Here is a 141,653-nt window from a genome sequence, read left to right on the forward strand (position 1 = left end):
CAATAAGCAACAGAGTAAGCCCCTGTCCTTGCACTGCGGGTATGAGCGCATGCAGTCGAGTTGCAGAGATGAGATGCACTGTGACACAATGCAAGGGAATACATTCACTAAGGCTCTCACAGGTGCTGTACCTGGAAGTGCTGGGGGACTGAGAAACAGGTGGCAGAAGTCCAGCCATTGAGCTAAGGCTACGGAAATGAAGTAGAAGCCATCTTTGTTCGTAAGAGTCTCCTCGAAGGTCTATGATTTCTCTTTTATCCCTAGTCTCATCATAGCCACTTCTGGCACGACGCCGACTTCTTTTTTTTCATGTTTAATTTCCTGCTGAAGGAGAACACTCACTCACTCTGATCTTTAGGGCTGGTGCTGAAGCAAGGCAACACACCCCGATGGCGGTCGTAGTGTCGGAATGTACAGAGATGAACAAGACCCTTGAGCAGCAGCACGTGAGTCCGCTAAATAAGAAAGTTTGAGAGATGTGAGCTCCAAACCAAAAGGCAGAAGGAATGCCATCATTCAGACTCGGAAAGGGGACTGTCATTCAGGAAAGACAATGTCCGCTGTGCAAAGAGCCCACAGTTGAGCACAGGTCTGGCCAACATAAGCACCCATTACAATATATTGTGATGAAAAACCAAAAAGCATGAGATGTATACAGGGGCATGGATGCTTAGAGAGAATTCATAAGACAGAGTGGGTAGCTTTTGAACTGATTTCTAAAACTAAATAGAGGTTTGCCAGGTGCAGAAGACAGGAAGGGTGTGGGGTGTTTGGAGGGAGGTGAGACGTTATGATTTATGGCCCGCAGAAGTGCAGAAGCCTTGAATACCGAACTTAGGCAAGGCAATGGGTAGCCACAGAAGAGATCTGAGCGGGTAAGGATTTTAAAAACTGCAAGATGTTCGTTTTGAAACTGTCCCTCTGCTACAGCACGTAAGGTGCACTAGAACCGGGTGGGGATGAGGAATCAGCCACCGGCGCCTCGGGCAGCTGTATCTTTGCGCCTGAGAGGCCACACCAGAGCTGAGCCAGGGTGGAGGTGGGGGTGGGGGAATGGGAGGTGAAGGCAGAGTCACGCGTGAGGTCTACATGCAGGAGAGGGACGCAGTACGCAGTTCTAGGCACCACCTAGCTGCTGGGAAGACTCCTTCTGGGGCGGAGCTCGGGCCAAAGCAAGTAACGCCTGGGGAACCACCTTTACTGTGGGCAGTCCTTCCGTTCATCCGTGTTTTCGAGGGTCGCCACTCCGATCCCCAACACCGATCCCCAACACCTTGACTCTTTTTCGTGGTGCTCAAGGAATCTGTTCTCTTCCGCGCGTCTCTGCCTGCTACCCTAGCAAAGTGTTAGGGAAGACAAACAGCGAAGGAGGCCTTTGCCCACACTAAAGATGGCGACCTGCTGCGCTCTCTCTGCGTCGGAGAGCTGGCTCCAGGCAGCCGGCTTCACTGGGAGAAGCACAGCGGAAGGGGCGTCTCTCGAAGTACCTTTTCGACCTTCCTGGGAGGGGACACGAGTGGAGGGGCGTGGCCTAGTCTAAATTCTAACCGTTGATTGGTCCCCAGGCAGGTGGGCGGTGTGTCTGCGGCGCCCCACCCCTCCCTCTTCGAACCGGAAGTGTCTCTCGGTCTTTCCAGCTGGTTGTCATTTCACTCGGCTCGGTCCTTAGGAGAAGGACTCAGCCGCGGCTGCGGGACCCGGGCACCGGGAGGCGGTGGTGCCGGCGGCGGCGGCGGCAGCAACGGAGACAGCAGAGGAGAAAGAGGAGGAAAAAGGAGAGCAGACGAGCCAGGCGGAGTCCGCCGCAACAACCGCGGGGGCTGCGGGACCGGGGTAAAGCGACGGAGGCGGCGGCGGCGACGACGACGACGGCCCAGCAACCGTGAGGAGAGACAAAAGCCTTCTAAATTATAGTTAAAAAAAAAATCTTGGGGGAAAGAGAGAGCAAAGCGGGGAGGCCCTTCTCTTTTAGGATAACTACACTAGTGGGTTTTTCCTTTTCTTCCCTCTTTCTTCCCCCCGCTGCGGAGAATCGAACTGAGAGAACCGAACAAACCGCCCCTGGGTCCCATGAGGGGAAAAAACCCCGGAGCCGCAGAGAGGGGAAGAGGCCGAAACCGCGGGACCTTCCAGGTCGCCCCCTCGGTACCCGCACGCCCGGGCCGCCGGCTCGTCCTCGTCGAGTCTTGCTAATCCTTCCCGATCGCGACCCCCCCTCGGAGGGAGAAACGGGTGTTTCCAACCCATTTCATGGGGGAGAGGAAGCCGGGGGGGAGCCCAGGAGCAGCGACCGCAGCGAGATCTGCACCCAGAGCCTCAGGAACAGCCCTCGAGGCCCAAACTGCACCCCGTGAACGAGCAGAAACAGGGCCAGGAGCCGCAGAAACCTCCCTGCGACCATCTTCCCATTAGTCGATGCCGCTTTCCTCGCCCGCAACCAGGAACTCACCTCCCGCCCCAGATAATCTAATATAATCTATCTATATATATAAATATATAATATATAATGTCCTTAAATTATTCCTGATTTTTTTAACCAAGCTGCCAAGAAAAGAAACGTATTCTCCCCTCTCGCCCTATTCTAATTTTTATGTGAGTGAATCTAAACTGCTGAGGAAGAAGACCCTATGTGATTGTTAAATTATATCTATATATTTTTACTCCGCGCAATGCTTATTCTTCTACGTGTATAGATGCTTGAGAAGCTGTGTTTTTGTCATTCATGTGCATTTTCCTTTGGAAAAAGAAAGCGCCTATTTTACTAACCAAAGACTTGATTTTTACCCTCTTCGTTTTTATTCCCTCCTAGAAATAAGCCCAGTTGGATTCATGTCAATGTTTTAAGAGATTTTGATTTTTCAGTTGTTTTTTTTTTCCTTTCCGAGACCAGAATTCCAAATCAGAACTATTTAGGGTGACAAGCTGCGATCTTTGAGCTAGCTATAAATAAGACATTTCAAACAAACACATTTGGGGTAGAGGCTACAAAGGCGTGAGACATCAGGTTGTCGTGGGGTTTTTTTTGTTGTTGTTGTAAGATTCTGCTCCTAAAAATAATAAATGGGGGATTACGGGTTTGGAGTGCTAGTGCAAAGCAACACTGGGAATAAATCTGCTTTTCCGGTCCGGTTCCATCCGCACCTGCAGCCTCCACACCATCACCAAAATGCCACCCCCAGCCCTGCTGCTTTTATAAATAATAACACAGCTGCCAATGGCAGCAGCGCCGGCTCAGCTTGGCTCTTTCCTGCTCCTGCCGCCCACAACATTCAGGATGAGATCTTGGGGTCAGAAAAGGCAAAAAGTCAGCAGCCGGAACAGCAAGACCCTTTGGACAAGCAGCAGCTCTCCCCCAGTCCAGGTCAGGAAGCTGGAATACTGCCCGAAACCGAGAAGGCGAAATCGGAAGAAAATCAAGGGGACAGCTCTTCAGAAAGCGGCAGTGGGAAGGAGAAAATCAGAATCGAGTCACCAGTGTTGACAGGGTTTGATTATCAAGAAGCTGCGGGGCTCGGTACTTCCACCCAGCCTCTGACGTCCAGTGCATCGTCCCTCACCGGTTTCAGTAACTGGTCAGCCGCCATTGCGCCTTCCTCCTCTGCAATCATCAACGAAGATGCCAGTTTCTTTCACCAGGGAGGGGTCCCAGCTGCTTCAGCTAATAACGGTGCTCTGTTGTTTCAAAATTTCCCCCATCACGTCAGCCCTGGCTTCGGGGGCAGCTTCTCCCCGCAGATCGGGCCTATCTCACAGCACCACCCTCATCATCCTCACTTCCAGCATCATCACAGCCAGCATCAGCAGCAAAGGAGGTCTCCTGCCAGTCCCCACCCGCCACCTTTCACACACAGAAATGCCGCTTTTAACCAGCTGCCACATTTGGCGAATAATCTTAACAAACCCCCCTCTCCATGGAGCAGCTACCAGAGCCCCTCTCCTACACCCTCGTCCTCCTGGAGCCCAGGAGGTGGTGGATATGGTGGCTGGGGAGGTTCCCAAGGCCGCGACCACCGCAGGGGGCTGAATGGAGGAATAACGCCCCTGAATTCCATCTCGCCTTTGAAGAAAAATTTTGCAAGCAATCATATACAGCTCCAGAAGTACGCTCGCCCCAGCTCTGCCTTTGCTCCTAAGTCCTGGATGGAGGATAGCTTGAACAGGGCCGACAACATTTTTCCTTTTCCGGTAAGATTGTGTTCCCCTAAGAGATTAAGATGAATAAGGAAAGAGCATGGTGTGGTGTCTAAGAGTGCTTGACTTGTCCGTGTTCATATCGGAGCTCTTCTTAGAATATGAGTTAGATATCAGACAGTGTTTGGGCAGGGGAGGAGTGTAATTTGGGACAAAATACTCGGCTGTTTCTTTGGTAAATTTCTCCTTGTAAGCTTCCCATAGATAATTGTGTGACTTGGCATAATTCATACCAGGTAGTTAGTGATGTCGTAATTATGAACTGCAGTACCTCTCTAGCCTGACAAGAGAATCCGGGTTGGTTTTTCCCTGCTTATTCACATGAGAGTAAGTACGACAGAGATACAAACGTCTTTCTAGTGTGGAAACTGATGAGCAGTTTCTACCCAAATGCAGTAACTCTGTGACCAAAAAATTCCTTTTTCTCTGCTGTAAGGTGGTGAGTTACTGAAAACTGACTCTTAAATTGCAGTTCTCTCGCTGCTTGTATTTTAAACCTGGGACTTCTCTGAACCGGGCAGTCTGAACTCACTAATTTCCTCTGAAACCTCTTTGCAGTTTCTGACCTGCTGTGTGTCAGCAAGGGTGACCCGAGAAATGATCTCAGTCTCTGTCTCTTCTTCATGCCCATTTATTTTTGAATACTGTGAAACTGTAGATCCAGAGTGACTCTTCTAATGATGCCTTTTCACCCATTTGTTTCTTTTCCAGTGTTAACACTAGGCATGTAGATAATTAACCATGCCTAATAATAGATCCAGGCCAAGATCACTTGTCTTTCTCGCCACCAGTGTATCCTTGTTCTGCAGGAGTCACATTTGTTTGATGTTTTTGAATTAATGAGCAGCCAGTCTAGTCGCGAGATGTGGGATACAGGGAATTTCATAGTTAACTGAACATCAGAGGCCTCACTGAATTTGTGTATTTCCAGGGTATGATCATTTGTATGTGTTTAGGGAATTTCTGTGAGGTGGTAAGCTAGCATTGAATCAGTCCTCACAAGCCCACAAGGTAAGTTCGATGATTGTCCCATTTTACAGATGGGAAAACTGAGAATCAGAAAGATATAATAACTTGCCCGGCAGCGCATAGCTGGTCAGAGCACAAACTCTAGGTTAAAAAACAAGGATTAAAAATATATCTGTGTACATGTATGAGTACACATACATAGTGCTATAGCTGGAGTGTTATTTTAGAGATCTTTCTGCAAGGGCTACCACAGATAAAATGCAGAATTAATCTGTTTTAATTAATAGTTTATTTACTTAGTGGTGGGGGAAGTTTGCTAAGAAAACACTGTGTCACTCCAAGGAAGTAAATATCCCCTAGTGAGGATTCAGGTGTAGTGGTTAAGATGTAACTTAAAATATTTGGTTACATTTAGTTTTAGTTTTTATTTAAAGTAATTTTTTGCGTAAGTATCATAAAGCTGTTGGCTTCTGCTTTTAGAAAGGGAGTTCACTCAAAATGAAGGGAGAAATTACTGCATTTTAGTGGTCAGAGGCCGTTTAAAACATTGGCAGTCCCATGAAGTTGATTTTTAAAAAGTTGGTTTTGCTCTTTGAGCATAAATTTAAGGAAAATTTAATGCAAAGGCAACTTTTATGGATTATTTGTATATTGCTAATTTAAAAAATCTAAGATGGCATTTTATACATTTTAACTGGATTAAGGGGCTCAGAATTGAATATTGAATGTACTGTTACTATTCTTCCTAATTTTGCTACTATACGCTGATGAAGTAACTTCATGGTTTATTTTCCCTTCTCAGTTTACTGACTTTGGTAAAGGTTTGCTTTGGGAAAAGTAAAAATTTCAGAAAATGAATAAACTGTTCATGTATGCACCTGACTAATATTTTTATGGCACTAATAGAATGTGATTAAAAAGTGAAATTTTTTAACCAATTGGTTTCCTGAGAGGTTAAGCTGGTTTATGGAATAGTAATAAAATAGAATAAGACCAATACTAAAAGATATTGGTAGGAACTAACTCTTCCCTCGGAATTGTTGTCTGTAATGCCGAGAATCGCCAGGATGAGTCAGTACACCTGGCTGAAATACAGTGGGATTGTAGAAAATGCTGCCGATTTCTGCTCACAGTTTTTTAGAGATTGAGGAAGAGGGAGAGCCAGAGACAGCGCGCACACTCGCATGAGTGTCTGGGCTCCAGCATTGGGGCAATTGGAAAGTCGTAATCAAAATAAGTGATTTGAAAAAAATCTTTATGGCATGAAATCCTCAATTGGGTTTTGGAAATAGCATAAAAAGTTAGTAAACTGACTGCTAAGCTGGTGCCTACTTACTTGAATGAATGCAGTTGTGTGTGTGTGTGTGTGTTAACAGTTATTCTTTTGAATTATTTGGGACAAAAAATTGTTTGGCGTTGATACAAACTGGTTAAATTTGATATGAAAAAACTTGAAGGAACGTTAATGTGGCTGGGAGTCAGGAGCACTGGGCTGTGTTCTGGCCCTATCAGCATTGGGAGGATTCGGTTTCCTCATAAAATGTGGGGGTGACCTGGGAGATTCCTAAATCCCCCTCCGTCTCAAAACAAGCTACTGCGAAATTTGAGCTCCTGCTACCACAGTCCACTTTTAAAAACAAAACAAAACTCACTGCTATCTTATTTAAACCTGTTACCTTGAACGCTATTAATTTTTGGAAAGATACTGTATAGAAATCAGTAATTCAATTTCGATTCCTATCAGAAAACACTTCCTTAGGCGTAAGAGATCTTTCAATTTCTCACAAACATTACAGAATAGAGTTTACGTAGCTACTTTATGATACTGGTATTCTACCAAAGGCTAGCGTGATAGGGTTATACTAAAAGGAAATCATGTACCTGAAATGTAACTAATAGTAGGCAATGTTCATTTTAATTTCAAATGAATCAGAACGGGTTTTATGTTTTTTAGTGCAGGTTTGGATCCGTACAGTGAGTTAAAATGGGTGATAACATTTTTAATTAGTCTTTCTGGCCAGTCCTAACCTTCTCTTCGTTTCCGTGTTTTGGAGCAAGAGCAAAGATCCCAAATCTGTGAATAATCCTCTAAATAACTCATATGACAAGGCATTATATTTTGGGATTTTTTGTATTAAAATCTGTTTCTAAGTTATGCTTTCTGAACTTAAATATTTCATTGTGTGAATTCAGATAATACACCTCAAATCCAGTTTTCATATATGCCTGAGCTATTAGATATTTAATAAAACTAACACGCCTATGATATTCTAAGTGTTTTACATTTATTTACTCATTTACTTCATTCAGCAGTCACAAGGTAGGAATTATTGTTGTTATTACTATTTATACACAAGATTTGGCTCAGACATTTTGCTGTAGTGCTTCTTCACATGGAGGTAATACAGGTGGGAAGGACGGGCCTGGGGGGGGAGAAACGCTTCCCAGAAGCATGTAAGATGAGAGGAAAAATTTTACAGAGACTAATGGGTACAGGATGGTCAGAAGCTGATTATAGATAACATTTTGCAAATAGGAAATAATAGAATACATTTACTTATCAGCTTTTAAATGTTAGACGGCATTCAGGTAAATTTGTTTTCTGTGTTTTCAGCACATACCACATGCCAGGCACTGAGCTAGCTAGGTGCTTTCACATGTACTTCTTATGCAAGATTCCTCAGTCCCATGAGGTCTGCTTTTATTGTCCCAATTTCAAAATGAAGAAACAAGGTCTGTGTTCATGTGACTGCAGACATGATCTGACCTTTGCATGAAGTGGGGACGAAATCTGCCCCATCCTGTCAGCACATCCTGGAATTCTGTTGTCCGAACCAGATCGTACGTTGAGGCACCAGCCCGTTATTATGTTTGGATACAGCATTTCTTTGGAGGGGTGCCTGGATCTTCTGTCCTTACGGGAAAGGAAAGGGGATTGGTACTGTCTATTCTGGTGCTCTCTCTCTCTTCAGCTCAGCTGTGTTCCCACCTCCGTCAGCTCTGAATCAGGAAGTAGGCGGAAGAAGAGGGGGACAAAATTTGTCACAAGGATAACACTAACACTAGGTGGATGGGGAGACATGTCAAGGTCTAGGGATCATTTGCTCTTTAGGACACTGTCACCACGGATTTGTTGTCCCACCTGGGCAGATAATTCATGTCCCCTCAGTAACTCTCCTTGTGTTGTCAGTTTACTGGTCCTCAGAGTTGGATGTGCCGTCTTTCCTTTTAAAACAAAGTTGACTGCATTGCTTCAGTTTCCAAAGTCATGGTGAAGTATTAAATTGTCTGAAGTGCAACCTCATTACACTTTTTGTTTTTAATATAGTTCCAAAAGAGATTTTTGCATAGAAACATTGTCTTTGACTTTTTATTTATTTATATTAGAGAAGGGGAAACAATTTTTTTTCCACTGAAAAGTATGGGCTGGATGGTTCTGGCTCTGGCAGAATTGAGATACTGGAAAAACTTCGGAAAAAGCCTGCCACATTCGGTTTTACGCCTTTTTCTAGAAGGCCTTTTAACCAGGTTTAATTGGTTTTCCGGTGGAATAGACTTTGGGTCGGGTAGAGTTTCTCAATTACATTTGGTTGCTGTCTTCAGAGAAGCCATGGAAAATGATCAGCACATTGCTTAGCATCTTTCAGGAAAAGCTTGTTTGTTGCAAGCCTGCTGAATGTGTGTTTTGCTACTTGCAACGGGAAAGATGCTACTTAGTTCATGAGTGTAAGCTTTTGAGAATAACCCTTGTTGGTGTTCGGGAGAAAGACATGGAAAACCAATGTTTAATATTAGCATATGTCTACTTTGAATTTTAAAGTCTAAGTGTATTTTTCTTAGGACTTTTCTCAGTCTCGCTCTAAGGAAAATCAGCTTGGAGATCCATCATCACGTTGTTTCAGCACTCGGCTGTTGTATCTTGGTTTTTGGTCCCGTGGCAGATAAGAGTGTGTTTGTGTATGTCGGGTGTTTCCCTTTGAGGCCCACGGAGCCCATAACCCTAGCCTTTATTTTAATTTTTCCTGACAAAACTCATTTTATTTTATGTTTTAATTGTTCAAAGAAAATTGTTCTTGCGTAAATTAAAGTACATTTTACCATGATACATTTATAGCAACATTTACCTTTTTAACTCCAAATGTAGTGTTGATTCTCATCACATTTTGTGTTACTAAAACCGAAGGAGTTCCATTTTGAGGTTTGCAGAAAATTCTTAGTAGATAGAAAGATAAAAGTGTAGACCCGGTTTTTAATCAGTTTCTCAGGGTGAAGCTTGAGTAATTACCGAGAAAGGCTATGTTGTGAGTCCAGAAATGTGGTAGGGTGAAGCACAGGCTCCGGATCCAGACATAAGTTTGACTGTGAACTTAATTAGCTCTGTGACCTTGAGCAAATTGCTTAAACCCAGGAAGACAGTACCTCATCAGGAGAATAATACCTGACAGTGAAGGGTTATTGCGAGGTGCCTTGAGTGTACGGCCATATTAGATGGCTTAATTTTTTAAAAATTTAAAGTATGGATCGCTAATATTAAGTAAAACCATGAAATTAAAATAATTACAAATGTAGTTTGGACATCTGTGAACAGTTTGAACAGGCCCTAGGATGGCTTATCTTATTACATGCATTTTGCCTCTCAGAGGACTACTTTTGAATAAGCTAGAAGCAACCAGGACAGATAAACCTTTAGCAGAATTATTAACTTTCTCGAAGTGAAGTTTTATAGTTGTAGATGTCCCTAAACTTTCATTAGCATTGGTAGCCTTCCAATATTTTGAAAAATTTTGCCTATATTTATTATTTTCAGAAACTTAAAACATTTGTATATATTAAAGAAAATTACATTTTAATGGGATATTTATGATTTTTTTTGCTAAAGCCAGGAAAAGATAGCATAGATTTGGGTATATTTTGGCTTTTATCCTGAAATTGAGTTTTGCTTTTCATATTTTAATTAATTTAGTTACCACATACATATTGAGCACCTGCTTTGTTATGGCTAAGCATAGGACTAGACATCTCAGAAAAACCATTTTGATTTGGTTTATTGAGTGTATTTCAGACCTGTGCTAATCTTTGAGTGATACCAAACATGTGTTTTTTCCTTATTATAAGCAGTAATTAGTAACTGGTAATTAGTAAATTTACTAATTAGTAAATTAGTAACTGGCCCAAATAGGTTCCTTTTATTTTTTGTCCATGAGCTGTTTAAACTTAAAGTAAACTAACATTCAGCTTTAGGTATAAAAAAAACCAATGTGTAAATAGCATTTGTAAATATTTTATTAATGTGAACATTAATAAATACATACTTACACAAGCTTCCTTGTACACAGATGTGCTTATTAAGTTTGGTGACAAAATGGCACCACAGAAGGCACATGGGGACCTTCAGGTAGCAGAGTGCAGGTTCCATTATCTGTCCGAGAAGAACTCCATCGGCCCCTGATGTTTACAAACTGAGTGATTAAAGCTTACAGCCTTAAGCTGTACAAGTACTTTCCATATTGTGTGGGCAGTTTCTGTTTGCTGAATATTTACCAGTTACATCCCAATCATAATCCCTCAGTGTTATAACTTATTTATTTATTTATTTCAAGCCTTACCCAAAGACATGTTTTTTGATTTTAGAGAGAGAGGAAGGGAAAGAAAAAGAGAGAGAAACACTGATGTGAGAGAAACATCTATTACTTGCCTCCCATGCACCCCAGCCAGGTATCAAACCCACAACCCAGGCATATGCCCTGACTGGGAATCAAACCCGCAGCCTTTTGGTGTATGGGATGATGTTCCAATCAACTGAGCCACCTGGCCAGGGCAGTATTCTATATTTGAAAGCCATATTTATATTTAAATATCCTTCCAGTTGTTTTTGAGGATTGCATCAAATGCTAGTCAGTGAAATAGCAGCTGTCATCTTAACACTCTGTGAGAACCTTAAAACCCCCCAAACAAAAGCCAACAGAAGAACGTTGCTGCTCAGAAGAGTCTCCTGATTACAGTGTGGAAGTCGGACCCTGGTTCCAGACGTGGCTCTGCCGCGCACTAGCTGTGTGACCTCGGGCAGACGGCTCCGCCTCCCCGACCCTTTGCTTTCTCATGTCTTTTGTCTTATCTTCCTGAAGATAAAATGAAATATGTCTGATATTTAGCTTCCAAAAGGTTCTGGTGTTATAAAAAAGCAAATTGTCAAATGGAAAATTAGTTCAATATCTTGCAAATAGCACAATTTCATCAAATGTGAAAACCATTGTATACTGGGTGTATGGTCATTTAAAAAATTTCTATGAACTGAACTCTAATTTTTAAAAGTAAAGGCACTGTAGTGAAACATTAAGGGGAAATCAGCCTAGNTCTGATATTTAGCTTCCAAAAGGTTCTGGTGTTATAAAAAAGCAAATTGTCAAATGGAAAATTAGTTCAATATCTTGCAAATAGCACAATTTCATCAAATGTGAAAACCATTGTATACTGGGTGTATGGTCATTTAAAAAATTTCTATGAACTGAACTCTAATTTTTAAAAGTAAAGGCACTGTAGTGAAACATTAAGGGGAATCAGCCTAGATGATACTTTCATGATGAGACGTTTAGTGGCCAAATGTTACTTTTCCCTCTTTGGGTAAAAGTTTTTACCCTGTGTCTTTTCAGTTGATTAGATATGGAAAAATTGTAGCATATGCAATAGTAGACAAAATAGCGCTAACCCCTGTGTACTTGTCACCTGGTCTCAGCAGTGATCGGCTCCTGGACGGTCCTCTTTTGTCCATCTTCCTGATCTTCTCCCTCCCTTTCAGGTTATTTTGAAGAAATTCCCAGATATTGTATCAATTTCAGTTGTAAGTGGTTTAGTCTGTGTTGCTAAAATATAAGGAGTTTTTGCCCTGGCTGGTGTGGCTCAGTGGACTGAGTGCTGGCCTGCGGACCAATGGGCACTAGTTGGATTCCCAGTCGGGGCACACGCCTGGGTTGCAGGCCAGGTCCCCAGTTGAGGGGGTGCGAGAGGCAACCCCACATCAATATTTCTCTCCCTCTCTTTCTTCCTCCCTTCTCCTCTCTCTAAAAATAAATAAGTTTTTCAAAAAGTGAAATAAAATATAAGGAGTTTTTGACCTTAAAAGCAAAAAATGTTCTCTTTAGCTGTTTTCAAAATAAAGAAACTGAAGCGGGGCCCCCATTTCTGTTGAATCTGCTCGGCCCCTTTCAGCGCTCACGTGGTGCACATCTCTCAGGAAGCCACCTTCTGGGCGGGGAAGGGTGCTGGTGGTCATGTGGGCATCACAGAAAAAAAGATGCAGCAGAACCACCAAAACATCAGCTGGGGACCAAACATTTAGGAGGAGATCGGCCTGTTTTCCTCTCTCCATGTCAGCCTTCCCCGAGGCCCGTCTTCTGTGGTCTTGTCGGAGAGTCTCTGAAAGGGGACTGAGCAGGACATGACTGAGAACTTTTTGGGTGACTATTTTTGTTTCTTAAGAGGAATTTAGAGGCAGGGTCTCTTGCAGGCCTTTGGACTGCATCAAACCTTTTCATCTCTTGCTCTCTTTCAACCTACAAACATTTGACAAGGCCAGTGGTCCCTGGGTGGGTGCGCATGAGCAAGGCAGGGGTGCCCTTTCTCCTTATGAAATGTACTGTTGCCTGAGTGTTGGGAAGTACCTTCTGCTTAGGAGACTCAGGAGAGCTAAGGATAAGGATGTGGGGGTGGGAGCCGTGGGGGCCCAGAGGGGCTGACTATGGGCATGGGCTGCTTTTTGACAATTACCGCCAGGGCTCATAAAAGAAGTTGTGATGGGTTACAAGCCCTGTAGGACATGAGCCCCAATTTAGGAATAAAAAGTATACACATGGGGGCCATTCTGTCTGCTGACTCTGGACCCGATCAGCCCTGGTAGACACGAATGGACGCACCTGGACAGCCAGGAGGGGCAGAGAGGAGGACTGGCCAGAACAGTGGACATTCCTTCATTCCTTAGGGATGAATTGTAGTAATTATCTACCTACTTCCTTATCCTGAATGGCTTATTAGGTAGGCTAAATCCTATACTGATATTTTTGGGTTTATAGATTTTTGGCTCACGTTGCTGATCTCTGTGAAAATGGGCTATGGGAAATATCACAAAACAGCTGAATTATTTAGGTGCAAAGCACACTGAATTTAAAACGCTGGTTTCGATTTCTTTGCCTTTGCACCAGAGATAAGGGGCAAAGGGACTATTTACTGAAAAGGTCATTAACGGCAGGGCACCGTTCCCAGCTTGTCACATACCTTACCTCATTTCTCCTCGCCACGCCTTTAAGAGGAAGGCGTTATCCTCATCTTGCTGATGAAATCAAGGTTCAGAGATACCACCCTGTAAAGGTCACTTGTCTGGTAAGTGATGATTTAAACACAGGTCTTGGAGTAGATTTGAATGATTTCTCTCTGCCAGGCAAGGTGACAATGAAGGAATGGTCAACCCAAGAAGGGGACTGTTGATCCAGGAACTGGTAATCAAGACTAGAATGCCAGTTTGTTTTTTGAATACAATTAAGTGGTGACAAGAAATGTTTATTTACCATGTGAAGGATTTCTAGTGTGGTTTCTTTAGTGGAGGTAGAATAAGAAAATTTTCTCAAATGCTTTCTCAAGAGATCTGGTTTGTCAGTTCCCATGGGAGCGAATGGGGCTATCGACCCAATCAGGGTGACACACCGAAGATACTCATCCCTTTGGTTGTAGTTTATTACTCTCTTAGGGAGCATTTGGTAGCCTGAGGTCTGTTAAGACTCTTTGCCTTCATTAGAAAATGGTCATAATGAGAAGTGTGAGATGTTACTAAATGTGCAGATACTTACCTCTTTGACTTTAACCTCTAACACTTGTTCTTGGAATTCAGGCCCTGTGTGTAGTGAAGGGTTTCACGTCTTGCAGGTGTTAATAGACTGAAGTTTCTAGGTTAGACAAGACTCATCTGCATGGGCCACCTCTCTGAGCTCCTGCCCTGAAGTCAGACTCCACCGCTTACTGTGTGACTTCGATGGCAGTTAGTGAACTTCTCCCAGCTTCTCCTGCCCAAAACGGGGATGGTTCTCGTACCCACCTCACGTGATGCTTGTGAGGAGCTGATCTGTGTAAGTGATACGTAACTCATGTAAGATGCACACACGAGGTCAGAAGGGACGTGTTGGGGGTGACAGTGATGATGGACTTACTGTGTGCTGCTCGTGTGCTACAGTCTGTGCCCACTGGGGTGAGTGGAGCTTGCAGTCCAATGGGGAGATAGCCAAAAAAGAGCTTGTCAGTATCTTGTAGGATGTCAACATGCTAGGGGGCCACGCGGGGGAAGGGACTTGTGTCCGTATAAGAATGTGAGGGTCACCTGGGAGTGGAATCTTGAAAGTTGACCATGTCGTCAACACCTATGGGCTTAACTATTCAATCCAAGAAGAATATTTTCATTTTGGAAAATCTTGGATAAAAACTCTTGTAGTTAGTGACCTTTGATTAATTATAACTCTACTGGCATCTCAAACTTCCTATTTATTTAGGCACCTCTTCGGCACACTGGCACAGACTTCACCTTCAGAACAAATTATTTTCCTTTCCATTGTTCACTGGCCAAAATTTAAGCCAGAAAGAGAAACCTCCATAGGCTGGTACAGATACATAGTAACCGGAGAAGTGCCGAGCACAGTCATGTCGGTCTTTACAGGAACAGAGTGAGTAGAGGGAGGAGCTGGATTTTGGGTTTGGTTCTTAATGATGTGGCTACATTCATTTAATTATATTTTGTTTTAGACCCAGTCTAGTATCCTGAAACACATTAACTCAAGTATAAAAGGATCAGAGTCAGTAATAGAATGGTCATGCGGTTGATTTGTTGAAATTGAACTTGATTGTAATTTTTTCCCCCAAGTTGTGACCTTAGAGCGTGGAACAGAAGTCTTTGTTCGGGTTTTGAGAGCAAAGTCCTTCTCTTCATAAAAAACAACAACAAAAGACTTGAAATGGTTTATGTGACATATTTAAGCTCGACTGTGTCGTGACTGGTCAGCCAGGATGTAAATAGTTATAAATCACACCCCGAGCCTAATGAAGGCAGCCTGTTGAGTGGAATTGCTTAACTCAGAGGACTTCCAAGTGTGACGGTCCTCAGCTTCACTTGAAAACTTGTTAGAAATGTGAATTCTTGGACCCTACCCAGAGCCACTGAAGAGAAACTTTGGGGGTAGACCCGGTAATCCGTGTGTGGACAGGGCCTCCAGATGATTCTGGTTTTCTCTGAAGCATGAGGAACACTGGCTCCATTGTCCATCTGAACACGAACAACAACAAAAACCCCGAACCCCGAACGATGATTTTGACTTGTGGCCTGATTGAATCAAGTTGTTCTTTCTGATAGTAATGGACCACGTGGTTCATGTGCTTCTCAGGGCTCCGTCTGGAATGCTGTGAACATCCTATCGTGTCATCGGTCACGTGCCAATGCAGCTCTTTCTCTTTGCCGTGACAAGACTACTCAGACTGTATCGTAAAAGGACAGGTCCTGCCCTTTGAAATACTAATGTTTTTCAGAAAGTTACTTTTATCAATTTTGATTTTTATAGTGACTCGTATGATTTTTCCTTTAGGAATTGTCCCGTGAAGTAGAAATGGTAGAAACTGAAACCAATCAGTTACTGCCGCACAACTCAATATATTATAGTCAGAGTATAATCCAAATTGTTATAATAAAAATATAACAATTAAGATCACAAAATGAAATGGGCTCTAGGCATTGTTGACCACGTTTGCTCTGCTGGGCCTTGAAAATAATTGGTGCTCTGTTGTTTTCATTCATGATCATTAAGCTACATGTTCTAGCATCACAAGACCTGGTTCCTCCTTCAGACTGTGCCTCCTCCACTTAACGAAGTGATTAATCACGCTAAGCTTCAGTTTCTTCATCTGTGAAACGGGATAGTAACTGAACACACCTAATTGTGTAGGCTTTTTGTGAGTAATAAATAAGAGACGTGATGCATTAGAGCTAGATAAATGTTAGCTGCTGGTATTATTACTGTTGTTGTTGTTATTACAGATACTGTTACTACCACCCCCCTTCTGCGCCTGTGGGTGCAGTAGCTGACCCAGACCCAGTAGCTGATAGGTCGATAATTTGTGCGGCACATTCGGTATCTCAGTAGGAGACGGAAGATACAGCTTCTCTTTCTCTTCTTATGTTTTTAGCATCTCTGGTACCACCTCCTATTACTCTTATACGTATATTTTGTTCTTTTCTTTGGTGAGTAATATTTGAGTGCCTACTGTGTGTCAGGTACCAGCTATCATTCCTGCCCCCGGGACCCTTACAGCAGAGTGTCTCATTTGCTCAAGTGTATGCCTTAATGAGAGTGGGCCTTGGATTGCCATGGCCATGACCTTACCTAAGAAGCATTGTCTGCTCTGGAGTGAGACATGGACTTGAATCCTGTCTCGACTGCCAAACTGTGCAGTGACCTGCCTGTGCAGTGAACTATGGCTTTCCTTCATCTCAGTGTTTATCATTAAAGCAGGAATAGTACTTGTATGGAGGTTTGAGGATTAATTAAGGCAGTGGTAATAAAGTACCTAGAATAAGGTAGGTACTGAGTAGATGGTTAGTAAACGGCAGTTCTGCTTTCCCCCCTTTTCTTTCTGTAGGCTGCCTAGAGTAACTGGCAGGGGGGGTTGAAGCCGATGTAGTTGCTGGTGCTTTTTGTTCCATAATAGAACCTTTGACCTTTTTATTTTTTGAACTCAAGACATCCTGCTCAATGAATTGTTTTAAGTGGGTTTTTTAAGCTTGTTATTTTGCATTAATCTGTCATTGATTGACCCTCGCCTCTTTGTGGGCAGAAGTGATACACTTGGGTGAGTAATTCTCATTCACATTTTTGGTTCCCGCTATAATCATCATCATAATGTAAACTGTGAGTCTTGGAAGGACACAAAATAAAGATATCAGAAAGCGAGACTCCCAGTGCATTTGGGAGCTGAGAAAGGGACATTAGAGATGTAATCAAGCTCTTTCCTTTCTCAGATCAGGAAGGAGGCCTAGAGGATGAAAGTGCCCCAGGTCACGTGACATGCCGTAAGTGGAGGTGGGGCTTCCGGGTGTCTGAAATCACGCCATTGATTTATATTGATGGTCCTGTCTTGGCCATGGAGTTCAGTCAAGAAGAGCCACCACGTAGCAAGCCTTCTGCCTTTCAGTTGTGTACTTTCTGGGAGGTCTCCTAGAAGACAGATCAGTGGTTGTGATATTTGGCTCAACTTGCAATCAGAAAACACAAAACTGAAAAATGGTCTCTGGAAATCAAAACATTCTTGATTTGGCTTTTTTGTCATTAGGTAGGAAAACAAGCTTTGTGCTGCTCCCATTTCTTGGGTTTAATTATTCGTGTCTACTCCTTCACCCATTTCCCAATGGCACAGACACTTACATTTTAGTTTTTTTAAATTAGAGGTCAAAAATGAGCAGAAAAGGTCAGCGAGAGTGTGTAAATTGAGAATGATAAACTTTAGAATTTCTCTGAGAACAGAATGTTTAACAAAATGTGTGGCTTTTGAACCCTTTGAATTACCAAAGCATCGTAAGCAATAAAATGTTAAATGTATAGTTCATCATTATTATAACTGGTCATGATGTTGGATTATGGGCAGGAGTGCATATTAGGTCAAGGTTGGCGAGGACGTGGTACTTGTGCCTTTGGACTCGATCACTTGTTCTTAGCATCAGCAATCTGCTGAGGCTGTTTCCTTCTGAATTCATGCAGAGCCTAAAAACCCTTCTCAAAACATTGCATCTGGAGATCTGTGAGTTAAAAATTAATGTAAGGGAAAAAGAAAATATCACTGAAGAGAAGGTTATGGAATCCTGCTAGTCAAATTCCTTTTTTTAAAAAAGATTGATTTGAGAGAGAGAGAGAAACATCAATTTGTTGTTCCACTTATTTATGCATTTATTGTTTGATTCTTGTGTGTTCCCCGACCGGGCATCGAACCCACAAACTTGGCACATTGGGGATGATGCTCTAACCAACTGAGTTATCCTGCCAGGGCCAAATTCCTTTCTTTAATACGCTGGCTGTGGTCCTCGTGTGTGCGTGCTGTGTGTAAGGTGGGTTAGATGTGTGTATTGCTGCCTCTATTCAGAATATAATTTGAAAGTGTTTTCATCTCCTCCTTCTCACTTATCAAGCTAAGCTTTAATTTTAGTTATCTGCGGGACTCTTCATGCAGGAGAACGCCAGAGCAGTTGGGTCGTTGTGTATTTTAGGATTCCTCACCCACTTCTGAAATGCACTTTGCTAAGCCAGGGTTTAGGCCAGCAAGCAGTGTTACCCACACCCTTCCTGCCCTTTCAACATAACGGCAGCAAAATCCAGAATTCTTTGCCTCTGAGTGGTCTTGCAGATATTTGACAACTGTTTTCATACCTCAGCTTGTAAGAAAACAGAGCTATTGTAAATAGCACGCGTAGATGCTACTTTCTTTGGTAACTGCTGGAACCAGCTTGGAAAGCTTGGCCGCGGTATTGCGATCTTAAGTGGCAGAGAAAGATTACGAATTTTATTTTTATACTGAATGTTCTCACCTGGTTTTAATTGTTTTTGCCTTGTTAGCAAAAGTAATGCTTTTATCGAAATCATTATTAGACATCAAATCACTCTTTGTGAAGCCAGGGGTACTTCACTTTTGTGGTTTTGGTGTTTTTTAAGCATCCCAAATAAAATGTAGTAATAATGCACGTTCCACAGAGAGCGAGTGAAACTGCCACTTTGTGATCCACGTGGGGTCCAGGGCAGCCCCGTGCCCTCCTTCGCGATTGAATGCTGTGTTAAACGTGGTGTCTGGCTGTTTGTGTTGCAGGAGCGCCCCAGGACCTTCGACATGCACTCCCTGGAGAGTTCCCTCATCGACATCATGAGAGCTGAAAACGATTCGATGAAAGGTAATTTTTAAAAGGCCCCTATTTGATTTCAGTCGTGTAAAATCCGTACTGTCTGACCAACAACACGGCACGTGTTTGGGATTCCTGTTTTGTGTCCAGTTTTATGCACGTTTGGCCTTTTGTTAAGTACTCGGTAGCCGCCACGCTAGGCCGCCCTGCTGTTCATGAAGGGAGCGCCAGAGGGTGAATCGCTGAGCGGGGCGGGTTGGCAGAGGGGCTCCAACCACGCGCCTCGTTTTCGTATCTCAGGCGCAGTGCCGTAAACCTGTGTGTCTGTCCACTCGCCACGGTGACTGTACCCGAGGAAGAGTTCAAACGTTGACAGGTTTTTGGCCTAGTTTCATATTTTTCAAAAATGGCCAACAGTTTCAAAGTTAAAAGATGTTTTGTTGTTCTTGAAATAGTTCCTGTGTGTTATGTTGAGAAAAACTAGTGCTCTTCCCACTTGGGTTCCGGCCTCCGTTCTGTTTCTATCGGTGCCGTATCTTGAAGAAGACGTTTGGGTCTGAGTAGGGCTCAGTTTCGTCTTTATAACAAGATTTCAAGTCAGCCTTACATTAAGGAACTTATGTGGGGAGCTTTAAAAATAACATACAGATGCCTGAGCCCCATCCCATGTGTGGGTGGGGCTTAATATATTATTTCTTCTGTAAAAACGTTTTTTTGAAAGATATTATTTAGTTTTTTAGAGAGAAGGGAAGGTAGGAAGAAAGAGGAGGAGAGGCGCCCATGTGAGAGAGAACCCCAGTGGGTAGCTTCTCGAATGTGGCCCGACCAGGGACCGGGCCCCCGACCCAGCCATGCGCCCTGACCGGGAACTGAACCGGTGACCCTTTGCTTTGTGGGATGACTCCCAGCCAACTCGGCCACACTGGCCTAGGCGATATATTGTTTCTTAATGTCCTAGTCGATGCTCTTGTGTAGCCGGGGTGGAGAATGACCCAAATGGATATTTTCTAAGGGCCCTTCCAGGTCTGATTTTGTGAAAACTATCCTTTATTTATCCTACAAATAAAAAACAGGGTCCAGCACAAATAGCGCCCCTATTTATTACAAAAGCTGTTATTACGAAATCATCAGCATGTAATTTGTAACATAACAATGTCACACTCCAGCACACTCTGTGACATTTTAGGTGAAATGTTCAAAGTGCTGTCCACCTCGTGCGAGACATTCATGTCCCCTACCGACCCCACTCAATCAGGCCTTCTGCTGGACCCTGTAGTTTTCTGTACAAATATCTATTTTACTTAAAATACTTTAGAAAAAAAAATTAGGTGGTTTGGTATATATGATCATCCCACTTAAGTTACTTGTTTGTTCACTTGTCTGTTCACTCATTCATTCATTCATCCATCCATCCATTCAATGGTTATGAGCCTGCTCTGTGCCAGACGCATCTTGCCCTGGGGTTAGACGCGACAGGGTAGCCTGTGTCCTCAAGTGGTGATGAGCCTGGCCCGGTTCGGGGTTTTTTGAGTTTGGTTTATCATATTACTGATGAGTAGAACTAAATATTTTTCAACAAGTGAATAATGGTCAGTTTTTCAATGATGAAAGCTATTTGAAGTCTGCAGAGATGAAAAATAATATATGAAAATAATACGCATCCATCTGATGAGGTAACTTTGAAGTAAGATAATTTTGAAGGTCTTTGCCAACGTCCTTGGGGAATTCTGAAGGATGGCTAATCCAGTGCACAGTGCTTCCGAGGAAAGGTGACCTTCACCCAGAGTTGGCTTTATTTTTGCCACTATTTAGTATTCTGACTTTGGGTAGTCCTTCGGCCTCTTGGACCTTTCTTCTCATATTTTCATCAGAAAAACGAGGAGAGTCTAAGGTCCTTTCTAGACCAGAAAAACCGCATACCGTTAAAAAGTAGCCAGAGGAGAAATCCGAATGAGGTCTGTGGCTGGCACCAGGGTCTGGGACCTGGTTGTGCCCTGTAGTTATGTCAGGTGTGACCGTTAGGACACACTGCACCCAGGGCCCTGGGGTCTCTCCGTTCGCCTTTTGCAACTTACTGTGAATCTATAATTTTTTCAAAGTTAAAAATTAGATACAGAAAAAGTAGCTAAAGGGTATTTGTTTATTTTTACTGTATTTGATTCCTTCAGCAACTCTTTCTCTCCCCGTCCTCCCTCCCTCCCTCCCTCCCTCCCTCCCTTCCTTCCTTCCTTCTTTCTAACATTTTAAGTACTAGATACCAGGGATAATTAATAATTAGAACTCCTTTTCACGATAAGTGCCTATTCTTTTATTAGAGAAAACAGTCTGCAAACAGCAGCAGATATAAACGATTTATTACGTGGAACCCTAAGAAGCAAGCCTCTGGTTAGTACTCAGGTTGCATAAAAGAGTTTGCATGAGTTGTTCCTACAGGACTAATAGCAGCATTTTCTTAGTTTATCAGATATAGCCAGGACATTTCTCTCAGGTTTATTTCTTCTCTCTCATTGTCGAATTTTTGTGTAAAGTTCTGCCTTTATTCAGTATTTCTTTTTTTTAATAATCTGCAGCCAATTTTTACCTAAATTTTCTTTTAGCTGATTCTGTAGGGATAATCAAAAGTTAAGTCTGATGAAAGAAAAAATGAAACCTGACCGGCCTTGTCTGGAACACAAGGGTTTTGTGAAATGGAGGTCTGTGGGAAGCGCAGCAGAGCGGAGCCAGGCAGGTCTGGGTTTAGGTGGCCGCTCTGTCCCCACGGTTGGTGAGGATTCCATGATGTGATGTGTCTATAAAATCCAATGTGCTGTCTGGTTTATAGAAGACACTCAGTGAATACTATCAGTTATTACTAAACATCTATTACACCTGTTCTTATGCTTATCAAATGACAAAGCCGGTTTCAGTGGAAGTGGACGTGGCAGAGTGACTTAAGTACATCAAGTCTATATACACAAAGTCGATGAACTTTGTGTCTGTTGTCCTTCAAGAGCAATAGAGAATTCACAGATGAGTTCATGGTCCTCAAATGGTAGATTATAGTTATGCTCGACATACATATTTTTTAACCAAGATGNATGTGTCTATAAAATCCAATGTGCTGTCTGGTTTATAGAAGACACTCAGTGAATACTATCAGTTATTACTAAACATCTATTACACCTGTTCTTATGCTTATCAAATGACAAAGCCGGTTTCAGTGGAAGTGGACGTGGCAGAGTGACTTAAGTACATCAAGTCTATATACACAAAGTCGATGAACTTTGTGTCTATTGTCCTTCAAGAGCAATAGAGAATTCACAGATGAGTTCATGGTCCTCAAATGGTAGATTATAGTTATGCTCGACATATATATATATTTTTTTAAATGTTTTTTGGCATATATATTTTTTAACCAAGATGATAAACTTCATATCAGTACAGTCCATTAGTACCAAAATGTAGTTTTACCTGGGGGCATACTTTATTTCTTGTGAAACTCTCTTTATTGATTTATTGATTTAGAAACTCTCTTTATTGATTCAGATACCTGTTAGGAAAATGGATGCCTGCTTAATCTAGTGGTTCTCTTGTTTTGTGACAGTTTGTTCAAAGGAAATGATGAAAGTTGAATGTCTTTTAAAAATAACATATTGCCCTTTTAAAATAAGTATATGAAACCTAAATGTCCATTTTGAAAGTAAATACCCTTTTCATGTACCTGGCTTCCCTAGAAACAGAGAAAACAGAAAATGGGCATTAATTCTTTGTGTTAGTAGAGAATGATATGCCTCTCAGAAAAAAAGTATAAACATTCATTTAAAAGAATTCATCTGAGTTGTTTTAAAGAGATTCCATCATATGGAGGCAAAATTTGTATTTGGGTTTATCTGAAAAATAATTTAATAAAGTATATTACAGTTGACCTCATTTATTTTTACCCTTCATTTGTGGCCCCTCATGGAAACACTGTATGTGTGTGTTTAAATAACAAAGCCCGAATTTGGTACAAGAACTACAAGTCTAGTGAATTGGTGTGTCTCTCTTACTTATTTAAATTAAAAGCAAACAAACAGAAAACTGAATTTGCTTATTCCTTTTGGGGAAAAAAATCTCCCTTAGTGTAGTAGGGTTTAAAATGTTTATCTTTGCCGTGAACAGATGGCAAAGTGCTTAATATGCCTTGGAACCTTCGAATATAGTTTGAGTTTCTTTACAAATGTGTCAGTTATTGCAGCTGGCTTGTTGAAAATCTTTTTTCCTTTTTAACATTTTAACAGGTGTACCAAAGCAGTACCCAACCTTCATTTCATAATTTATATTAGGTTTTTTTACAGTTTGTTTAAAAATAGTTCTTCTAAGAATTTTAAGGCTCCTATCATTTTCTCCATGTACAGAGGTTTAGCTCTTTGCCTCCCTCCACCTTATATCCATGCCCTCGCTCTGATCAGCTGGTGCGTCTGGGTGTTTTCATCTCCGAAACTGCGTGTTGCCTTCTCTGTAACCAGAGCTTGTGGCAGCCTGCAGAAGCTCTTCCCAGAGGTGACTTCATTTTCTTCCCTGCCCACCAGTCTCATAAGCTCGGGGCCCAAGCTGCAGCCTGACTTTGAGTTTTGACCGCCCAGGGGGCAGCTTGCGCACTGCTACAGCGGGATGAGGCTCATCGGGTGCTTTCTTCTTCTGGACAGAAGCATCTTTTACTGTTGTTGGTGTGCAGATGAACGAACATTTGGGGAATATTGTATATTGCTGTTATTTGTGGGGTCTTCCCCTTGCCTGTGAAATTGGTACTCACTGTTTAAAAATGGAGCAGCACGAACTAGATGAAAAGCACGTGTGAGCGCATCTGTTTTCAGCCTTCTGAAAAGTAGGCTGGACACGGTGAAATAAAGATCCATGGAGTCGCATTGTATTCAGTGCGTGGTAGGAGAGACCTCTGAACACCAAGGAGCCTCTTTCTATCTTTCCCGGGGGTGAAGGGAATAAAGGAATATGGATGTAAACCAAAGGGGAGTAGTTTGTGGCCTGGGAGCACAGGAGATGGCACTGGAATAAAGAGGCAGAAATAGCCCTTGGAAATGATCAGATGTCAGATGGAGTGGAACGACTCACACTTTCATGATATGTCTTGTACACGAGAAGAATTTCATATCCAATTTGCTTCATTTCACCAGGAAGCCAGATGAGACAGCAGAATTACTGTGAGAACAAAGGCAATCTCTATGTTGTCAAAACATTCTAGGTGTTCAGATATTAACGGAATTCTGAGTCCGAGTATCATCTCACTTCCCCGAGGTGTGGTGAAGTGGATGTCTTTCGCTCTTCATATTGGCATAGAATGTACCTCGCTTTCAGGTTGGGGAAGGAGGAACTCAGCACACCCACCCCAACCCTTCCGAGTGTCAGACCTTTGAAATTCTTAATTGGAACATAAGCAGCAGTGGCTGCATTGAGCAATGCGGGTTGTTTAAAGTGCCGGTCTTTTTACATGTGCCCAGGTGCCCACGAAGCCAGTGGCCAGTGTGGCGTAAGCAGTGGGAGTGTGTTACCCGTTTGGATGGTACTGCCTCCCTTGCTCCATGTGTTCATTTAATAAGAATTTAAGAGCTGAATCTCCTTCCAAAATGCTACGTGTTTAATTCCCGACTGCTGAAGGTATTATGACCTTGCATTCAAAAATTCTTTTGATGTCTTTTCCTGTCTTTATTTGCACATTAAATTTGGGGGCCCTTTCTCCCCTATTTTTCATTGCTGTGGGCTTGAAACAAATGTGTAAATGAGTGGGTAAGTGATAATTCCATCTGTGCCTCTTTTCTTTGTTGCTAAGCAAAAGAATTTATAATAATCTCTCTAGAAGAAAATCAAACTCAGTTGAAAGTTTTGAACACAAAGTCTGTTTCATTAATTTTACGTAAGATTTTTCTTTCATGTCACTGTAAGAGAGTGACTATTGGGATAATTATTTAAATTCTGTATCTTTACCGAAGAGGGAAGTTAGTTTTACTAAAAAAGGATACCATAGGTAATAACCAGGAAACCTGAAATCTTCCTTCGATATCTAATTCTCCTAATGTCCCTATATTCCAAATCGCAGTCACGTAGCCCTCTGTTTGAAAGAACAGGTGTCACGTACCAATACAGGTGTTTCAGAACAGATAGTGCGCGCTGGCGTTATAGGGGCTGAGGTAGCTCTAAACACCTTCCACGGGAGTTGCTGAAAATAGGACTCTTGTATCATTCAGTTATAAATTTGAATTTCAGAGTAAATGAAGTTTTCTGGAGGGAAATGAACTCTCACTAAAATAAGTTTTGTTGCTACAATATTAAAATGATGTATTTCACAGGGCGGGGAGGTGGGCATCATTCCTCCCAGTATTTAACTGATTTCCAGTTAAGTCAGGGTAACCATGGTGACTTGAGGAGAGACTGCTGTGCACTGTGCATCCGAGTCCCCATCACCTTTTCAGAGGGCTAGATGGACATTTTCTTTTAAGGGAGATTTAATAGAGCATGATACGAAGTGCCATAAAGAAGAAATGGGTAATGCAAACCAGCTAATTTCACTTGGATTTATAATCAAATATCTCCTTCCTGGTAAATTGCCATTACTTGGTGTCAGCTGTCTCCTGGCATATTGGACAATTTTCACTTATTATGAGTCTTGGAGATTCGGAGTCCGCCAGGCAGCTTCGAGGAGCCAGGCTGGAGCCTTCTTGCGCTGGCTGGTTCTTTATTGCTGTGTTTGGAGGATACCAAGTGATTCCAAGCAGGGGAGTTGCTGATTCCTGGGGTGTAGAAAATCGCCCTCATTCTAGAAGCCTCCTTCCTAAGTGATGGCGTGAGGCACACAGCAGAGAATGTAGTTTAAACTCGGCTACAGTGAACTTTGTGTGTGGCTGTTCGGAAAGGACATGGTTTCCTGTCCTTCTGTACTCTCCCTGTCCTGACTGCCGAAGTGGAAAAGCCCTGAACAGTCTTTCTCTGGTGCCTTAGGATGGGACCTGGGCTGCCGTGTGGAGGTGACTTCCTTTGTGAGGAAGAAGAGGGCGGAGGAGCGGGCACGTTTGTCTCCGTGTTGCCGGTGCGGGGTGTATTCTGAGTTGGGCACCGTGTTTCTCTTCTGGTTACTGTCGGCCAGGGTTTGCTAAGAGTCCTCGCAGCTCTGTGTAACAGGCAGAGTTGCCGAAGGTGTGTGTTCTGAAAAGTGTGACTACACTTTTCAGGTAGGGGGTTGGTGTTGGTTTGGTTTGGTTTTATTTGTTTTGTTTTTTAAGGGCCGGGTGGGGGGAGGAAATGTCTAGGAGAACAAAGTATCGTGTTTGTGAACACCGCCTTGCTCACGACACGGGGCTGAAGTCTTCCTGACTCTGACCTCTGAACCGAACCCAGCTCAGTGCACACCGGGCGCTCCTGCGCCTCTCGCGGGTCCTCTTCCGCCCCAGTTATTTCCCTGCCACGTCCTGGAAGTGGGATGTCGGGATCGCCTGCCCTCCGCCTGTTTGCGAAGGGCTAATGGCCCTTGTTTTGGTTTGTTCTGAAAATCCTATAAGCAGTTGTCACAAAGGGGGAGTTTGTCTTATGTCATCCATGATGCAGGTCCATAATTACCTAAGCAGTCCCCTTATTTCTTAATCCTGAACCTGGAACACAATCTCATTTTGAGTCCCTGATAATGGAGTCCTCATCTTCAAACACTGTTGCGACTCTGATGGTACCTGGGTGGGGGTGGGGGGGTAGGGGAGAGAGTGACAGTGAACATTTTATGTCATTGGAAGGTTTGAAGATCCTAAACATGTCTTTAAAACATTCTTTTAGGTTATCCACTTTTTTAAAACCATTCTATTAAGGCAAACGTATTTTATGACTGTTGTGACTTAATTTTGTCTTACTTTCGGGGCAGTGAACTATGTGTGACAGGTAACACTTAGAAATAACAAATTAACAAAACTAACAGCGATCAGGTAGCACAGGATGTGCTTTCCTGTCATGTTGCACATTTCACACTCAGTGTCGTGTCTAGCTTAATGGGTATCCGTGTTACCGTACAGACAGACAGGAGCAATGTTATTTAACATTGAGACGTGAAATCGGAGCGTCACTGACGCAGTAAGGTTTTCCCACGTTGTCCACAGTTCATCAGTGTTGAGTATTAGGGACTCTGCAGGGGAAAAAGTGAGGGAGGTCCCGGACGTTTGTAGAGATCGTTTTGTTCATGCTCTGCATCCACATTGATAATGGCAGATTGTGTACCTGTCGATACTGGCACTTGCTATTTTGGGGTGTTTCCTTCCACATCACAAAATTCTGTGCAGAGGCGACAGCTACCAAAACAGTCCCATCCGCTCCTGTCTGCACAACAGAGGTCCCTCGGGTTACGGAGTAACACAGTAGGGTGCTGTTGCGAGGGTCCTAAGACTCCTCGATCCTGGAACCAGTTGTCTGTTGACCATGAGGGAGGGGAGCAGTGCCACCTGGTTCGTAGCTGTCATAAAAGCATCCAAGATTCTCTTTGCTTTCAATTTAGCAACAGGAAGGACGGAACAGTTGCACAGTGCTACGCAAATTTATTTCTTCCCCATACACGTGGAGTTTCTGCCTGAATGTTGCAGCGGTTGATTTGCTTCTCAGCTGCACGCGCCTGATTTGTGCATTTCTCTGCTCGCCGGTTTCCCCCTTCTGTGGCCACGAGCCTCACGACCAAAGTTACAAGTGGGACAAGAGAGAAAATTCAGTGAATGTGTTGTTGTTTAGCAGTACATATTTGCAAAAGGAGTACATTTTTAACTGGTTTTAAGCGAATGACTCCTGTTTTGAATCAGATTGGGAGACACCAGGCTGCCCCTGGGCTTTATTATTTTGTCCAACTGACGACGGACTCAGAGTTCAGCCCGCGCCGGTGCACGCCATTCCAAAAGCAGGGCTTTGTTTCCTGCGGGGGACTACCTGGTAACCAGTCAGGGAGGAGCGTCGGCCGGACTCTAAAGGGCAGGCAGTTCCATGGCCTCTCAGGAGTCCAGCTGGGCGGGTGCCAGGTGCCATCCATGGGGGAGGAGGAAGCCACCAAGGAGAGGACCCTTTTTTAATTCTTGAGAAACCAACAAAACAGCCATGACTAAGTGAAATATAAAGAACCTAAAAAAATAATCTAATTTCGACTGGCTATAATATTTCAAATCATGAATGTCTGGCGTGGTCAATTATGTAGAGATATTTAAATCAGCCACTGGGTCTCTTCGTCGTAAATGATTACAAGTTGTTAGCTTGTCGACAAACAGACTTTGCCGAATTGTAAGAAATAAAAAGAGAAGCATTTTGGGCTGTGTCCGAAGCTGACTCCGTCATTCGTAGTCACGTGGCCTTGAGCCAGTCACTTCTCTCTACGCATCGGTTTCCTCACCTGTAGACGAAGGAGTTGAACTTCACGATCTCTAAATTATCATTAGCAATTCCATACAGTCTCTCTGGCATGCTATTCCTCAGTGACAAAATGGAAGATTTTTTCTGATTCTGGGTTTGGCAGTATTTAACAGTGAGTAGCCTGTAGCAAGGATCTAACCAAAAGTCGAATTTAGTCTGCCGAGTGAAGGCTTTGCTTCTCGACTGCATCTTTCCTTTTTCAGATAGGCCTAAATATATTACGCTTAGGAAGCAGTTGTTGAACTTGACCTTGTGAAATGTTTCTGCTCTTAGTTTGTGGATCATGGGCCTCTTCGGCCGTGGGAATTATTCCATGGGCCTGTGAGCCCATTAGGACCGGGCATTCCAGTTAGATGTCTTTTGTGTATGTGTGATTATCTTCCGAAAGCATATGGATGCTGACGTAATGAATTGAAAACACGTGGAAAGGTGCTGGTGAATTCACAGTAGCCTTCTGTGGTCCAGGGTGGTGTTTCGCTCATAGCATTCGCTGGAGTGGTGGTTGTCCTGGTGGGGAGCCGCTCTGAAATGTTTTGTTCAGAATGGGCCGTACTGGTCACAGCAGCTATGGGACCCTGCTCCAGAGAACCCCGCTCTTGTTCTGGTCCAGCCCCTGCCGTTAGAACCGTCCCCGTTGTGGAGAGGAGCAGAATGCAGAAAGGAATTTGGTAGGGAATGGTGAGGAGGCGGACAGAGAGGGGGTGAGGAGCGAGGAGGTCACCTCCTGTGTCCTAGATTATTCTCTCCGCCACGTAGCACTTTGGAACTTCGTCTGTGACATCGGAAGCTCTCTTTGTGCCTTTTGAGGCCGGGCTGAGAGTGTGGGCTCTTTGGGCAACGTCTGGCAACAATGCCAAGGGGCAACAATGCCAAGGGGCAGGGGGAGCCATCTGACAAGAGGGGGTGAGTGCACTTGCAGTTGGGTGACACGGTGGCCCTTGTTAGAAGGGGGAGCTGCCTTCTTTAAGCCACGTGGCGTGTGGAAGTGTCTTCCATCTTAGCTCCTGCCCGGACTGCCACCCACACGCATCTGTGCGTCCTCCACGTGCCAGGTGGTGGATCCAAGGGCGCCTCCGATGCTGGTCTGTGTTGCTCTTCCTCTGAGGCGGACGGGGATATTCTGTGTAGGAAGCAGTTCCAAGTGAAAGGGCACTTACTTCTGATTTTTAGACTGTGCCCCTTCTGAGAATGACTCTTAACTGGAATCCATACCATAACCCTTTATGTGAGGTTTCGGAGGAAGTTGAAGTTCAGAGAGATGCAAATAGCCTCTGTAAAGTCATCCACTTGCTGGGACCTCGAGGGTCAGGAGGGAGCACACCGCCCCAGCTCCTGGGCCCCTGGCCCTGGTGCCCACTGCGTAGCACTGACGTGCGGGACAAGCATCACAAAGCGTGAGCATCTTTGCCTCCGTGGGCTTTAGACAGAGAGTGGGCTTTATCCCTTAATTTCTTCCAGGAGACTGGGTACAGGATTTTAGATTGGTGTTTTATCCCAGTCTTCTGTGGAGGATTCAGCTCCCTGCTGGTTTCTTGTAGATGGGCGCCTTCCTCGGGGTGGAGGGCGGACTGGTCACTCAGGCGACTTTTCCCTGAGTCTGGTTCTGATTCACCAGGCCGGTCAGGAGACCAAGTTGGGCGCCCCTGAAGTGACTCAGCTGTGCCGCGCTCCCGCCCCACCCTGCGCCCTCCCCTGCACGCCCGGTGTCTGTGTGAGGTGTATAGCCGTGGGGGGGCCGTTCCTCCAACAAATGCCCACTAGCGAACATCCAGTCTGTGCCAGGGCATGGAGAACAAAGATTCCTGCCTCGTGCGGCGTATCCTCCAAATAATTAGATGTCTCTGAACAGCGTGTTAATTATTCAGTTTTGAAAGCTAGTAAGAGGAAGAAGACTCAATGCCTTGAGTATCAGTAGCAGAAAATGGGAACCGGGCCTTCTGGGAAATAACTAGAGGTGAAATAGGATCAGGTAGGAAATTCAAGCACATTCTTCTCTAGGGTTCCATCAAGTCATCAGAATTTATATTAAATAAGTGATTCGAGTTACTAATAGATAGGTATGTATGAAGAAAGCCCAAAGTCCCAACTGGTGACTTTGCAGATTACCTTTCCGGGTTTGGACCTCGGTCGCCAGGCTTCAGAGCAAAGTCTCAATCACCCACAAACAACTTAGCCCGTGTCCCTAGGGATTTCATAGTTTGTCCTGATGGCCTTTTATTTCCGCTCCTGTCAGCACAGAGAGCCATTTCTGATTTTTACCTGGGAGCCCAATCCTTGATGGTCGTTCACTGGTCCTTTTCAAACACATCTCTTATGGCAGGTGCTGCTTTTAATCAACCCACCTTTTTGCAAGGTAGGAGAATTTTAATGTACTGCCTTAGCTTTTCTCTGTATTACTTAAAGTTTTTCTACTATCTATCTACTATCTTGGTCTGTTTTTCCACTTGTTCCCCCATTATGGTATCCTTAAACAAACAAACAAACCAGCCTTGGCTGGTTTAGTTTGGGCAAAAACTGTGCCTAGTTTTTTAAAGCTCAAGGAGTCGCCATTAATCACTGGTATCATAACATCCTCTTAAGGCAAGTTATCTTGTTGCTGTGTCCTAAATGTAGCATCTAGAGTCAGAAGTCCTCTGGCAGTGGTAAAAATAGCCTTCCTGCTCCCCGGCCTGTTGTTAGGCTTTACTGGCAGTAGGAAATCTTTTGAATTCCTTAATTAGGTCAGCTCTGTGCTGGGCTCTCTCGGAGACATTCCCTCCTGCCTGACATTCTGAGGCGCTTTTAGACCTGGCGGCTCTGCACCTGCCCCCAGTCGGAGTCAGCACGGCCCCTCCTTTCCAGGAGGCCTTCCTTCCCCAGCCCGAAACCGATGCCTCGGCTCTGCTCACCTTACAGATAAACGCTCTCTCCTTCTGCCACGATTGCAACCCGAGTTTCGAGCGTTTGGTACAAAAGGAAGATCCTCCTGGGTTTTATTTAAAGGCAAAATGCTAAGTTGAATTTTCAGTGTTTTCATTTCCTAAAATACTCCAACTGCTTTGCCAGTTTGGCTGTTACGAAAGCAAGGAGGTAGTTTTTTCTTCCCTTCTCTTCCAGAGAAGAATTGTATTCCTGTTTGTAACCAAGAACACTAGCAGATTTCTCATTTCTCTGAAGCCGAAAAATCTCCAGATGGCCACTCCCTTCTCCAAGGTTCCAGTTTGGGGCTTAGGTACTAAAAGGAATCCTTCCTCTCTCTGACCTCGATGAGTGGAAATGGTTGCTTCTCTCTGGCTTATGGTTGGGAAGGAGAAAGGAATTAGTATTAATGAAGAACCTACTCTATTCAGGGGATTTTTCTAGGCATTCTGCAAAAACTGTCTCATGAGCTTCTCCCAACAGCTTTACAAGATAAACGGGAACTTCCCTGTTGTGTTGAGGTTCAGAAAAGCTAAGTAATGTGGCCCAGGTCACAAGACCGGGCTGGCCCGACCCACCAGCCTGCCCACTGCGTGCACTGCAGCACAGGGCTGACCTTGCTGCTCTGTTTCCTTCGCTTGTTCAGCAGCTGCTGTGAGCGCCTTTCTTGGCTCCAAGCTCTGGGATGTAAGACCCCAGCATCTGTCCTTAAAGATCGAGCCCTAGAGGAAGAGATAACTTAGAAATAGATCATTCAAATACAGCGTCACAAGTGTCAGGGGTGTTGTATGGAGCACACGGCTTATCTGACCGAGTGCAGGGGGCTTGCGGTAGGAAGGCTGACCATACAGGGTGAGGCCTAAGAGAGACGCTGCCTGGACAGAGGGTGGGGGCTCGCGTAGTGAGATACCGGGGCAGAGAGAGAGGAGGCCTTGTAGACAGAGGAAGGAACTGGGAAGCAAACGGCAAATATTGATGGACCAGTAGTTCTGAAGGTCTGAAGTGCTTCGCATGGGAAGGGAAGTGGCGGCGTGGAGAGGAGAGCCTGTAGTGACCGGCGAGGGAGTTCCGTGTTTCTCTAAGCCTTGCTCGTAAACTGAAAGCCAGTTCATTCCCAGCAAAGGGTTTCGTTTAGCCTCAACTCGGTGTTTATTAATTTAAACGGCTTTTTGAGGGTAGGGGAGCTCTTTTGTTGATGGGAGCCCCAGCCAGCCCCCTCTTCATGATGTTGCATGCAGATGTATTTCCTGGAAGTTGGTTCTATCACATACGGATCCGGAGGGAGAATAAAATTCCAGATTTTGATTGGGGAATTATTTCTAGGTCAATAGAATAAGTTATTTATTTTTAATAAATTATTAAAGATAGTTATATTTATATCATTCCGTGTAGAACATGTTAAATACATTTTGTTAGTCCATATTGATTTGTGTTCTGCATTTGTATAATAATGGAGTGGTATTCAAACACTGCGTTTAGTACATACACATTTCTTGAGCCTTGCCATGCATCGAGGTCCCCACAGCGCCATCTTGCTGCGGTCTCTGACAGTGTTGGAAAAAATCCATCTGGGAAGGCAGGTGGAGCCTTCCTTTAAAGAATTATTTATTGCTGCGCGGCTTCTGCATACTTAGTGTGAACTAAAAACAGTGAGCAGCAGCAAGGTGTCGGAGCGCTGCTAGCTAGGCAACAACAACGAAGGCGTGTGTACGTGTATATACGTGAGTGTGCCGTGTGCATAAATCTTGGGTCTACCTGAGAAATGGGCCATGCTTACCCTTCCCCTACTGGAAATTTGCAGTGATGTCTGCTGAAGACCCCTCCCTTCTCTTTGGAGTAGCTAAGGTCTTACAGTGCAAACCAATTAAAAAATTAACTTAGAATGTCACTCTGTTACTTGGCAGGATTGCATGGCTGTCTGTCTGTATTTTGACAACCCAGTAGGGTTGTCCCCCGTTGTCACTCCTTGGCCTACACCATGTCACCAACAGTGCTGGCGTGATTCTGAAAGAGAGAAGGTCACAGCACGAGATGGAGTGGCGCTGTAGAGAACCTGTGTTGTCTGGTCTCCGTGTGCTGGAAAGGGCAGCCTTTGCTCCCCACTGACTCATCAGGAGCCGTGGTGTCTGGCTTACTTTTTAGAAACTAACTTTTATTTGATCTACCTTTGAAAGTAGTGCATACATATACTGCTGATATATTCATTTCCTTCTGTTTTTTTCTCCCTTTACCTCACTGAGTAGGTTACTTTAGTGTCTTGAAAGAAGATGATAGTACACGCTGTTCTTGAGTACCTCCCCCTCGTATGATTCTTTGTCAGCCTAGTTGGTGAATTTTGGTTCTCTCCCAAATCGCAAATGCCTAGCATAGAAGTGCCTGGTTGGAGAGTGGATCTTTTCAAGGCGGCAGAGTTTGGTAGTGCAGTTCCCCAGAGTCACACTGTATCAGTTGCCTATATTTGGCTAGGTTGAGTCATGTCGCCAAATATAGTGTGTGCCTTCTGCGTGATGTAGGCCAGGCCGCTGGCTCCGAATGCCTCCGCTGGCCCCCAGAGACTGATGTTTTTCTGTCCGTGTGTCCTTTCAGTTTGGGGCTGCTGACGAGGCAATATTTCTTGCTATTTGTAACACAATCAATACCAAGAGGATTCAAAGGTTGAATTTCCTTCGATCCAAATAGGTTCACTTACCAGAAACCCTAGTGCCTTCCTTTTCCCTCGAGGAATTAAATTCTAAACCCGCCAAGACCTGGGTTGTGTTTATAGATAGCGTGAGTTACCAAAAAGCCAATGAAACAAAAACCCTGAACACTGGGTTATATTTAGGTTTAGATGTGTCAGTTATTTTTGCTTTACTTCACTTTATTCATTTGTGAAATGCTGGTTTCCAAGTTCCGTGGAATGAACTCACTGAGTGCTTACCTGGTGCCCGAACAGGAAACTCAAGTACTGGTTAAAAAAAAAAAACCCTCTCGTCCCTAAGTGGGGTTATTTATGTAAGAGAGATGAGAATGTTAAGCAGTAGCTGAAACCATCACCTGAGGAGGTTGCTGGTGCAACGTGGCTAGAAATGAAACTGGGCGAGTGGATCTAAAAGACGGTTTCCCGTTTGGGAATGGCTCCCTGAAAAAGGTGAGACTGAAAGCGAAAAAAGACCTGAGAAATCCCCTCCAGATGAAGGAGGGGATCGTTGATAACGTAGCCATGAAACAGAAAGGGCAGAAATGCCGGTGTGGGTGGGCCTGCACGGACAGGCCACGGGAGCAGAGTGGACGGAGCGCGGGGAGCACAGGAAAGGCGTGCGGGAGACTTGAGAGGCGCCCGGCGCTTCCAATGGGAGCTTTCAGAAGACCGTTGCAGACAGCAAGTGATGTGCAGGGTCCACGATAGATGTCATGAGTGGATGGCTGTAGATATTTTAACTCCAGAATTGACGGGAGGATAGGGCCAGCAGATTATGGAAGCTTAAAAATTTTTTTGAAGGTGTTTTTTTTTAATGTCACTGTTTATATTTTAAAGTTGAAGTAGAGAGCATTACTGATACTTAACAAAATGTCACAGGTGTATTTGCTACTCGGATGTCCAAATTGAGTTCAACCTGAGAAGACTCATAAGACCAGGTCAAAAATTAAAAACAAGTATCACCTTTCAGAGTTAAACCATGAGCCTTGCCAATGATCCTTCAGTGCCCTATTGTGTCAGCTGGGGACTAGAATGGCTGTATTCAGAAGTCTGAAGAGCAGAAATGACACCGAAGGTCACCTCCCTCGAGGGCGGAGGGTGGGCTCCTCTTAGCAGGTGCACTGGAGGTGAACTCTGAGAGCCGAGTGTGCGGACACTCTAGTGTCCGTATGTAGTCAAAACACTCCTCCTGTTCTCCTTAAAAGTTACCCCAAACAGGAGCTTCTGATGCAGGAGGCCTTGCTTTCGTAAACCGGGCCGGCCCGTTTGGTCATTTGTCTGAAGGTTCGCGTCGTTAGCCATCCTTCCTTGGCGTCACAGAAGAGATTATTGTAGTTGACACAGAGCAGCCATCCGTGACTCCCATTGGAATATATGAACATCCCCTTGGGAATATAGCAAAGCATTTCTTCTTTACTTCAGTTAATGTAATTACATAAATTTGGTTTCGTATGGACTCACAGCATCTTTTTAAAAAGCATTTTATGATAAATAAAAATGGTACGTGTGACTGCTCCGTTAGTTCGTTACTGGGGTTTTAATGCTAGAAAACGTGGGCTGTGTTCCATCACAGGGAAGTCGGCTGCTGCCCCGAGTTAAGTGATTCGGACACAGTACTTGCCCCGTCCCCAGTTTCAAACAGTTGAGGGTCGTGTTCTTGTTCCAGCATCTCAAGCCCGTGCTCCTGGAACAGCGCACTGTGACAGTCAGTCGGTCTAGGCATGTCCTCCCAGCGGTTCAGACGGAGTTGCAGCGGCGCTGGGTACCGGGCTGTCTCTACGAGCGCTGAATAACGAAGCCGATTTTCAGGCAGGAATTGAAATAAGTGAATTTGTATTTCCTCCTTCCTTATCGCCACCCCTGCCTCCACTCCCTTAATAGGAACAAGCTGAAAGTTTAAATAGAACAATCAACAATGTACTAACAATAAAAACAGTCCTTGTACTTGATTTTAAATTGTAGAAAAATTATTAAGTTTAGGTTTTGCTTCATGTTAGACTCCCAATTTTGGATGTGGATTAATTAAAGCTGTAGGCAAGAAAGAACAGTGTTCCCTTTTCACAGCACGAGTGCATTTCTGTGGAGGCTGTCTCGAAGGAGAGGGTTTTGAGCAATCCAAGGCTAGTTGAACCCTAAAGTTCCACTCTGGGGTTGTCCATAGGTGTGGGGTTGAGGGGCCGGCCCATTGGCCCTGCTTCCGGCCACGCTCACCGAGCGTCGTCCTCGGAAGGCCTGCCCCACCCAGCCTCAAGGCACAGGAGGAGCCCTGCTTGCCCCCTTTTTCGTAGCCTTGGCGGGTCTACTGCGGATCTGTGGGGCTGGAGTCCACACCACGGTTTCCTGCGGCGCGTTTGTAATTCTGAGCTGACGTTAGACTCTCCCACTCCTCCTGATTTATACAGTGCTGGGCTGTGGGAGCGACTTCACCGTCGGGCTCTCCTATCCATTCCTTGGTGGGCAAGGCTTTGTTGAGGGTTCTCCACCTTTCTTACGAGGGCGGATGTGAATGAGCATGTGGAATATGGAGACTTAAAAACGGTTGCCAGAATGATTTTTATAGTTTATAGCACTAATTCTGTGCTATAAACTATAAAACAGCATTCAGTAAGGGTCTGTGGTGTAGGTACCTCCACTTACATATAAATTTCTTCCCAAACAGAAATATAATTCCTTAGAAATAGAGAAACCACTTCCGGCGCCGTCTCTCTCCCTTCATTTATAGTTACAAATTTAGAAGTGGGCACATCCTCCCAAAATTTGGGTACCTTCCCAAATACTTTTCTGATGGTCATTCAGGTGCCCATTTTAGGTTCAGAACTGGATTTTTACGCCACTTAACAAATCCAGGGAAACTAACCCGGCAGTTTCGAGAGCCTGCTGCGCTCTGGGCAGAGTACTGTGCGCTGTGATGTTCTCCGCCGTGTGCAGGCACGGGGGTGTGTTTTACTTACGTGCTGTGCTTCTTCTCCAAAGTGTGCCTCTTCAGCCCGCTAGCATGTCTGTTCCTGTAGGCATCAGTGTGTCACTTTGTTATAAGTCGCAGAAAAATACTGCTTCTGAAGTGCAACCAAAAATTGTACATTTGAAAAATCGTTCCCATTTGTGGGGCAAAAAATGTGAAGATTGTTATTATGAATTGATGTTGGAGCAGAATGCTACAGAGAATACGACTTTGAAGAGGGGAGAGAAATTAGAATGAGCACCCAGTTAAATCGGAGGGGCATTTTCCTCCCCAGCTTGTCCTGTTTGGTGTTTGTGAACATGCTGTTTGGTACATATGTCCTCTGCCTCGTTGTGTTTCTTAGCACAACAAAGTTGTATCCCGTAATACAGCGTTTTAATTACTTTACTATTAAAACAAGTAATTCGGTGTTGTTATTGCATACGCTTAAACCATCCACGAAAAAACTCAATTAGTAACGGCCTTCTTTTACCTTCAGGTCGTCTAAACTGTCCCTATCCAGGATCCGATAGCTCTCTGCTTATTAATGGTAAGTGACCATTGATTCACCCTAGCCAAGTTCACGGGCAAAACAAGTTAGTATAGGTGAACAAAGACAGCAGTTACGGTTCAGCAAGTGGAGAAATGGCACTAGTTTATTCTGTAGTGACAACTGAAAGTTGCTATTAATCTGTCAGGAATTTTATGAAGAATGGTTTTTCATTCAAATTGTGGCAAGAACTTTTTAAACTTTGAGAGCCAACCCATTCTGTCTCGAAATGGGTCACAGTGAGAATTACGGAGTGATAAGGAAAAGGATGGCTTCCTCTGACTTTAGCTTCTGTGGACTGACCTTTGAAATGTCAACATAAACGGTTTCCACGTAGCTGGAGAACCATCCCAGTGTAATCAGAGATCTGAAAGCGGAAAAAGCAGCCGAAAACCACAGGGGTTCACACCGCAAAGGACAAGGTCATTGCCTGTTTGCTCCCTGATGAGAACAAGGAGAATGCAGTTTTATTGGCCTTCAGTGTCTTCTCCCGCCTGTTCGGAGTCTGACCACCATGCCGGTCAGTTCTGTTTTTACGAGCTTCTGCTGAAGCGGACTGCATCCCCGGGGTCAGCAGGGCACGTTTCACACAGCACTGACTGGAGTCCACGAGTGTCTGTCGGTCTGGTAGCGCTGTAGGTTAGAATAACTGGGGGGACCACAGAGGTCTTGTTTACATCTTTTCTACTCATTGACTAGAGAGTGGATTTCAAATTTGTGGGTTCGTTTTGCCTTCCATTTCCAAAAACTCATTTGAAGTCCCACCACTTCTGAGAAGCGTTGCCTAAATAGATCTACTCTCCCCATTCCAAAAACAAAGCAAAACAACCCCCCCAAAACCACCCCCAAAACTTCCACTCCTTGTCTATGATGCATTGTGAATGGGGCGCTAAAAACTTTCTCTCTGGCCGACCCCTTTCTGGCCAGCGTTTGAAATCAGTGCTCTCTGTCGATGCAGGGCCCGCGCGCCACAGCGGGGAGGGGGGATTGTACCTGCGAGAGTGGCTGTGGGCGCATCCGCTCCTCTGGAGGCTGTGCGCTTTGTAGAAGCCTTGCCTGCTCACCAGGCTTCGGTCTTTTCATGCTGCTCTGCTAGAAATGAGGCCGCAATATAACATTTCAGCACTGCTGTGTGCAGACTGACAGGGAAGCCCGGCGGTAACGGTGGCATCGGGCTACAGGGGCTGATGTCGGGGTCGCCTCTGGAGCTTTGCCTGCTGACCAGCCCCCGCGGCAGGTCTGCGAGTGGAAACCGCAGTGAGCCGGGTCTGAGATGCCGCTGTGCATCCCAGGCAGAGAGATTGATTCTTCTGTGTCCCGGTTTGCTCTCAAAGGCACTGAGTTGGACCAGTTGCCCCTTGGGCCATGTATGTTGAGGTGAGAAAAACAAACATTCTCTAGTGGGCTTTCCTTAAAGCTAAAATCGCTTCATTTTTCGTAAAATCTATTATGAGATCGTTTTTCCTTCTTCTCCCTGTAAATATTTTCTGTTGTGAACAGATCATTTTTTGATGACCCCTTCTTGGCAAAGAAGAAAATAAAGGTAACCTTTCCCCTCAAATATTTATATTTTGGAATTTTACTGGTCCATAGGTTCTAGAGGGACTGGAGGTTTTTTACCGTGCGTGTTTGTTGTGAAGGTCCAGTGGCTGAGGGTCCCCCCGCGTAACCTGAAAGATAGGAAGACGGAGAGCAAAGCAGGGTCAGAGACGCGTGCGGGCTCCTTGCGCAAGGTCTCAGCGTGGGAGGTTGTGACTGCCGTGGTCTCAGATCTAGTGTTGGTGGTCGAGGGCCTCAGAACTGGGTTTTGCCGGATTTGATCAAGTGTTAGCTCCTAATAGCCAAGCAGGTAGGACCAGATGCCTGTCTGTCTGTTTATAATGGCGAATGAAACTTCTGGGTAGACCAGACGTTGGAGCTGGCTGACAGACTGGTAGATCTTCAGGAGCAGAGTAGGTGCAACGGAAGATGGATGAAAAAGTGTGCGGTTATGACAGAGTGGGGGGTGGAGGGGTGTGAGACCATGTCTTCGTCATCTTGATTCAGGCCTTGTCACAGCCCACTCTCCTCGGTCACATTGACCTTCTACGGCAGATTGCTGCTCAGATACATCGATCTCGTCCATGTATTGATCCTTAGGAGCCTTGTCCTCATTTTCGCTCCTGTTTGGGAGTACCTGTATTGCAAATTAATTGTGCCCAATGAAGGCATACTGAACAATCACAGACACTACCCGTCTCCTCGGATTGGGGGAAAGATTAAATGCGTGTAAATCACTTATATGGCACCTGGCACAAGGTGAAGTTAAAATAGAGTGTCATTTGCGGGGGGGGGGGCGGGTAGGAGTGTTAGTGCTAAAGATTTATAAAGAAAAACACAATACAATGGACTAAGAACATATGAAAATTGTCTGTGGTTGATGTGCTTTTTTTGGTCTATTTTTAAGGTAAATAACCTGAAACCTACTATATTCACTTTAAAAGCAGTCCCTTCCCATTTTCAGTTTAGAACTGAAAATAAAAGTCTAACATCCAGTGTTGCTTTATAGTCATTGTTCAGTTTTAAGACCTTGCGGAACTACAAGGAGCCCAGAGTTAATACTCTATCCAGACTGCAAACACCTTTAGAAAGGGGGTTACATGTAGCTGCCCTACTTTGTTTTAGCTGTAGCTTCCAGAGCTGTTCCTTCCCAGCCTCTTCTGAGTTGAAAGCCATGTCTTGTTGTGTTGGATAAAATGGTCGAAGAGCTGTTTATTCTCTTCCTTGCATGAATGTTTGAATTTCAACTATGGTAATTATTGTCAAACTTATTTGGAAATGTTCAAGCAGCCTCAACAGAAAAGACTCAGAGAGGTCTCCCGGCCTCGGCAGTTTATACTGGAGTGACGTCGGTGTGTGCGTCTACGGAGTTAGAGAGGGCTCACTCATTCTGCGGGTCCAGTTGCTGCTGTTGGGTCTCTTTGCCATCCTTGGTCATCAGCCCTCACAGCGAACAGTGACCTTCGTGGACCACTCATGCCCCTTGAAGACACCGCCACGTAACCCAACAAATGATCACGGACAGCCGTGCTGAGAACTGTAGTGGAATGATTCACATTCCAGGGAATTAGTCCATTCAGTGCTGACTTCTTAGTTGCAGGGGGATCTTTTTTGAGGGGGATCCTTGGATTCGAAGTGTTCTTTTTTAAAACACAAGCTATCTAGCCCCTTTGGGGACACGGTGTTGGTTTGCCAGTGCCACCACGATGAGGACCAGAGACAGGGCGGCCTACAGATGACACTGTTTTCAGCCTGGGAGCCTGGGAGTTGGAGTTGATTTCTTCTGAGGCCTCTTTCCTTGGCGTGGAGGTGGCCGTCTTCGCTGTGTGTTCACGTGACTGTCCCCTGTGCATGCCTGTGTCCTAGGCTCTTCTTACAAAGACACCAGTCACACTGGGTCAGCCTGAGTTACCTCTGTGAGGACCCTCTCTCCAAAGAGAGTCGCATTCTGGGGGGGGCAGGGGTTGGGGCTTCAGCACAGGGATTTTCAGGAGGGGAACGGATTCGTCCCGTAACAGATGCCTTTTCCCATATAGCAGGAGAGGGTTTCCTAAGTTGGATGCAATAGGAATACAGTTAGAATTCCCATCTTAGGGTTATAAAAGCAAGCCAGTTTTTTTTTTTAGCTAAGTCAGAAAGGAGGTAGGTTACAACATTAGTTTTTTTCTTTTCCCACCTTGAAGCCTTACTTTGCCTGGGAAAAGGAACAGGCAGCCACCAGCCCCTCTGTGAGAGTGCTCAGGCACGCGTGGTCCTTTTCTCTCCAACCCCCATTCTGCTGCTTTGGCCCTTGGGACGAGGTGTCTCCAAAAGGAACCTTGAAAGAAAAATAAAAAGAACCTTGTGGCAGAGAAAGTCACAGAAGAACAAGAAAATACGTTAGGTTTTAACAGGCTCATGCATGGATTTCCTCTGCAACGTCTCACTTAGCAGGGTCAACTGCGATATTTGCAGAGGAGGTTAGGAAGAGGTCCTTGAGAGGTGAGCGTATGGCGCACCAGCTCTGAGCCACAGCTCTGTGGAGCGAGAGGAGGGGAACTGTTCTCTGAAGGCTTGGGCTGGGGGGAGAAATCGGAGAAAAGGGAGTGTGGATTGTAGTCACTGAAAATACGTATAATGTGGTTCTAGTTGCTACAATCAGGAGTGAGAAAGACAATATGAAAACATATTGTAAATTCTAACGCTGCTTTATAACTGTTAGACTTAGAGTAGTAATGGAAAGCTAAGGGTAATTATTGGAGACCAACCTAAGAATGAATATGTGTGTGTGTGTGAGTGTGTATGTATATGTTTGCTTTTGACGAAGGGAGAACATTTTGGTTTAGGGAGTGTCTCACCAACCATCACATATACATCTGGTGTTGTTCACTCTCTCATCAGCCCCCCATTTTATAAGTGACAGATAGGATGGGAATATGCAAAAACCAGAGTTATATTCTCTGTCCTCTAAGGTAGCTTTTTACAAATAGCCTCATATCTTTATTATATCTTGTCAAAATTCTGTGAACATTGTACCAAAAAGCTAGTGTAAATGCAAGTCAATGTGACAGGAAATTCGAGCTACTAAGCAGAAATCTAAAATAATTTTGTGGCAATGAGTCCATTAAATTAGGAGTTGATGTATAAAATTATTCAGAGTGATTCTTTGCATCTTTGTTGAATGAACGCCCCGGTCTTTGTGATGCCTGTCTGTGTTTCGGTTCCACCATTTTCATTCTTTTGTTGACATAATAACTTCTCCCCTTGTCCAGCCTTTCATTTGTATCATTTTAACTGATTTGCTAATTTGACTAATTTCCTGCAAATTTTTTTTTAGTCCTACTGGAAAAATCAGTTATTTGATAGCATCTTTTCACCTGAGCCCTGGCCCCTGGTTTTTCCAAATGGCTTTGCTGTCTGCCTTCTCAACACGGGGACAGCAGAGACAGGCAGAGCCTGGAGCGGGTAGGCCAGCGCAGCCCGAACGGGGCCGGCCTTTCCTGCCTGCCGACACCTAGGACGGTTTTGTCTCTCGTGGCCTGTGGTCCTGTCCTCTGCAGAATTGATTAGATGCCCTCGTGCAGGGAAGGACACCTTCCTCAAATATGTCATTTGTTTTTTAAAAAGTGCCGAGTAGAAGGCCAGAAAGGGCTCATTATGAAATATAGTAATACAGTGTATACAATAATACATTTAAATAGTGCACAAAGAGATAAAACAGCAAGTAAAAACCCTTCTTTCTTCCCCCATCCCAGTTTCTCTCCCCGAGATTCTTGTGGTTGCTTCTAGGAAAAAAGATTTATGCAATTCCCACATCTATTTATATTTTCTTGATTTCAGATTTGCAAAATACGAGTCATACAATACACACCTAGGCATCTCACATGAATATGTGCCGTATTTTTTCAATGGCTACATACTAAGTATTTCTTCTTGTCAGTGTATCGCTACTGCAGGTACTTTGTTTCTTTTTGACTGTAACGAATGAGAAAAAATACTTTCCAAGAGGTATCTTTATTTTGATAATGAAATACATAGTATATATTTATATATTGTATATTTGTATGTAATGAAATATATATGTAGTGTATTGAAAGCAAACCCAAGTCCTTCTGTGCCTTCTTCGGAAGTGCACCCTCCCGAAGCGTGGCGGGACGTTCACTGGAGGGAATTTAATGACGACTAGAGGACATTTGTAAGCAATCCTGTAAAGACATTTTGGAAGTAAAGTATTTATTAATAGATCTAATAACAACATGCATCCAGAAGTTATAAAAACTGACAGCCATCATTTTCCAACCCATTTAAAATACTCTTGCATCATGTTTGTACTAAGCATTAAATTATTGAGGACTTTATAAAACAAACCTGAGGAATAAAAATAAAAGAAACATATAAATCACATTCATTTTAACCCTGATGGGGACTAGAATATTTTTATTCAATAGTAACATTCATTTTTTGAATCTTTTGACAGGGTACTCTGGTAATTAAAAGCAAATTCTGAGCAGTTTATGTTGCTGGCTTAGAAGTTTTCCAAATGTAGGTTTCTTTAAACATATTTAACCTAATTGTTTTTTACTTGCTACTTTTCTGCATGTTTGAGAAACATCAAAAGTGTGCAGTGCTCGATAGTCGCGAGATTGGAAATCTGTCTGCCAAGACAGATTCCCCAGGAAGGTGGCGACGGACGTGTGTGACGGAAGTTGCATCATCGCGTGTCTGTGCCCAGCACAACTGGGAACGGGCGGGGGCGGGGTCTCAGGGTGTCTTTCCTCCACGGGGGGAAAGGGCACCACCGACCGTTCCGGTGAAGTCTGGGTTCTGGTTACACACACGTGTGCACGTGACAGAGCTGCTTTGAGCTGTGCACTCAGGAATTGGGCACTTTCCTGTGTATGTGTCATATGTTAACATCTACATGGAAAACACCGTATAGTGTTAACAGCATTGTACTAAGTGAAAATCAAACATTTGCTGTGCTCTAGAGTATCATCGCTTTTATTTTTCTGGTACTCATTTGTATTAATTTCCCTGTTTGAATGGGCAGTTCTTATAATTATAAACATTGTATACCTGTAAGCAATTTCCCCTTAATGTGGGAAAATGTTTCTAAGTGATTTTCAGGATTTAATATCAGAAATTTTTTATTTAATTATTGTTCAAGTCCAGTTTTCTGTCTTTCACTCCCGTCCCAGCCCACCCACCCAGCCCTCCCTCCCATTTCCACCCCTGTTAGTTTTTGTCCATGTGTCCTTCATACTTGTTCCTGTGAATACTTCCCCTTTTCCCTTGAAATTCCCTCTGAATTTAACCATGAAGTTTTACATTTAACCAGCTTAATTTGTGTGGTATAAAATCAAAGTTTGAAAGTACACATTTGAAGACTTTGAGAGCATTAGAATTCACTTTTGATCTGTAGCTTATATTCCTGAAGCTATATTTACTTTTAAAATAATGAAAGCTCTGAGGTTTTTATGTTAATTTTGTAGCTTATAAAAGCCCACTCTTTTTGAATACGTTTTCTTAGAAATCGAGGCAACACCAGTCCAGTCGTCAAGATTGGCAGAACCGGGATTTTCAAATCATTCACTCCCTCAAATCTGGTGTCGTTGCAGAGCACTTAGTTATATGGACAGAGTGTTTTTAAACAACTGCCTGCTTTTGGGGGGTCCTTGTCTTTCTAGTGTCTGTCAGATTTAACTACTGAAAAGAGTACCTTTCTCTTTCTGAAAACTTAAAACCCAGGGAAGGAACACCTAATGGCCGAGGGAGATTTCATCTTGTTCGAATCCATTTCCTAAGCACTTTAGTGAAGTCCCGTGTTGTTCAGCATTGGTTGGAGTGGGTTTTGGTGTAAGACATAACTTCACTACTGGAAAATGTGCACGCGGCCCCTCCCAGTCGCACCTGTAACTCGGTCACCACTGAGCTCTGCAGTCCCCGTGCCCCTGGACGCCACTCTCCGCCCAGACCCACGGTTCCCTGTGCTCCTGTCCCGGGCGCCTTGCCCCGGACCTGACGGCGCCAACCAGCAGCAGCGCTGCCCTGCCGTGCCCTTCCTCTGTTTCCCTTTCAAGGTCCATCTCAAATGCCACCCCCACCCTGACCCTTTAATTGAAACTGGAGCCCCTCCTCCCGCTCTGTCCCTTTGTACCTACCACGCAACTGTCACAGCAGAGAGGCATGCTGCGTCACCATTTACCCCTGTGGCTGCGTGTCAGGGCGTGGGTACTTGGCTGTCCACGGTGCCTCACAAGGTGAGCGTCCAGGAGATGTTCGTTGGATGGGACTGAGGTGTTCGGACAGGCTGGGCCTAAAAATAAGTGACCGTTTATTTCAGGGAAGATTTTCTCATTTCACGTTTATACTGCCATTTCCTGAGTATTCAGGGAAATACATAAAATTATATAAATATACTTACATATTTCTCTTCTTGGCTGCAACCTACTTGGTGGTAAACTTCCAGACCGTTTACCTTTCCACATTTGGGGCAGAGTGGAGGATTTGATCAGGGCGAAGAAACTTTGGGCGAAAGGAAGTTTGTAAATTGCTTAACAATTTCTTCTATGATATTCTTTATAAGAGATTCATTGAGATGTAGTACACAATGACTGTTTATCCTGTAAGAGGGAAAAAGCCAAGAATTAAATATTGTGACATTCACTGAACGGCTCGTTAGCAGGGGATTCTGAGAGAAAATAAGGTTGATGTGGTCGTTGGTTTCATGTGACGTAGTCCTCGACTTCGTGCTAGTGTGGCCTTGGGTGGCAGTCACAGCAAAAAGCTTCCTTTAAAACAAGTGTCCTCAAAGAACTTAAAAAAAGAAAGTCAATCGACTTCTCACTATCCAAGTTCTTTGTTTTTGACACAACGTGTATATGGCGAAATTTTTCCAATTTCAAAAGCTGGTGGATGAAATCACAGTTGATTCTTTTGACAATGTTTGAAAGGTTGTTTTGTTTTTCTCATTTGACATGCAGCAAGGACGTATGGGCGGAGGAGAGGTAACATCACTGTTTCTAACTTTTGAATGTGTAGTTGTATTTGGAGAGGTCCCACGTTTGCTCAGTTCGTAACCCTCGTGGTGGGGGGGGCTGGGGGGGGATGAGACGAAGGTTGGTTCATTGGAGTTTCCAAGTTGTAGTTAACATTCTAGGCACTCTAATTTGGAGAAGTCAGAGTGGTAGGATCCGGATTTGAACCAACATCATTTTCCTGTATTATATTATAAGTTCAACTGATTTATATCTAAAGATTTGTTTCCTCTTTTTCTGAAAGGGATTTCTTAGGAGAAAAAAACTAAGATTCTTTAAGAAGGAAAATACAGTCCAAATCATCTCAAAATACCTCCTTACATTAGAGTTTCAATTGTATGTGAATACCTGGTTTTTTAACCAAGTCAGCATAATACATTTGGCTTAAAATGAGATTAGCTAAATAAATAGCTAATCCTCTAAATCACAAACATTGGGGGAAAGCTCTAGAAATTTTAGAGAATATAAAAAAATCGTCTTAGAGGTGCCTGAGTAAACCTTATTTTTGCGATCTGTAATAGTTTGCCTTTTAAAGTAAGTTAGACAGTTTTAAATAGCTCAGCTTAGAAATAGAAGTGATCTTTGAAAGTCACCCAGGAAATAGCCTCCAATTTTATAGTCATTTTAAAATCGTCACTATTAACTCTTTTGAGCTGTGGTTTAATGTGATGAATTCATAACAGGTGTCCATGCTGTTATTACCTGTGCCAAGTAGTGAGAGTTGGTAGGAAGAGAAGCACAGCAACGAGAGACGCCGGGGTATTCTAGGGGGCAGGCGCGGCCCAGGCCCGTTTCCTAGGGTCCGGAGCAGGACCCTGTGCGTTGCCCAGACGTAAACTAGCAGCCTGGAAAGTGACTGGTGCTTGGGAGAGCCTGCAGTTCTTTGAAGCTCTGTGTTTTGCTTATGATTTAAAAGTTTGAATTTTGCTGTCCGGTCAATACGGGAAGAATATAACTTACATTGGCATCTCTGGTCTTTTCTACTTACACATTCTAGATGTTTTCAAACGTCAAACTTAGTGGTTAGTTTGTAGAATTAGCACTGTAGCAGCTGGTTATTACTCAACTGAAAAAAGTGTGCCTTTAGCATGCCTAAAAATCTTAAATTCTAGACTAGACAGTGGAATTAGACACCGGCATTTAATGGGTTCCGGTTGTAGCCCATTAGTTAAGGTGAACGAAAATGAGAGCCCAATCTAAAACTCGACACGTTCACTTTAAGGACGTTCTTGGAGGAAATTGCGAGGGCTGTGTCACCTGATGTTTTAAGAACGTTTTAGTGACCCAGAGCTGACAGTCACATCTAATACTCAGTGCACAAGTCTAGGTTGCCAGGGGCCGGGGGCCCTGCCAAGGCAGGGCCTTGGCTGCCAGCCGCTCTCAAAGGAGCGCTCTCTCCTGCTGCTGTGCTTCTCCTCCCCTCGCTGAACTGCCTGGGTCCCAGGGGGAGAGGGGGGCCGCCGCCCTCTGTTTAACCATGAACTTTCTCTCTGACTCAGTTGGGACTTGAAGGTGATGGGAATTCAAAAGCTTATCTAAGTGATTGTATTTGTTATTCAGTGAGAAAAAGAAAGGCTGCAGGGGTGTTGAATCAGCTGCTGTCCGTGTTTGCTGTGCACAGTGGCCAGGAGCAGTGCTGTGAGCTTTCTTCCCTGCTCTCTCTTCCAGGTCAGTCTTCGCTGTTTCCAATGGAAGATGGATTCTTGGATGACGGCCGTGGGGATCAGCCTCTTCACAGTGGCCTGGGCTCGCCTCACTGCTTCACGCACCAGAATGGAGAAAGAGTAGAGCGGTATTCCCGCAAGGTGTTTGTGGGCGGGCTGCCTCCCGACATCGATGAAGGTGCGTGAGAAAGGCGTGGAGAGTGTGGTGCCCAGGGGCGGCACACAGCAGGAATCTCTCAGACAGAGGTCCTTGTTACCATGACAGCAGTCTTATCTGGCTCCAGGGACTCAGTTTTGATTGCACTGACCTCTTTTCACATCTTATCACGGCCTGAGAGATGGGGTCACGGAAGGGGAGAGGGCGGGCCTTGGGACCCAGCTGAAACCAGTGGTTGGACCAAGTGGAGAACAGTGAATACCATTGGGCTGGAAAGCATCTCAAGGATCTGGTGTGGACAAACAGGAGTGCTCACTGCAGTGTTGTCCTTGTGTGCCGCCTTGACCAAATTCAATGACCATCCCAGAAAGGTGTGGACTGACATGACATTGTGGTAGCTGGTAGAGGTGGGAGCCTGGAGTGCGTGCCGAGGCTGACGAGGGAACGTGATGCTGGTGGGTAGCACCACACTGAGTTGGCAGGTACCAGGTAGGCCAGGTGATCGGGGCTGACATGCCCAGTGGAGGACAGGATGGCACCCGACTGTCTGCTGCTCAGGACGCACGGCCGGAGCTTGGTTGTGAGCAGAGAGGTAGGCGAGGTTGCGGGTCATCCTGCAGAACCAGGGGCCTGCATACGTGAAGACTGTGAAGCACGCAGCTCTGGCTGGTGTGGTTTGGTAGATTGAGGGCCAGCCTGTGAACCAGAGGGTCACTGGTTCGATTCCCAGTCAGGGTACATGCCTGGGTTGTGGGCCAGATCCCCAGTTGGGGGAGCACGAGAGGCAACCACATACTGATGCCCCTCTCCCTCCATTTCTCCCTACTTTGCCCTCTCTCTAAAAACAAATAAATAAATAAAGTCTTAAAAAAAAAAGACTGTAAAGCATGTAACAGACAGGAAAGAATGAGGAACTGTTCCAAAGTGAAGATATATGGGTGTCCTAGGGACATGACATCTAAATACAGCTTATGTTCTGGGTCAAAAAGGAACAGAGAGAGGCTGCTGGGAAAGTTTGAAAGTTGGCTAAAGTCTGCGAATTAGGCATTGTATCAGTACTGACTTCCTGATATCGGGGGCAGGTTATATGGTTTTAGTTAAGGAAGTGACCTTGTTCTGAGCAGGTAACAACAGTTGCATTACAGGTTAGAGAGCATCGTGTCAGAAAAAGATGGGAGATGGTAGGGAGAGAGGTAGCCGGTGTGAACTGTGCAGGGTTTGGAGAGGAGGAGGACGGGAAGGGGCGGATGGGCACAGCATGAACAGCTGGGGAAGCTGGGCGGAGGGATGCGGGAGTTCTTCATGCTGTTCTTGTAAATAGGAGATTTGAAACTTGTTTTTCTAACTACTTCCCCCCAAATCATCACAAAAATACTGAAATCTGCTCTTTGCTTTGTTGTTCACTAGACGAGATCACGGCTAGTTTTCGCCGCTTTGGCCCGTTGATTGTGGATTGGCCTCACAAGGCGGAGAGCAAGTCGTACTTCCCTCCCAAAGGTAATCCTCACGGCTCGGTGCACACTAGCAGGTTGTTATCCTTGCACCGTGTAACCCTTAGCATTTTCAGGAATGTTGGCATTCAGTGTAAAATTTTCCATGGTTAGATTTCTATTTTCCCAAATGCATCTTTAAACTTTCTACCTAGTGTATACTTCCAATTCAAAGTTAATTTTACTCTAAAAGATGTTTCAAGATATCAAACTGAGCCTAATGTGGATATTATCAGACTTTAGGTAGGAATATTATTTGGATTTTTTGAAAAAATATTAATTCCTTTTCCTTCGTTTTAATTTGTTTCCTTTCTCTTAAAGAATTACCAAAAAAAAAAAAAAAAAACCAACCCAAATTGAGGGGAACATAACCCTTTCCCTTCTCTGTCAGGCTACGCATTCCTGCTGTTTCAAGACGAAAGCTCTGTCCAGGCTCTCATCGATGCTTGTATTGAAGAAGACGGGAAACTCTACCTGTGTGTCTCAAGTCCCACCATCAAGGACAAGCCAGTAAGTGCGTTCTAGCGTGAGAGTAGCTTCTGGTTTCGGCCTCCGTCTCAGTCTGAGAAACCCGCAGACATCGCAGTGTTTCTGTTCAGTGACATGTTTGTAAGTGGGCTAGAAATGAGGTTTTGTTATTGCTGTCAGGCTCCCAACATCGACATTCTATTTGTGCATATTATTTTGACATAAAATTTTTGGTTAATTAAAATATTGGTAAATCTTTAAGATTTCACTTTGTAATGCATTCAATAAAGTAGCTGGATTTCCTATTAATAATAGATTGAGCTTATTATAAGCAATGAAATTTCTACCTTTGTTCATTGTACTCTTAGAAATGAAATGATTAGTATATACTTTTTAAAAATCTTTCCTAGTTTTATAGCTTTATTGCTTTGTAATGATGTGAATTATTGCTTTTAAAGTATTCTGCAGTACTTCTGAACTTCTTTCCCCATAAATTGTCCTGAGAATGAGACATTTGGGTTTGCACCCTCCCTAGGTACAGATTCGGCCTTGGAATCTCAGTGACAGTGACTTTGTGATGGATGGTTCACAGCCTCTTGACCCACGAAAGACTATATTTGTTGGTGGTGTTCCTCGACCATTACGAGCTGGTATGATTAAAGAAACAAACAAACCCTCTTTATCCTTTAGCATAAGAGATCGTTTATCAAGTTTTTTTCAGAATAAATCTCCCATAAGCATTTGCAGTAATGTCTAAGAGTGAGAGTTCCAGAATCAGTGTCTGGCTGTGAATTCGTGTGCTCCGCTCTCAGTTAATGGTTGAAGGACTTTGGACAAATTACTTAATTTCTTATCCTCAATTTCCTCATCTGTCAAATGGAGTAATAAGTGCATCTACTTTCTGTGGCATTGTTTTCAGGGTAACATCCAATAACCAGTGCGTAGTGCAGTTCCTCACGATGCCTGCGATCATAACTCTGTCATCTGGAAAAAAAATAACACGCTTTGAGACTAGATTATGGGTGGAGACGTTTGGTGTCTGTTTCCCACGTCCCCATTTGCTCATCAGCTACTGGCTGAGCTCGGAAATATGATAGGGTTCTCAGCCGTGCATCATAGCACTTACAAAAGAAATTTCATCCCCAACCAACTAATTTGAGATTTAATAGTATAAGTAAAATAAAGACCATAATATGAACAAGAGTGCAGTTTCAGAATTGTAGCATATAGTGGCAAAGATGACACATCCGTTATTTCAAGGTTTTATAAGAAAAATTGGCGAGTAGGTGGACTGCAGGGAAAGGTAACAAGATTTTGATGGAGATAAACTAGAAGGACCTTGAAAGAGCCTACTGATGTTTTCTAGTGTTCAAATGATTTTTTAGGTGAAGTCATGCCCTGTTAACTGAGAAGTACATGGCAGCAATAGGGTACAGAGCAGATAGACCAGGGTGCCAAGGGCAGCACGACAGCTCAGCCATCCGTGACCTTGGGCTGACTGATCATCCTCTCGGACGATTTCATAGGGCTTCTCTGAAGATTAAAAGCGAATATAAGTAAAACACCTGCCCTTGGTTAAAAGGTGAATGGACATCTCTCTCTAAAAGCAATGAAAAAATGTCCTTGGGTAAGGCTATAATAAATAAACAGATATGTGGACACCTGGCTGTAAGAATGTTTGATTTTAATGATTATTGCAACGATGCGAGCTTAGGGTAGAGCTGGACCGCTTTCAGTGAAACCTTGGGCCAGATGAGTCTTCCTCGTTTCAAGTACCCTCTCGGCGTCTCTCTTACGCAGTGGAACTCGCCATGATCATGGATCGGCTGTACGGAGGTGTGTGCTACGCTGGGATCGATACGGACCCCGAGCTGAAGTACCCGAAAGGGGCGGGGCGCGTGGCCTTCTCCAATCAGCAGAGTTACATAGCTGCTATCAGTGCCCGCTTCGTTCAGCTGCAGCACGGAGAGATAGATAAACGGGTAAGTCCCAGACTGTGTTCTGGAAGGTTCTAGAACTGGCCCTCTGACTGTGTCATTACCAAGGTTGGAGTGAGGGGATTTTATACGAAAATAAACTGACAGTGGACAGTTATGCCTGTAGGACCAATTAGATGTTTGTTCTGTGATATATCTAGGAATTTCCTAGGAATTTCTTCTGTCTCCCGGTTTTTGAGTAGCCCAACCAGAATGCTGTATCAGTTTCCTTGAGTTGATTTAATTTTTTCTAAGCTATCACCTGCATCCATTCAGTTGGTCAATCATTCAGTATTTCTGCTGTGTTATATCAGGCATACAAACACCAATGCCCTTGAGGTCTCCTGACCTCTCTTGTGTTTTGTCCTGGGACGATGTGAATACCTGATATAACACAAGCCCTATTTCCTAGCTCACCGTGTACCAAATGATGAACAAATTGACTCCTAGGACTGCGTGGCTTGGAAGTATTTCATTATAGCAAATTAAGTGAAAGTCATAAACTTTGATTTATAGCCTGAAATTTGGCGGTGGCCAGTTTGCACTGTTTTCAGCACCTCAGATTCCTCTTCGTTGGGTTTGTCTTCTGAGTCAGAGGCTGGAGAAAACCTCAGAGATAGCTCTTCCCTCTGTTTCCTAATGTGTTGTCTTCGAAACACTGCATTCTACTAGGTGTCTTATTGTCTTGGAGTCACAGGTTTCCTTCTTCTCTTTGTGTTCCGTGACTCTGACAAGTATTTTCGTGCCTGAGACCAGAAGGCCCGTCCTCCTGAGTCTGTGGCCTGGTCAGCACAGCGTGGTCTCTGACCCCACTCCCAGTGGGCAGGGCAGTTTGGGCCCCGTGGTGGGGAGATTGGAGGTGACAGCCAGGTGTACGTCAGCCACGTGAGGAAACGTGGCCGTCAGCTGACTGTTTTCATAGAAAGATCTTGACGTGAAGGAAGCAACGTGTTGATTTCCATTCTGGTGTCAGGTCTACTTCGTGGCAGACTGGCACCTTCAGTAGGACCGGGTAGCTGTCCCGCGCTCGGGGCGTGGTGCTCAGAACGGACTGGCTGACCGCCTTTGCTGCCCTCGAGTCGGCGTGTAGAAACCGTCACAGTGGTGGTTCACCTGTGATGCTCAGGTTTCATTTCGCGTATATTCTGTGTCAGCGGTGGTGCCAAATGTAAGACTGTAGTTGGCATCGTGCTGTGCTGTGACCAGGTCAGGGAAACAGGTGTCCATTCTATTGTGAACGCGGGGGGAGGCAGCCACGTCAGCCACAGTGGATTTAAACACGCCTGCTCGCGGTTTGCTCACACTGGAAATGACGTGCATCTGCGTGAACAGTCCCCCCAGCCTGATGCTTCATTCCGAGGTTCAAACCTAGGTTTCAGGGTTGTAGGGTCAGTCATCGGAAATTCAGACCTCGTCTGTAGGCCTCTGCAATCACACTCTTCCACGTGTGTTCTCACCACGCTGCAGATGTGCTGGGCCGGCTTCGGGGCGGGCGCCTGAGGATGCGCTGGTTATGCCCGCTCGTCTGTCTCCCGCGTCGAGCCCCTGCCCTGGGCTCGGCTGCCCTTGGTCAGGCTTCCCTGTCGGAGCTGGGTGGCACCAGCGGCGGTGACAGTCTGGTATGAGGGAGTTTCAACCATGAGTCTCTCCGAGACTAAAAACAACTGACTCTATTCTTCCTGGCGAATTAACAGCTGGGTTATTTTTAATACTCGAGGCTCAGATGACAGGTCGGCTGATTGAGCACTGGAACAGGCCCCGTTTTATAAATGCACCTTTGACGTTTAGACTCAAGTAAGCCCTCCTTACTGACAAAGAGGAACGCGGGGTTTGGACCGTGAGGCCTGGGGCGGCATCTGGTTTTCCCAGAGTCCCCGCGGAGTGATTGTGACTCAAGGTGGAGCGCGATAAATAGAAACCCCGACCTCGGCGTGGTGACATTTCAGAAGCGTGTGCCGCGGAAGGCAGGCACCTGCGCCCTGGCCCGATACTGAGTGCCGTGTTGTGGCACCGGGAGGTCCTGAGTCGGTTTCGTGTAAGTTACAGTTCCACACGCAGTGCGCACCCAGGTCCGCAGATTAAGGAGCTGGGGCGTGTCTGCGGAAGCTCTCCCGGGGGTTCCACTTGGTAGTGTTCGGTTGCCGTCCCTCTGTTTCTGGTGGAATCCTTCTTTCCTTTGAAAACTGTTTATTTAATCAGACAAAAATGTGGAGCAATGGGTGTGAAAGCCTCACCTGGTTCTTGAAAGATAGCTCAGTAAGAGAACTACTGACGCTTCCTTTGGGCACCCCGGCACAGGTCCACTCAGACAGCGGTGGGCGTGTCCCCGCGCTCTCGGAGGAGTGGCCCGGCCGGGCGCTGCAGAGCGTGAACCCCTTTCCCTTGTTCTCGGTTGCAGGTGGAAGTCAAGCCATACGTCTTGGACGATCAGCTGTGTGATGAGTGCCAGGGGGCCCGCTGTGGGGGCAAGTTCGCTCCGTTCTTCTGCGCCAACGTTACCTGTCTGCAGTATTACTGTGAATATTGCTGGGCTGCCATCCACTCTCGCGCTGGCAGGGAGTTCCACAAGCCCCTGGTGAAGGAGGGCGGGGACCGTCCTCGGCATATTTCATTCCGCTGGAACTAGAGGAGGACTACAGTGCTCATTTTCAGGCCTCAGAATAAGCGCGCTCTTCTGTTCATTCTGACCCCTTCCTCGCCTCCTTGCGCCGGCATGCCCTTTCTTAGCAGTCTGTAACTCACCAGTGGTGTGATGAAAAATGGCCTATGATAGAGGGGTTTGTAGGTTCCGTGTCCCCGAACACAGTGTGGGTGACCTCCTCGTTCCTATCGCCACCGTGTTGCCTGGAAGTTTTATTCTCTTGTTTTGCTGGAGAGCAAGAGGGTGCAAACTTCCTGCAACGTTTTCGTAGAGGAGAGAGAGAAATATGAAGAGAGAAATGAAACAATAGAGTATTTTGGGTTTTTAATTAAATTATTGTTAATAATATATAAGAATACTTTTATTAAGATAACCATGCAACAATAACACTATCCGTCTGTCCTGACACAGTTGTCCCCAGGGAGATCCTGCTGCCTTTTCTTTCTTTCCTTTCACCTTGGTTGCCTCTGTTTCCATCCCCTTTACGTACTTTGAACAGCAGTGGAGGAAGTTAACAGTCAGTAACGAGACAGAGTCTGTGAAAGCAAAGGCATGAGCAAGATTGAAGCAGCATTATCGCTTACGTGGAGGGCGCAGAGGCCCCATAGCCTTTCCTTCTGCCTCGGAGTTACTTCCGCATCAGAAACAAAGAGTCAGATTGGCAGAGCTGGGTTTATTTTCTTTTGAACAAGTTGTGAAATCTAGAATGTAAGAATTGGGGAAAGTTACTACTGAGGGGAGTGCACCTACTTGTTTTTCAACTTGCCCGGTCACAGCCCCAGGAAACCTACCAAAGCTAGAATTGACGACAACTGGCAGGAAAGCTAGCATTTCCTCCCCTGAAGACCTAATGTATAGATTTTATTTTTGATGTTCTGTATAAACTCTATATCCTAATTTTCTAACGCTCGTCGGGTGTCGGCCTTTGCTCTCCATTTTGACGTCCAGAAAACACACATAGCGGATGTAGAGTTGCCTCAAGGGTACCATTTTTGATTGCATTGTACGGTACACTTGTAGCCAAAACTGGAAGGCAAAATCAATATACAAATTGGCTGCTGATTGGCTTCCTTTTAGATTTAAAGTTACTTTGGGTGTCCTGTAATTTAGTTGTAACATAGAAAATGGGGGAAAAGTTAAGTAGTTGCAGTGTTTTGCACTGTTGAACTAAGTAACTGTGTAGATCTGTGCAAAGATACGTATGTTTATCTTACTCTTCCTATAAAATAAAATAACATTACAGTTTCAGAACTTAGCATGGGACATAGTCAGTGTTTGAAGTGCCAACTTCATCCAGTAATGCATGCTTTACTATAAATAAAATCTAGCTTTGAAAGGCGTTATTATGTGTTGAACAGTATGCTTCAGGGGTAAATTTAAATTAGTCTCTTGAAGCCCTGGTCATGGAAGTAACTTTTATTTTAATTGACTTTATCTTACTGAATGCCCGACTCACCATTAAGAGGATTATTATTGGTGTGCAAAACATTGTTTAAGGAAATCTAATGGCAATCTTGCTAGTCGTGCTACCTAACAGTACCATCTCGGATCCTGCAAAACCAAAGACTTGCCCCAGCGCTACGGTGGAACCACCTGGCTGCTGCCCCCTACTGATTATCTTGAGGAAGAGCAGTCCTTTATTGCTAATACAGGCTTTAATGAACTGTGCCCCTGTGAAGTTCCAAAGGTCAAAATGGAGACGTTTGCTTCTGCCAGTGCAGCCTGGAGCGGGAGCTGCTTTCCCAGATTTCCCTGCAAAGGTTGAAAGCGGTCATGTGGATGGAGGGTGCTCTTGTGTAGCTGGTCAGGGACTCTTTTTTCTTTTCTCCTGAACTGCATAATTCTAAGTGGAATGTTCATTTGCCTCCTTCCTTTTTCAGACGCTTGTAGGTGGCTGGGGGTGTGCTCTTGTGCTGTCCCCACTCAGTAAACAGGTGTGACGAGCTAACGAGAAATAACGCTGTTTGAGAACTAGCTTTGAATAATGATTTTCCCCTTTGTACATGACCTGCTGACTTTCGGTACAGTGTTTTGTAGCTGACTTATTTCGTCATGCACATAATGTGTATTTGTCATGCACTACTTTTGTATATCTTGTTTTTCCAGCAGTGAGCATTTTTAGGCACACTTTTCACTGACGGGATATCTCTTTATGCAATACCTCAATTTTTCATATTGCAAAGAGTAGCTTTTTGTACTTTTATTACTGAGAGATCTTCATATACTTCATTTTTTAATATAAATAATTTTAATAAATTTTATTTTCTTATATTCTGCTTTTTATACATTTCAGTGCTCTGCATACATTTTAAACTATGAATGTCGTGCACTGGCGATGCTATCGCAGAGCCTGCAGAGAAGAGAAAGCATGTTGCTTTAACATCCTTCCCCAGCACCGGCCATTGGTGCACCTAGAGTTTAAGGAATAGTCTATGTGACGTCACAAATTAATGAACAAAATTCGCATGAAAATGACAGATAACACTGTAGTTCCTCAAAAAACTAAATGCCTAAGCATACGTTAGAAATTTAAAATAACAAAATTGTCTACAGCTTCTTACTCAGTTTTTAAAATTATTCATAACGCAGACATTTTTGGTGAACGTTTATCCATTTTTAATATTAATAAATTGATGTTAAGTGTTTGATTCAGAGATGTCTGCTCTTTTAAATTATATATAAGGAAAAAAATAAAACAGCCCGCCGTGGGGCAGGTGTGTAATGTTAGTGTGCATGACTAATGTAAGAAATCGCTCTTCTACTAATATTTCCTTGTGATTGTGTGACAAGTGTGTTTACAGATTATTTGGTTACACTTCAATTTACAGGGCATAAACAATTATTATCTATTACTCTGAACTTTATTGATTACCTGTCCTTCAGATTACATGGGATTGTAGTTGGGAGTTACCATGTAACTCAAAACATAATTAACATGTAATTAGTTTACAGATTTTAGGGTATCACTTCAATTTACCAAGCATGTAGTTGTAGCGCACTTAGCATGGCACCAGCCATGTACTTACAATGTAGTTACGGAGTAATTACATGGTTATTTTTGCAATGTAAAATAAAGTGTTTCTGATTATTTTCTATGTAAAGGCCCCCCCGCCCCCCACCCCCTCTGGTCCCCACGCTTTGGTATGATATATCTACTTCTCCATACACAGACCTCTGCAGAATGCAAAGTGAAATTTGCGGTGAGTGAATTAGCATTTTTTTGAGAGTGCTGTTGGCAAGACTTGATCATTCGCCCCTTTTGTTTTGAAGAGTTGACTCTTCTGTTAAAAGGTGATTTAAAACTTGAATGTGATGAATTGTGGCAAGTTAACTTCAAGTTATGTGCAATACTTATTTCAGACTTTTGAGAGATCTTTGCAGTGTAACTCTTTGTTTTTAATTGCAGACATTTAAAAATGTCATTTTCTACTGTTAGGAGTGCTCCTCTTTCTTGCTGGTGTTTCTAAAGAAAAGAATCAGAAATCAATCTTTCTACTAATGTAAATTTGAGATTATTTTTAAAAATGGAATAAAAGAGGTTTTGGTCATTTGCTTTATTTTATTATCTTATTTTAAAGCTACTGTGATTGATAGCATTGTAAGAATCGGGACAATATTGTATTCAACTGTTTTATTTTTTATATTTTTAAAATTTAAAGTATAATTAGTTTTTATAATTTGCATCAGATTTTTGTTATATTTTTTGGAAGTGAAACTTTTAGCAAGTGGGTGTCTAGTTTTTACTAATCCCTAATGTTTTTTTTCCCCAGTGTATTGCTCATATTTTCAGAAGGAAAAGTTATTTAAGTATGTCAGTTAATTGTACTACTTGGCTGAATTTCCATATAGTTTTTACTGTGTATGGGGACGTTGTAGTATTTATTATAGCATTTTAAATAAGGGTAATTCATTTTTTATTAAAGTCATTTTCACGTTAAGTTCTTATTTTTGTATGTTCTACTCTTAAGTTATATAACACAGTTCCTTTTTTAAAAGAGTTCATTTGTTGAAGTGCTAGTGAAAAATTAATGTTATTAAATAGTTTGCAAATGACTATTTATACCAGTATGCATATAATTTTTAAATATTTGTAATGTGAGATGTTGAATGAATAAAACTTTTAACTCAGCGTTCTTTTAATATAGTTATTTATTTTCAACATTAAGTAGGTTCTGTTTCCATAGTTGGGGAAATAACCTTTTAAAAAACACCCACAACGTATATATTCCTGGTCCGAGACAGAACAAAGCGGTGAGAGGTCCGGTCACGTGAGTACCGGTGGTGAGTGCGCGTGCGCGTGGCTCGAGTGCGCCCCCTTCTGGCCTGGGGCCCGCACGGTCGGTTCCAGGCGGCCCTGCGCAGGCCTCTTTCCCGGGGTCTGTAGTACATTTTCCAGGCCTAAGCCCCGAATCCCTGCGTCCCGCCATCTGCTGACACGGCCGACCTTCCGATAGAAGTGAGGGCGCCCTGCAGGTATGTATCGAACAGGGGAGGCCACTCTCTGGAGGTTTCCTTGAGGGACTCTGTCGACTAAGATGCCAGACTTCTGGCCACTCTGCAAGGAGCTTGATCAAGGAGCCTTCTTTGACTTTCAGGGGCTCCCTAGGCCCTGATGTCATGGGGCGTGGCCTTGGGGATATTCATCGCAGCTGTAGCCAGTGCGTTGAAAGTCTCACCTTTGGTGCATTCGTTGTGGACTGCTGCTGGATACTGTGATGTGTTAGGACTGCATTTTTAAATTGCATTTCCAAGCTTTTAACCGAAGGATTCATTACAATAGAGAATATCACTTGGAGAATATCCAATTTTGTCAAATTGAGTTTCTGCTCTTTTTTTTACCTTGAATGTGGTATTCTCCAGACTAGAGAAAACAACAGCTCTGAGACAAACGGATGCAGAGGTCTTCTGCTTCCAAACTGTCTTTCCCAGGATGCAACCCTTCTGAGTAGAGGGGTTCCTGAGGGTTGGTAGAGAAACTCTGACTCATGGTCCCCCTTATTTATGCGTTCATCGTTGCCCTGACCAGAGATCGAACCCACAACCTCGGCAGGAGGCTCTCGCCCCACCCCCAGCCACCCAGCAAGGCGGCGGCCTGCGCTTCAACTCTGCCATTCCATGACACCCTCTATGTCTTTCTGATCATTTGTATTATGTCCTTCCTCCAAAAATTTCCCTTTGCACATGGCCCCCATCCCCGTGATCTGAGCAGAGCGCCCACAAGCTTCGAGTGAACTCTAGGGGTGCAGAAAATGAACGCTGCGCCCTACAATGAGCCTTCACCCAGCAGCACCAACCCAGTCTCTCGTTAGGGAGCATCTTGTTTCAGCGTGCCTGAGGCTTGTGGTGATATTTTAAATTTGAGTATTTTCCTAGTCAAGTTGGGGTCACCGTCGGCTGGCAGGGAAAAGGGTCTCACTGGGTGTGATGAGAATCCGAAGAATGCAGCTGGTCTCAAGGGAGTTGGAAGTGAACAGCAGCAGCACCCAGATCCAGTGTGTTCGAGCCACCCGTGTTTTCTATGCCGATGATGTGATGGTGTGTCGGGGGGAACCGCCTGTGGGTGGGCGTGGGTGGGGGGCTGGGATCTGTGAGCGCAGATGCCGAAAGCTGAGCCTGAGTTTTATTTACCCTTTTCCTCGGCGTTCTTTTTCGGTACGCAGGCTTTTGCTCCCACAGAAATGTCAGTGTGATCAGGCAGATGTCACCGTTCTAAAGAGATCATTTCCAACTTCTACGTGCTCCCCTCGACACCAAAAGGGAGAAGGAAGGGACATACCCGAGAATGACCCCTGCAAGCTACTAAAGCCATGAGGACATGGAAAACTCGTTCTGCAATAAGTGACTCGGGAAGGGAGCTGGTGGCTCCTGACATCCGGGAAACCACATCCAAGGTTTTAGGTGGTTCGTAAAGGACCCAAGGCTCCATGTTGCAATGAACGGAGGCGGAGCGAGCGCTGGGGTTGGAGGGGAAGTGAAGCAGCCCGTGTGGAGGATTTGACCCGCTGCGGGCGGTGGGACGGCCTCCCGGGTTGGGGGTTCTCCGCTCTCCCCACTCTGCAGTGGCAGGGTGCTTTGGTTCTGGAAGAGGGAACGAGCCATTGCTGACCACACCGTCTCGGGCACCTGCTCACATTAGCACGGTTAATACCACCTAAGGTGCAGCGAGTCCTCAGCTGACATCATCGGTAGGTTCTGTCACTTTCAGGGAAGCATGGCGGAAGGAAAGCAGTGTCCCCAGGCGCTCACTGACCTGAATGGGAGCTAAGGCCCCACAGCATGTCATCAGCACAGTGAAGCGACACCGAACGAGACCACGTTATTTGAGGGCTTGCGGAGCTGAACAGAACACAGAACGGTCTCACAGAGCAGCCGGGGGCCTGGCAAGGTGCACACCCGGTACGTGGTGAAGCCCGAATTCCAGTCTCCACCTTCAAACACCGAAGCCTTCCCCTGTCCACCTCGCTGCCCCTGGGGTGGCAAACGACAGATGGGTTTGTCTTTAAAACAACAGTTCTGTAAACCTAATCTGGGCGCGAGCTGTGGTAGTAGAAGTTCTGGAGATTGGTCGACGAGACAGTTTGCTGGAGAGCACGTGGGTTTGCATGGAGTCCACACTCGAGGTCGCTTGCTCCCTAGGAACTGGCTCTTGGTTATGGTGTTGGCTCGTTTGCTCAAGGTTGTAGACCTGGCTGGCAGGAGTTGGGGAGGGGCTGTCAGATGGCAGCTCTTTGGTCCCTCGTGCCCTGGTGGCCCCGGTCTACCTCGACTGTCCTCGTCTGCCTCACGGGTCTCCCTTCCATGTGGGCCTGTGGTTCTGCAACCAGCCTTGAGCGTACATTTCCAGGAGCAGGAAGTTTCAATGTCATTTCTGGTCAATGCGAGGAACTACTTAGTGCCTATCTTCGACTTCACCACCCGAGAGAGAGACATCGATTGGGGGCGGGGAGCTAGTACTGTGAACCCCAAAACTCCAGATACCACCAGTTCTGGGAATGAGAATAATAATACTCACCACCGCCGCCACCTCTCACGGACGGAGTGAGTACCAGGCACCAGGGCCTCACGCTACAGCTTCCCTTTCAGCCTCCCCCCTCCCGCTGTGGGTCAGGGGTGTCAGGGGGCTCGTTTGAAGGTCGCCAAGATTCAGAACCGCTGAACCAGGATTTGAACACAGGCCCATGGGAGTTACACAAAGGGTGTGTACGGTCTTACAGACCCATCGCAACATCGATCCCTACCCAGGAGTTAGTTCGACCAGTATTCCTTGTGCTCATTATGTTGTTGGGGGGTTGGGAAGTGGACCTACCAACCCATGTCACGTGGGTGCCAAGAAAGAATATCTGGCTGGACAGAAGGAAGGTATGGTGGGTGGGTGGACAGGTTGAGGGGATGGGAGGGTGGATGGAAGGGTGGGTGGGTGGGAAGATCAGCAGGCAGGCAGGCAGATAGACTTAGATACCTCTATACATATATACACGATTTTTTTCAAATTCAACCCCACCAAGGAGAAAGGGTTTCACTTCTTCCTGTAAAACTCATTGAACAGCACATGTGGCGCAGAAACCCAGCCTCTTCTCCCTCATCTCTTCCTTTGGGTCTCTGTACGCTCGTTCTCTGTAATCTCAGAAAAACAACCCTGAAATCCAGACAGGCGGGGAGAGGCGATTTTTCTGGGGTGTCCTGGTAAACTGGAAAACAGCGCTTACTTAGCTTCTGGACCAGAATGTCAGAATCGTTAAAATAAATACTCGCAGAGAACTTCTGTGCCTGATTTTATATATATCAAGAAGGAGAAACAGCGTTACCATGTTTACAGTGCTGGCTCTGGAACCTGCAGCTTCGGTCCCTGCCGTGGGCCCAAGGGCAGTCCCTGAGCAGATGTGACAGGGCGGAGCCTGGAAGAGCCAGCTTGGAATGTTTGGACGTAGATTTGCAGCAAAAATGCCCTGCTGGGGGCAGATACTAAGACCACAGCCAAATGGAGTTATCAGCCGCTACTTCTGCGCCATCCAAAGAGTTCAGATCCGGCAAAGACCGAACATGAAATTCTGAAGCTGGGAGGGTTGCAAACGGGCACTCAGATTTAGTGCCCTGAAGGGGTCCTGCCTCGGTCAGGGTCAGCGGCCCTCCCCTGGGGGTGGGGTGGGGAAAGAGCGTGGGGGCAGAAGGGTGGGTCAAAGGGGAGAGAAGGGAAGTGGAATTCGATGACCCAATGCCGTTCTGTGTCCAGAAGCTGCTAGCCCCTCTCCCTGCACACGCACATCTCCAGGACGCAGGACACGGCCTTCACACTTGACAGTGGCATCTCTCCCGGGGCGCAGCACTGGTGCAGGGCATCAGCAGCCGCCACAAAGGAGGAGAGCTGGAATGTCCCCCGGCTTTCCTTAAACTCACTCTACGTCGTGACACCGTGTCCTCCGCACTCCATGGGGAGGGTGGAGCCCCGTGAGCTTTGGAAGTCGGGGTCTACTCGAGTCTTCACTTGTTTCTGGCAGCAGTCGCCGTGTCTGGGCCGGAGGAAGTCCTTGATACCTGGGAGCCTTGACTGGGAGCGCCATCCAGCTGTGCAGCTGCCAGAATTGCCATCCATGCTCTCGCAAACTGCCAGGCCCTGGGGTGGGAGGGCAGGGGACAGGCAACAGAGTCCCTGCGTGGCAGGCGGCAGCCCTCTGCGCCACTTTCCCGCGTGGCGGTGGCGTTTTCCCTCTGCGATTCCGCCTGCTCAGCCCCATCCAGGCTGTGCACGTCGCCATGGTGACCTGGAAAGCACTGGGACTCCAGGCCCGGTGCCCACGGCCGGTTCTTGCTGTCTGTCTGCTCATTTTAGCATCAGGACGCCTCCACGGTGGTGCAGGACCCTGGGTGAGCACCGGCTCCATGGGGCTGCTCTGGGACTCTGGTTTCCAGGCGACTTTTTAGAGGAACCAAGACTTTTTCTCTTGAGCAAAAGAAGCAAGAAAAGAGGGACAGGAGCTGGAAATGAGGCCTTGAGCCCCTCAGCAGACGGTTCGTTGATGCTGCCTTTTAGGAAACAGATTTTCAGTCTAGCACAGTCGGGCTGTGCCCCAAACACAGCGATCACTGGCGTTGGGGACGCCCAGGATTTCTGTCCCTTTGCCACCTCTGGCTGAGTGACTTTGACCATGTCAATCGTCTCATCCGTTGAGCAAATAGTAATCTCTCCATCATTGGATTGAGGTAAGGAGGACATGAGGCAATCAGGAGAAAAACACTTGACCGTGAACATTAGTGACCCCCGTTATCATCACCATTATCGTCCCAGATCCGGCCATTAACTGGCCGCAACTACCCCAGGGAAGTCCCTTCTGTTCTAAGATACTACCTATGTCACCCAACCCCCACCCCACTGTCTGTAGGGAGGGAACAATGACCCTCAGCTCCCAGGACCGTGGTCAGGATCAAGTTGAGTGAATGCCTTGTGCTCTGCGGGGCTGTAGGAAGCAGAGCCTGCTGGCCCGTGCTGCAGTTCCCCTCCCCCCACTGCACCTAGCATGGAACAGCCCCCTGGCTCTGCCTTTCCCTGGCTGAAACCGTCCATCTGCTTCCCATGTTGCCCCAGGCCCCTGGGAGGCCCTGTGAGACCGGCCTGGGCCTGGGCCTGGGCCTGGGCCTGGGCCTGGGCCCGGGCCCACCTGCCCCACCTGCTCCCCCCTCCCCCCTCCCCACTGCATGCCAGCCACTTTGGGAGCCTCTTTCCTTTCCTGGAATACAAGCCCCTTTGCAGGGGCAGGGTCTCCTCACCTGTTCTTCCCTCCGTGAAAAATTACCTGCTACCCTGCTCCCTTGTCCCCGAGCCCCCCTCCCTTTCCAACTGAATTTCAGAACTCATTCAGGGCTCCTCATTCATCCTTTGGGACTTAGCTCAGAAGGGACCTCCTCCAGGAAGACTTCCTGGATCACTCTTTGCACAGCCCCCCTCTGCCACGCCCATCAGACCATTATCACCACGGGTTTGTTATGAGAAGCACCCCTTCGGCCTGGCACTTTACAGTGAAATCATGGCTACAAGCAGTTTCTTTGTCCAATCTCTCGGGTGCGGGGGTGGGGGGGGGTGGACACGAACATTGTCTCACTCATACTCATGTCCTCCGGACCTGTCATGTGCCTTTCACATCATAAGTGCTTAATAAATGTTTGCTGAATGGGTGACTCACAGGACCCGGATGCTACTTCCCTTTCCTAGCCCTGCTCTCAAAACCGCCACTGAGGGCATGGCCCAGAGCTTGAGGACAAGGGGCTGACAGCTGATGGGGCCCAAGGGGCAGGTCTTGTGCGAGAGGAACAGAGAACGGATGCCTGGTAAAGGCACGTGGAGCCCTCCAAGACTCGTGGGCACCAGGCTCAGATCCTGGGGAGGTGGTTCACAGGCAGGTTGTGATTCTGTACAGCTGGGAACCTGAGACTCTGCATTTCTGACAAACTCCCAGGTGAACGCAAGACACTCAGACCATGCTGGCAAGTGAGAACTGAGTCCTTAGGAAAGCCTTAGTTTTGGAGTGTGGGGGTGTCGAGGACGGTGAGCATAGGTGCTGAGAGAGCAGAGCCTGGCTGGGTTGTCAGTGCACCCCCCAAACTGTAAGCTACTGGGATCCCAGGAGGCAGGGGCAGGGGTTGGGGGAGGAGCAAAGAGCTGGGTCCTTCCGCTACCCCAGCAGACCAGCCAGAGAGAGCAAGAGGCTGCAATAGACTTTTAGAATTTTCCTTTGTCCCGGAGGGCGAATTCTATCCAGAAGTTTGCTTGCTCATTTATGCATTTCTTCAACAAATATTTACACAGCATTGGGACCTGAGGTTACTGTGGGGATGAGATGAAGTCTCTGTCCTCCCGGGACTGACTGGAGAAGGGCCTGGGTTGGAGCCCTCTGAGGTGTACCTCAGAGGTACACCTGCGTGCGTGCACGAGTGGGATTTCGGTGAGACCCTGTCCTGTTCGCACGTACGTGCAGAGGGGAAGTCAGACTAACGACAAGCAAGTACACGCAGACAAGAATGTGTCAGTGCGGGGTGTCGTGAGGAAAAAGACGCTAATCTGGTGGAGACTGGGAGTAGGGCTGCTTTGGCTGGGACCTCAGAGAAGTGGCTTTGACAGGGGAGATTTAAGGGGGGGATCTGAGTAACAAGAGAAGAACAAGACAGGCCGAAATCCGAGGGAAAAGTATTCCGGGAAGAGGGAACAGCATGTGCAATAGTGCTGAGGCAAGACTGAGTTTGACGCATTCGAGGAAGAGCAGGGTAGCTGGGCACAGCCAGTAGCGAGGGGGAGGGGTCCTGGATGGGCTCAGAGAGGTACAGGGGCCTCATTAGCCAGGGTAGAGACCTCGGGTTTTATTTTAAATTCGATGGAGAGCCACTGCAGAGTAGCCGCAGGGAAGGGACGTGAATTGATTGCAGTCACCCTGGAAACCGTGTGTGGACGAGCTGAGCAGCCACGTACAGGGGATGGCAGTGGTCTTGGTGAACGACGACGGTGGACTGTGGTGGCTTGGGCCAGGATGATGGCGGTGAAATGGAGAGGGGCAGGCACCTCAGGGCTCCATGTTGGAACAAGCATGGGGAGTGAGGAAGACACAGGAAGACCACTTGGGTTTGGCAAAACCCCACATGCTCCGCCCTTTCTGGAGGAAACACAGTTCACCACGCAGTACACGTCCCGTTTCTTGTAGCAAGCACTTCGGCAGAGGTTCAGCTTCACGGGAACGGGGGGGGGGGGGGGTGGGGTGGGGAAACAAGGCCTGTTCTAACCTAGACACGCAGAGCCTTCAAAAGGAGGGTGTGGGGTGTATTAGGGAGGCTGCTACCTCACCCCTCTTTCCGCCTTTGTTGAAATTCTTTGCTTATTTGAATGGCACGAGAGATCCCGCTTTTAGGAGGGATGAGTGGTAGGTGCGTTAAGATGCGATAGCAGGCCCTCTAGTTCTGACGAAGCATCATTCTAATCTGGAGGAGGCTTCTGGAAGGAAGACGGGATAGAGGGGCTGTGTGGACCACCTTAGAGATGGGGCCCAAACACCAGGAGGCCAGGCAGGCCTGAATGTGTGTGTTTGTTTAGTGGCTCTGAGGCAGCAGGGGAGGGGTGAAATGATCCATTCCCTGCCACCAGGTCTGAGGATTCTCAGTTCCCCAGAGGGTGGCTTCCTCCCATCCACTCAGTCCCAACAAAGTCAGTGTCGGACTAGGTCCCCTGGAGCCCAAGGTCCCCTCATCTCACCAAGAGCAGAAAATGGAGAGTGTGGTATTTCCTCCAGGTTAGACAATGGCCCCGACACCCCCTGACAGGTGTGCCCACAGACCTGAGCCGTCCTCTGCCTTTCTGCTCGGGTCCCACGCTCACACTCTCTGGCTGTCACGCACAGAGACTCCGGCGGTAAAATGTAGGTCCCGTTCTCATCACAGGAAGAGAGAAGGTGTGACCATGTGAGGTGGTGGATNTTCTCAGTTCCCCAGAGGGTGGCTTCCTCCCATCCACTCAGTCCCAACAAAGTCAGTGTCGGACTAGGTCCCCTGGAGCCCAAGGTCCCCTCATCTCACCAAGAGCAGAAAATGGAGAGTGTGGTATTTCCTCCAGGTTAGACAATGGCCCCGACACCCCGACAGGTGTGCCCACAGACCTGAGCCGTCCTCTGCCTTTCTGCTCGGGTCCCACGCTCACACTCTCTGGCTGTCACGCACAGAGACTCCGGCGGTAAAATGTGGGTCCCGTTCTCATCACAGGAAGAGAGAAGGTGTGACCATGTGAGGTGGTGGATATTCATGATTCTTACTGTGCTGATCATTTCCAAATACACATAAATACTGAATCATTATGTTATACACCTGAAACTAATGTCATATGTCAATGATTCTTCAGTATAAAACCACCCTATCCTCCCATCGTTTCTTGAGAAAAGCATCATTCAGTGACTTTGTGTTTTGTGAGTTAATGGTATTCATTTGTTTAATGTTAGCATTGAAAATATATCACAATTTCTTCACTTAAAAATACGCTTCCCCTCCCACTGCCCAATCATGGGATTGGTCTGGGCCACTTCCATCTCGGACAGGCCCTGGGGTCAGCGTCTTGAAAGCTGAGGTCTGAAAGTTGAGGTCGGCTAGCAGCAAGGACCATTCCAGCCCCCGCCCCCTTGGACTCGGTCCCCTTTCTCTGCTCAAGAACGCGGTGGAAGCTGCCAGAAGCATGCGGCAGAACCAGTGGGGGTGAAGGCTCAGCATCTCAGCACCGATGAGGTGGGAAGGCCGTTTTCTGACAGTCCTCTGTGGCCATCTCCTGCGGACCGTACTTCCCCATCCGTGCCTGCTGCCGGCCAGATGGAGTTCATGGCTGGAACACACATCCTTGGGTTTCCCTCTCTGCCCCTGCAGCTGTTTGACTGCGGGGGCGGGGGGGGGGGGATCCTGTCATGTGCCCGCTGAGATGGCACCTTACACGGCTGCTCCCGGTCCTCTGGTGCCCTGCACCACCCAAGCAGGCCCTGCCCTCTCCAAGTGCCCTGCACTGCCTCCCCCAGGGGCATATGAACTGGAAATGCATTTTCTCCAAGTGCCAGAAGGAGTCACGGTTGAAGTTCAGGCTAATCCGTAAAAAGAATTGAGTTCTTTCTTAAAGGCAGGGGTGGGGAGGGAAGAGAGACAATTTTATCTGGGGGCTGTGACTGCCACCTGGTGGATGATATTAGCTGAGCAACTAAAAAGGCTCCTTATTTAACCGTCAGCCATTCATTCATTTCTTCCCTCTCCAGTAGTTTCTGGCAGGGTTTGGGGTAAGCTCAGTGACGGGGAGGAGAGAGACCATATGGTAGATGTTGTGATAGGGACAGTCTTAAGTTGGGGTCAAGGGCGTGGATGCAGGAGGCCCTGCCTGGGTTTGAATCCCTGTTCTCAGACCTCCCTGTGACTTTGACCTACAAACCTCTCCTGTGCCTTCTTTACCCATGAAGTGGGGCTGACAAGGGCCCGGATCTCCTAAGGTGACCCTGAGAATTAAAGAACACAGTCCCTGGAAATGCTTAGGTAAGCTGCAGATGAGAAATAAAATGAAAATGGCAACACATACGACTAAGCTCATATACACAAAACATAAAGAACTCCACTTAATGAATGAAAACCCCATATAAAAATAAGATTAAAACATTGAAGATGATGTCCAAATGGCCAATGAACTCCACTTTATAAGTCATCAGGGAACTGCAAGTTATAATGACTGTCACATGGTTCATTTTATGTCATATTGGCTTGGCTACAGTACCCAGGTCCTTGGTCAAACACTCAAATGTTTCTGAGAAGATGGCTTTTTAGATGAGATTAATATGTAAACCAGTGGACTCTGAGTGACGCAGATTACCCTCCATAGTGCGGATGGGCCTCACTCAATCCGTTGGAAGCCTTAATAGAAAAAGAACAACCTCCCTTGAACAGAGGGGAATGCTGCCAGCAGATGGCCTTCAGACTTGAACTTCAGCATCATCTCTTTCCTGGGTCTCCAGCCCGCTGGCTTGTCCTGAAGATTTTGAACTTGCCTGCCATTGAGAAGGGGGTGGGGGTAGGGAGGGGGAGAAATCTCCCTATGGGTGCCGTTTCTCTGAAGAACCCTAATACACATATCCATCAAAATGGCTAAAATAGTTGTGACTGTGTGAACGTGTGGAGCAACTGGAATTCTTACACTTCATTGGTGGAGTGTTAGTTGGCACAGCCACCTTGGTGCTTGCTTGTCAGTTGCAACTACAGCTGAACAGATGAACATCCACACTGAGCACTTCCACTGTGAGGTGCCTACACTATCACCTACGTCCCACAAAGGTATATGGGATCCGTCCAAAATGTATCCAGCTATGTAATATGAAAAATAGAGACATTCATTGATGACTCATTGCACATAGGACAATGATGTCTCGGTTCCCTTCAAAAAGGCACCGTGGGACCTCACACAGTTCTCTCAGTCACCATCAGCCCCTCATTGTATTTTCCTGAATCTCACTGACAGTCTGGAATCTCTTCCCTTCCAAAGGTGATTTTAGTTTTGGAAAAAAACAAAAGACGCAGGGTGCCAAATCTGGGCTGTAGGGGGGCTGAGCCACCTGTGTGATTTGATGTTTTTCCAAAAATCTGCATGAGATGTGATGCATGAGCGGGTGTGTTGTTGAGATGAAGCTGCCAATCACCAGCTGCCCATAGCTGCGGCCTTCTGAATCACCTGAATAGTTTCCACCGAGGAATGTTCAAGCTTAATGAAAAATCTGATGCAGATTTTTTCTACTCACTCAGTCCTTTTGACTATGAAGGTCACATAGTACACAGGCTCACTCAACAGCGTCTACCACCCCCACTGACTAGTACAGTGAAGTCGACATTGTTCACGCATGCGCATTCCAGTCCACTCTCCATGGCTGTCCGGTTACATCGATGTTGCACCAACTGTTCTCATTATATTAGCAATGGCTGGTCTTTCCCCGGACAGACCTCGTGTATATAAGAATGTCCCTGGCAGCACTATTAACAGTGGCCTGAAGTTGGAAACAACCCAATGTCCACCACCCGCAGAATGGGAGAATGAATGGAGGTCTATTCCATGGTGTGCAACTCACATAGTAACATGTATCTCACACACACATAGTTTGGGCGAAAAAGGTTGAGCACACCAGGCAGACCTGACTGACGTTGTCTGAATGGGAAAGAGCAAAGGTTCCGGCCGAGGGCGCCAGGGGCTGCCGCAGGGCGCCACTTCTTCCCCTGGTGGATATTACACACGCGGACATTCATCCATCTGTGCACTCATGATTGCTTCACTTTCCTGCACATATTTATGGCTCAAGTTTAAAAGCTTATTTCCAGAATGTATGTCACTGCCAGTTTCTTTGGGGAAGTCATCCCACATTCTGGAGCCCCAGGTCTCGGCTGCGAAATGACGTGCAGATTTACAAAGATGGTCTGTGGAAAAGCTATTTGTGAGGTATGAATGTAGAAATATTGCCACGTAGTTCACAGGGTATGCACTCAATAATCGTGAAATTAAAATTGAGGCTGAGGGAACTTCCTCTCATTCCGTGCTGGATACTTAATGTGCCTTCCGTTGAGTTATCATAACAACTCGATTGTCCCTGAGTTTGCAACTGAAGACCCTGGAAGCTCAGAGAGGGAAAGTGGCTTTGCCCGAATAACCCAGCTGGTCAGGAGCCAGACCAGGATGGGCCTCAGGCGGGGGTCCTCTCTGGGCGGGGTCTCTTGAGGACCAGGCACAAACAAAGGTCCCACTGCTGCCCTCTGTAGCAAAGGTGCCGCCTCCCTGCCCCAGGGCCCCGACGTCATCTGGGTGACTCTCCACACTGGTCAGGACCAGGATCAGCTCTCACTCTTAAATCGTCCCCACTCCCAACCACGGGAGTGGGGCCAGTGCCCTGGTCCCCTTCGTCAACCCGCTTCTTGATTCGGGGCATTTCCTCCGAGGGCTCTGCCCCCCCACCCCCAGGCCAGCTGGTCCCCAAACTACTAACACCACTTTCCGAGTGAGTGGCCAGCATGCGCCCAGCCAAGCGACCTTCCTCTCCTTCTAGATTCCCGAGGCCTCTCTCTCCCTGCAGAGTGGTCCGCCCCCGCTCCACCCCCGCGCCCCTCTGCCCTTCACCCACTGAGTTACCTGGCTCCACGCCTCTCACTGCCCTACCGCGTCCCCATCCCTCCTTCCGCCCCCATTGGCCGCCCCCTGCAGCACGCAATCTGGCTCCGAAGGCTGGAACGGCCCACTACGATCTACTGCCCTCTTCCCGCAGTGGTCCCTGCCCTCAGCAGCCTCCTTCCCCCCCCCCCAGAGTGGTCCAGTCCTCAGTCTATCTCCCCGCCCCACACAGTGGTCCAGTCTGCCCACCCACAGATAGTGGTCCAGCCCGTCTCCTTCCTTCTCCTCCTGACATTGGTCATTCCCCCCAGTTACCAACCCCCCCACCCGACACACACAGTGGTCCGGCCCTCAGTCAGCCCTACCCCCCACCCCACTGATCCAGTCAGCTCCTCAACTACTTACTGACGCCCCCACCGCACAGTGGTCTCTCCCCTCAGGTACCTACCCCCGCCTCACACACAGTGGTCCAGTCCTCAGTCTTCCTCCCCCGCACAGTGGTCCAGCCGGCTCCCCTTACCGCCCTACCCCTCCGTACAGTGGTCTCTCCCCCACACCCGCTACTCCCCCCTCCCCCCTCAACACACAGTGGTCCAGCCCCAATCCGCCCCGCCCCCAAACGCGCTACGACCCCCCGCACCCCCCCACCGCGCCGGGTCTGGTGGAGGCTGAGGGTCGTCGGCGGCAGTTGCGGGCTGACGGCTGCTATGGCGGCGACCGGTGGGAAGCTGGGGCAGGGGCAAGACCCGGTGCGCTTCGTCTACGTGACGCGCTTCGGCTCGCACCGGTGTGGCGGCGTCTTGCAGCTGGGCGGCCGCCGGGCTGAGGGCCGCTGGAGCCCCGGGCTGCAGGCCGGCGGCCGCCCGGAGGAGCCGCGCGGAGCGGCGGCGGGGACCCGGGGCGGCGGGGACCTGTTCCCCGGCTCCGAACCCAGGGGCCCCGCAGCCTTCTCGGCGGCGCGGGCGTCGAGTGAGCGGAGCGGCGGGAAGTCCTCGGCGCGTGCAGGTGGCGCCAAAGGGACCGGCGGGCGGGGTGCGGGCTGACCGGGCCGCCTTTCATTCCCCTTGGGACCGCTCCTGGGCGGCCGTCCCGCGGGTGTCGGGAGTCTCGGGGCCGTGGGCTCCGCCAGCCCTCCCGCCCCGCGGGCGCGGCCCTCGAGGGCCACTCCGACCGCCGGTGGCAGGCTCTGCCCTCCTGTCAGTGTCCCGTCAGTCGCTTCCGGTGTGACCCCGGCCTGGGTGCGCAGGTGCCGGAGAAGGCCCTGGGCTGGAGCCGCCGCGGTCGCCCAGAATGAGGGCGCCGTGGCGTCCTTGCGGGGCTCCTGCCGGGATTCACCGAGTTTGTGCGGTCGCTTAAGGACAGCCGACCTCTTTAAGATGTCGAGTCACTTCTTTCTAAAAACAGACTGTCCTTCCATGTGTTCAGTCCACTTCTGTGCCTTTCGGGAGTATTTTGTGTTTAAAGAACTCTCTTCGCCGGTTTATTCCTTGGCACTGGGTCTTTGCTGCTATTGTAAACCGGGTTTCCCCCTCCATGCTGTCCCCTGGGTGCCCATCGTTTGTGCTTATGCAGCCTCTTGATCTTTGAAAACAATCACCTTCATTTGGGATCCATTTGCGTGCATTTTGAGGAGGTTCGACACAGCTGCACCCCTAATAACAAACACTCATGATACGGAGCTTTCCCCGGCCTTGAGAAGCCCTGCCTGTCTTTTGAGGGCCCACCCCTTCACTCATGCGTTTCGTAAAAAAAAAAAAAAAAGCTTTGTTGAGATGTAATTCACAGCCCATCCAGCTCAGCCACTTAAAGTGCACACTGCATTGTTCTTTACAGAGCTGTGCAACCTTCCCCACTGAACGTTGTGGTCACCCTTTCCCACCCCCACAAAAGCTGCGCCCAGTAGCACCCCCACCCCCACTCACTGCCTGACACTCCCCACACCCGGAACCCTCCGCACGCACCCGACCGCCCCCTGTCGCCGCAGGTTTGCCTGCTCCGGGCCCTTCGCAGAGGCGGCTCCTGCAGTTTGTGGGCTTTCCCGGTGGGCTTCCCCAACGTGGCCTAGTGGTTTTTCTACGTTAATCCCAGATCCTAGCGCTTCACCGAATCCTTTTATCGCTAGAGTTAGTGTTGTTGCCGACACTCATGGTTTTCCTGGGATGCTGTGATTCCTAGACAGAGATCGTTTTATTTTCCACCCATTCTTATGTCGGCAGGAGATTTGATTTGCTATCAGCTGATGCCTCGCGCGTACAGTGTTGAGGAACCGGGCAGAGGTTGTGGGCATTCTCGCCCCGTTCCCGATCTGGGGGAGATGCCTCTACTGTTCGCCATTAAACAAGGGGCTGGCCTTAGGACTCCAGCACCTGTATTTAAAACATTAAAAAGCATTCCTCGGTTTTTGTTTTCTTTGGTGCTTTAATCACGATGGAGTGGTTGTTAGATTTCGTCAGAGGCATTCTCAGATCTATGGAGATAAATATTTTTTCTTAGATTTATTAACTTGGCATAGGATATAAATGGATTTCCTGATGTTGAACCAACCTTGCATTCCTGAAATGAATGCAAGGATGTTAGGATGTATTATTTCATAAAGTAGTGTTGGGCTCTGCTAATAATTTGATTAGAAATTTTGCATTGGTATTTGTGAGAGATAGTGAGCTGTAGTTTTCCTTCCCTTTTATTTGTTCATCTGATTTAGGTATTAGAGTTATACTTATTTCATAAAACAAATTAGGAACTTTTCATTCCTTTGCAATGCTCTGGAATTTACAAAACACTGGGACTGTCTGGTGTTTGAAGGCTTGATAGACTTCTTCTGGGAAACCATCTTGCTGTATTACTTTTTGTGGGTAATTCTGTAGTGACTTTATGTCTCCTGTGAAAATTGGTCTCTAATTTTTCTAACTCTGATGGGTCAATGCTGATATTCTATATTAACCTAGGAAATTACCCATTTTATCTATGTTTCCAATTTTATTTAGATAGAGGTTTGCAAACTAGTGTCCCATGATTTTTGAAAATTTCTGTGTTTCCATGGTTATTTCCCCCTTGTCATTTTTTTTTTCTTTTCTATTTTTGGAGGTATGTGCTTTCTATCTTGTTCTTGATCAAATTAGCCAGTTTTTTTGGGGGGTCTATTTTATTAGTTTTTTTTAAAAAACAGAATTTTGATTTATTAATGAGACATTTTGTTGTCTCATCCTCATTAATAAATAAAGATAAAACTATTGTTTTCTTAAATGTCTATCTTTTAGTGTGCTTTCTACTTTCTATGCCTTTTTTGAGCAGGACATTTTATTCGTTTATTTTTATTCCTTTTTATTGATAAAAATGTTAGTGCAATGAATTTTTCTCTAGTCACTGTTTTAAGTGCCTTAGATTCTAATATGTAGTGTTCTCATTGTCACTATTTTTTTAATTCTGTAATTTCAGTTTGTATTACCCCTCTCCCCCTAGAGTTGCTTGATAGATTTGAATTTTTTTTAGTTTCCAGGGCTTCTTTGTTTTTGTTGGTGAACTCTTGTTTCATTGCGTTATCAGAGTATGTTGTTTGTAGCATTTCTACTGCATGCATGTTACTGGTGTTTCCTTTGTGACCTAATTTCTGATCCTTCCTTTTTGCTTCTTCTCCCCCAGAAGCCATGCGGTTGGCAGACTGTCCCTTTTCTTGCTTGGTCCTTTAAACTGAGCCGGCCCCATTCGATAGCGTGCTTGGTACTGTATATGGTATCTGGCCCTTTAAATCTCTTCCCTGTAGTCTGTGTTCTGTTGAGCCTGGTTGTGTTTTAGTATTTTAAGATTTAGGGTGGATTTCATCACTTTGTTGGTCATTTCACGTCTCCTGTAGGTATCTTTCTAGCGTCCCTCCTTTTTCTTCCCTCCCATGGAGACTGTCATTTTGTAGTCACTGAGGACTTTTCATGGTAGAGTGAAACCTTCAGAGAGAGGTACACTTCTGGAAGAGAAACTTGTGAGCTGTTTGTAAGACGTAGTGGAGTTTAGAAATCCAGGGACAGGCAAATCAGGTAACTCTTCTAACATTTCAGAAAAGACTAATAAATCCGGCTGGCTCCCTCTTCACACAGAACTCGGGAGATACAGCTGTAATCTGCATGTAATAGCGGGTGATGAATGCTGGTGTGGAGGTCCGAATAAATGCTTTGGAAGTGGTGAATAGTTTGAGGGTGAGGGAATCAGGGAAGGCTCCACGGTGGTGGCAGCTGCATGAGAGTTACACATGGTGCCGAGACAGGAGGGAGTCAGTGGGAAAAGCATGTGAACAAAGTCCCTTGTGTGGATCGGCGATGGCGAGTGATCAGGGCGGAACTAGAAGCGTATTTTGACTGGGCCGGAGTGTGTGGAGAGCGAGGACTAGAGGCAGAGTCGAGACACGGTCCGACCCAAGTCTCCGGTACATGCGGGGAGCGGCCTCCATGAGGCGCACAAAGACGGGGAGAAAGTTTTGTCTCTTTTCCTTCCTGCATTCTCTGTGTTACTCCTTGACGTGTTCTCGATCCCCATAGAATCTCAAACAGACTTGATGGCTCCCGTCCTGAGCTCAAGGGGTGTATGTCTAGGCTAGGTAAGACTTACAAACAGAAGACATTGGGAATGACGCAAGCAGAGTGTTCCGAAGGTCACGGGCGTCCGGCTGGACGGGTGAACACGGGTGTATGAAGAGCGGAGCTTCGGTTACTCTCCTGCCCACGCGCTCATCTGTACTGCCATTTCCTTAACATATTTACTTAAACAGGTGCATTTGCCCTCTCGACTAAATTTCTTTTTAGAACCCTTTATATTATTACCACAGTGGAAAATCTGTACCATTGGCCATAAATAGAAGTTAATTTAAAGCAATCTAATAAAGGCAAAACAGTATTAAATTATAGCCCAGTAGGTTGTCTGCTGAAGGTTGTCTGTGGTCACAGAGAGCGGCCAGCAAGTCCTAGAGAAGTCTTAATGACGCGCTGATTCCCAGCCTAGACTTTCTCCTTGATGTAATCAGAAGACTGACCAAGCATCGGGAAGGGAATTAGTTTCTCATCACGTGTGTGGCTGTTCTTTAGCGCCTGTCTGTGCCCTGCCCACAGTCAGCAGTGTGCTTCTCGCAAAGTGGGAAATGCCGTTTCAGAGTGTGTTTGAGTTTACTCAACAGATGGAGTCTCGCTCATTGTACAGCTGATTTATAAGGCGTTAGACACCGGACCTCCCCAGGTAAAACACACTCCCCAGGTAAACTGTGACCGATCCTGTAAGGACTGAGCACAGGGTGCTTTGTGAGACAGAGAACGCCCAGAAAGCTGAACACTGAGTGAGTCAGTGGAAGCCAAGTAGGGCAGGGACCAGGGAGGAAGGGGCGGAGGTGTCCAGACAAAAGGAGAGCAGTGATGAAGGCTTCTGGGGAGCAAATGCCCATTGTCTTACGACATTGTCTCTGGACACACAGCCCTTAGGCTTTCTTCTAATGGTGGTGTTTGGGACAGCAGCGTGGTTCAGTGAGCAGAGTCAGGGTGCTCCATCAGGGACTTTTATCAGTAGTGTCTCCTATGTGTCTGGTGGTGTGGACAGAAAGATGAATAAGACACACAGCCATTGCCCTCTAGAAGGTGACAGCCGAGCGGAGGAATCCCAGTATATAAATACGTGGTGTAAAAATGTGCCAAGTGCTCCAAGGTGTTCTGGAGCCAGCGCTGCTCCAGACTGTGCCGGCTTGAGGGAGGAGGTGACGTGTGAGCTGAATCTTGAAGAGCAGGTAGAAATTTACCTGGTGCCCGTGTGTATGTACACACACTCACACACATGGTGTCTAGCTAGACAGGAAGCAATGCAAAGGCTGCAGGGGTGGGGGGGTTGGTAAGCACAAGGCATATTTGGGGAACCACGGTTGTTCTGTGTTGTTGGAAGCATGTTGTGTTCGAAGTTGAATGGAGAAGAAAGGAGATCTCGGAAGTGCGTTGGGGCAGGGTGGGGTGCTGGTGTTTGCCTCCTGTTGCTGACCTTTTGGGGGCTCGCCTTTCAAATCAGAAAGGGAAGGATGTTTTCTAGGTACTTCCAGGGTTATCTATAGTTCCTTTCTTTTTGTTTTCCCACCGTTATATTAGCTAATAAGGAAAACCTTACCCCATGATCAGAAATACACCAACAATTGTAAAACTCCCCAATGAGAGCCCAAGAGGCATTTTTAGTTGTCTCTATTCTCTGGCTCATGGTGCCTTTAAAATAAACAAGTACTGACATTGACATTTCCTCTTCTTTCTTTTTTTAATATTAGGTTTGATCCAGAAGACTTTGGTTAAAAAGTATGATTTTCCCATACCTTTCAATGAAGCTTCCAAAATAACGAAGAAAAAGAAAAAGGTATATGCTGGAAAAGGAGATGAGCAGTATTTGAATTTTGGATGAACCTCGCTAAATATGAATGTGTGAAGATACTCGAGATCATGAACATAGTTTCATCTTTTGAAAAGTTCGATTTACTGAAATGAGAAAATAAAATTAATTTAGCAAAAATGGACTTGGTTCAGAAATACTATATCTGTTAGCCATACAGAATAGTCCTTGCAGTGTTTGAAGGTATAAAACACATTTCAATCAAAATGTAACCCACTGGGAGATTTTCCAAGTGTGAAAATACGTTCCATAGACTATAACAAACTCTGGCAGATAATGTAAGAAGGAAATGATGGTTTTCACAGAAAAGAATCATGTAACTGCTGGTGTCTTGTTGCTCTTTTAAAGACAAGGAATATACGTTAAGTTTCTAGCAGGAGAGCTGACAAGGATGGCACTTTCGTGCTGAACCCTTTTCCCCTCTGGTCCAGATGTTGTGGGAACTTGAGTGTTTTAAACACATTCAAGATTAGTTGCTCTGCTCATCTTTGATTTCCACTGTGTGTTTATACTTCATTTTAAGGAAACTGTCAGTTGATAATGACATATAAAATCGTATTTTCTGAGCTTGGCGTTTGAGTTATAATTTACCCACAGCATGTAAATGGCATTCAGGGTGACTGACCAAATGCATTTTGGGTAGCACCTAATCTCCCCACTAAGAAATCTTTTTCCCAAGAACCTGTCCCTCTTGGGTGAGAAGACCAGTAGCCAGTATTTACTTATGACGGTTACAGGGCAGACGTGGGCAAGTGTTCTACGAATATTTTTATTGGTCCTGGTGACCCGGTATATGAAGTTATTCCTAGATGAGGTTGAAATGCTTGCCCACGTCCAGCAACTGGTGCAAGGCGAACCCGAATCTGAGCCAAGGTCTGTATGTTGCTTCCATAGTCCTTGTGTTTTCTGTTCTAGTCCATTCATGCTCTCTGGTTATTTTGCTTTGGTATATCTTAGCAGAAATGTTTTATTCTTATGTAGAATAAAATACATTAAAAATCAAATTATTGCCCACTGGTTATACATAGGAATAGAAATTTATTATTTTTATTGTTGGGTTGGCCAAAAAGTCCATTTGGTGTTTTCCATAAGATGGCTGTAGTGGTGGGCAGTTGTCTTTAACTCCATTCGAAACAGTGTTGTTAGATTGTATTGTGACAGCTGCCATTATCATTTTAAAAAGCTTACTTAAAAAAACTAAGCATGCATTTTTTAAAAATGTGTCAAAATTGGGGAGTTTTTATGTAGCCATTTTAATATTGAAGATGGAAGAAAACATGCAACATTTCCAGAATATTGTGCTTTCTTATTTCAAGAAAGGTAAAAACACAACTGAAACGCAAAAAAGATTTGTGCAGTGTGTGGGGAAGGTGCTGCGACTAATTGAACGTGTCAAAAGAGATTTGCGAAGTTTTGGCTGGACATTTCTTTCTGGACGATGCTCCACAGTCGGATAGAACAGTTGGAGTTGATAGCGATCAAATCGAGACATAAACTGAGAACAGTCAATGTTCTACCATGTGGGAGATAGACAACATACTCAAAATGTCCAAATCAATAAAGTTATTGGTGAAATAAAAAATGTGTCTTTTACTTTACAGGAAAAAAGTGGACTTTTTGGCCAACCCACTATCTCTCAAAACGAGAGTGAGTGTGTTGGAACCATTTGGGCAGAGCTCTGTAGACTCGGCCCTCGGAAGGAAACTTTATCCAGGACGGTTACTTTGAACACTCCAGAGGGGAGATGCTGGGAAGTCCGGGGGGAATCAGAGAACTCAGTGATTGTGGGGCAAAGACTGCGCTTGACTTTAGGTCTCTAGGACGATATTACCCACTGCCGTGCCCCGCTGCCCCCGTGGAAAGGCCTTCCTGCTCTTCGGCTCCGTGCTCCTTAACTGTGCTGTCTCTTTAAGGTCTCCGTGTGGAAGAGAGTGCACCGGCTCATTTGTCGAATGCTTGAAGAAAATGAAAAGTACAGACTCAGACTGAAAGGCCAACGACTCTCCAGTGAAAGTAAGTTAAAATTTATCTAGTCTTAAGGACTGGCTTCTGGAACAGTTCAGTCGTTTTCGGGTCACCTCGGAACCGCAGTTTTCCTGATTGTCCCAGGCAACGTCCAGAACTGCAGAAAGGAGGCTAGCGGATAACGGAGAGCACCACGTGCCACCGTTAGGGCCGGGAGGGGGAGTCACGGGTGTGGGGGGGGGTGAGGGCGGATGCAGGAGGGGGTGTGGGCCGCAATCTTCCCAGCAAAGGGAACGCACTGGTTTGTTAAATCTGAATTTGGGTGCTGACTTTTTAGTACAGATTACAGAACTCATCCATGTTGAGGAAGAAACACATTTCAACAGCAGTATAAGATTATCCGTCCGTCCAGGCACATGGATGCTGCCATCAAATTTAACGCATTTAACAAAATCTGCCCTTGAGTGAGGGCCTTGGTGTCCTTACCTCATTCGTGGAAAACATCTTGTAAATTAAACCACGTTCTAAAGCCGTATCTGTAGTGAGTTTGAAACTGTGGCCACAGCAACACTAGAGATGATCTGGTGTTGTTATTAAAGAAATTGAAAGATCTGGGTTCTCAAGCAATGAAATTGCATAAAAAATCTATAATAATGCTGCGTGAGTTGATAAATCATGATAGTTATTATGTTTCCTTCTCATGCATGTTCTAGTACATGTGTTACCATGCTGAATGCTTCGGTAGGTTCTTAGTACAGTCACCTGATGACAACTTTTAAAAAATATATTTTATTTATTTTTAGAGAAAGGGAAAGGGAGGGAGAAATAGAAGGAGAGAAACATCAATGTGTGGTTGCCTCTTGCACGCCCCCTACTGGGGACCTGGCCTGCAGCCCGAGCATGTGCCCTGACTGGGAATCGAACCTGCAATCCTTTGGTTCACCACTGAGCCACACCAGCCAGGGTGACAACTTCTATTTTGACAGTATATCTGCAGAATTTAATTTTGTGAGGAATATTTTCAAACCATAATAGTTATAACGGAGTGCTGCTTTGCGTAATGTAAGACTAGAAATTCATTATTGTTTGTGTAATATTGCACCAATAGTAGCAGAAATTGTTTGCAATAATGGCATATAAGCCAATGTCCAAATTAGTGATACTATTTTTTTTACTTTTTTTGTCCAGTTAAGAAGGAGAATGACGCAGGGAAGGTGATTAGGAGGAAAAAGCAGTCAGTAGTTTTAGTGAAAAGGATGTTTGAATAAGCAGACCAATGTGCAGAACACCCAGACCTTGTTCTGACTGTTATTCCAAGTCCAATTACTTTAATAACCAAACTAGATTTTGTCTAATTTTGCTCTGCTGCGACCTTGAGCTTGGCAGTTTCTCTTGTACTTCAGCAAGAGGCCTTCTATTAACCACGGAACCACCTCGTACGGATTGTTCGACAACTTAAGATAACATGCAGTATTTTTCAGAAATAACCTCTTAAAAACAAAAGGCATCCTTGCAATTCATTATTCTGTACTGCAATTTTAAGCCAGATTACAAAAACTAATCATGTTTTTAAAATGTTATAACTTATTCTCTAGTATGTGTTTATTAATAGGAAAACCATTCCTAGAGGGCAACTTGAATTTTCCTTATATTTTATATTGTTTCTAGACTCGGATTACACCACATGAATCTCCTTATCACCTTCTGGTAAGAGTCTACTTGGATAACAAATATAATGTAAACTAGAGATTTTTTACAATTTCCCTCTGTATCCTGCTTTCTCCACCGTCAGTGTAAACTCGTTGCCAATTCCAGCCAGTTTCCTTCCTTACACCGGTGTTTGGCACATAGTGGGCACTCATTAAATATTGGTTGAAATTTAAGAAACTTCATTTGGGCCCCATCCTTTCAATGCTGTTGAAATGACTGTCTCCATGGTCCCTGGTTTTTCTCTTTGTTCACGTGTCTGCTTAGTTCTCTTTGAACAAGCTGTCACGTTTAATACTGTTTTCTTACTACTCCTTCCACTTTTCCTTCTTTCTTAATGTCCTGGAGGCTGTGCCATGGTTCTTTTTCTGCTCTTCTGAGTACTTTTTTCTTTCCTTTTTTAAAAAAAGATTTTATTTATTTATCTTTAGAGAGGAAGAGAGGGAGAGAAGGAGAGAAATATCAATGTATGGTTGCTTGTCGTGAGTCCCCTGCTGGGAACTGGCCTGCAACCCAGGCATGTGCCCTGACTGGGAATCAAACTGCGATCGTGTGGTCTGCAGGCTCGCACTCAATCCACTGAGCTACACCAGCCAGGGCTTCTTCTGAGTACTTTTTTTATCTGTCCCTCGTGCTGCCACCTAATAACAAATGCTGCCCAGGAGTGATTGTGGGGCCTAGTCTCCCTTCCCACGTGTACTCGGAGATGACTGGCCCATGGCTTTGTAGCTTCAGTTGCTCCCTCTGGGTGTACGACCTTTAAACCTACCCTTGACCTCTGGTCTGGTACCTCTGAGTTTCTGTCGGCTGTTCTACAATTACTTTTAAATTTCACATGTTTAAAACTGAGCATATCATCTTTCCCTCGTTTCTTTTGAATGGTGCCCAGGTTTGCTAATGATCTGGGCTCATTAAACTCTGAGGGAGAGACTGCATCCAGTTGGGTGGGGTTTGGAAAGTAACAGAAAAGGGAAGCGAGCTGTGCTTTGGGAAAGAGAAAATAGGCTCTTATGAATGGGAGTGTGGGGGAGAGGGAGTATGTTTTGGACACAGACCTGAGCAAGTACGTGCCACCCAGGAAAATGTTTAGGGGTGCCATTTGTTTAAAGCTTGGCCGGGCAGTCAGATCGGAGAAAGGCATGCAAGTCCACCGGCTGTACTTGGAAGGGTCTCGTGTGAATCCGGGGCCTGGGGTTTGTGTTAGTTCAGTAGGTAATGAACTAACAGGGAACATTGTCTTAGCTGTTTCTTCTAAACGATTTCACGTGTATGGAGAAGTTGCAAAAGTTATCCAAAGTGCTCCCAAGTAACCTTGATTGGAGTCTCTTTTGTATTAATAAGATTCAGTTCTCATCTTTTACTTAGGGCCTGTTTACCAAGAAGATTATGAAGAATTTAAAGATAGAACTGTAAATTGAATCATAATTATTTGTTAATTTGAGGTTTTTATTGGAATTGGGACTTATGTAGTTGAATAGAGAAACCACCTTCTCTATGAATTAATAATGCAAGTTAACATTATTCATCAAATGTTCTTATTGTGTGCATACAAATATTATTTCCAGAATTAATATTTATACATTTCTTTTACATTAAACTTATACATGCAATTTAAATTAACATATTAATACAATTGCATTCTTTTAAAATTGCCAACTTTACCTCTTACTAATGAGGCTGCAACTATGGCTTTATTTATTCCTTAATTTAGGTGTAATTTCTAAATAAAACTTAAATTTCCTTCGACTTCCTCACATTTTCTAAATTTCTCAATTAAGATAAAAACCTATAATTTACACAGCAAAAGTTATTTTGGGTGTTAAAACAAATGGTTATTTAAGCCACCTTCTCATCCTAAGGAAAGGAAGGCAGTAAATTCATGCAGATTCTCTATTATTATCCGGAATATTTTAGGGAAACTTTCGTGTAGAGATGAGAGAAGACATTCTCTCTTCCTGTCTAATTAATAGACATTTTAAAGTCGACTAAATGAGAAACTCAGAACTCTGGACATAATTTAGAAGTGTTTTTCCGTGACATCCTTTTATTCTCTACTCAGTAATCACGCAGGGCCTATACCTGTTCTCCTCCTTGGTCACCTGGTGTCTCTCCCTCTACCCCATCGAAGTCCTGGGCGGACCTGAGAAATCAGGAGGGAAAGACAAAGAGGTTTGCCCGAGACCAGGCTCCACGGACACACCCTGCCTCGTCCCCAGAGGTGGAAGGCCCCGTTTCCCATCCAGGATGATAATGGTGACGACATCCGTTCTTTTGGGGGCGTGGAGACAGCGCGCTCCCCCACTGCTCGGACGAAGGTCTCGCAGAGTGGCCGTAATGCAGAGCTATCCTGAAACAGTGCCAGCAGGAAGGGCTGTAAGATACGCCATCGTTTCTCCGCCCTCTCGTGATTTCATTACTCGGGGCTAGAACAGCGCGGGGTTTGGTGACCCATTCCTCCGTGACTGTTGGGCAAATCTGCCGGTTTCCAGTTGAAGGACCCGTGGCCATGCCTGCCATGCAGTGTCCATCCACAGGCCTCCTGGCAGGAGGGTCATGCATCTTGGGAATGTGCTGGGTAAATTCTCAGGCTGCTAATTTCTTGGATAAAGCTTCAAATTTTAGCTTATAAAACTTAAGTCATTGTAAAATGAGACATTTACTTGTTTACACTGTAATTAATGCTGCATAAAGCTTCGTTCGTGGTGAACGTGAGTAAAGATGTTATGTTCATTTCAATGTAGGTTTGTGTTATATGTGACTGACCGTGCTTGACAAAGCCGTCTGTTTTCGTTTATCAGATTGTGATATTTATTAGATTTAAAATATGAGTCTAATGCTGGATACACTGTTCTAGAACCGTGGAGTAATGAAGGCAGTACGGAAGTAACTGTGCTAGATAGGTGCTCTATATCTTTTAGTTCTGATGTAAAAATTTCTGGTGAAAATGTATTAAATCTCAGTTTTGTTAAATAGAATGGAATAAACATAACATAACTTTTCTTTGCTGACAATATCTTGAAAGTCACTTACATTTAATTATATTGCCCAGCGCCTTCCAATCCACCCTCCCTGCCTTTTCCAGCCACGATAGACACCACACTGGTTTTGTGTGTATGATTTCTTTACTTTTTGTATTGTTTTATTGCAATTATATGTTTTTCTAAAACTTGCATCCAGGTGTTTCATTTTCTAATGAGGACATTATGTTGCATATACTCTTTTTGGACTTTTAATATTACTTTTTAATATTACGTTGCTAAAATCGTGCATATCGTTGACTGCCATGGTGATTCATTTATTTTCCCCGCACTTTCTCCAAGGCAAGTAAAGCGTGAGGAGATAGCCGCGTTGCTGAGAGTCCTGCAGTCTGGGCCCAGGCTATCCCCCTTTCCTCCTGGGAAACTTGTTAACCACTTGCTCAATCTGTTTACTTTGTTAATAAACGATAACCCTAAATGAGTCCTCTGCCCCCTGTGCCTTTAGAGACCCGATTGTGTGTGGGAACGTTTTGTCCTAGAGAGGCTGCAGCGGGAGACGCAGCCGTCTGCGGGCTCCTGAGCGAAGGGCCCGCCACACTGCTGCACGAAATGCCCCGCATTTACCCTGTGTTGCCCGTGCTAAGATTCCGAGTATGAGGGAGACGTCTCATACTTCCGGAAGTGTCCCAGAATGATCCAAATGGCTTCGTTTAGTTGTCAGCTGTCAAGAAGGTCTTTCTGTGATCCCTGTGTGTCCTCGTGGACCCTAGTTTTGGAAGCCGCTGAAGTTTAGAGTGTTTTAAACAGCTGGAAATAGCCTCGTTGACTCTGGAGGGCTCATTAGTTCCAGGGTTTGAGTATGTCGTTCCAGCGTTTGCATCAGGTAACTGACTCTATGCCGGGAGTCAGACCTTTTATTTTTTAAAAGTTGTCATGACCATGAAACGGAATCCTCTGGACGTGAAGAGACAGGGATCAGCCCTGGCTGGTGTGGCTCAGTGGATTGAGCGCGGGCTGGGAACCAAAGGGTCACCTGTTTGATTCCCAGTCAGGGCACATGCCTGGGTTGCAGGCCAGATCCCCAGTAGGGCGCACGTGAGAGGCAACCACCCATTGATGTTTCTCTCCCTGTCTTTCTCCTTCCCTTCCCTTCTCTCTAAAAATAAATAAATAAAATCTTTTTAAAAACTTTTAAAAAAAGAGAGACAGAGATCAAGGGAAAGCCGAAATCATCCCAGCAAAGGTAACAGGGGCAACCAAAGGTGCATTGGCCGCTCCCTCCTGAAGGCGGGAGCCTTCAGTTACGTAGTGCTGTGGGCGGGGCCAGGAGCCTGCCACCCAGCCACCAGTCTGCTGCCCTTCCACAGTCACGTTCAAGTGGGGCATCTGTTAGTTTGCTCATCCCCTTACTGATTTAGTACATGCTATGTTCCTGGTTCTGTTCTAGGCCCGGGGGGGAACAGAATTGACAAAACATTAAATGTCTGTCTTCAGGGGAAGACAGATCATGAACTAGATAACCAAAGTATTCAGTATGTTCGAAAAACAGGTACTACGGAGACAAGTAAAGGAGGTGCGGGTGTGCTGAGGAAGGCGGTGTCACGCAGGCGGATGGATGGAGGGAAGGCCGCACGTGGAACGCGGCCTTGAGCTAAAAGCCTGAAGCAAGGGAGCCAGACATGCAGGCATCGGAGGAAGGAACCTGAGAAGGGCATTCTGCGTACAGGCCAGGATCCTGGAGCTGGAGGCGGGGAAAGAGAGAGCAGAGAGGAGGCGACAGGGTGGTAGACACCAGATTGTGGCTCACTATTCTGATGGCTTTTCCCAGAGCACGATGAGGAGCTCCCGGAGGGTCCCGAGCAGAGGACTGACACGAACCGACTAACGTTTAACAGAGCCGCTTCGGCAACGGTTTTGAGAATGGATCGAAAGGAAGCAATGAGTCGGTGAGGGCTGACTTTTCTCCCTGCCTGTCAGTCTAAGCATAAAAAACCAAGCAATTTCTCTCTATAGAGGGGGACTTTCCGTGGGGAATTTGCAAATACCAAAGTCTCTTTCCCAGGTGAAGACGCGCCCACGTCCTTGTACTCTGTTGAAGAACAGCAGGTGTATGAGGAAAACATACCGAACGTCGCTAACAGTCAGGAAAATGCAAACCAAAACCACAGTGAAATCTCCCCCAGACATCTGTTAGAATGGCCATTATCCAAAGACGCCAAAGACGAGTGTTGGGGCGAGCATGTGGGGAAATGAGACCCTTGCGCACTGTTGGGGGAATGTAAATTGGTGCAACCACCACAGATAACAACATAGAGTTTCCTTGAAGACTCCCAAATAGAACTGCCATTTAATCCAGCTCCTCCACCTCTGGGTGCATTTCTAAAGGAAATGGAAACAGCACCTTGAAGGGGCATCCGAGCCCCTGCGTTCGAGGTAGCGTTTTCCGCAAGGGCCAAGATGCGGAGTCAACCTGAGTGTCCGTTGGCGGCCAAATGGGTGGAGCAGATGCGATACACACGCCCAGTGGAATATTATTCCGTCTTTTAAAAAGAAGAAACTTCTGTCGTTGTGTCCACACGGATGACCCCGGGGGACATGGCGCTTAGTGAACTAGGGCCAGGCAGGGAAGGACCCGTACAGCGTGGTTTCGCTTACATGTGGAATCTGAGAGAAGATGAACTCATAGAAGCAGAGAGTAGAATGGTAGTTGTCAGGGGCAACCTTAAATATATACGATGTTTATTCATTATAATTCAGTAAAGCTGGAAGAAGAATAGATGTTTAGCACATGTTCTTCCTTTCCGGTGAGTCAGAGGGTCTCGTGGCCATACCGGGAAGTCCCCCCAAGGTCTCCATGGTGCCCAGTGACCCTACATTCAACTCCGATTCCACCACGGGCCTTAGTAGCCTCTTACAAATTCACTATTTCTTTTTCTTTTAAAAAAATAAGTATGTTTTCTAGAACCCAATAGATTTTTTCCTCTAGTGGAAAATTACTTATGTTTTTCTCTCATTCGTTTAAAAATAAAGAATATTTTGGGGAGATGAGAAAAAACATTAATAAAAGATGAAAATGTCCAGGGAAAAACCCTATAAACATTTTAGTATCTTTAAGCCTTCATATTTTCACATAGTTGAGATGTCTATACAATTTGATTCCTCTTTTCACTCAACGTGGTACACATTCCCCATATTGACACAGTGTTCTATGACATTTTTAATGACTGAGTGATACTTCATCGTAGGGGATGAACCAAAATGTACCCATCCACCTCCTGGTTGTTGGTATTTAGGTCGCAAGAACTCGGGGGACAGATTCTTCTTCAACCACATGGCACAAATGATCGTGTCATTTAAAGAAGGGTAGGTATTTCAACATAGAAGAACAGAACACGGCGCGTATCCAAGAGGAGTCGAATATACCATAGTCTGGGGTCTCGGGGGAAGCTTGTCTGAGGAAGTCATATTTCAAGGGCTCTGCACGATCCTAAGCAATTGAAGGAGTGGCGAGAACACCCCTTGAAGAGGGCATCGCAGAGGAAACATCACGTGACAGTCTCTGGAGTGGGGAGGTGTGTTTGAGGTCAGGGGAAGGGGACAAGTGACAGGGCAGGACGTGATACTGGTCGGGTCAGGAGGGGACAGATCATAGAGCCTTAGAGCCGAGGTTTAAGATTTTGGTCTTTATCTTCTGAAAAGCCTCTGGGAAATTCTGGGAAAGTAAGTCACGTCACCAGAATTGGTTGGACTCCAGTATAAAAGGTTGGTTGGTGGGGAGGAAACCTGGCTGTCAGGAGACATGCTAGCTAGGGAGGTAGAGGGGACTGAGGAGGAGTCATGGGGGCCAGAGAGGAGTGACTTGAGAGAGATTTGGGAGGGGACAGAGTCAGGGCCTGGTGATTGGGTGCAGGAGTGAGGGAGACGTCGAGGACCCTCAGTTTTCTGGCTGGGGCGATGGGTGCGTGATGGGGCTGCTCTCTGGTGGAGCCGCTCTCCGCCGGAGCGGGTTCTGGGCAGAGCCCAAGAGTGTGCTTTTGGACAAGTGGAGATTCAGGTAAAGAGCTTCTGAACCATCCAAATGAAGGTGTCCAGGGAACGGTTGTATTTTGAGATCTGAGTGGAGAAGATATCTCTCTGCTGGAGATAAAACTTAGCAGTTACAGGCCTATGGATGGCATCTGAAGTCAGGAGGTGCGATTGTCAAGTGTGACATGAAAACAGATGAGGACAGAGCCACACGGACGCTATGCTGCCCAGGTAGATGTCCTGTCAGGACAGAATGTCTTTGTCCCTCAGTTGCTGGCCGACAGCCTTGGCTATTAGCCTGGCCCATGAATTGCCCTTGGGTGGAGAGAGCCGCCCTGCCCAAGGTCTTGAACTGTTGGGGAAGGGCACCCTTCCATGTCTCGGCCAACGACAGCTAAATAGGGCCTTCGGAGTTGCAGAGGCACTTGGGAGACCGGCTGAGGGCTTTGTTGAGACTTTGTTGAGCTCAAGTTCCCTGCCTGACCAAGTCTGCTTTCTTTCCTTCCCTTCTCCCTAGTAAACGTCCTGCGTTCAAAGCTCGCTGAGTCCCAAACTTTCCACTGAGTTGTGACCTATTTTACAACACAGGCTGGCGGCCTTGTGTGAGAAGAGTCAGATGAACGGATCATTTAACAGGAAAAGAGTCTCTTGGAATGTCTTTTAAAGACACACGTTTCCAGGGGAAATTCCAAAGCCTTCTCAAAAAGCCTTTATTCTTATCAAATTATTGCTTTCTAAGTGGGTGCCCCGGCTTTCACTGGAAGGGTTCTAGGTAAGTCACCCTGCTGTTACTAAGCAGTGCTTGTCTTCTTGAGCTGGAGTTGCCTTCCTCAACTCTTTCCAGCCGATTGGAGAAGTCTGAGCTGGCCTTTCTGCCTCTCCTTCATCCTTTTTTTTTCCTTTTAAATCAAAAGTAGGCAATGACCCATTTCCTTTTTAAGAGGGAAGAGAATCTCTTGCTTTTCATAGCTTTCTGACTGTTATTTGAAATTTAAATGTAGAGCTCCTAGCCAGAGTCTGAGCGTAACTCGTTTTTTATGCTTGCCTCTGGGAGATTCTGAAGTTACTAAAAAGCTTACGTTCCTACCACACCATTACATTTGGAATAACGTTTGTAAGCTGACAACTTAACAAGATTTATAATGAGACATTTAAAGTGCTTTTATCACCTCTTTCATTGGTGATGTGTCTATACAGGAAACAAAACAAAACTCGTAGGTAATGAACCAATCACAGGAGTGTCACCGATTCATTGAGATTTATGGATGTAAAATATTCTTTCCACTTGAAGCATCGTTTGAGGCATTTGGAAAAAGACTCACATTGTATTCACTCTTCTCCTGCTTTCAGGGCTGACGGGAATCTCAGAAATGGGACAAAACGGGAAAAGAAGCAGCAGTGAAAACAAACACTTAGCTTTGACATCTGATGAGAACGTGAGAAATGAGACGCACCAACAGGAAGACGCGTCGTGTGTCCGAATTACCTCATTTTCCGCGGGGGGCGGAGCTCAAAAGAATTTGTTTTATTCTTGAGGCTGAGAGATGAATGTCAATTCAAATATGTTTTGACATATTAAAAAAATCACCCGAGACATAATTTTAAAACATATGGGTCCCTTCTAAATAACTGGAGAAAAAGGACTTTATCTAGGAAACAATGAAAGAAATCACAAAAATTATGTCAAGTAGAAGGCATTGCATGCCATTGTCAGAGTTAATTATAAAAGGTTGGGAAGAACGGTTTACAACTGTATTTTAGTTAGAGAGGACTTCAAGTCATAAGGCACTGAATGAGACAAATAAACTATTTTATATTCCTTAAAGCAAAACTCACAAGAAGATGTGACTTCATGAACGTATGTACCAAATAACACAGCTTTAATGCAAGGAGAAATATCTCAGTAGTAATGGAAAGTAACAACACCCCTCTCTAATTTCTTGACCGATCAAGCAAGCAAAAAAAAAAATCAATGAGATAAGTAACAAAGTTGATTTAATAGTTGTGTATAAAAATCTATATTTGTATAGAAAACAATTTCTTCATGCCCAGAAGAATCTTGACAGAAATAAATCATGTCTTAGGCCACAAAGACAATTTAATACATTTCCCACAGCAGAAAATGTACAGAAAGCTCTCTTGGATCTCATGCAATAAAGCCAAAAACTAGTCAAAAGATATAAATTAGCAACAATGAAAAACCAAGCATTTAGAAATCAAAATTTTAAAATCTTATTTTACTGGATGACTTGAGTCAGAGAAGCAAGTCTTTAGTTTTAAAATAACCGAGGAGTGATAATTTTTAAAAGAGCACTATTTCAGAGGTAAATCGAAGTAATAGCATTAATTTCTTTTAGTATCAAACAGGAAAAAGGCAAATCAGTAAATTAGGTATTTGTCCCAGAAAGTTCAAAAGAAAAAAATGAAATAAACTTCAGGAAATGAGGAAGAAAATAAATTTTAAAAGAATACATTAGAAAACTAAAAGATGACTAATGAAAGATGATTTTTAAAATGTTTATCTAATAATTGAGTAATAGTAGACATTTGTGACACACAGATGTTCTAAGCACTTTACGTATATTAATGCATCTACTCCTTCTAACAACCCGATAGTATCCTCAATTTACAATGAGGAATTCACTTAAGGGTGTGCCCCTAGAGTCAGGAGGAAAACCCATGGACTTGACCCTGTTCCGCAGGGTACTCCGCATGGGTAGGCAGAACCTAGATATCTGTGGTTTGGAGAGCCCAGCGCTTCCTTCCACTTTTTGGAAATGCTCCCTTCCTTTCTTCCAAGAAATGCTCTTGTCCACTTGGACTGCGTGGCACTGGATCAGGGCTCAAATCCCAGTTTCCGCTGCCCTCCCAGCTCTGTGACCTTCTGTGACCCGCGTGATCACAGCAGCATTGTGGGGACAGCAGCGGATGTCCACGCGAAGCTTGCTCGGAGCTAAATGCTCTCCCAGGTTATCACACTGCCATCTCACACCAACCCTGCCACGTACCCACTGGTGGAAATTGCGTTTTGCAGACGAGGGAAGTCCTCTCAAAGAGCCCGGAGGAATACTCCGCCCTGCCACCCCGCACGGAAGATAATAAACATTAGCTCTCCTGTCCTTCTTTCCCGGGGTTAGAGCCCGGCGCAGGGCCCGAACCCCTGCGTTTCACAGTATATTGTTCTGGGAGATCTTCAGAGGCGGCGCCTTCTCCCAGTGAAAGGTGCTTTGCTTTTGCAGTTTTGCTAAAGGCTCAAGGATTGTTATACGACGTATTACATTTTGTGTGTGCTTGTGGCCAGAATCCCTCCCACTTTCTTGAAACCGTTTTGTCCCGTGCGGGTTGTGGCCGTGCATGAGAAACAGCAGGTGGTGCCAGATGACAGATGGTGTGGGAGCCCGTCCTCGGTGGGAGGGGGCGCGAGCGAGCCAGCGAGCAGGCGGGCCGCTGCCGGGAGCTCAGCCCTGCTCGCTCGCGGGCGCCTCCGCTCTCAGAAGCTCCCGATCCAGAGGCACGCGAGGCGCTGTCCTTTCAGCACCAGAAGCCGGCCGAGGAGGGAGGACTTCTGGCCGTCCTCCTCCTCTCCAAATTGGCTTGAATCTGCTCCAGTTCCCAAGAGTGCGACGCAGTAAGTAGGCATTTGTTTCTGCGATAACCACTCCCCAACACCCTGCAGCCCTCCACCGTCCCTTTCACCCGCGCGACAGCCCTGTTTCGGCTAATAACGTTCCATCAGCGGGATTGACAAGAGACATTCAGTTGTGCGGGGCTTCTGGGGGTGGGGCGGGAGCACCGTTCTGAGGGAGCTGGAGGGGAATAGATGTGATGTGTCCGTGCAGTTGGCACCCTTGCAATACGGGGCTTGCTAACTTTCCATGGAAGGGGAAAAAATGGCCCTCCGCTATTGAGGAAATGGAGCTATACCATGGCTGAATAACAGGTTCGGGTTTAAGCCCGTCCTTTTTGGGGTTGTTTGGTGAAATTGTGTCTCCTGTCCAAGCTACATATTATGTAAAAGGGTACACTGCCCATCCAGGCAGTGAGTGTTTGTTGTGCTTTAGGGCGATTGCTGAAGGAAAACCGATAGAATCAAATAGCAACCGTGGTGGTAAGGTGAGATCTTCCATACCCAGAATAAAAGGATTTAACTGTGTGCTGGGAGTAAGCTGTTCCCTGAGGTGCTATGCCTATGGAAGCTCTAGTGTCTTGCATGTTTTTTAAGCCTGTATATTTTTGTGCGAGTTTCCCAAATTGGAGGGCTGTTGAGCCTTGGGGGCAGATAGCATATTGGGATGGTTACAGAAGTTTTCCGGAGAATGGGAGTCATGTCAGGAGATCCATGCCTGGTCCCTACACTGAGAGCCGCCCGAGGGGCAGTGGTGGGGACAGCGCTGCTTTCTCTTCCCCTGCCTCCCCTCAGGCTGTAACTGAAACCTCGCTGCTTGCCTAGGTCGGGGAGAAAAGCTTAAGGATGGTGAAGCTGAACGGCAACCCCAGCGAGAAGGGACCCAAGCCACCTTCGGTGGAGGATGGCTTCCAGACGGTCCCTCTCATCACCCCCTTGGAGGTGAATCACTTACAGCTGCCTGCTCCGGAAAAGGTAAAGCAGGTCTCTTCCCGTCAGTCCCCGCCCCCACCCCCATCTCAGGAAATAAAGCAGCAAAACGTGCCCCCACCCCCGCCCCTTCACCCCTGCATCAGCCAAATACGTTGCCTTTCTTGTAAAACACAGCTATTCCCTCCGAGGCATGACATCACTTGTGTTATGTCAGATTTATGGTAAGTGTTTATTCATTTTTCTTTTTGGTTCACGTGTCTTCCTTTTTAAAGTTTTATCATGCCAGATGAATACGAATAAGCTTCTAAATGGTGACGGAGAGAATCGCCTTGATTATTTGGGGGGTGGTGTTTCAAAAATCAACTGGTATCAGTCTCAGGGTGGAGAATTGGAGGCAGCCCAACACGCATTTGGTTAGCACCTGCTAAGGCCCTGTCCTTGTGCTGGAAGTGGGCTATAAAAAGACAGATGACAAAATCCCTATCCAGCATAACGCATACGATGAGCCTCGTGGTGAATGCTGTTCCTGAGCACCCCAAAGGCTGTGAGAGCAGAGGCGGGGGGGACCACTAAACTCTGCTGTGAGCAGGAGGGGACTGGCAGGACAGGCGAGGCAAGCTGCAGAGGACATTTGAACTTGGCTTTTAAAGGTGAGTACAAACCTTCCAGGTAGACTGTGGGAGCAAGAGGTATTTAAGGCAAAGGGCACACATGGGAAATAGCGTGACCAGTGTAGAGTGTCTTTAGGGGGGGTGTGGCTGGAAATGAGTGCCGGGCTGAAGGGATACCTCCTGGCATGGGTGTAGTCCATGAGAAATGGAGGTGGGCATTTATACAAAGGTGTGGGGGGGGGAGTGGGGAGGTGGCTAGCGCGTGGACACAGGTGGGAGAAACATTGCCATTTAAGAGGCATTGAGCGTACCTGGGGCTTTATCGTGTGAGCTTTTACATACTAGGAGAGAGAGATTTGGAGGCAAATTATGGAGCTCCCTGGCTGGGGAGCGAACAATGGATCGTCCTGTCTGTTTGATTCTCTCATTGGTGTCTTCGGGAGGGCATTGTGTGTCTGAACCAATTGGCTCTCTCCGATGAACGGAAGAGGAGCCAGAACTAGATAAAGGGCCTAGCTGATTGGCTGGGGGTTGAGTCATCTGTTTTGAAAGTGCAGAGTTTGTCAATGTAAGAATGTGCATGGGGGTGGCAGAAATAAAGAAACCTTGAGCTGTCCTGAGAAACAGATAAAGTCTCCAAAAATTAAATGCGAACAGGCAATTAACACTGAAGTCATGTGGGGGGGCAGCACTAACTGGGTGCCTGGCACAGGCAGAACAGAGGTTCTCAGTTTTTGACTTGCCTGTTGGAATCACCTGGGAGACTTTGCAAATCCTGAAATCCAGGCCACACCCAAGAACAACCGAAAGAAACTCTCTGAAGGTTGTATCGGGCATCACAGTTAATTAAGTCTTTCCAGGTGACTCCTGTGTGCAGCCAAATCTGAGCAGCACTGTGCTAGAGGCACCTTACCCCCTACTGGGTGTTGGGATTATGCACTCACATTCACAGGTGATAAGGCGAAAGATCAGAGAAGTTTGGCTAGTTTTCCACTCACAGAAGGAGTGGGTGGTGATGCTGGAATTTGAGTCCAGGTGTCATAAAAGCTGGGGAGAAGGGGAGATGTTCTCTTGAGGTTTTGTGAGGCTTCGGGAAAAAATTTACCCTTCAGCCAACACCTGCAGCCTCAGAGATCTGCATGTCCTCGAGAGGTGTGCCAAGAAAAGGGACCGTGGTGAGGTCACCTCTCCCCCAACTGTCTGCACACCTGCAAGTCATCCAGAGATACTCGGACCTCTGTCCCTATTTATTCCCCCATCCCATTCCATCCTCCTGCCTTCGTGGGCTTTCTTCTCACCTTGAGAGAGGAGATGGGCCCCATAACCACTGAACACCTAGTGTAGATGGACCACAAAGCTGTCCCAAAGCCCAAAGGACAAACACACTGTGGCCCTGCCTGGAAAGGGAAACCAATGCATCCCGAAAGATGTAAATCCCAAAGGAACACATCCCTACAGGGCCACCTCACACAGCCTCCTTCTGACGTTCACGACGACGACGATGACGTCTTCTTACCGGGTGGACCTCGCTTTCCACATCTGTAGAGTGGGGGTGATCACACCTACCTCCCAATGCTCAGAACCACAGAAGTGGCTTCGTATGTGAAGTGCCTGGGACAAAACTAACTGGAAGAGAATGATAATGGCCATTTTTAACAGTTATTAGGCTCCCCAAGGAAGTTGCTATTTTAATCCAGTTTTTGAAGATGATGAAACGCAGGCACCAACTGGTAAAGTAGCTTCCTAAAGCACATAGTTGGTAAGCATTCCAACAATGTCTGGAGGACCTAGAACTCAGGCAGAGTTGTTCTAGAAGCTTCCATCTTGGTAGCAACAAGGAGCCAGCTGGCCTGGGCATCCACAGACCCAGGGCTTAAGCTTGAGCTGAGTCGCCAGCCCACAGCGCGACTCATGTGAGTTGTTCTGCTTAGGCCTCTGTCTTCTCTGAGTGGGACGTCGAGTTAGCGGTTTTCTGTGCTGGTATTTAGCTTTTATAATCTTTACAAGAGCAACCAAGCTTTCCCCCTGACATTGGAACAGATGTATTAAGAGTGAATTCTGCTCCACAGCCAAAGGGGTCCTGCACATGCCTAATGACCATCACGGACCCCTCCCCCGCTTCCCAGTCTCCCTCGGTGGGTGACACAGAGCAGGTTTCTTGCGCTGTCCAGCCTCCTCAGGTGTGAGGTGGGGCTGACACTGTCGGGACCCCCCACCCCCACCCCACAGGGCCCAGGGAAGGCAACGCAGGTCTGGACCCAGTTGTCAGCTCTTTGACGAGGCTCCGGTCACAGAGATGGTGAGCCAGTGAAGCTAACACGGCTGTCGGACAGAAGCCCATTTGGCCCTGGTGTTCAATCACAGTGTTTCTTTTTCATGAAAGTAAAATGCATTGTGTGCTTGGCCGGAACGAGGGTGCTCCTGACAACTGTGATGCCGAGGACTGTCTCCAGACTTGTTCATGGAGTGCTCTTTGGTACGGAATCGAGTTTCAGGGGGAACCTTTGGAGGCTGAACGGAGGGGACATGTCGGTCCGATGATGCTCTTGCGCTGGGCGGGGAACGGGCCGTGCGGGGCACTCACAGCCGCTGTTTCAGCTCATCTTCCCTGCAGCTCCATGCGGTGGGCGCTAGTGAACCCATATCGCTGAACGGGAAACTGAGGCTCAGATCAGTGGAGGGACTGGCCTGAGCTGCCCAGATGGAGAGGAAGAGCTGGAGCTGAGCCCTGGTATACCCGACACCCCAGGTCTCCCTCCGCATTGCACCACCTTCAATAATGAGACCGCCCCCATCCCCTCCCAGAGAGTGTTTCTTCCAACACCACCTGCCTTCATCTGTGGCCAGCTCCTCCCCGAGGTGCTGGGGACCGTCCCCCAGGGCAGACCCAGCCTCCAGTGCCCCCCTGCTTCGGGAGAAGGCCCAGTGCTGGGGGATTGGCGCCTGCTTCGGGAGTGGAGAGCGCGGGGCTCTCAGTTGGTGTTTCCTCTCTTCTCTTGATCACTGTACTCTGCCCTCCACACTGCCCCTGAGCTGCGGTCCCCAGAGTTGTGACCAGGTCCTTTCCCTGCAGAAGCCCTTTCAGGCAGCCCCTCAGGGTACCACCCTCAGATCCTCACTTCAGTGTCCCTGGTCCTTCATTACCTGCTCCACAGGCTTCCATCCGTCCAGCTCCCCACCAAGTACCTTGAGCACCGCATGTCAGACCGATCTAAAGCAATGGGTCTGTCCCCCAGGGGGACACGTGTCAATGTCTGCAGACATTTTCAGTCGTGACACTGAGCCCGAGGGCCCTGGCTGTCCCCGATGTCTGTAGCCTCAGTCCTGGATTGCAGCAGGCGGTGGGAAAGACCAGCTGAACGGGGTGCACTGCCCCTTGCCCAGCGTGAAGCTGGGCGTGATTCCTCCACTTGGCAGGCGGAGGAGCAGGCTAGAGTCTCAGCAGGTGGGCGACTTTCTCCAGGCCATGGGAGCCAGCTCTTGAGAAGGTGGGCCGTCACGTTTCAGGACCTGCCTCTGGGCCCTCACTGATTTCGGTTTATCTAGGTGACCACAGTAACAACACAGGGGTCCCTACAAGCCCTCTGTGAGGTCATTACCATCACCCCCACTTTACATATGCAGAAACCGTCTTGGAGAGGCAGAATGCCGTCCTGGGACACGCCACGAGAAACCAGGGCAGCCAAGATTGCACACAGGTGTGCTGGGAGCGAGCGGACGGCAGGTCGGCAGAAAGCAAGCCACAGGCAGGCCCGGCCCCACGCTGGCAAAGCCCCAGGCGGATCGTGCACTTGGCGGGCCAGCAGCCAGACTCTTGGCAAACGTTCCTTCTCTTTCGATGGATTACTCAGTCTTTATACATCCTGCTTCCCTGCTTGTTGGGGGGGGGGGGAGGAGTGCAGACACTTGGAGGTCAATTACTGATGCTGGGCACGCTTCGTATTTCGCATGGTAGACCGCATGCTCTTTGTAGTTCTAGAGACCTGGGTTCAAATCCCAGCTAAGCTATTTCCTTGCTGTGTGGCTTTAGGCAAGTTGCTTAGCATCTCTGGGCTTTGTTTTTTTTCCAACAGTAAAGTGAGCCCAATAGTGACCTAATGGGGTTACTGTGAGAGAAAAACATGAAAATTGTCTAAAAGCAGATGGATGGTGCTCACTGGAGTTTCCTCTCCTCCACTGGACATTGAGAATATAGCTCCGAAAGTGGGTGGTTTTGGAAGCCTATGGTTAAAGCGAAACATGCTGAGAAGTGTGGGGTTTCAAGGTTGGGGGTGCCGGGGCTGGACAGGTGGACCCGGAAGGTTGAGAGAGGAGGTCCCGCTCTTGTTACTGAGTCCGGTGTCCTTTCTTGCCCTCTCCTGTGGCTTCACCGAAGAGTTTCTTCTCCCTGAGCCATGGGATCAGAGGCCCAGCAGCCGTTCCCCAGGGAGCCGCAGAAATGCCCACCTCTGCAGGTGCGGGGCCCGTGGAGCCACCTGGTTCTGCTCCCCAAAGTCTCTTAGGAGATGGGATTGTAAATCACTCCGAGCTGGGCAAAGGATCTGACTGGACAGTTCCATCGAGCAGGTAGAAAATGACCACTAAGCATATTAAAAATTCCGTACAATTGAAAAACATAATTTTGAACAAAATAGAGCTTTCTACCTATCAGATGGCAAAACGAATTGCTAGTGCCCGGTGTTGCTATCGTAGCAGTCAGCAGGTCCTGGTGTGCGCGCGCGCGCGCGTGCGTCAGTTATATAATTGGGTGCAATGCTTTTCAGAGGGGGCGCTGACGCGGTCTGTAAGATGTAAACTCTGTATGCCATTTTATTGGGATGCTTCCAGCTGGTGGGAAGTTATCCTGTGGGTATAGTTTAGCGAGGATGCAAAGGCCAGTAAAACCCTGGGGAACCAGGACACTCCATGGAGAGGGGTGGGCTAAGCAAACCCCGGTGCTTGGGTGTGGGAAGCGGAGCGGCTGATGGCAGGATGAGGCAGACTGGCCTGTGCTTGCTCGACGGGTGCAGTGCACGGGGAAAATGACTTTAAAAAGCATCGTAGGAGTGGTCCTGGTTGTGGGAACACCTGTGTGTGTTTCGTTCTTATAATTTATAAAACAGTTTGGGAAGAAAAAACTATTGAATGCTGAAGGTGAAGGGATGGGGGGGGTGGGGCCGTTTGAAGAATTTTATTCTGTATTTCAAACACTTTTCACCCATGAGCATGTATCAAATTTTCTGCTCTTTGACTAAAGTCACCCCAGTTTCCCAGAGGATAAAACAGTCTTGGATGGCTTATGTGACTTGGTCGCAGTCACACACGGAGATTGGATTTGAATCCTGACTTCATCACTTGTTCGCTGTGTGACCCTGGGCAAGTTCACTAGCCACTCTGAACCCCCAATATTTTGTTGTTGGAATGGGCACAATATCCTCCTCCAAGAACTGTTTAAATGTGAAATGAGAGAATATGGTGCATGTCGAATGTTTACCACGGTGTCCAGTGCAGAGTAAATGTTCATTGCCNTTATCCTGTGGGTATAGTTTAGCGAGGATGCAAAGGCCAGTAAAACCCTGGGGAACCAGGACACTCCATGGAGAGGGGTGGGCTAAGCAAACCCCGGTGCTTGGGTGTGGGAAGCGGAGCGGCTGATGGCAGGATGAGGCAGACTGGCCTGTGCTTGCTCGACGGGTGCAGTGCACGGGGAAAATGACTTTAAAAAGCATCGTAGGAGTGGTCCTGGTTGTGGGAACACCTGTGTGTGTTTCGTTCTTATAATTTATAAAACAGTTTGGGAAGAAAAAACTATTGAATGCTGAAGGTGAAGGGATGGGGGGGTGGGGCCGTTTGAAGAATTTTATTCTGTATTTCAAATACTTTTCACCCATGAGCACGTATCAAATTTTCTGCTCTTTAACTAAAGTCACCCCAGTTTCCCAGAGGATAAAACAGTCTCGGATGGCTTACGTGACTTGGTCTCAGTCACACACGGAGATTGGATTTGAATCCTGACTTCATCACTTGTTCGCTGTGTGACCCTGGGCAAGTTCGCTAGCCACTCTGAACCCCCAATATTTTGTTGTTGGAATGGGCACAATATCCTCCTCCGAGAACTGTTTAAATGTGAAATGAGAGAATACGGTGCATGTTGAATGTTTACCACGGTGTCCGGTGCAGAGTAAATGCTCATTGCCAGGTAGTTCTCATCACTGCTGTTGCTATTGTTGTCATTATCATCGGCGACTCAGCCCCGGGATCTTCGTTCCTGGGAGCACAGGGGCTGGCCCCCCGGCCGCCAGCAGAGCTGAGCAGTGGGTGATGTGGGCCGAGCCTCCAGACCACAGGTGGTGGGCCCAGCGGTGGACCTGGGGACGTGATTCCAGCCCGGGAAGCAAACCCTTGCTCAGAGCCGAAGGATCTGGAAGCCCTGGTAGAGGACCCTGGGGACACTCCCTCATTGGCCCTGCCTCTCCGTGGCCATGTCAGGCGGTGCAGTTGTTCCTGCCCCTCATCTGTAGAATGGGGACCATTGCTACCCTGCCGGAGTGTGGAGAGGGCGGGCTTCGATGAAGGAGTGAAGCGTCTGGCCCAGTGCCGGGCACAGAGTGGGCACCCCCTTCCCAAAACCTGGCAGGAGAGGGCAGGACAACCTTGACCCTGACTCAGCACAGCCACTTGCCAGTCGTGTGGTCACGGGCAAGTGACAACTCTCCGAGGCTCGATTTCCTCGCCCGAAAACCAGGAATGGTGATTTTGAAGGAGAAAGGCAAGGCCTGGAGAGAAGGTGACCAGGGCAGTTCAGGGGGTGAGCTGGGCCCTCAGCCCTGTGCCTGGCACGCAGTAGGTCCTCAGCCGCTGGCCACTCTCTGTCCTGCTCTGAACAGCTCTCTGTACTTCAGGGATGTGCCCCGAGGGTGCGGCTTCCACCGATTTTCGGCCGGTGCCAGTTTGGCTCAGAAAAATACAGTCTTGCTCCTTGTCAGGTCTTCTGCACGTTTACTTGTTGTTCCTGCCAAACTGGGGCCCCGCCACGTGGGGGCCTCTTCATTATTGATAACCCCAGGAAGCAGTATTTTAAATTTTTATGATCTGCACTTTGCGCCACCTGAACCGCCATGTATCACCTGGCCTTGCCAGCGGACGGGGCATAGATCCGGCCAAGGGGTCCTTTCGGGATGAATAATTTATCCCATTTCCACAACGCCGTCATTTCACACTTATGTGAAATGATGTGCTTCATATCAGCCATCGACAGTGCCCTGGGAACTGATACAGAAATGTGAAAACAAATTTATTTCTTTGCCCAAATCTGCCATGATATTTGAAAATCCGGGCGTCCATTTTTCCCCAAATATTTCTAGCCACCCTCTTGACAGTAGACGGTAGAATAATTTTTTTCTGTCCTCTCTTCACTTTTGCTCCCATTTCTGTTATTATTCAAGGAGCTCGGGGCTCTGTCTTGCTCCATTTTTTCCCCAACTGCTGAGAGTGGAGCCTTTTCCTGCAAATTTATTTCCTCTTGCCTCTCTTTGCTTATGCAAGCTGATTCCTCCAAGGTCCAATTAATAACGATTGGCTGACATTCTTTATGCTTTCTCCTCCATAGCACTAATCAAAGTGACTGTCACGGTATCTCCTTTAACAAAAGGGGACAGTTTCTGGCTCCTCTCCATGAGAACCGAACGCCGAGCTCCATGACACACACGCCTCACAGCTGGTTGATTCTAGTAGCTTTGCGGGGCTGGGCTCTGCTGCCTGCTTCATCTTCCTGCCGAGGCTCAGAGGCTCCTGCCCGACCTGTCGTGCACCTCTGGAAAGCCCTTCTTGGCTTCAAAACCCTTCCTCTGCTCCTTGCCGCCCTAAGTTCAACTCCACGGTGCTTGACGTGCCATTTGGAGCCTCTGACTGCCCCCTGCCACCTCACCAGCCCTGCTCCTTGGCCACTCAAAACCAACCCTCTGTAGTTTTCTGCAGGGGCCAGCCTCTGGGTGTCTTCCATGTTTGCTGGTGCCTCCGCCCACGGGGTGTAGAAAGCTCTTCCCCCCCTCACCACCCCCCGTGGGTTTGGAGGGGGCGGGGCAAGAATGGGAATGTGGAGGCTGCCCGAGCGAACGGTCCGGGAGAGATGAGGATGCTCTGGACCAGCGTGATAGCGGTGTAACTGGACGAATGGGTCGACCCAAGAGCAATTTTTGAGGATGCAGGAGCTGGTGACGGAATGGGTTTGGGAATGAAGGGAAGGGAAGGGTTGTGGGGTTCATCATTCATTTGACATGAATGATGGCGTGGATCATGCTGCTATTTCCTGAACTCGGGGTCACACGGGGAAGAAAAATGTGGAGGGGTAGGCGGGTCAGGGAACTCAAGGAAGGGCCCTGCATGGACATGAGACTTTTGGGTGTGCCGATCCAAGGGCAGGTGTCCAATGGGGCGACCGGAGTGCAGGGTTGGAGATACAGAGGTGGGGGTTGTAAGGATGCGGATGGACCCGGAAGTGATGGGCGTGAGAGCCCCCGGGGAGGTGGCAGTGGGGGTGTTGGGGAGGAGGGAACAGTGCCTAAGACCTGACCCTGAGAATTTCTAACACCGAGAGGTCCGGCCAAAGGCAGGCTGGTCACTGAGCTGGCAGAGGACCACAGGGGAGACAGCCCAGAGCCCAGGGTGGGGACGTGCCCAGCCACAGCCAGTGGCAAGCCCATCACAGACTGGCTGCCGGAGGTCAAAGGGGATGATCAGTCCAGGCAGATGGACAAAGATCTCCTCTGGACTTGGAGATGGGGCTCCAACCAGGTAGTACTTTCACAGGGCCAAAGGTCAAGTATCGTGTCGCAGCCTGGGTTGCTTTGGAGAAGATGTGGCTGACCTACAGAGAGGAGCAGACAACAGGGGAGTGGACACGGGGTGGGTGGCCTGCTGTCTATCTTTTGGCCTGTGTTTGAACTTGGTGGTTTGAGGAGTGAGGCTCTGAAGCCAAAAGAACTGTTTTCATTTACAAGTCGCTCAGGGCATAAGTGACATCTCATAGGGGTGCAGGGCCAGCAGGTCATGGATTTGGAGACTCTAACCCCAGTTCTGCCTACACTCTGCACCCCGACCCACCACTGCAAGTGGCAAATGGGGTGCTTTAAAAAGAAGTGTTATATATGTTATAAATATCACAGAGTAATTATATATCATAAACCTATAAGTTATATGAACAATCTATAAATTGTATATGTTTTTGAACTTGATATCTTAGAAACTGCCCAGCACAAAAGGCCGGGCAGTCATCACCCCAGGGCTTTCAGCTCACAGGACACACTGACTTGGTTAGTAGGGGTTACATTAGGGCTACTGCCCTGAGGTTTGGGCTGCCCCTGCGTCCCCACAGCATGGTGGCACTTGGCAGCGCTGACTGCCAGGCTGCCTCTCCTCCCACTCTGCCCACACAGGGGGCTGGCGTTCCATAAATGCCTTGGCAGGCTGACAGCGCAGCTCAGTAAGATATTAACCACCTCTGCAAAATATTCAGACTTCAGAAAAACACCGTGGATCCAACAGACCACCATGCTTCTCAGTCCCTACATCAAATTGGAAGTCAGTCTGTGTGCAAAGGGTTAGCCACGGGGAGCCCATGGGAGCTTGTCGGTGTAACCCGAATGGTGGGAACAATCTAAATGTTCAACAATAGAGATTAATCAGATTAACTGTAGCATACGCACGCACTGAACATGATGCTGCATCAACAGGAAAAATACGCCCTGCCTGGTGGGGCTCAGTGCACTGGGCGTCGTCCCGCCGGTTCGATTCCCTGTCAGGGCGCGGGCCTGGGTTGCAGGCCAGGTCCCTGGTTGGGGGCGCGTGAGAGGCGAAAGATCAATGTTTCTCTCTCTTCCTCCCTCCCCTCCCCTCCCTCTAAAAATAAATAAATAAAATCTTTTTTTTTAAGCCCAAAATACAATGACATATTTGTCTAGGTGGAAAAAATGTTAGCGTAGTGTTGTGTGATGAAAGCAGGTTCTAGTTTATAGATGACAAATCCAGCGTGAAAAGGAAATATATCCTTCTGTAACCAGCAAGTACACGTAGTACCTGCGTATAAAATATCTGGGAGGGTGTGACCCGAATGTTGCCCATGGCCGTCTCCACTGGACTGGGGGCATGCTGTGGGTGACTTAAATTTTCCATTTTCTTGCATGTGTTGGGGGGGGGCGGTGCTTTATGCAGTATGAAGCAAACTCTGGCCAATGAAGTGAAAGAGAGAACAGGATTTCCACTCTGCACGCGTCCTAACTCTGGCTGAATGTTTCAGGTGATCGTGAAGACGAGGACGGAGTTCCAGCCGGAACAGAAGAACAAAGGGAAGTTCCGGGTGCCGAAAATCGCCGAGTTTACGGTCAGTGTCTTGATGGTGTACTGGAAAGATAAAGGTAAGGCCGGCCTCGGCCGGCTCTGGCTCCCCGCGCCAGTGGGACAGGTCCTACTGGAGAGTAGCACACGCCACGCATTTCTTGGGACCACACTGCCTGAGTCACTGAGTCTAATCAAATCCCAGGAGCTCTGACGTTTGAGGACCACCTTCACTCTCTCCTGCTTCGGAGTGTTTGGACCACTTGGTAATTGCTGAATGGATCTCGTTTCTTCTTGTTCCTCCTGTCCCCATCTCTCTGCCTTTCCATCACGGTCTCCAGGAAATGGGATGAAAGCGGGTACAGAAATTCAGATTTTAGTCAGCAGATGGCTGCAGCAAAATGCAGTAGAGACAAAGGGGACGGAAAGCTGACTTACTGGGGAGACGGGACAGGTGCTGCTCTGTTTCCTGGTGGAGGGGGTCCCTAGGGAAGCTGACAAGTAGGTGTCGGTGGGAGGAGCTGTGTGAAGGAGCCGTGAAGCGTGCTCGGCAGGCACAGAAGGAGGGACCTCTGGGGAACTTTCTGGGGAGGTCACGTAGGACCTTGGGTGGCTGAGGGAAGCAGGGCTTGTGCAAAGGCCCTGAGGCTGGAGGGAATCTGGCCTCAACATGGAATAAGAACGGCGGCAGTGAGGCTGGGCTCTAGGAGGGGCATGGGGAGCAGGTGGAGACGGGGCAGGAGACATGGGCAGAGGGCAGGTGGTTCCAGGCTTCGCACGCTGTATGGGGGGGTTGGGGTTTTGTGCTAGAAGCCTCTGCAAGAGGCACAATTGAATTTGGGTTTCGACCAAAGTGCTGGCTTTGACGTGGCTGGTGGCTCTAGAGGGAATGTGAGGAGACCGGAGGCTAAGCAGTGTCCAAATGAAAGTCAGCAGTGGCTGCGATAAAGATGGTGAATGGGTAGAAAGACATGGGCAGAACCAAAGGATACTTAGGAGGCGAAGCTGGCCATGGAGGCGGCAGGACAGGGGTCCTGAGAATGGACAGCGGAGTGGGCTGGCTGGGTGTGAGCCGCTTCCACGCCTACCAGCCCTGCGGCACCAGCAGGGTGGTGAGTCTCGCTGTCAGTCACGTGGAGACCATGCGAGTGTGGCTGTGAGGATGCCGGCGGGACAGGGCGCAGCTCCGGGCTCTTCAGGAGAAGCACACGGCTAACAGTCACTGTGTGGCGGCAGCTGTGACTGAGGGCTTTGGAAGAGGAAGCTGCGCTTGGTTGCTTCTCTGGGACTTGGTGCGTGTACATGTATCCTGGTCTGTTTCTGTCCCTGCCTTTCTCTGCGCTAAATCTGTGTCCCAGCAACTGGGCGTGTGAGCCTGGGAAGGAATATGGCCTCCCCCTAGGATGTGGGACTTCCCTGGATGCTGACCCCACTTCGAGAGCAGGGATGGCTCTTATTTTTGGCTGTTGCTCCAGTGTCTGATACACAGCATGGGCCCAGTAAACATGGACTTGGCTTGAACTGATGCAAGTGCACACAAGAACCAGCAGGTCGTTGTGTGGGAAGGGCTGGGGTGTCTTGGTGTGTCATACACGTGCACCAGGCAGCGGAGGTCTTCAGAAATATGCCCGGATGCTTGTATAAGAATGTTGATTCCAGTCCTGGCTGGTGTAGCTCAGTGGATTGAGTGCCAGCCTGTGAACCAAAGGGTCGCTGGTTCGATTCCCAGTCACGGCACATGCCTGGGTTGTGAGCCAGGTCCCCAGCAGGGGGGCGCACGAGAGGCAACCACACATTGATGTTTCTCTCCCTCTCTCCTTTCCTTCTCTCTAAAATTAAATAAATAAATAAAATCTTTAAAAAAAACAGTGTGGGAGATGGGGGTGGGTAGGACAGAGGAGAATAATAGGGAGGCAGTAGGGGCAACGGTAATTGAACAACAATAAAAAAAAGAAAGCTGGTTAGGGTGTTACTTATAAAAACAAAGTACTGGAAACAGTGCTAGGTTATCAACAGCGCTCTCGTGAGCCCGTACACAGGACCACATCCACAGGAGGGACTATTTTAACGGTTCCTAGGAATCACTTTTTTCCCCCAGAGACTATTTAGTTTACCCTGAATTATGAGATACTTTCATCTCCCTCTTGCTTCCCCGTGCTTTCCAAACTTCCTGTGAGCAGGTGCCGTTTCAATAACAACCACGACAAAAAAATTACAGTCACTTTTAAAATGTGCTCTGTTACCAAATAGAGTGCTGCAAGCTTTTGATGAAATTATTCCTTATTTTGCAGTCATTTAAAGGATGGTTAGGAAGGCAGACAATAACTTGGGCAGACGCCTCACAGAGAAGATCGTGTGAATAAAGCAGAGGGTACGACTTTATGTTTCCTAGGATTGGAACTATTAAGAAAAACAAAAGCAAAAAACCAACAAAACACAACGATACCAGGGAGACAGGGCATGGAAACAAAGGTGTCGAGCTGCCGTCTGTGGCTGTGTCCCAGATGTGGTGTTGGAACATGCTTTGGTTTGCTTGTTTCCTCTTTGGCAACTGTTGGTGGTGTGGCTACTTTATCATACCCAGTGCCCAGGAACCTCTGAGAAATGGGCATAATCCCATAATCCCCTGCTTCTTAAAGGACCAGTATGGCTCACAGCAGTGGCGTGACCTGCTGCCCAGCTGGCCAGTGGCAGAGCCAGCCCTAGAGCCGGGCCTGGTCAGCCTCTCTGCTCAGCCGCGCCTGCCTGAAGCTGGAGACTGTGGGTTAGAGCAGACGTGAGTCAACTGAGAGCAAAGCTGTGGCTGGGCTGGGGTCTGGGGCCCGCAGAAGATCCCATGCAGTTTGACTCGGTTAGGCCAGGGGTCAGGAAGGAAGAGCGTTGGCTTGGGGGGCAGCCCTTCGTTGGCACTGTCAGGTGCGGGTGGAGGACCCTGCCAGGTGGAACAAAGTGGAGGAATGGACCGAAGCCCTCTGCTTATGTAAAGCTGAGCACCTTCATCCACTGCACCTGCTTCCCTGAAGCAAGCTCCCTCCGGGCCCCGCGGGGGGGGGCACCTGCTGGGGCGAGGCCAGTGCCAGGGAGGAAGGAGGGGGCTGTGGGGGCACTTATGAGTCTGAGGTCTCAGCTGTCAGCTGCAGCAGGGCTGTCATGGAGGTGGGATTTACAGGACTTGGTCCTGCTTGGAAAAGAAAGCAGGGCTCGAGGGCTCCTTGGCATGCAGCCTGGCTGACTCAGCGAGGGGTGCCACCCACTGAAGGGGAAGGCTGGGGAGATGCACTGAGTGTGAGGTGCCTGGTGTGGGGGGTGTTGGGGGCGGGTGGTGGTCTGACTGCCCTTGGATGCCACTGGTCCGGAGCTCAGGGCGGAAGTCAGGGCTGGAGATTCCAGGCTGGAAATTGGACATGCTGTTAGTCTCCGAGAACGTGGTGCTTGTAAACCTGGTTGGGCCACCCCCCACCCCCTGCAGTGTATTGCTCATGGCAGAGGTAACCATGGAGACAGCAAAGATACAGCCATCCCTCATTCTAATACCTTTGCGGGGGTGGAAGGGCTTATGACTTCGAATTCCAGAATTGACCCGGAGAGAGCAGCTCAGAGCAATTAAACTGGGAGAGAATGAGAGATGAGAGCAGAGCAGGGAGGGATGACTTAAGGAAGATTGGCTGGAAGAATTGCCTGGAATATTTATCTTTTTTAAGACCAAGAAGGCTCTTACAAAGGGCCACAGATATGAAATATTGTTCATCAGTCTTATTTGAGAAGGGAGGAGCATGCAGACAGAAGCCCCTCCTTCTTTCTTACTCCTGGGAGCCTGTTTTTTCTAAAGCTCACTTTGCTGTGGGAGGGGCCAGTGCTATGGGAGGGGCCGATGCAGTGGGAGGGGCCAGTGCTGTGGGAGGGGCCAGTGCTGTGGGAGGGGCTGATGCTGGTGTTAGGAGCTTCCAAGGTGCTGGTGGCACAGAGGGTGCTGGTGCATCTGGGCATGCTTTCCGACCTGGTTGTCCCTGGGCTGGCGTGACAAGGAGCTGAGTGTGGCCATTGGAAGTCGCTGTGTTAAGCTGATAAGAGGTGTTCTGGCAACTCCTGGGTGTGGGGGAAAGATTCACCTGGGCAGCTCAGATGATGTCCTCTAAGGTTCATAATCTTGAGAACGTGCCTTCACTTCCCCGAGCTCCTGACTCCTGATCCAAAAGCCAGGACACAGTCTTGACATAAGTAGTCCCAGTCCTTGTCACACTCTGGGTCTCGCTTTCCTGTTCGGGTCCCTTTTTCCCTCCTGGGTTCTTAGCTTTCTGCCTAATTAGCCGAACTTCATCTGTTGGCTGGAACAGACCAGGGCGTCCCTGCCTTGGCTTGTCCCCTGGGAATGTGGCTGGGAAACCCTGGAGGAACTGTCCGAAGGGCAGCTAGTTCAGGGTCAGAACATGGCAGCCTCTGGCTCTCAACACTGACCCCTGGAACCATTTCTCTGCCTCCCGGGGAGCAGGCAGTGGGTATTGGGAGGCCATTTCTCAACATCTCAGCCATAACATGAATAATCCTAAAGATGCTTTGTGTCCGCCTTTTAGCCCTGCAACACCCTTGTGAACTTGGCACTCTCTTTACTGTCACTGTCCCCTGTCACGGAGGAAGAGACTGATGCTCAGAGAGGTGAAGTGACTCCCGAAGCCACTGAGCCAGGTCCTGTCCGAACAAAACAAGAACCCAGCTCTGTGTCTCTATTTCTCACTCTCTCTGCCTCACCGCAGTGCCACCGTGCCCTGTCCTTGCCAAGCGGTGGCCTCCTGCCTTCTCCCCATCCTTCCTGTTTTGCTTCACTTTCCCCCTCATCTCTGTGGAGGTTTGCTCCAGGCCGGGCTGAATGCCTGTTACTGGGAGAAAATAAGACGCGTAAGACAAGTCCTGGCTGTGGACGAGCTTGCAACTGTGTGGGTTAGATGAGAGTGTCCTGGCCACCTCCTCAGCTGTACTGTCCCTCTGGAGCCCCCTTCTTGGGTGTGGGACCCTGCAGGTCCCGTGAGGCCTGGTGGCTGCATCTGCGGTTGCCTCCCCCTACTCCCATCTGTAGCCTCTGACCCCTGGAAGGCAGGGCGCATCGGGACCCATCTTTTATTCCTGGTTCCCTGTGCAGGGCCAGCCTGGAGAGGGTGTTGGGCGTGCTGGAACAAGAGCCCCAGTCTTCGCGGACAGCCTCAGCATTCATCACTGACCACACGTCCTGGTTCAGGGTCAGAAACTCTGACTCTGGTGGCTGCAGCCCGGGCAAGCCAGACGGCAGGGTGCTCGGGCCCACGGGGAAAGATCCTGGGGGTGCCTGCAGGCTGGCCCCGGGGCCCAGTCAGGGGGGAGCAGCCAGCGTGGGAGGGACCAGGACTCCCCATTCCTGCCAGCCAGACGGACAGGCAGAAAGGGAGAAGTGAGTGAGGCTGCTGTAACTTTCCATCTAAGGAACTGGTGTCTGTGGGCTATTATTACCAACAAATGGCAACAAACAATCAAAACAAGTCAAACGAAAGCCCAGTTGAAACATCAGGCCTCACATGACAGGGTGTTGTGCTTTCCGGTTCCATCCATGGTTCCCAGGGGACTCTGAGCTCCAGCTCTCTTTCCACGTGTGAGTAGCACTTCACGGTGTCGTGCCCTGAATGGTCCCAGCTGCCAGGCTGGGGGACCACCATTCTGTTTGCACGTGAGAAAAGCAGAGGGCTGGGTGGTTTGCCCCAGGTTCACGGCCAGGAGGCTGTGAGCTGGCTGGGCTCCTGGCCCAGCCCAAGCAGGGCAGCACCGCCCATATGAGGGCTCTGCTGGTGCTGGAGTGGAAGGAGAGCCACCGGCCGTGTGGAGCTGCCCGGGGACGCTGCGAAGTGAGCCTTCCTGCCAGTCGTGTCTTCCCTTTTCCTCTGTCTCTCTCATCCAGCCAAGGGATGGGGTCGTGGCACTCTGCTCCTGTTCCTTCCAGCGCCCGCACGGGAAGCGACCCACTGACTTAGCCAGCAGATCCAGGCCCCTCTCGCTCCTGAAGGTCTCAGTTCTCAGTTCTCACTCATCACCTCCTGGCCCAGCCTCCTCCAGGGCCCCTCCGCCTCCTTTCCCAGCCTTGTCCCACTCACTCTTCTCACTGCCCGCTCACCCCAGAAGTCGTCTTCCTAACGCGCATACCCCACCATGGCATTGCCATCCTCCAAACCCCGAGTGGCTGCCTGCACTCACCTGCCACCTTCAGTGCCCCGACCTGCCCAGAGCGGTGGCCTTGCGCTCACCACGTCGTACGCTGTATGCCTGCCTGTCTTGTTCGTGCTGTCTCTCCCCACTGGAATGCCCTTGTGGCCTTCACCACAGGGCAGACCCCCTATTCATCCCTCAGCACCCAGGTCACTGGCTCCTGGCCAGGGTGGGCTTGCCTGCTCACCCACACGCAGTCTGTCCTCCCCCCTGGGGGCTCCTGCACCTGCTCTGCAACCCCCATCCTAGCACCAGCTACACAGCCCCACCCACTTAATTTCCTCCTGTGCCTCCTACCGACCTGAGGTTGGGACGGTGCCTCCTTCCTCTTTGCTCCCAAGAGCCTCGCCAGTCCCTGGCCACCCTAAACACCAAAAAATCTCTCCAGTAGTTGAATAAACAGGGGAGCGAGCAAACAGAAGAATCCCTGCGGCCGACGCAGAAGCTGTGCATTGATAAACACTGAGCCCTGGCTGCCTCGTGCCAATAGCTTTGTCTAAAGTCGGGCCCTCTCCCCTCACTTGCCAGTGACGCACGCATTCGCGTCCACGTGTCCTCCCCGTGCCGCCGTCCCAGGGAGGGGAGACCCCATGTTTAGCTCCAGCCTGTGCTTCTACTGTCCAGGCACCAGGGGCTGCCTCTCACGGGTGGGATTCTGATATTTGCAGACACAAGCACATGGAGATAAGGAGTTTTACTTTATTATCTGCTGCCTTGGTTTTTACTGTTCTCCTATTTAAAAAAAAAAAAAACGTATTGGGAGGAGAGTTTTAGGTAAGTTATTACAAACACCACCTGCTGGGTGAGGGGTAGAGTCGGGACCTTGCAGGGAAGTCTGCGTGCGAGCATGGGGGGCAAAGACCACCATGGGGTCCGAGGTTCCTTACTGCCCCTCTGGCTGGGGTTTCATTGGAAATCTGAGTGGAGGCACCGGCCTGTGTCTCTGGGGACTTTCTCCTGGCCCGACGAATTATGCTGTGACAGTGACCTTCAAAAAACGTATTTTTGTTGATCATTGAAAAGCTTATTTAAAAAAAAAATATATATATATATATTTATTTATTTATTTAGACCAAGGGGAAGGGAGGGAGAAAGAGAGGAAGAGAAACATCAATGTATGGTTGCCTTTCATGTGGCCCCCACTGGGGACCAGGCCCACAACCCAGGCATGTGCCCTGACTGGGAATTGAACCGGCCACGCTTTGGTTCACAGCCTGCGCTCAATCCACTGAGCCACACCAGCCAGGGCTATTATTGTTTTTTAACAGATGATTGTGCTCTGTCAGAAGGAATGTGCCTGGGGTTCAGAGGAGGGACTGAGTGACTCAGTGACCCCTCCACAGCCAAGTGACTGGTTGCTGTCACTGCCAGCGTCTCCTCGCTGTGGCTTCAAACATGAGCGGACAAATGCTGTTGGAAAGAGGGTCGCTTGTTAATAAATGTAATGCAGAAGGGGACTTGGAGAGCTCAGTGAGCTCTCCTGTTCCCTGAGGCGCTCCTGCAGGGAGGGGCTGGAGCAGGTAAGCCCCCTCCCCAGAGCCATTATTCAGGGTCTACACACCAGGTGTCCAACCGATGCAAGCTTGCAACCGACCAGGGAGGGGTGTTCACACCAAGGAAATGGGCAAACGCTGCAGGCCACGCCCCCTTCACCACCCCCTGCCCCAGGAGCCTGTCCCCCAGCACTCTCCGGTGGGAGCAAAGGCAACTGGGAAGGAGGGGAGTGCGTGGCTGGGGCCCCACGGTGCACGCTGGTTGGACTGAGGCCGGTCATCTCACCTCTCCAAAGCTGTGTTCCCCAGACTGCATGGTGGGGCAGTGATGTCCACGTCACGGGCCTGGTGTGAGGGCCGGGGTAACAGGAATCAAAGTGGTTCCACGGTCGCTTCTGAGTGTGAGCTTCCTCTTGTCGTCACAGGAGCTCCACTGCCCGTGTCGGGCCCTCTGACCGGAGGGACCGCGTTCACCCGGCTGGGTCTCCACTGGGCGGTGTGCCTGGCTCTGTCGCAGTCAGGCCCTCCGTCCCAGGTGGTGCCACCCCGGCCCCACAGGTTCTCCTCTCTCAGCCCTTCCACCCACCCAGCTTTTGACTTTCCCACCCCCTTCCACCCATCGTGGGCCGAATCAGGTCCGGCTGGCCAGGCTCGCTGGAGCAATCTCCGATGGCCCTCTGCCTCCCGCAGGCATCCGTGTGAGGGCCTCGCTCCGCCTCGCAGGCTCTCCTGAAGGCAGTCCTTGCTGCCGGGCTGGTGTCTCTGCCCTCCAGCCGTGCCTGCCTCTCAGTGTCCCTGCGGACCCCCGTGGCTTTTCTCACGTTCAAGTCTTTGCTAGGCACTGTCCTCCACCTTGGTGGCCGTCCCACATTTTCTGCCTCTCGACCCAGGCCAGGTCTCACCTCCTCCAGAAACCTGCCTTCGATTTCCCAGGTCAGTCTCTCATCTGAGAGTCCCAGGGTCTGAGCATCTCTCTCGCCTCCTGCCCCTGTCTCTGCTCTGCGGTGGCACGCTGGCTTCCCTGGGGCTCCCCTTCTCCCCGAGGGACTGGAGAACGTGGTACTGGAGGCCGGGGGTCCTCTGGTCACCTCAGCCCCATGGTCCCGTGATCTAAGGAAGAGGCTCCTGGAGAGTAAAACAGTATTTTAAGAAGTATTGTTTGTTTTTACTTAATAACATTAATTGCCATTTTATTGAGCTGCTATTATGTGCCAGGTGGTTAGCAAGTCATTTGCCATGTTATCTCTGCTGTCACTCATGCAGAAGGCATTGCGTCTGATGTGCAGGGGAGCGAACTGAGCGTCAGGAAGGTCAGGCAAGGCACACCTGACCTTTCTGCGCCCTGAGGGAAACCTGTGTGTTCCTTAGGAGGGTGTGTCTTCCGTTACACCGTCTTCCAAGTCAGAAAACCCTGCTCCGTGGGGGAACTGGCTAAACCACACTGAACTGTCCTCTCGACCAACGTCACCCAGGAAGTTTAATAGATCAAGAAGAAAGGAAAAACAAACGGAACTGAAAAGGGGTCGCGAGAATGCCAACGTTCGGCTCCCCAGCCGCTGCCTCACATACATCAGGCCGGTGTCCCTCTGGCTGTCTCTCCTCCTTTCTCCTCCTCTCTCCTCCTTTCTCCTCCTTTCTCCTCCTTTCTCCTCTTTGCACGCGCTTCGGCTGAGCCCCGAGAGGCGCTGAGCCAGGAGAAAATGCAGGAGCAAAGATTCCCCAAGGGGAGAAACGCCACTTTCCTCGTGCTGTGTCATGGGGCCTGGGCCCCCGTGCCCTCTCGTGGTGGGAGGTGTCATCTCTCCGCATTCTCGTGCTCGGAGCCTCCACGGCTACAATGCATAGCTACATGAAATGTGAGTTTTTTGAAAAAAGAATGTATTATGTTCAAGCTCCTAGAAGTGTCAGAGGAAGACAGGTGCTCACAAAGCGACTGAATGTGCGGCTTGTGTGTTACCGCCGAGTTCTATAATTATAGGAAAACTAGTTGTCATAGCAACTGCCGTGCAGACCTGGCCTCCTCCTGGAGATGCTGACAGGCCCCTCGGCTCTGCGATCCGAGCAATTCGGGGAGGACGGGGCTCTCCGAGGGCATTCGGCCCTCCCTTGGGTGACGTCATGGACTCATTCTAACTCTCCGCCACCAGAGCCTCGTTGTGCCCCGCAGTCTGAGAGACCTGGGCTCCAAGGCTGGCTCTAGAAGGCACTGGCTGTGTGACCTTGGGCAAGTCACCTCACTGCCCCGAGCCTGTGTTCTCTTTTGTAAGCTGGGGTGGAGGGGGTTGTAATGGCCGGTTGGCGACACCGAGGGCCAGGCGTACCAGGCGCCTTCCCCTTAACCTCACCATGGCGGACAAACAAAAAGTAGAAAATGCTGAATTAGGGGGGGGTTTCATAATCTTTATTATTATTGTTATTAATTTTGAGGGCATTTGTGGCGAGATAACCCAGTTAATGAGTAGAAATTCCTGCATGTCAGTGAGAGAGAGGGAGAGAATAAATGAATATTCAGCTAGATGAAACTGAACTGAAATCCTTCCAATTTTTTTCTTTTATGGCATTTTTCTGAGGCCAAGAAAAGGATCTCTTGTCTCTAAAAAAGAGAAAGCCTCTAAACAGAGTAAGAAAACCCGGTTTCTTGTCTCATTCTCTGGGCCTCAGGGTCCCCATTTATAAAACGAGGAAGTTGGGTGGGCCGGTCACCCAGGGCTCTTCTGTCTTTGACGTTCTATGACAATGGCTCTCAGCCAGGCATGACTTTGCTCCCCAGGGGACATTATGGTCGTCAGAACTGGTGTGTGTGTGGCATTTAATGGCATTTAATGAGTAGAGACCAGAAATGCTGTTAGGCACCCTAAGAGACAGGATGGTCCCCATAACAAAGAATTATCCTGCCCCAAACAGCAATAGCGTCCAGGCTGAGAAACCTTAGCCAGGATTTACCGCCCTGTTTACTGGTCTAAACACAGAAATCACGCCCCTGCCAACCCACCAAGGCGCGTCAGGTTTGTGTGGTGCACGGTTTAGTTTCCTAGCCATCTCCCGGATATTTGAACCCCTAGGAAAATTAGCAAAGACAAAAGACTCCTCAAGGGCGTGCCTAGGGGGCTTAATCAGAAATGAGGTGGCGGTGGAAGGTGAGCGTACTGCCTCCCTTCGGATTTTCTTTCCTCTCGATACTGCCTAACTCTCAAAGACCAAGTGTGAATGTTTTCACGGGCAAAATGTACAGAATGCAATTTTTAGGTCCATAAATCGCTTGATTGCGATTTTTCTACAGAGGATGAAGATGAGTCTTGTTTGGGTTTCACCTGGACCCTCATTTCCAGCTGCAGTCTTTGATTTTGACCTCCCAAGTCGTAGCCAGTGTGTGTCTCTCCCCCAGGTCATGCGGGAGCACGTCTCTCTCCTGCTTAAAACGATTCTGGGGCTTCCCTGGCCTTCAGGGTGGAATGTGAGCTCCTTGGTCCTCTGAACCTTGTCCTCAGAAACTGTCTCTTGCTCGTGTCTTCAACCTCCTCTCCTTCCTGTCTTTACATCCTCCTTGCCAACCTGAGTTACTCTTGCAATCCTGGACACATACCCCAGCTCCTTAGCTTAGCTCTATCCTTCGTCCTGAATGCTTCTCTCTGGCCCCATCATCTGGCGCACCCCTCCTCCTCTCAAAGGCCCCCTGAAATGTCACCTCTGGGATGCACCTATCCTAACCGGTGGCCGTTTCCTCCTCTGGGGCCTTACTCACAGAGGAGTTGGTCTGCTTGACCTCCTTCGGGCAGTTACCCCCTTCCCTGCGTTCCTCCATGGCCCCGGGGAAACCTGGGCTCCCGAGGACCAACACCACCCCTCCTGATTCTGCCCTACACCCCTGTGACTGTCGACCCTGGGGGGCCAGTCTCTTTTCTTTTTTTACAATGAAAGAGTCACACAATGAACACGTGCGGAAGTCCAACCATCCAGAAAAGCATGCGCTGGTAATAAGTCTCCTTTTATCTCTCTTGATAACCCTTCTCCTCCCAAATATCCACAGTCTATGTGCTATCCACATGTAGCTAGATACATTCCAATGAATTAAAATGAAATAAAATTCAAATTCAATTTCTCAGTCACACAAGCCGCATGTCAAATGCTCAACAGCCACACAAGCCCAGCAGCGACAGTATCTGACAGCTTGGGTTTATAGAATGTTTCCATCACCACAGAACAGGGTACGGGGGAAGTGTAGGGTAGCCCTTCAAGTTCTCAGCCCGGGGCATTTTCTGCACGTCATCATATACATATATCTATATATCTATACACATTTGTTATCCTTTTTCGTTCTCTCAATCGGGACCATTCTGTACCCATTCCTCTGCACCAGGCTTTTTTCTCTTCTCTCAGAGACCTGTCCGCATCAGCATGTTGAGATCTTGTTCTTGCTGATGACTGCACGCTGAGGGTTTTCCTGATCCTTCCCAATCAGCGCCCCATTGCTGATCTCGCGTTCAGTCTTTCGCGGCAGTGAGCTTCCCAGCGTGTCTCCCACATACATGCTCATGCATGTTTCATATGTTTCACACGTGTATTTGGAGGGCATGAGGATCTTCCTCTTAAAAGCCTTGCCACAGGGTATGTGAGTCTTCCATCGAGTGGGTTTTGATACGTTACCTCCCCCAATTGTCCGACCAGTCCTCCCTCCGCCACCGCCTACGAATGTGTTCTACTCCACGTTGTTAGTGTCAACAACCCTGAAAAGTTTTACCAGCCCGGCAGATAGAACATGGCACCTCAGCTTTGTCTGAACTTGTCTGTCTCTCATTACTGGTGACACGGAGCCCCCTTTCCATATACTGATTGACGCTGGACCTTGACTCCTTTCCTGGAAGGCGTTCTGTCTGGTTGGACTGCTGTAAATCCTTCCCCCTGCTTGGCACAGCCTCTCCCCAGAGCTAGGCGCTTAGTCATTCTCGCCTGTTTGGTCTTTTCTCAGTTGTCCTCTGCCGTGGGCTTTGTTTGGGGTACGACTGCTTTTCCAAGCTTCGGGGTTTCTCACTGCTGCTGTGATCACCGACTCCAGAACGTGGAAAGTATGGGCACCCTCGACTCTCTGAAAACCGAGGCCTCTCCCGCCCCACGCTCTTGTTTTCTTCTGGAACCCGAATGATTTTATTTTGCATGTTAAAATTGGGACCCATCTGGAATCTGTAAGGAGTAAACTGGGGATCCCATTTCATTTCTCTGGGAGTGGCCAGGTGCCAGGCAGTCTGCGATCACGAGTTAATCGTGTCTGACTTGGCATGCCGCCTTTCCCAGGTTCCGCACGCCCACGTGCATTTCCGCTCACTGCTCAGCTCTCCTCTCTTCCACTGGCCTGACCCTTGTTTGGCGATGGGAATGGAGCCAACGCCAAATTCTCTCCATGACTTGGTTTTACAGCGCATCTTAAAAGTCTGTGTGAACTCTTCTTCCCTCTTCCCTTTTACTCTCCAGAGAGTCCTTACCCATTCTCACATGTCTGTTTCTCCCTATAAATGTTAATATATTGTTTAGTTTCCAAAAATCATGCTAATTTTTAATTTGGGTTCCCCAAGTTTCTCAATTAATTTGAGAAGATACATCTTTAACATTTCAAGCCTCTCTCCATCTGGAGACAATATTTAACTTCACATCTGTTGAAGTCTTCTTTCAAGGTTCTCAACTGAGCTTTAAGATGATCTTTATGGTTCTTATTAAATTTATTTTAAAGTAGTTTAGCGATTTTTTTNCTTCCTCTTAAAAGCCTTGCCACAGGGTATGTGAGTCTTCCATCGAGTGGGTTTTGATACGTTACCTCCCCCAATTGTCCGACTAGTCCTCCCTCCGCCACCGCCTACGAATGTGTTCTACTCCACGTTGTTAGTGTCAACAACCCTGAAAAGTTTTACCAGCCCGGCAGATAGAACATGGCACCTCAGCTTTGTCTGAACTTGTCTGTCTCTCATTACTGGTGACACGGAGCCCCCTTTCCATATACTGATTGACGCTGGACCTTGACTCCTTTCCTGGAAGGCGTTCTGTCTGGTTGGACTGCTGTAAATCCTTCCCCCTGCTTGGCACAGCCTCTCCCCAGAGCTAGGCGCTTAGTCATTCTCGCCTGTTTGGTCTTTTCTCAGTTGTCCTCTGCCGTCGGCTTTGTTTGGGGTACGACTGCTTTTCCAAGCTTCGGGGTTTCTCACTGCTGCTGTGATCACCGACTCCAGAACGTGGAAAGTATGGGCACCCTCGACTCTCTGAAAACCGAGGCCTCTCCCGCCCCACGCTCTTGTTTTCTTCTGGAACCCGAATGATTTTATTTTGTATGTTAAAATTGGGACCCATCTGGAATCTGTAAGGAGTAAACTGGGGATCCCATTTCATTTCTCTGGGAATGGCCAGGTGCCAGGCAGTCTGCGAGCACGAGTTAATCGTGTCTGACTTGGCATGCCGCCTTTCCCAGGTTCCGCACGCCCACGTGCGTTTCCGCTCACTGCTCAGCTCTCCTCTCTTCCACTGGCCTGACCCTTGTTTGGCGATGGGAATGGAGCCAACGCCAAATTCTCTCCATGACTTGGTTTTACAACGCATCTTAAAAGTCTGTGTAAACTCTTCTTCCTTCTTCCCTTTTACTCTCCAGAGAGTCCTTACCCATTCTCACATGTCTGTTTCTCCTGATAAATGTTAATATATTGTTTATTTTCCAAAAATCATGCTAATTTTTAATTTGGGTTCCCCAAGTTTCTCGATTAATTTGAGGAGAAGATACATCTTTAACATTTCAAGCCTCTCTCCGTCTGGAGACAATATTTAACTTCACATCTGTTGAAGTCTTCTTTCAAGGTTCTCAACTGAGCTTTAAGATAATCTTTATGGTTCTTATTAAATTTATTTCAAAGTAGTTTAGCGATTTTTTGTTGCTAATAATAAAGGGGACCCTTTCTTCCATTATATTTTTTAACTGGTTGTTATTGATACTTAATAAAAAGGCTTTTCAATCTTGTACATTTGCCACCAGGCAGGTACCAACTATTCTTATTAATTTGTTTAAATATTTGATTCCTTAAGGGAAAAAAGAAACAATTTCAAAAAGGGAAAGAAGAAAAAAAGTCAAAAAACATGTTGATTCTTTGAATTTTCTACGTGTATAATGTGTCATCTGTCCATAATGCCAACACTGCTTCCCCTCTCTAATAGTTAGTTTTCTTATGTTATTGCTTCTTTCCAAATTTTAGATGCCTAGTGTCATTTTTCTTGTCCAACTGCATTGGTCAGTATCCTTAGATCGACCAGTGTTTTACCATTTACATTAGGATGGACTTTGGTTTCTCCCAGTGCCCTTTCTGCATTTAAGAAGATGGTATATGGTTTGGCTTCTTTGATCTAACATTATGATACATTAGGAGAATGCTGGTCGGTTTTTAAATATGAAGCCATTCTTACAGGTTTTCCTTTGGTCATGGTGTAGCACTGGATTCTGTTTGCTAATATATTCTTCGAATCTTTGCTTTATTAAGATTGTGAGGTTGTGTTGAGTTTTCTTTTTTGTGCCGTCCGGGGCAGGTAGGGTATCAGAGTTATGCCATCTTTGGAAAGAGAACATACATTTCTTCTTCTTTGTAAATGCTCTAGAAAAATTTGGAAGAGTAGAAATAATCTGTTCCTTCAAGCTGTTTGTTAAAGAGTAAACCCATAAACTCGCCTGCCTTAGTGATATTTGGAAGGGCATAGGGAGTTTTTCAGTAAATATGTGAAGAATTAATAGACAAATGAATTCCATTGGTAACTAGCCATCCCTCTAAAGCTTTGAAAGGTGAGCCTTTGAAACAAACTCATCATCATTCTCTTAATTCTATCTCCTTCAGAGATTTTTCTCTGAGTGGCCCCATTCAGTCAATAAGTATTTACAGAGGAGCCACCATGTCCCAGGCCTGGGGGTCTGTGGTGTGGGTGAGTCATGGAATGCCAGGCCCAGCCCACATCTGCTGCCCTGGAGTGTAGGCATGCGGCTGAAACCTCCACGGACGTGAATGCGAGTTTAAAGCTACAACATTTATCATGGAATATTAACAGGGCTCAGGGCTGTGTATTTCATTACCGTCCAGGCTTACACTGGTCATTGTTAGATTCCCCAGGACAACATCTACTGCAGGCTGCACACACTGATACAATCATTGCCTCCTCTTTGTGTTGGGGCCACAGCTACTTCTGAGGCTGGTCTGCAGGGTCGGGCCACGCTGGTCTATGGGAGTGGAGCCCGGCCTTGCTCACCTGTGCGACTCCCTTCTTTGTGCTTCCCTGAGCTTCAGGTCTTCCATGTGTTGGATGAAGATACTAAATTTGTTTTGTGATACTAAGAAGAGATGCCATATAGAAAGCACTGGAACACGGTGGGTACCCAGTCAACCTGAGCTTATCGCCTTGTTTTGGCATCTCCCCAAGTACCTGGCTCAGTGCTGGACTGGGAAGAAGACGATCATGGAATGCTCCCTCAGGTCTGGGTTAGTTTTAGAGCCCTTGCCTGGTCTTCCCACCCCCCAATATCGCCCCCTCCACTTCCATTTCCATCCAAACTGCCCAAGAATTAAAAAACAGTTTTTTTAAAAAAAATCCTCACCCAAGGATATGTTTTCACTGATTTTTAGAGAGACAGGAAGGAAGAGAGAGAGAGATACAGACACATCGATGGGAGAGAAAAACATCGATTGGCTGCTTCCTCTATGCGCCCCAACCGGGTATCGAACCCACAAATTTTGGTGTGCGAGACAACACTCCAACTGGCTCAGGGCACCTGAGGAATTTTTAAGACTCAGCTGGAACCATGTCAGTGAAGAGCAGATAGATGGTATTTGCCTGTTAGCCCTCCGGGATCCCATCAGATTCTGTCTGGCACTCAGGCCCCTTCTCCAGCCTACCTCAGTTTCCCGTGCAAGCTTCCTGTTTCGCCACCACGCACCACCCACACCTCCTCGCCTTCACACAGGCTGTTGTCTCTGGCCAGGTCACCTGGTCCCCACCCCCTCCCCTCCCCGCCCCCACCCCCGTGCTGTCTGTATCACAGTGCTTCTCCCTCGCCTTCACGTATCTCTGCTGAGGGCAGAGAATGCTTATAAGCCACCACTGCCCCCCGCGTGCCTGGCCCTGGGCCGCCGTGGACAGCTGTTCCGTCCGTGTCTGTTGTCAGGGACACAATTAGTCCTTGGGTTACATGGTAACATGTGAATGAGATTCGCTCCATCTCAGCTCTCCGCGGAGCCCTGGGGAAACCGTCCTTTAAAACACGAAAATGAGGCAGGAAAATCCATCGCGCGTCTCCGCGGCAAGGGATGCAGGGGAAGCGCGGCTCTCCCGGTCTCCCAGGGCAGCGGGGGGACATCAGGGGGGGGTTGGAGGCAACTTTGGTGCTAACGTGGATGTCAAGCCGGGCCCAAGCTGGGACTCACCAAACCGTTCAGCCGCCCTCGTGTGAAATTCAGGAGCACGTGCTTGAAAAGGCCCCGGCACGGCCTCTTTCTTCCTTTCTGGGAAGAATGAGCTGGCCCGGCAGCCTCAGCAGTGAGCCTACAGCTAAGCACCCCTGCGCCAAGGTGCCTCAGGCCCGCAGTGGGGGTGGGAGAAAGACCCGAAATAAGACAGGAGGGTGGGCATTGATGGGGCACCTCCTGGGGTCCGGGCGCTGTGCTTGCTGCCTTCAGCGGCTCCTTTGACCCTCGTGACTGCCCGGCGACGGGGATGTTGTCATCCTCGTTCTCCCCGCACAGAGGAAAATCAGAACGGGAGACAGGAACAACGCGCCCGCGGCCGCCTGGATGGGGCTGGCGCCGTGCGCGTATCTTCCCAGCGGTCAGTCAGCTCTCACCTTCTGCTACCAGGGCTGTCTAACCTTTTGGTGTCTCTGGGCCACCCTGGAAGACGAGTTGTCTTAGGCCACACATTCAATACACTACGACACATAATCACATACACACAAATCTCGTCGTGTTTTGAGTAAATTTACGATCTTGAGTTGGGCCGCACTCCCAGCCATCCTGAGCCGCATGCGGCCCAGGGGCCGCAGGGTGGACACCCCTGTTACACTTTGAATGTTTTTTAAAGGATCCCGTGTCTGTCTTGGGTCGGGCTTCTGGTAAACCCGGAGCCAACTTATTGCCCCCCGCTGCAAGTGTGGGCACCATTTTAAGTCCTGCCTTCAATTTACGGCCACCCTCAGTCCTTTCCTCTCTTTGTGACCATTTTCCTCATCTGTAAAATGGGGACATAATAGCAATACTGACCTCAGAGGGTGGTTGAGAAGACACCACGGAGAGACCCTGTCACAGGCTCGAGGCAACGCTGGCGAGTTCCCATCCGTGAGTCTCAGCGACGACTAAATCATGGAGCCTGTGCGTGGCCTTCAGTCGTTTCTGGAAAAGGACAGAGGGTGTCATAAAAATAAGATGAATGGAACTCATTAGGTGGAGCTTACTGACTTGCACAGACTGATCGAGCACCTTCCACAGCCCAGCCCCGGGGTCCTCCAGGGAGCAAACAGCTCGGCCCAAGCTCAGGGCTCGCCCAGGCAGGTGTCAAACCCGCTTTCTGAGCCTGGAGCCAAGAACATTCCAGGCTCCCTGTTTTATTTTCCATGCCCAGGAAGAGGCCCTGACTGGGACCTCACCCCCCAGCCCTGCAAAGAGCAGCTTCTGCTCCCGGGAAGGACGCTGGCCCTTCCCTCTGGGCCCCAATGCCCAGCGCGGCCCGCCTGCCCGGCACTGGAAAGGCATGGCCAGAGGGCACAGCTGAATAAGCACACAAACTGGACCCAGGCTGCAGCCCCTGTGGGAACTTGGTTGCGGGAAGGGGACGTCACCAGGTTCCAAGCCTGGGCTCAGTGCTCTGCGCAGCGGTCTCTGGGGCCCACAGGCTGGCTGCGTGTGCCACCTCGGGTGTCTGCCGTGTGACTCGCTCGCCTTTGTCGAGTCAGAGCCATGCTAAGGGACAGGCACTTCCATTATGCGGAGCTAGGGAGCAGGGGCGGGAGGCTGGGGCCCCATTCCTGCTCTGGTAAAAGCACGAGAAATTGTGGTAAGACTGTGACTCAACAGACCACTTCAGTGCAATTAAGAGGTCCCGCCGGCAGCCTGCTGTTTTAGTGACAGGAGGTCAAGCAGTTGGATCTCCAGGCAACTGCTTAAGGGCAGGGTGTCCCCAAGAGTGACGGTAAGGAAGCCCAGCATCGCTGGGAGCGCCACAGCCAGGGTCTGTGGGAGCCGTCCCTGCAGCGTGCCTGCCTGGTACGTGAGTGCTCGGCCGGGCCCCACATTTGCAGACATGGATACCCAGTGAAGCCACGCTGCTTGCTCAGGCCGCAGGGTTGGCCTGGTGCTAAAGCCTGGCTCCGCCCACCATGCACCCATTCCCTCTTAAATCCCTGCACCCCAGACTCTGGACTCCTGGAAGACTTCCATTTTCTCAGACGATACATTAATACCCTCATCCGGGAAGCAGCGTGGGAACGTCATGACCTCGTTGCTCCTCTCAGCGCAAGTGCCTGTGTGTCAGGACAGACCTGCAGCTGCAGTCACACCTGGGGGGAGCAGCAAGGCCGGGTGACGTTTGAGTTCACGGGGTGTCACTCTGTGAGCGCCTTCTTGTCTGGGCCATCTTTAACAAAGCGCCGGGGACTGGGAGGGTCGCAGTGGAAGCCCCAAGGTCTCTCCTTGCCCTGCAGCCAAGGCGGGAGGAAGGCCCTGGCGTGTGGTGCAAATGTTTGAAAGGAGAGGCTCAGCCCGTCCTGGCCGAGTGACCCTGGGGAGTCCCCCTAGCAAGTCAGGGAGAGCGGAGCTTCGTTGCACAGTTGTGTGTGCCCAGTAACGCCGGGTACACTCAGCCTGGTGCCTCGCTTGTGGGACAGGCTCCACGAGGGGCCGCAGGTGCTGGCATCACCGCCTGGGAGCCGGCTCTCCTCCCAGCCCCAGCCATCTCTGCTTCCTGACTGCCCTTGGGCCTCATCACCTCCCTTCTAGAACAGTTGGGTGGCAAGTCCTGGCATCAGCCATTGCTGACTGCTATCTCACTGGAACCAGTGCCCTTTTGAAAACTAGTTTCCTCTAAAATAGGGATAAAAAGATGGACTTGACAGGACTGTTGGACGGTTTAATTGGGAGCCTAGATTTGTATCTGCTGCCCCCAGCTTAAAATTGGGAAGTTGCACTTACAGTTGAAGTCTTTCCGGGGCTTGTTCTGAAAAAGCAGATCAGCCATGATGTGGACCACATTCCCATCCTGGGCCACAGGTGCCCGGGGTGGGAGGGGCACGTCCACCCCAGTCCCCGCCGTGCCGGACACGCGCCACTCCCTCACCCCTGGGCTTCCTCACCGGTCTCTGTCACCTGTCTGCTCTGTGCTTGCACATAGTAGGTGACCAGAAAAGGTTGGCCCCTTCCCTCTTAAAGGCTGTTTAGATGTAGTTGCGTGTGTTCCGATCTCCATTCCGCGTTCGTCTTTTGTTCATCGGCTTCTGAAGACCTTATGACGTATGGCCTCAGCATCTCCATCCTGTAAGATGCTCACCATCCAAGGTCTTGATCTCCTCTGGTTCAAGGTGACGGACGGCGTGAACTTGCAAAATAAAAAATACTGCAGGAGGCCAGAGATTTATCTCTTTCATAAGCGGGGCCCCTGGACCCTCGTTTCTTCCTTTTAATGACTGTGCCAACAGCAGATTAAACTGGGAAATGAGTTATGCTCTGAAATGTTCCCATGTAAATTGTGTTTCTTCCTCTTTCAAGGGCCCCACGAGGGTTGATGTGTGCCTGGCTCTGGATGGGCTCGGGCGCCCGCTTCTCCTTCTGGGGGGGGGGAGTGGGGGGAGGTTCTCCTGGGAGAGTCTGGAATTACTGCTCATAGAAAGTCTGAGGCCACAGATGTTTCCTTTTCCTTTCAAAAGGCAATTTACTTAGCTGGATTCACTGGGGCCCCAGAGAATGGGCTCCTTTAATGGGTTTTTGGGGGGGCTTCCACGGGGAGCTGGCCCAACAGCGTGATAACGGAAGCTTTCGGTTTGGGGATGGGGCGGTCTGTGCTTTCCTAACAGCGCCCTGGAGGAGGCACTGTTCCTGGGATGTGGAGCGAGGGACGTACAAGACCTTTGGGATCACGCCTGAGTCCACACCCTGCTTCTCTGATCTCCCGTCTTTGAGTTTTCTCGGGCAGATGGCTTCTTTGGGTGTTACATTCTTCATCCATAAAATGAGAAAGATAGCAAGACTTACCTTTATAGGGCTGGTTTAACAATCATGAGTAAGAAAGAAAGTTAAAACAACCACACTGTGTTAAATAATCTTAGTGTCCACGGTCATCTTTTCCAATGAAATCCTCTCGGATGTGGGAGCAGGGCCCGTAAGCCCAGCCAGCCCCCTCTCCAGGGTCTGAGCCCCGCTGAGGAAGTCACCTCAGAGCAAGGAGGAGACCAAGCCGAAGCTCACTCTCCAGGCCTGTCCTGCCATTTGAGGGTCGGCAGTCCTACCCAAGACATGATGTCACAGCAGAAATCGCTCCGATCCGCTCACTTCCCGGCATGCCCTGCTTCAGACGAGGGCAAGGCAGGTGACCTGTTTGACCTCCTGTCGCCTCTCCCCACTGCTCCCCTGTTACAGAGGGAGGAGCCGAGGGCACTCAGGGGAGACTGGGGCCCAGGGCCTTTGCCGGGGGGCGGTGCTCACAGAGGCACCTCCACCTAGTGGCAGGCTTTGTACCCAAGTGCCTGGCTCCCAGAAGGAGGGCAGCTGCTCAGTGTGGACCCCATCACTGATGCCGTGAGAGCAGAGCGAGCCACATGGACTCGTCCTGGGGATGGCGGGAACCTCCGACAGCCCAGCTCCCACTTCCCCAAGGGTGGCCGCCTCAGGCCCCTCCGTTAACTGTGGTCTGGGAAAACTCTTGTAAGACTGCCCCCTGGGGTGGAGGGGAGTGTGTGTGTGCCAGTGTGGGTGGGTCTGTGATAGGGCTGGAGGGGGCGGGGGAAGAAGACTGGGTAGAGACCCTTCTGCCCACTGGGCAAAGGCAGCGCTCTGACAGCGGGGCTGGGGTGCAGAGGACAGAGGACCCAGCCACAGGTGCTTGTGGCGTGGGTGGGCGTGATTTCCCCCCTGGGCAGGAGTTACCGGAGGGCGTGGAGCAGCTTCTTCAGCCCAGAAACCCCTGCTGGCCCGCGTCTCGGTGCCACACTCCGGAAGAGGGCGAAGATGATTTCTAATTTTCCAAAGCAATTCTGCTGACCCCATTCCCATTTTTTTTATCAACTCTTCTGCCAAGAAAGGGGATTGAGGAATGAAAGTAGCTTAATGGAATGTGCTCTGTGGGCTGCAGGGCTGGTGTCTCCATGGAGACGGGGATGCGGCTGCATCCAGGCGCCTCGGGCTGGGATGCAGTGAGACAGCATGTGCCCCTGACAGGGGCCGGGATGTGGATGGATGGTCCTCTGAGCAGAGAGGGTACTGGGCTCTGCTCTGGGGCCTGGCTCTGACTCGGCTGAAGCCGCGGGTGTGAGTCCTTCAGAGCTGACTGAGATGTACTCCATGGCATGCCAAGGCCACGAGCTGGGCAGGGGCCCCCTGGGCACCCTCCCTGGCTGCGAGAAGCTTGCAGTCAACAGGGAGACTGGAGGGGTGAGGGGTCACGAGGGCACAGGTGATTGGGAGCCATGGGAGGACCACCCTTGGGGCCCCAGAGAGGCCTGTTGTGAAGGGTGCTGTGGAGAGGCACCCTGGTATGTGTGTGTGAGATGCCCTCCCAGGAGGAGGCGGAGGAAGATGTGAGGAGAGCCTAGGATTTTCAGAAACTTGGACCGTGGAGGGTGTGTCCATCTGTGTCTATCTGTCTGTGTGCATATCTCCGTGTTTGTATCTGTGCATCTTTCTGTGTGTGTGAGTCTCTGTGTCTGAGTGTGTCTGTGTGTATCTGTGCGTGAGTATGCATGTGTGAGTGTGTTCCTCGGGTGGCAGCAATCAGTGACGTGGCACGGGTAGGCAGAGACCACAGAATGAAGAGAATGGTGTGCCAAGGAAAGAAAATGTGTTTTACACCCATTTAGACCTGCCTTCTCGGTCTTGCTGTTGTACTGATGGGCTCCCTTGCGGTTTACCAACAGCCCCTGTGGCCCCGGGTTCGTCCGGCACCTGAAAAGCAGAGCAGGCACCCGAGTCTCTGTGTGCGGGGCCCGGGATTCTATGTCTGATCTATCTCCTTAGACGGTTCTGAGGCTCACAAAGGCCGTTGCATCGGGGCACGAAGGCAGCCCCACGGTGGGGCGACGTGGGGTTTTTAGCCCGTCACGCACTGTTCAGAGGAGTCATTGAGGAAGTTTCTTCAGTGGCCAGCAGGGATGATGTATAAGGAGGGGGACGCAGGAGAGGCCGGGGAACTGACAGCCCACGCCTGAAGTGTCCCTCTGCCCCAGCCGCACAAGTCACCAGCAAGCCCTCCAGGGAGCAGGACCTACGTGCCTTGCATCTGGGGGCTGTCAGGAGCTGGGAGAGAACAGGCCCCAGCTGACTGCAGCAGAGTGTAACACCCAATGGTCCTCACGCCGAGGAAACGCCTGAGCCAGGTTCAGCTCTCAGGACACACAAGGGCAGCGAGGGCCACAAGAAGCATGAGTTTGTCACTTCGGCGTTTACACAGACATCGTCACAGGGGTACCTCCGGCGGTGTTGTGAAGACTTGCATAGGGGTGAAGAGTCATTTTCGGATGATGAAGCTGAGGCCTTCCCTGGCCCTGGGGTGGCCCCACTCGGTCTGTGTGACCACAGAGAGCTGGCTGGGCCACTGAGGGGCAGACTGAGAACGAGCAGGGGGAGGGAAGATTTCGGCAGGGCTGCGTGCGGCCAGCACGAATAGCGGGCACGTAAAAACAGGGTTGTACCCAAGTGCCTGGCTCCCAGAAGGAGGGCAGCTGCTCAGTGTAGACCCCATCATTTTTCCTCTTGGACTTCCAATTTTGCTTTTATAATCGTGGGGCAATGGGTTTTTAATAAAAATAAACACTGGTGCAGGTATAGATGGGTGGACAGAATCGGGTATGGTTAGGCAGGTGGACTTCAGACCCAAGTTCAAGTCCTCACTGTGCCCTCGCATATGGAAAGCCACTCATTCCCTCAGCCTCTGACATCATCTGCAAAATGGGCGCACGGATGGCACCTGCCCCACAGGGCTGCGGGGACTCACTGATGCGACGCAAGCTCGTGCTGCAGGGATGCTGACCAAGGTCATGACCCAGGGCCAGGCCGGTCCCGAGGGCTCCGAGCACCACCACGTTCTTCCTTCTCACGGCCAGTGTGAGGAGGCCAGCGGTGTCTACCCCATCGAGGGTGTAGGTGACAGAGGGTTCCCAAGGGCAAGCAATCTGTCCAGGGTCACACGGCGAGTGGTGGAGCTGGGCTTTCCGTCTACACAGCCTGGCTCCGAGGCTCCACTCCATTCGGTGCCGGGTGCTATGGAAGCGGCTGGGAAAGCAGGGCGTCGCTGGGGCAGAATGTGTGGAGCCTCTGTCCCCTCGCACTTCCCACTCAAGCCCTATTGTCAGGACCTTTGGGGCTGAGGCAGGAGCGGGGCACGAGGTGGCCTGATTGTGTCTCTGGAAGCTCCAGCTGTCACTTGCGAAAGACGAGGGCCTGCCGGCGGCTCTGTTTCTGTCTCCCCACGAAGCTCTGTTCCCCTGACGTGAGTGGGTCTGTGGCTCTGAGGAGAGCCCAGGGTCTCTTTCTTCATAAAAAGGCAGTTCTCTGGGCCTTGAGGTGCCCAGATACTGTGGAGCATGAATGTCCGTGAAGTTCACGTTTCTGCCCGTCACGAGGGTCCTGGATCAGCGTCCTGGCTGGGCTGACACAGCAAGAGGGTCCTTTTCCTCCTCTCTTTCTCCCTGACTCCTGGGGATGCCGCGTTGGAGGGGACGTGCCCTCTCAGGATAAGTGTGCAACACGCCCTGTCCTGCGTCGTTGCACGGAGTGGGCCAGGGACCCACTCAGGCTCTGCTGCTTCAGAGGCCGTGGATTACTCTCCTTCTAAATCAAATACAGCTTCTCTTTGTGAGAGGAGTTATGCTGTATTTCTAGGCCAGCTGACTCGAATGGCCATCAGCTTTTTAAAATAACATGGGAAAAAATACTGCTTATGTAGCGATAGAGGCCCAGCGTCACAGGGGCCAGTCCCTGCCCCTTCGTACAGGGGCTGGGGTGGGTAGTGCAGGCCCGGAGGTGCCCCCCAAATCAGCCAGTTTCTCCTTTCTCCTCAACCCTCTTGGTCCCCCAGCTTGCTCGGTGCTGTGCTGCTTTGTAAAACTTGCTCGTAGTTTATCATCAGGAGCTGGGCTCCCTCACTGGGTGCTTGGGGGACTAGGTACTTTTGAGCAGAGAAGGGTTGTGCCTTGGCTTGGACTTTGAAGGGGTCTCTCTGGCTGCGTTTATGAGAAACGGCTGTGTGGTCAGTGCCAGGATGGGGCGGGGGGCTGGTTAGGAAGCTGTGTGGCTGTCGCAGGTGAGAAGTGGTGACAGCTTGGGCCAGGGCGCAGCAGACCCAGGGGACAAGAAGCGGTCAGATTATGGACGTATCCACTGGTAGACTGAACGTAGAACAAGAGGAAAAACAGAGTCTGGGACGACTTTGTGATTTTGGCCTCAATGACTGCGAAGACGGGACTGACATTTCCCGAGATGGGACGACATGGGGGTGGGGGCAGGCCTGCGGTGGGAGGGGGGCAGCAGGGGCTGGGGTTGGGAAGGTGTCTTTGCGTCCACGTTGGACGTGAAATAAGCAGAGCGTGTCTGAGGTTGGAATTCGGTACTGGCATTGAGGTGGCCGTGATGGAACGCTCATGTTCCCAATTCCCAGGCAGCTAACAGAAAATATAAATGGGGGGGGGGTCACACGTTGGACCAAGAAGGAGCTTCAGAAAGCATGTGGCAGAAGGGGGAAACTGAGGCCCAAAGAGAGCAAATGGTTTGCTAAGGTCACGCAGCAAGGCAGTGACAGAGCTGAGACAGAGCCTGGCTGCGGGTGGGGACCGAGGCCGGAAGCTGAGGCTGGGTGACTGTCAGTTGTGTCTCCCTGCAGGTCACCATCCTCGTCAGCCTGGCCCTTGCGTTCCTCGCCTGCATCGTGTTCCTGGTGGTTTACAAAGCCTTCACCTACGACCACAGCTGCCCAGAGGGCTTCGTCTATAAGGTAAGAGCCCTTTGGCAGGTGACTGACTCCCCTCACCACTGACATGCGACCCCTCTGACGTCAGGCCCCCTCTGCGGTGCCCGCCTGTGGGGAGGGGCTCTCCTTCCTACTGGGGACCCAGTCCTTCACGCAAAGTCGAAAACTCCTGGCCAGACACACATTACACTTCAGACAGTCTGTAGGGAGGCCACCGTACGCACCATCTGGATGCCAATGAAGAGAAGACATCCATTCTCCTCTCATCAAAGTTGATGGTGGTGATGGTGATTATGCTCAGGAGGCCCAGACTGGGTGCTGTCTGTCACCCACTCTCTGGCCGTGGTCCCCAGATGGGGTGGCCGTGTCGAGGCGCGGGTTGGAAGCCGTCTGTGGGCTGCCCCTGACTCTCTCTCTCTCTCTCTCTCGTCCCCAGCACAAGCGCTGTATCCCGGCCTCCCTGGAGGCTTACTACTCATCCCAGGACCCCAGCTCCAGAAGCCGCTTCTACACGGTCATCAGCCACTACAGCGTGGCCAAGCAGAGCACTGCCCGGGCCATCGGGCCGTGGCTGTCGGCGGCCGCCGTCATCCATGAGCCCAAACCACCCAAGACCCAGGGCCATTAGAGGCCCACCGCAGCCAGAATGGGGGGTGGAGGGGGGAACCCCCGTTGGCTACGCCAAGCTCCAGTTACAAGACCACGCTGTACTCCTGGGATGGGGGGGTGGGGGGGCCGGGGCGGGGTGGGGGGACTCAACCTGAGCTATGGAGCACTGGAGTTGTCCGGATCGGTATTTCTTTTCGTCTTTGGTATTGTTGGTTCGTCCCCACGTCAGGCTCATGTACAAAGGCATGTTTCGTGTTGACTGTTTCCATGTAAGATATTTTCAAAGCCCCTGCTTATTATTTGTTAGGAAAATTTAAAAAAACAAACAAACAGGAAAGGAGCGGAGAACATGAACAACAGCAACAACAAAGGATTAAACTGGTTGCACGTGGATGACACTAAAGGGCGGGAAAGATGCCCCCCCTCCCCAGGCTGCTTAGACCAGAGAGTGTCGCTGCCCTGTGGGCTCCCAAAGGCGCGGAACCATTGGCGACGCAGGCGGGGCATCCAGGTGGCCGCTGGTCTGCAGGACAGGGACTGGGAAGGCGGAGTGGGAGAGAAGGACTGGTGTGGATGTTGGTGAGCCCGGGAAGCAGGAACGTCAGGGTGCACGGCCCCCAGCAGCGTGGTGGGGGCTGGCGAGATGAGCACAAAATTGTACAAAAGGCCTTCCGAGCTTGCCGGCTGGGCCTGAGTACGGGTCAGCGGGCACCGAGCAGCAGGCAGACACGGCCTTGTTCTCATGTTTCTAGATCTACACCTGGACACTGCCCGTGTTTATGAGACAGTGAGGGTGGGAGGGGAGGGAAGGGGGGCGAAGCAGCAGAAAGAAGGCAGGACAGGACAGGCGTGTGACATTTGTCCACGGCCTAAGCACAGGTACCTGATTTTTGAATATCATTTTGGTTCTTTGCTTCCCAAACAATCGGGGTCATAACCAGGTGACAGCCAGAGGGACTTTACGATGGGAGCTGCCACAGGAAGATCATTTCTGAGGGAAGCAGAGAAACGCCCCTGTCTTTAGCCTGCTCCGTGAGGTTGACGGGGTGGGGTGGGGGCATCTCTCTAGTCTCCCCAATCTGCTCCTAGAAGTTCTTGACAAGGAGGCAGCATCGGGCTTGGCCAGGCCTCCCGCCGCCCTGGACCCCCTCAGCGCACTCACGACGCTCTCCTGCTAACATTTTGGGGAGGCCCACTCTGGGGGGCGGGGTGGGTGTAGCTCCAGGAAAACAAGGCCAGACCCACAGGAGAGTTGGTACTTTGAGAGGTGGTGCCATCTTCCTTCAAGCTCCGACACGCCATTGAAAGGACATTTTTGCGGCTTGCTGTGCTGCTGGGATCCTCGCCCCCAGCAGCTGAACCCCAAGACGACCATGGCACCAGTGGTCCTGCCAAATGCCACCCCCCGACTCTCCCGCCCTGCCCCCCCACCGCTCAGTCCCATCACCTCAAATCACCTGTAAATTCATCTGTCACCTAAAGCCGAATAACAAACTGTCCCTAGCCAAATGCTGAGTGCTTTATAATTTTGTGGTGTGTTTTTGTCAGTAGGTAGCAGAGGCTGAAGTATTTTTCGGTGTAACCCTTGAACTTTTCTGACGGAAAACAAATAAAGATCCATGTGTTGAGCGCCATGACCTTGCTTGGCAACTTCATCTTCTGTTCAGTGGGCCGGGCAGGGGAGAGGCTGGGGTTCTGGGGTCCCCGGGGCTGGGGTGAGCTCTGGGGAGGGAGTGTCCTGTTAGGCTGGGGCTGGAGTTTGGCCGTGGGGCACCCCCTCAACCATGAGGCACCTGGGGCTTGAATGAGGTCAGGGTCAGAAGCAAGGACCAAGCGATGCACCCGGGCGCTTGCCTTGCAGCCCAGCATCCTCCGCCCTGTGAGCACCTGCTAAGCACCTGCTGGGGGCCGGGTTGTGCCGGGTACGGGCACTCAGCCACGAATGACGGCTGTTCACAGCTCTGAAGTCTGGAGGTGCAGTCAAACGAGCAGACAGACCCAGAAGAGGAGAATCTGGGCGCCACCAATATACCAGAGTTGGCCGGGAACCAACAACTTGAGGAGGAAGGTGATGGGCAAGGGCTGGGGCCCTTTGCATGATTAGCTCATTTAAATCTTATCACTCTGGAAGGTAGAGGCAGTGGACCCGTATTTGACAGACAGGGAAACTGAGGTTCCCGAGGGATGAAGAGGTGCCCCAGAGTTGTAGCCCATGAGCTGGGATTCTTACCCCCGTGTGCGTGGCCACTTTGCCCCTCGACCAGCTCCACAGGTTTCTGAGCCACGCTGTCGAGGCTGGGGGTCATTCCTCCAGGGGTCGCTGCCACCAGGAAAGTGATCCGGGTGGTCCTCGGCCCTGACTCAGTGTCCGCGGCTCTCGTTAAGGAGAGCAGCACGCGGGTGCCTCTTGCCACGTGCCACTCATTAAGTGCTTTGCGCTTCAGTTCAAATACCTTCCGTGAGGTGGGTGCCCCCATCGTCGCCATCCTTGCTGCTGTGTCCTCTTCATCAGCCCCGTCTGGAGGTGAAGGGAGGGAGCCCCCCAGGCCGAGCATCGGCTGGACCCTGCTCACACCATTAGGAAGCCGCGAGCCGGGATTCCAAGCCGTGGGCTTCGGTGCCAGCGTCTCAACCGCGGTGCTGTTCGGCCCCGACTGCTCATCTCTGCAGGCTGCTTGGTGGCTGATCGTTGGTGCTCACACCTCCTCTCCGACTCAGATGGCAGCCGCTGAGGGAGGGGCCAGGGCAGAGCCGGAGGCTGAGACTCCGAGCTCATGGCTGCACCAGAGCTGTGAGGCAACTCGCATGACTGGTGGGGAGAAGGAGGAAAGCCCCGATCCTTCCCCTTCGGGCTGTCCAGGCTGCAGAGTGTGGGCCTCAGGCCAGCCTCCCGCACCCACCAGCCCTGGTCTCTGGCCTCCGTCAGGGCCACGGGGAGCGGGGAAGGCCAGGCCAGGGGTCTGGGCTGGCAGGGCAGGTTGATCTGTGTGGCCAGTTCGTAAACACACAGTCTTTTTTTTTCAGTTACACAAAGTCAGCTAAAGACTTACTGAACACATGTTCCAACACTGTCACAAATGGATTTGCTACCCCATTGCCTCCAAAAAACCCACGCAGAAAGAAGGGGGAGCGTGCGGGACCAGAGAAGGGCTGTCTTAAGGAAGGACCCTGGGTCCACGTGCTATTTCTGGCAGAGTCAGAATGAAGGAGGGCGCCTAGCTGCTCCCACGAACACCCAAGGCCTGGGAGGTTCGTTCTAGCAGAGTTTAACCCAAGGGGCTTTGGTCAGGGGGGAGCCACTCTGGGTTTGGAGGACGGGGTTTCACAGAGCACTGTGGGCTGGCGGAGAGAGGGTCCGGCAGCCAGGAAATGAGCGTCAAAAGCAGCCCCTTGGTTCGCAGAACAAGCTCCGTTTGTGACTTTTGCACACTTTTTTCACCTGCCGGCTAACCCTGGGAACATGACCCCAAGGGTGCAGGGGGGCTGGTGGGGTGGAAGCTCTGAGGAGAAGGGGCATATCAGCCAGGGGTCCATGGAGGGACTGACCTCAGAGCTGGGCAGGAGGAATCCAGGCGGTGGAGAGAAGGCAGCACAGAGCCCACCAGCCCACGGGGAAGTCACAGGAGAGATGCTCCTGGATGGCTCCCTGGGCTGTGCTGGGCACAGAGACCCAGCAGGTGTGGGAAGCTGCTGGCTTCCCTGGGGCCCAGGCCCGGCTGGGCTGGGAGGGAGGGACAGGGACCACCGGACGGCTGGGGAGAGGCCGCGGCGGTGCCTGAGGTGATCCCAGCAGTGATCTGGTCAGAAGACATTTAGGGAGACAGACTTTTTTCTGGAAAGTCGAAAGACCCCTCGTTGGAAGAACTGCGGTTGGTCAGCACCCCCCCTGCTCATCTGTGATGTGCTCTAGTCCGGCCGGGGAGCGTGGGGAAGCGACAGGGAAGAAATCCCCAGTAATTTTTCCAGGAAGCACACAACACCATCTCCTGTTTAAAAAACAGTGTTCCTGAANCTTACTGAACACATGTTCCAACACTGTCACAAATGGATTTGCTACCCCATTGCCTCCAAAAAACCCACGCAGAAAGAAGGGGGAGCGTGCGGGACCAGAGAAGGGCTGTCTTAAGGAAGGACCCTGGGTCCACGTGCTATTTCTGGCAGAGTCAGAATGAAGGAGGGCGCCTAGCTGCTCCCACGAACACCCAAGGCCTGGGAGGTTCGTTCTAGCAGAGTTTAACCCAAGGGGCTTTGGTCAGGGGGGAGCCACTCTGGGTTTGGAGGACGGGGTTTCACAGAGCACTGTGGGCTGGCGGAGAGAGGGTCCGGCAGCCAGGAAATGAGCGTCAAAAGCAGCCCCTTGGTTCGCAGAACAAGCTCCGTTTGTGACTTTTGCACACTTTTTTCACCTGCCGGCTAACCCTGGGAACATGACCCCAAGGGTGCAGGGGGGCTGGTGGGGTGGAAGCTCTGAGGAGGAGGGGCATATCAGCCAGGGGTCCATGGAGGGACTGGCCTCAGAGCTGGGCAGGAGGAATCCAGGCGGTGGAGAGAAGGCAGCACAGAGCCCACCAGCCCATGGGGAAGTCACAGGAGAGATGCTCCCGGATGGCTCCCCGGGGCTGTGCTGGGCACAGAGACCCAGCAGGGGTGGGAAGCTGCTGGCTTCCCTGGGGCCCAGGCCCGGCTGGGCTGGGAGGGAGGGACAGGGACCACCGGGTGGCTGGGGAGAGGCCTCGGCGGTGCCTGAGGTGATCCCAGCAGTGATCTGGTCAGAAGACATTTAGGGAGACAGACTTTTTTCTGGAAAGTCGAAAGACCCCTCGTTGGAAGAACTGCAGTTGGTCAGCACCCCCCCTGCACGTCTGTGATGTGCTCTAGTCCGGCCGGGGAGCGTGGGGAAGCGACAGGGAAGAAATCCCCAGTAATTTTTCCAGGAAGCACACACCACCATCTCCTGTTTAAAAAACAGTGTTCCTGAACAGTTGCTGGGGAAAGGGTTGGTTGCCATGGCAACGTCCGGGCCGTTCCCATGGATCAGGCTCAGTCTGGCACAGCAGGGTGTTTATCTGAGTCTGCCCGTCTCTCAGAAATGATTTCTTCCTGAGAACCGAGGCCCAATTGAAGTTGCCGCAGGCCACCCCCTCTCTGGACGCCTTCGGCCTCCCTCTCTGTTCTTCTCTCTCTTCTGTGTCTCTCGATCTGTCCTTGTCTTCGTCTCTGCCTCTCCGCTTCCCTCCAAAGAAACCGGGACCAGAGGCTGTGGGCTGACTTGATGTAATTTTCGCTGCAGCCCGAGGTCCCTGGTGAGCACTGCGCTGGGTATGGGGTGGGGCCAGAGTCCCTGGGAGGAGCCAGGCCTCCAGGCCCCGCCCCTCCCGGATCTTAGGCCTTGGTCCTGCCTCTCTCTAAGCTTTGGCGTCCCCTTCTTCAAAATGGGGATAACAATTGTACGTACCCCCACTTTTTGCAAGAACTCAATGCAATCTTTTTACTTACCTGTGGCAGGTCCTCAACAAATTGTAGCTACTGTACCTTGAATTCAAGCCTCTTACTCAGCCTCAGATTTTTCATTTGTAAACTGGAATGGTCTAAAACAGCCCCTCCCCCTCACAGGGTCACCGGGGTTTAGGTTCAGACAGGGTGTGGCTCGTGGAGGTGGTTGCGCGGCGGTACTCTAACCTGGGCTGTAGCTGTCCTTGGGTGCGCAGCCTCTGGGACCTCCCGGGAGCTGCAGGCCAAGGTCAGCCACCCCGTGTTGTGTCTGAGGAGTCCCAGCATAAGCTACAAAGCAATCAGCAGATGGCTGCTATTGTGCTGGGCTCGGAGGGGCCCGAGCGAGGCCAAGCTGTGAACCAAGGCCAGCTGCTGCTGCTAATCCTGGGCCTGGAGCCACTTAGCAAGATGTACAGGGCTCATGGAGGACAGATGCTCTTTGTCTGACAGATTTAGGAAAATCTGAAGCTTGAGCCGAGATAAGCCATTTGTTCGGAAAAGCCATTGGAAACAGCTCAGGTGGACCTGAACCCTGGGTGGGGCGGAGCCTCCCGGAATCCCCAGGGTGAGGCAAACAGTGTGAGCCAGGTGGATGGAGTCTCAGGTATGGCCCCAGCCTGCCAGCTCTGTCGGGGGAGGGCTTAGAAAAGGAACAATGGCCTCTGCCAGCACTTCTGTCTGGGAGAAAGCTGCCCCTTAGCTCTCCCCCTGAGGCTGGACACTTCAGTTCCTCCCCATATGCCTCTGGTGCCTTTCAAGCTTCTGCTGCAGCGCCGGACCTCAGAGGGAATGAATGTGAGTAAGCCTGTGTCTGGGTCCTTTAAGGGGAGCTGCCTGGGACCCCAGAAGTTTCTGTCTTCCACAGCCTCAATTCCTGCTCATTTTAGACAGCCAGAAATTGTGGGGACTTCTTTTCCTTGCACTGGAGCCCTGGGCTGGGGGGCCTGGCATGGGGCTGGGACCCCTTGGTCCTGAGACATCCCTCCCGATGTTCATCCTCCCCACTTGGGTGTGGGGCCAGCATCTCCTGCCTTTCTACCTCTCCTTCCAGTCTCAATGTGGTTTCTTCTTCGATTCCGTAGTCCTGGACTTCCACTCAGCTCCATTCCTGGCGGTTCGGAGTAATGATTGTTCTGTAGTGAGTTGTAATTTTTCTCTGAGAAGTAGCACTTTTAATGAGTTGTTCTCCAGCCCCTTGCTCAGCAACACACACAAAACCCCACTGCACGGCGCTTGGGTCAGCCCCGCGCACAACCCATTCGCCCGCCACACTTGCTAGGCACGTGGACGGGCGGCTGCTGGGGCGGACGCCTTCTCATCAGAGAGACGCCTGTCCTACCTGGGACCGGGGTGACGGCAAAGGACTTTAGACTCTGCTCTGCTGAAAAGCAACAAGCAGAGCTTTTTGCTGGGGCTTTGGCCACAGAACCTTCCTGTAGCTCTGGGAAGAAAGCCTCTTACCACGAGGCCTGGAAAATGCAATGAGAAGGGCACTGGGCAACTCTGTTCCCCTCTGATATGTCTCTCTCTCATCCAGGCCCGTCAGACAGTCTTCCTGTGGCTGGGTAAGTCCTTTGCAAATAAATTTCCTTTCCCAAGAATAGAGGGGACAGCTTTATTATTTTGGGCCCTTAATACAATGAGCGGGGGAGAACTCCACTCTCCAGATCCCCCCGCTGAGAAGAGCCCTGTGTTCATGCGGAAGGAATCCCTGGAGAAGCTGAGTTTGTGACAGACCCCACCAGGGGCCCTCACACAACTGTGCTCAAAATCCCCCAAGGCAATAATAATTTAGGAAGCTTCGTTTTCTCTCGCACGTGTTTAGGTTGGCCTGTCGATTCTTTTAAATCGAGAGTTTTAAGTGTTGCAAGAGGCGGAACTTGCTATTTCTTGTATGCCACGTATTTGCGTGAACATCGTGAAAAATGTCCGCCCCGTCCCTGCGTGGCCAGGCCGTGTGCTTAAACCACCTTCGCCCATCAGCCAGGCCAAACTGTTAGAGAGTGTCTGACTCCGCTACTCTGGTCTTGAGGAATCATACTACTTCCGAATTCTAATTCTAAGACAGACAGACAGACAGACAGACGGATGGACGGACAGATGGTCTTGGCTGTGCCGGTTACCGTGGCCAAGGCAAGTCATTTCACCCAGCTGAACCTCGTTTCCTGTAAGTGGCGGGTCGCCTGGTCTTCTCCTCTGTGTCTGGGCGCCGAGAGTCGGCGCCTCCAGCCTGCCTCCTCCTTCTGCAAATGAACAGGCTGCCTCGCTGGTTTTCGGATCATCTGTGCTACCGCAGCCACGTTGGGTAGTTGGGACAGACACCTGGGTGGCCTACAAAGACTTGGATGTTTGTCACCTTGTCATCTGTAGGAAAAGTGTGCTGACCTCTGGCCTAGAACAACATCTGACACCTAATAGATAAATACTCATAAGTAAATACTTCTTTGGAGAATGAATGAATGAATGAATGAATGAATGAATGCCACATAACAGTATCCTACAAGACTGAGCACCATGGGCTGTGGGTTAGTCCAGATGGAATATTCTGCTCGTTACAGTGTTTTGCTTTGTTTTTTTAAACAAGTAGGTTGTCTCCCTTTGGCTCACCGGTATTTAAAGCTGACACCCTGATTATTAACTTTGTCAGAATGTGGCTGGCTGTGTGGGTGGGGCCGCCCCGGGGAGAGGCAGTGAGAGGAAGAATAAGCGGGGAGGAGACAGGGGGAGGCCCAGAGAGAGGGGACACTGAGCTGCCCCCGACGCTCCGAGCGGCCTCTGCTCCCGGCCAGGCTCTCCTCCGTTGTAACTCAAGCCTGCGTGGGTGCTGCAGCCCAGCCCACAGTCGGGCCATGGGCAGCCCTCAGCAGAGCTTGATGAAGGAAGGAGAGACAGCCCAGCGTGGAGCTTTGAGAAGTGAGCAGGAGGAGCCCAGGGACGGAGCTTACCCTCCCGAGTTCTCTGGCTGTGCGCCTCGGCGAGGTCGGTTTACCTCTTCCCCGGCGAGGACAGGGACCTCGTCCTGCTTCCCTCTCGGGAGTGAAGAGAGCGCAGGTGACTTAGTGGGCACCAGAAGGGACAGAGCCTATTATGGAGGAGCACTATGTGCTGGGCGCTGAGGGGTGCACCTTACACACTTCCATCATGGTCACAACAAACCGGAGGCGGAGAGGACCAGGCGGGAAGCTGAGGCCTGGGAACCAGCTGCGTCATCTTTCCCTGTCTCTGGGCTTTGTGATCTGGTTTCTCCCGAGAAAGGGAGGGGCAAAGGGTGACTTCCTTGGGTGTAAGTCGCGAACTTGTCACCTGGACACGGGGCAAGAACACAGGGAGAGGGCTTGACCATGAACTGAGCGCACACACTATCCAGCATCCTAATTCGATGACATCATATCAAGATATCAAACGAAAATGCTAGTGAGTGTTTGCTTTGAACCAGTACTCTACAGATGGGGAAACTGAGGTCTGAGGGGTCAGGTGACTCGCCCGAGATTACAGAGCAGGTCGGGGTGGGAGCTCTCCCCTGGGTGGCTCAGACCACTGAGCCAACTGCTTCTCATTCTGTTACTTATTTGTTGTTGAGAAAAGCTTTGCTTTGTTCCCCTTCTGGAAAAAAAAAGGTCCCCACTTAGTGCTTCAAGGAGGAGGATGATGGATGACAATAATTACGAGGTTGTACAAGTAGAGTTTTCAGGACTGAGTCCAACACCCCCGACAGCCCGAGCAGCCTGATGGGTTTTTAAAAGAGCTGTTAGTGAGGTTCTTGTGATTCTACACCTTGTTCTTGTGGAGACAGAACACAATAGGTTTCTTACACGGTGAGAGATTTCTTTACTAATCGTTACAAACAACAGAACCGGGAAAACGTGAAATTCGAAAACAAGCCTTTCGGGGGCTGGGGCAAGCGGGGTGTGTGGTCAATGACTTGGCATCTGAAGGTTTTTATGTTGTGTTGTGTTTTAGCGACTCCGTAACTGACATGCACAGAGGCCGAGGCAAGGCTTACTCTGAGACCGGGCTGCACACATCCAGGGGCTGCTCCAGGCAGGCGACTGATGCGAGCTCCCTGGCCGTGTGCCTGGTGGGGGGCGGGGCTGTTGCCTCCCCAGCACATCTCCCCCCTTCCCCTCTCCTTCGGGCAATAGATCTTCATGTGGGTGTACTCCCTCACTCAGTGTTGGGGTGTACAGAGTGGAACCCAGGACTTGGCCAGTCGTCAAACTTTTGAACGCTTTTGTTGCTCCAGGTGAGCTGAGGTCAGAAGCCTCAGGTTCCTAATCTGTGTGATGGGCATAGGGCCCACACCTGGACAATAAATAGGACAGTGGTGAGAGTTAAAAGAGATGGGCCCGTGGGTGCCTGGCACACGGTAAATGCTCAGCAATGTTAGTTACCATCACGATGGTCACTGCCTGTCATGGCTTATGAAATTGTAGTCCCATCCTTTAAATGGTGAAGTCCTCACCGCCAGCAGGGAGGTGGTTCACAAGATGTCCTCATGAATGCCCTGTGTGGGTGTGGAGCCTCTGCTCTGAGCAATGAATGGCTCCCGGCTGCAAGGCGCTGTCCGTGGTGCTGAGCTCTCCTTGCAGGGACCCCCTCGGGGTGCTGCTTGTTTCCCCAGCTTCTCCCCGGGCTGCTCTTTCAATTGTGCCTTTAGGGTGACCAACTGTCCAGTTATCCCGGGACTGAGGTGACTCTGGGGCTCATGGGAACTCATTTCCTTTCTCCCTCATCCTGGTGTGACAATGAGGCCCCTCCAGGACCCCTTCACGTGCCATGTCCTCCGTCCCTCTTCCTGTTCCTCGCCAGCCCCCCAGAGACTGGAGCCCCGAGAACGGCAGGACCAGGGCCGCTCCTGGTTGGTTCATACCTGCTGCCCCTCACCCAGGTCCAGCCCTGTGCACCCCCCACCATTTCGTCTTCTCAACACCCTGTGAGGAGGGAACTGTCATTATTGCCACCCATATTTGTGGGAAGATCGAGAGATGTAGGACATCAGCCAGCCAGCCTTGGTCCCCCAGCAGGTGACTCGTGAAACAAGACTTGGAATCCAAATGTGTCCCTTCCCAGCACCCACCACCTGCTTCCCAGGGCAGCCTGCCTCTGGCTAGGAAGGGAGGGAGGGTGATGCAGCGGAAGCTGCCGAGAACCAAGACTCAAAGACCTGCAGCCGTGGGTCCTCAGTGGGCTCCATTCCTTCCACCGTATGTCAGCTGTGTCACCCTTAAATATTCCCTGCTTGGCATAAAATTCAAAAAAGCATGCCTGGCGCAGCATTAAATGTTGAAGCCACACTATTTAATGTATGCTCGCAAAAAATCCCACAGCCACTGCAGAAGGTGGATGTGAAGAAGTGAATGCTCCAGCCGCAACAGCGAGTTCCACACGGCTAGGTTGTGGTGCCCACGCCACAGCCGGCAGCGGCCGGTGCTGCACTCTGTCGCCAGGGCCTGGAGGAGAAGCTGCCTCGGTGGGGCATCCGTCGCTGGCAGATGGTCCTATGTAAGTCCTCACGCAAACAACCGATGCTCCCAAGGCATCGGACAGTGCTTAGGCTTCTTGGCCATCTCCCAGGTGGCTCCGGCCTGGGGCTCTGCTCAGAGTTTGCACAGACACAGTCACACGGTTTCCCAAACCACCATGTGCCAGGCTCGTTTCCTCAGCAGCAGGATTCGTCACAGGTCATAGACACACCGAGAGCTGGCCCCTGGTCTCAGGTAACAGCCCAGAACTGCAAGAGGCAGGGAATGTGCTTACGGCCATTTCGTAGATGAAGAGGCCGTGGCCTGGGGGTGTTAGCTCTCGTTTCCTCCGTTGAAGGTTGCACAGAGCTGCTTTTGGTCTCTTCCCACGCTGCAGGCCACCTTTCTTAGAGCCCTGGCCCCAGAGCCAAGTGAGCCTGTTAACCAAGGGAGCCCGTTAACCAGGGCCAAGTGAGGCCCTTGTGAGTCCCGCCTTGGGGCTCCTTTGGCCCTGTGCTGTGATGAGGTACTCCTAAATCCCTGTG

General features: G+C 48.8%; 3 protein-coding genes across 5 annotated transcripts; all 3 read left to right on the plus strand.

The window, feature by feature from the left end:
• The first annotated feature begins 1,631 nt into the window (after positions 1-1,631).
• On the plus strand, positions 1,632-57,406 carry CPEB4 (cytoplasmic polyadenylation element binding protein 4). 3 transcript variants are annotated; one of them, XM_037057796.1, is made up of 10 exons: positions 1,632-4,185; positions 19,036-19,117; positions 37,481-37,531; positions 46,033-46,056; positions 47,755-47,928; positions 49,315-49,404; positions 49,789-49,907; positions 50,401-50,515; positions 51,666-51,847; positions 54,240-57,406. In XM_037057796.1, exons 1-10 carry the CDS (start codon positions 3,061-3,063, stop codon positions 54,465-54,467), a joined length of 2,190 nt encoding a protein of 729 aa, XP_036913691.1. In that variant the 5' UTR covers positions 1,632-3,060; the 3' UTR covers positions 54,468-57,406. The 3 variants fall into 3 exon arrangements, with proteins under 3 accessions (XP_036913691.1, XP_036913692.1, XP_036913693.1); XM_037057797.1 differs by lacking the exon at positions 46,033-46,056; XM_037057798.1 differs by lacking the exons at positions 37,481-37,531; positions 46,033-46,056.
• A 14,413-nt stretch (positions 57,407-71,819) lies between these two features.
• On the plus strand, positions 71,820-84,812 carry CUNH5orf47 (chromosome unknown C5orf47 homolog). Its single transcript, XM_037057720.1, has 4 exons — positions 71,820-72,117; positions 77,387-77,472; positions 79,419-79,518; positions 84,661-84,812. The coding sequence occupies exons 1-4, from the start codon at positions 71,820-71,822 to the stop codon at positions 84,810-84,812; spliced, it is 636 nt and encodes a 211-aa protein (XP_036913615.1).
• Positions 84,813-91,623: 6,811 nt separating this feature from the next.
• NSG2 (neuronal vesicle trafficking associated 2) lies at positions 91,624-130,257 on the plus strand. The gene is made up of 5 exons (XM_037057728.1): positions 91,624-91,809; positions 92,632-92,781; positions 103,624-103,707; positions 129,458-129,568; positions 129,981-130,257. Exons 2-5 carry the CDS (start codon positions 92,653-92,655, stop codon positions 130,170-130,172), a joined length of 516 nt encoding a protein of 171 aa, XP_036913623.1. The 5' UTR covers positions 91,624-91,809; positions 92,632-92,652; the 3' UTR covers positions 130,173-130,257.
• The last annotated feature ends 11,396 nt before the right edge of the window (positions 130,258-141,653 follow it).

The sequence above is a fragment of the Sturnira hondurensis genome, unplaced genomic scaffold (assembly GCF_014824575.4).
Source record: "Sturnira hondurensis isolate 20B ecotype Veracruz unplaced genomic scaffold, ASM1482457v3 Scaffold0009733, whole genome shotgun sequence".
Lineage (NCBI taxonomy): Eukaryota > Metazoa > Chordata > Mammalia > Chiroptera > Phyllostomidae > Sturnira > Sturnira hondurensis.

Excerpts from the sequence above, each read along its gene's own strand:
- CPEB4 (XM_037057796.1), top strand. The coding sequence starts at position 3,061 with ATGGGGGATTACGGGTTTGGAGTGCTAGTGCAAAGCAACACTGGGAAT. Across the intron at positions 46,057-47,754 it reads GACGTATGGGCGGAGGAGAG|GTCAGTCTTCGCTGTTTCCA; the intron begins GTAACATCACTG and ends TCTCTCTTCCAG. Across the intron at positions 49,405-49,788 it reads GTCGTACTTCCCTCCCAAAG|GCTACGCATTCCTGCTGTTT; the intron begins GTAATCCTCACG and ends CTTCTCTGTCAG.
- CUNH5orf47 (XM_037057720.1), top strand. The coding sequence starts at position 71,820 with ATGGCGGCGACCGGTGGGAAGCTGGGGCAGGGGCAAGACCCGGTGCGC. Across the intron at positions 72,118-77,386 it reads GAAGTCCTCGGCGCGTGCAG|GTTTGATCCAGAAGACTTTG; the intron begins GTGGCGCCAAAG and ends TTTTAATATTAG. Across the intron at positions 79,519-84,660 it reads CCAACGACTCTCCAGTGAAA|AGACCCGATTGTGTGTGGGA; the intron begins GTAAGTTAAAAT and ends CTGTGCCTTTAG.
- NSG2 (XM_037057728.1), top strand. The coding sequence starts at position 92,653 with ATGGTGAAGCTGAACGGCAACCCCAGCGAGAAGGGACCCAAGCCACCT. Across the intron at positions 103,708-129,457 it reads CGAAAATCGCCGAGTTTACG|GTCACCATCCTCGTCAGCCT; the intron begins GTCAGTGTCTTG and ends GTCTCCCTGCAG. Across the intron at positions 129,569-129,980 it reads CAGAGGGCTTCGTCTATAAG|CACAAGCGCTGTATCCCGGC; the intron begins GTAAGAGCCCTT and ends TCTCGTCCCCAG.